We start from the raw sequence: 135,663 nt of genomic DNA on the forward strand, positions 1-135,663 counted from the left end.
GGCATTTTAATAGATAGGCTTCCTGAAACTATGCTCCTATCATCAGGATCAGACTAAACATCAATACCAGGCTATCTGAGTGCTATAGAGAGAACTAGCTGGCACTTTGTATAGACTTAACTTTAGGCCTCAAAACTCTTCTTTGGTGTTTTTTGAGAGGGTAGTAATCAAAGTAAGTGCTTAACCTTCAGAAAATGTTATTTTCCCACATCAGGCTATCAAATCAGACACTACGTGTGCTGCTTTTTTCTGAAATGTACAGTATTTTTTGCAACCCTGTTGCTAATTTTTAGGGAGATGTATAAATGGCATTTAAAAGCCTGTGTTTAACTGAGTTCATTATTTTCTAGAGAGAAAAAACATTTATTTATGAAATGCTTTTAGAACCTTTCAAATAATAAAAATTCAAAGTTTTTTGTGTTTTCAATATTTCTTGTATCTATTACGTCAAAGCCTTGGACATTAACCCAATAATGTTGTGATTGTGGTGAAGATTTTAATGAATATATTTCATAGAAAAGTTCAGTGTCAGTGAGGTGGGACAGCCTAAAATCACCATATTAAAGGTAGGTACAGACATTTTAAATGTTTTGGGGATCATTTAAATTCTAATTTGAATAATAATAATAATAATTTTATTTTAAGTTAAGGTACAGATCCATTCACATTTCACAGAAATAAACAAGTCACTTTATTGCTTTTAAAAAGGAAATGGAAAGACAGCCTCACACACATTACACTGAGAGACACAGCCTCACACACATTACACTGAGAGACACAGCCTCACACACATTACACTGAGAGACAGAACCTCACACACATTACACTGAGAGACACAGCCCACACACATTACACTGAGAGACACAGCCCACACACATTACACTGAGAGACAGAACCTCACACACATTACACTGAGAGACACAGCCCACACACATTACACTGAGAGACAGAACCTCACACACATTACACTGAGAGACACAGCCTCACACACATTACACTGAGAGACACAGCCCACACACATTACACTGAGAGACACAGCCTCACACACATTACACTGAGAGACACAGCCCACACACATTACACTGAGAGACAGAACCTCACACACATTACACTGAGAGACACAGCCCCACACCATACACTGAGGACGAACCTCACACATTACACTGAGAGACAGAACCTCACACACATTACACTGAGAGACACAGCCCACACACATTACACTGAGAGACACAGCCTCACACACATTACACTGAGAGACACAGCCCACACACATTACACTGAGAGACAGAACCTCACACACATTACACTGAGAGACACAGCCCACACACATTACACTGAGAGACACAGCCTCACACACATTACACTGAGAGACACAGCCTCACACACATTACACTGAGAGACACAGCCCACACACATTACACAGGCTCGTAGGCATATTAGTTATAACAGATATTCACCGTAGGCTCTGATGTGTCTGTTTTTAGCCATCTGAAAATCTACACAACCTACACATCAAAGTCACAGCAATGACAAGAAGTGGGTCATGTGATAATACTGCACAATGAGATACGCTACCGCTACCTTCCCTCAGGTCTGGAAATGCATGAGATGTGTGAGGTCTTTATGACTCCCACAGGAGAAACATTTAAAGCCTGGTAAAATGATTTATAAATCTTATATATGAAGTCATTGCAGAGAATTTATATATTAGCTTCTGTCTGCACACTTGGGCCAGTTCCTCCACTTGCAGGCTGATAGCTAGCATAGCCGTTTGTACTGCTGTAAGCACTTGTGAAAAGCTACACCGGAGTCTTAAGTAAGCTTATTTCCTGTACATGTAAGACATTCAGCTTTGTAACGCAGACCTAGCTACAAACTGCTGGCTTTTTCATGGTGTTTACTCTGTTAAAGGCTGACTTTTGAGTCTAACTTCATAGATACTATTGCATAAGTGGAATTTAACTTAATTGAACACTTTTGTCTCTGATTGATGAAATGGGAATCATCTACTCTCTCAGAAATAAAGGTTACATATGGTTCTTGGTCTGGATGTACAGTTCTAGGAAAAGCTTCAGTTGGTACCTTTACAGTAAATGTACTTCAGTTCTGTAAAGTCAGAAAAGTGAACTGGTAATCACAGTGCACAGTCTTTCCATACTGTAAAAGATTTCCAAGTAAAATGCTGTGTTAGTGAGGGTCTCTGAGCTAGTTGAGAGTTTCACTGAATCATAGGTGGGAGTGCTGGAAGGGGGAGGTGAGACATGATATTATTGGTTAATAGTATTTTTTCCTGCCTGCTGCACAGGAAGTAAGCAGCAAAGTAAGAGTTTTATGGGAACAGATAATGGAAAAGCACGGATTTTATCTTAGAAACAGTATTATATGTATAAATGTGATTAAAATATATAACATAATATTAACATAATATGACCTGGGATATGAATTAGCAAGGTAAAAATGGTCAATTTTCATTTCAGGTTCACTTTAATTTTTTTTTTCTTTTTATGTGTATTTCTTTATACAAAAGTGGTTCTTTAAACAGAAACTCCACCAGTTTCTTAAAATGTCTGCATAATGTAGTTGCTGAGATGTAAACAAAGTCATTAAAAGTGGTTTGATGTGAAATGGTTCATTGTAGAGAAACGCACTCACTCAGATTTCTTTACAGTGGTGGTGATAGAAACCAGAGGTCACAATATTTACATGCGATGGATGGATTTTCAGAAACGCTTTTTAAGTCAAAACCTTTTGTCAGAACTATTGTACATCAGTGTCTCAGACATCAGGCAGCTTATTCTTGAGCTTTACTATTTCATGTAATAACTTTCTGTGAGGGAGCATTTAAAGGCATGAAACTCTTCAGACATCTGGCTCCTATCATTATTATCATTATTATTGTGAACAACCCTGACTTAGTGAGTTTCTCTAGAATGGAGCATTTCACACCGAACAGCTCTGAATGACTTTGTTTACACATTAACCATTTGATTAGTTGGTAGATTTCCTCTTTAATGAACCACCAGTTGAAAGGCTCTTTAGGAAAGCGAAAGTGGTTTTTTTTTTTTTTTGGTGGCATCGCTCCAAAGAATCCTTTTTGGCACCTTTATTTTTAAGAATGCAATGTAATCAAGTTTGTACACCAACTTTGTTATCCAAATTTGAGAGAGCAAAATCAAGTACAGTCGATTTCACAGCACAGACTCTGACGACTCTGAAGACTATAGATGATCTAAAGGACGGTTGGACTGGATGAAACACTAACCACAGCCATTGGTATATAAGGAAAGAAGGGCTGAATAACTGTGATCATGGTGAAAGTGAAACTAGTAATTGGGTGGTAAGGATTTTTTGTGAATCCTCAATATCACGTTGCACACCCAGTTTTCCTCCCAGAACTCCAAAGTCTCATTGCGTCTTTTTCTTGCAAAGCCAATTCCCAGGCAGGAACCTCGCCCAATATGTGCTTATGGAAATGAATCTTCTTATGGACTAAGCTCAGCCTCCCTTCATACGTGCGATAATTCCACCCTCTCCATATTCAAGCGTGCATTTAAGAGCATGCTGGGGGTGTAAAGTCTCAGGATTAGATAGCTCCGGTGGCAAGCGTCTCTTATATGTGTATTGGATTTGCAATCCCTTGCTTACATCGACCTCAGCTTTCTACATGATAGAGAGAAAGTGACAGATTGTGTTTGGCCTTCCCCTCTTTGAAGTGTAGTGTTTGAAGTGTACATTAACTCCATTAAATATGTAACCACTGGTCTTTTTTTACACAATTTGAAAACACTTTACAGAGTGTTAACATTTCACAATGAAATTGGCTTGGAATGAAAACATTTTTCCTTCTCCTTTAAAAAAAATTCAGAGATAAGAAGTTTTCTTATGTCAGTGATGATGTAAAATACTGTGCCATGCTTATAGAATGAACATCAATCAATGCAGACATTTTTAAAACACAGGATATCAGCCAGTTTGCGTAGCTGTTATAGCTGCATAACATTTTTGCAGATCATTCCAACTGAATTTGTCCTCAAGGCATTGTTGTGGTGTAAGTCCATAAATGGCTATATGAACTATATGTGCAAAAGTTTTCAGATATTTCATCTAATGTTTCTTCTAAAATCAAGGGTATTAATTGGGAGTCTGTCCTGGGAAGGCTTTAAACTAGATATTGGAACATTGCTGTGAGGATTTGATTGGATTCAGTAACAAAAGTGTTAGTGAGGTCAGGTACTGATATTGGACGATTAGCCCCAATTAGGGATGCAACATGGGTTACCGAAGAACACAGTGTATACGTGGTTTTAGAGGATATTCAACTACAGCTCAACCAGCCAATCAAAAGTCTCCAGCAAGATGTAAAACATTAGCTTCGTACGTGTTTCCTATTGTCACTGGGCTACAGAGGCTGTTACTGAAAACCACAGATAAGGATCGAATCTATGAAATGTATTTTACTTACAGCTGTACGGAAGTGCTTTCCTGATGTGGAACAAAACTCACTCTCCTACACTGCAGCAACAATCAGTCCAAGGTAACTAATGTAAAATAATTAGCCAATACTTTCATTTAAAAATATTTTCTTTTAAAATCAGCTAGACGATGATTTAACTGTTAAGGTACATTGCACTCATTTATACTAACAACTGCTAAATTCTGTGTAGGTTACTCAGTATGGTATCCATTATCAGCAAGTACTATAAAACATGTTCTTATATTCAGCCTGAAAAAAAAATGGTATTAATGCATCCCTAGCCCCAATGCAGTGGGATTATACATTGTACCTGACACTTGGCATTGGGCATGGTGTGACCTTAGGCTCATGTGCAGCTGCTACAAAGTGTCCTATTCTATTAGCAATGCTTTTCTGTGGAGATTATACAAGCTGTGTGTTGCACACTTGTATTAGCAGCGACCCGAGGCATCCAGTCTTAGAAGTTGGCTGTAGTTTCTGCTTCTTACGGCAGTGTTGGCTTATTGACAGCTACATATTCTTTTCAAACCCATAGCATTGAGTTGTCTTCTCACAGTGGAAAGATGGACAGAAACACCTGCAGAGTGGAGCTTGATTTTCTATTGTTCTGTCTCTCAAAGAAGAAAGCTTTAAGCACTGTTTATCTGATGGGACAGTTTTGGTGGTCTACCAGGCCTGGCAAAGTCCCATTTTCTCTGCCTTTTTCAATACTTTTGTTTTTTCACTTAAGGTGCCAGTAAGGGTTCTTTGGAGCAATGCCATAGAACAACCACTTTTGTTCACCTATAGAACCTTTCAATGGATGGTTCTAAAGAATCATTTTTGTAAAGAAGATATGCAAATAAGAAGAACATTTTTAAAGATTCTTCCTCATAATATAAAGCTTCTATTCCGGTAAAAGGTTTTCCCTAGCACCATACACCCAAGCCAAAGCCTGTTTGGAGCCTTTATTTTTAAGAGGGTGCCTCCAGTGATCAATATGGAAACTCCTCCATTGAAATTCCCCTAAGCAGCTGCTTAAGGTAAATGACTTACCCAGACCTCCCAGCAAATGGCTTGTACAGACGTCTTGATGAAATCAGACTATTAGGGATGATGACATCATTGGCACACAGACATCTCAATCATGCGATTATCTCATCTGATTTCATTCCGCCACAGTAATTGCTCCCATGCTGAGATGGTAGCCTTCACTGCAGTGGCACCGGCCGAGACTGATCTTGCCCTGTGCGTAGCAAACTGCTTGAGGAGACAGCCGGAAGGACAGGGCTTAGACACTTTGATTCCAAGACTGCGTAATCATGAGGGTTTTTTGGCAAGCTGAATTATTTAGCTGGAATTTGTCTTCCTGAGAAAAGACCCAGAGTCTGGAGTTTAATATGTTATTTGTAATGTTCTGCAGTATTCTGTAGTACAGCATCATCTCCCTCAGCCTCATCCATCTGACATAATTTACAGCATTATATTGTTTTGTATTGATTATGTATTGTTTCTGTTCATCAGTGAGCTCTCACTACGATACCCAGCATGCATCAAACAAATACATCACACAACCACTGGAAATCTCTGACTGTTAGCCTGGCCACTAAGCTAATAAATACAACCTAGCAATAAGCTAATAAATACAACCTAGTAAGCTAGCATTAGGGCAACTCTTACTTTGCTTACTTTGCCTGCCAAACAAAACTCTTCTATTCAGCACAAAATGGATGACAGAGGTATGTTTTTTCCCTTTCAGCAAGAGAAAAGTAACCAAACTGAGGTAAGGTATAGCGAGGTAGCTACCTTGCTAACTTTAGCTTTTAGCTTGTTGTTCTCCTCATCTGATGAGGCACTTCTTTTCTTTGAGTAATCCATTGTTGCCATTTTTATGATGATTTAAACACTGCAGTTATATAGCTGCAAGAAAGTCAGCTTCCTAGCAGCAATGTGAGCAATCTAGTCTTCCGTTGTAGTGAAGATTTGAAGACCATTGCCACAGTCGTACAGATATTCAGCTTCCTAGCAGTGACATTATTTCTCTGACTGCCTTCTACATCTGTCAGCAATAAAAAAACAACAACAAAAAAAACAAACAAAAAAAACCAATTCAAACTCAAAAAATCCACACCAATGCTTCAAAATCTCTTTCCACCTTAAAGATATGTCATGAGAAGGGATTTTCTAGCTGTTGAACTGGAATAATATCACTCTAGAGACTATTGTGTCACCACTGTAGGAGGTGAGTTGACATGTTTACAGCAGATTTGGTCAAGTTGGCTGTAAATAAATTGGCCATAAAATTATTTGTGCACTTAATACACATGCATTTAACACAAACTTAAAGCAATAACGTTGAGCAAGGTTAAACCTCTTCAAAAGACATCTTCCCCCCTACTTTCACAGGCATAACTTCAGAAATATACACCAAGGCATATCATGTCAAAGTAGTCAGTCATTGATGCAGTTTCCTTATCAAGCACAGTGTTCAGACATCTGTGATTGATGTTCTCATTATAGAGTTTTTTGAACGTGGATAAACTCATAGCTTGCTATCTTTGGAGCTGACAATGCATAATAACGTACTCGCATGTCAGAAAATCTATAGAGAGCCTGAGGCTCTGAACTTTTGTGTTATTGTACATATATAATGTTCCTTAATTCTGCTCAACACTCAGTTTGGGATTATGGAGAAGCAACAGAACTTCAGTAGAGGCTTATGTTTATGATAGAAGGGGATTTTATGCATATGTCGGCCCTGTGTGCGTGCATAGGTAGAGGAGCCTGGGGTGCCATTCCCGTTTCCTCCTATGCAGATGAAAATGTTCTTATAGTACAGGATGAACTTCAGTGTGCTAATTTTTTGCATACATGTGCCTTTGTTTCCACCTTAAGTGAAGGAAAATGACTGCCAAAACTATCTTTTGATCATCAGCAATTTTCAGTAGCAAAACAAGTAAATTGCAGTCTTCACTCATTCCTCCCAGACATTTACTCTCGCTGCAAAAGACAGAACTCTGGTTAATCAGCCTTTACCCACCATGGTATGCTCTCGGTTGTTATAGTAGCCAGGCAGTTAAATGTCAGTAGTCATGTGTTATTGTAGCTACAGTTAAGTCTGCAAGTTGGTGGTTGTCATCCTGACTACAGCAATCTCTCTTAGACTAATTCCTTTGGGCACAGAGCAGTTGAAAAGTTGTTGAGAAGTCTTTCGCTGACGGTCAAAATGTGGCTGAATTTGGGAGTTTTTAGCTGTCTTTTCGTAAGGTTATTTCAATTGCATATTTGCTTTATGTTAATGATGATGTCTTTACTTTCTATGGGCACACAACGTAGATGTGAGGTCTTGTTGAATTCTGGTCATAACATCAAATGACCTAAAAACAGCACACATACATATACACAAGGTAAAAGTAAAATGGTATTGAATTGCATTTATTTAAAACAAGTGCACTGTACAAACAGTTATTTTAAAATTGCTTCACATGCGAAGATGAAGAGAAGTGTCTGGGCATAAATGGTTTTGACTAACGGTTTAGCTTCACAAAGTCGCAGATCTTCAACTTATTTCCCCCAAGTAGTATTCAGTGTGCATGTTTTACAGCTCCTGCATTCTGCCTCCCTCAGTGATTTTAACATAACATTACTGCTTGTTTTAAGCTGGTGAGGGATTTAAAATGTGAAAAGCAGAAAACTGACAGTTACAATGCATGAATATAGATAACTATCATCTGACATTGTAATAAGGTTGAGATGTGTGTGATTCATGGCAGAAATTCAGGTCGCATTTTAGCGTTTAATCAACGCTGTATTCTCAATCAAAATCTCAACTCAGAATGTTTTTATCATTCAAAACTGGATGTGTTTAGGCTGTTGGTGTTGCAAGCAGAATCCAACAAGAAAAAGACACAACAGGCCCACAGCCCATGACCAGACACCTCTTAAATGAAATTCTGCCTTCACCACTGGTGTCTTTTTTTTTGGTTTTATATTACACTTTTTTGTTGAGCCAGAACATATTGTGTAGCTTATGACTGTGTTTGATGTAAAGATGACTGCACAGTAGGTGTGAGCTGAGTTCCTACACATTAGTTACCATAAGTGGTGAGGATTTGTGTCACGCTGGCAAACGTGATGACATCTGTCAGAGATTAGCGTGGAGGGTGGGATTTTTATGGTGATTTTATTTTCCACACTAAGTCATAAACCCTGACCGTCTAAACCTCTCCACACCCTAATCTTAATCTTAATGGAGTTTGGAGACTGCTTTTGTTATGACAGTAAACTCTGCTGTTTAATGCTGTGACAAAATGTGTTTGATGTCAAAAAAAAAAATAAAATCTTTGTCTGTAAACATCCTAGTAGTTAGTAAACATGCTCTATATTAGTAACTTATACTTTGTAAGTTACTAAATTAAATTAATTTAGAAATTTTTAATTTTTTTCTGTCATTGGGCCATTACATTAAATTACAAAATTCAACAGTATGAAATAGCATTCAGGGCTCCAGATTAACCTGTTTCAGAACCAGTCACAGAACCGTCCCGAAAAAGGTGGTTATGGTTATTTGTTCAGTTATTTAAAAAGTTATTTGTCCCAGTGTTTGTTGTGTTACCTGTCTGGTGCTTTAACACGTTTAGAGGGCAGTGGTGAGTAATGTCTGTTTTTTTGAGCTTGAGCTGTTTCTGTCATCATTTGGGAGCTACTAAGGATTGACAGCTACGAAACAATAACAATATCTAATTGGCCAATTTGGCCACTCAAGGTTTGTACTTTAATAGCTGCATACAATGAACAAAAACAAAGTAATTAAATTATTAATCACGATCATTTATATGACAATTAATCATCTGCTGAAATTTCATGACGGTGATAGACCTAAACCAAGTAATTCGGTATTGATTCCCATATATAATATAAAAGCCTGAACCACCAGTCTTCACATGCCGCTGGTTTATGTGCTTGCGTAAACACAAGCCTGTCTTATCTAAGGCCGGGAGATATTCGCAGGCACCATTTTTCATCTGCAGCAGCTGATGCATTCATTCGCTCATTAAGCAGCTGCAGCAGAGCCATAAAGGAGGCGAGAGGAGGCCATTACTGAACCCTAACCGTCTCAGGAAGGAAGTGCTTGAGCTCGCAGGGCTTTAGGATTACAGGCTGCGCAGCAGGGAAGGAAGGCTTGTGCCAGCCCAGCTTTTCATACGCAGCTGCTCATGGTGCTTATAGATGTTATCATGATGCAGAGAGGAGGGGGGGCGAAGGCTCTTCACAAATGTGTCATTTTCAATATCTGTTCCCTCCCAAAAGCTCTATCTGCCAAAACAGCTCTCGGGTGAACGACATGTTATTTTACACCAGCCCTTATTCTGATAATTATCTTTACAAAAACGAGCAGTTCTCGATTTCCACTTTGGTCCTTGCAAGGAGATTTCTCTGTATGTTTCTGCGTGAATGGATGGAGCTCTCATAGTTTGAGGTCACTTGTGTCCGCCATCCATCAAACGGACAAACAAAACCTCCACAGAGGGGTGCATGTGTCCTCTTCGAGGGATGCTTCTCCAGCTGTGACATTAGATTGGAATGTAGTGGAGAACAGCTGTTTGAAATGGCAAGGAGGTTCCACCTGGCTCTATATGAGGGCCCTCCTCATTATAAGCCAAGAAGTCAGAAGTGATCCTCTACAAGGTGCTTCAGGCACCAAGCTCTGAATGTTTTTTTACCAGAACACAGCAGGACAAATGAATCTAGGCTACTGTGTTATTCTGGGGCCTTCGACAGGAGCAAATAGATCGTCCATGTCTCATTGTTTTCACAGTGCACCAAACCTGAGAGGTGACATTATTTGTGAGGGCTCACAACAGATCAACACCTCAAATGGAATCTGAACCAACCTGTGGCATATTCAAGCACGTACATAAGAAGTGATTGAACGATATCATGATAATCTGCACCATCTCATTGTTACATATTGTTAGATTTTTTTCACTTTCATTGAAATTGTTTTTTTTTTTTTGGTTTTCCGCCTGATTATTTTCAGTCTCCATGTGTCACAGATTCTTCTGTGTTCGTATGTGTTGTTATTGTGAAAAAACAATAAAGAGAAAATAATGATAACCTTCCTTGCGGGCCCACAGTCACAAGATGATTCACTCTATGCGTTTGCACAAGAATAAGCATAGAGGCTGGTTAATAGTGCCAGGAAACCAAGGGTGATATCACAGTGCTACTGTGTTCTATGTAGGTCAAGATGAACATGAACATGATGAGCAGGACAAAAAAATTGACCATAAAAACATTCCTATATTCTCTAAAGGTGTGTTCAAACTTTGCAGGTTTGTTTCGATTAAAACAAGCCCTGGTCCCAGAGATGTTCACAAGTCACTTCATGCATCCAGGTCAAGTCTTGAATTTCTGTGGTGCAAGTCCAAAATGAGTCTCAAGTCTTTAGCACAGATTTCATTATTAGCTTCAGGAATTGCACTGTGCTAAATTGAACCCCTATTAACACTTGTCAGGTTCAACATGGCTTCAAATAACAAGCCGTTCATTTTTGAAGAACTTTCAGTTTGAAGGACACAACTGAAGCTCTCCATGCAGTAAATGCAATGTTTAAAGGAAAGGGGCAAAACAACTTGAAATGGTTAGCTAGTCTGTCGTTTCTATAGCACATATGTTAGCTAGCTAGTGTAATAGGTAGTCTAGCTGATGTTTTAGTAGGAATGTGATTTGCAGCAAGATTAGCTGAAAACTTCAGCTTTATTAGCTAATTAATTAATTAATTAGTGTCTATATGAAAGACATGTTATTTGAAGCCTTTTTGAATCTAATGATGCTGCAAGCTGTGGCAGAATGGGACTGCAGTAATGACTGTGCATAGAACATGTTCATCTGTTTTATCTTCTCTTCATGAGCTCTGAAAAGGTCATAACAGGATGGAAATACATTTTTTGTGACTCATTTCAAAAGTTGTTACTAATTTAAAATTAAATTAGTCCTCTAGTCACTTCTTTTTCCCAACATGGCAATTATTGTCTTTCAAACATCATTAAAGTTTCTGTTCTTATTTATTTTAATGTTGCCAAGCTATTGTTTTACATCTTTTATTTCTTAAATTATTTTTTATAATATTTTTTTATTTATTCTTCTTTTACTTTTTAGCATTAGTTATGTTTTTACTATTTAATTTCTCAATCCTTGATCTCTGTGTTGGCTTGGCTACATTGTAAATGAGGGTCTCCTTCAATGTACAAGTTTAAATAAAGATTGATTGATTGATTGATTGATTGATATAAAAGAACCATCTCTTTCAGTTGTTGGTTTTCAGTTTCAGTTTTCGGCTGAGTGTGTCCTGAATTTTGGTTTTGCTCAAAAAATTTTATTGGTACATCACTAATGTATAATACCAGACATGCATAAATCCCATGAGCTCTGATAGGCTACAAAACAGCATGGAATTTGTTGGATATTATCCCAATTATTGTCACCAATTGTGTGTCATAATGTTTGCTAAATCGAATCAATTTGACTTACATTTACATGTTTTGCTTTGATGTTAATGTGATCACAAAGCAAACCAGAACTAACTGCAATACTGTATCATTTTCTGCTTTGGTCTGAACCAAAAGATATATGCTGCAAATGTAAACACACCCCAAAAGGAGATGCAAAGTAGTTTTTTTCTAGAAAGAAACTCACAGAATGGATGATTAAATTAAGCTCAACCTTCCCAACTACACAGGACAATGATAATCATGATTGAATGCACATTAGTTCACTTTATTCAACTAAACTCCATTACACCACATTGGGTCAGCACACTAACTGCACCAGGACTTATACTGTATAAAGCCTTGACTCGTGGAGTGACTCAGAGAAAGTTTCCCACACTGGAAATCCCCTTGACATTTGGGCAGTAGTGCATGAATGAGATCAACTCATTTGGCAGAGCTCAAGTAGTGTGGTTGCACTTGACTTGCACACAATTTCTTAGGCTAAGCTACAAATTAATAATTCATGTTGTAAATATGGAGCTCTGTAATGGGTCTTTAAGCACCCTCTGAAATCAACATAATACTCCACTTCCTTCTCCCCAGTCACCCATTGTGTTCACTTGGCTATGTGTGATTGATTTACTTCAGTGGAGGCACTTCTTTCATTATTAAACACTGTAAACTGGATTACTTCAAGGTTGGAATCAAAGTGAGTGGCTTAGTCTGAATCCGCCATTTGAATGAAGAGTGTGCAACGTGACACTGTTGGGACTTCTATCAGCAGCTGTAAAGCTTATGTTTAACAAATAATTTATGGAAAATATTGCAGGGCAGAGGAGGGATGCTCTTATTCCAGATGAGTTTATTTCATGGTCCAGAAGAGTTTATTTCCAACCTGACCACAGATGTTCCTAAAGGCCTCTAGCAGCCGTGTCACGTTTGTACTAGAACTGGATTCCAGAGAACATTATGGTCTCCAGGAGAAGGGTTGGGTTGCTCTGAAATGAGGTCATCATTGGCGGGCTTGGCAAAATGTTCTTTCAAGACCAGAATGTGAGAAGGTATTGAATTTTGAATTCACCTTCTTTTTTGAGGCTGTCAGAAAACCTTGCTCCAGGGTAAACATAAATACAGCACAGCTCTGATAGCACATCTCACAGTTGGTCAACTTGCTATTCTGTACCCATCTTTGTCTGTACTCTCATTTACCAATATGTTACAGGGCAACTTCTGTGTGAATAGTTAAATAGTTTACACATAAACAAAGTCATTTGGAGTGGTTTGATGTGAAAGCGCCATTTTGGGGCAACTTACTGAGAATTGTTCACAGTGGTGGTGATAGGAACCAGATGTCCAAAGCATTTCCTGTCACTAAAAGCTTCCTTTCCAAAGCTATGACAAGAAATCATTGTGAATACCCTGCCTGATTCTTGAGACATCGTTTTACAATAGTTTTGTGATAAAGTTTTGAGGTTACATATTTTTTTAAAAATACATTCATAGCATTGTTAGGCAAAGTACAGCCCAAAGAAAACTTATTTTTTCAGATTTTGCCATTATCAACATTACATATCGCTGCTGTCGGAACAAAACTGTGTATCTCCATTTTTGTCATTTTTCAGTTTTTGACACTTTTTGAAAAATTACTTGGAAAAACGTGTGGTTACATTGACTTGCATTAATTTGTGCTTTGGAGCCGGCTTAGCAGACAAATCTAACATTTGCAAGTACGTTGAAAGAGTATTCAAAGAGAACTCGGTCAAAACTTGGTGGGGGATGTGTCTTCCAAGGATGTTGTGAATGATCTGCTTTTGTTATCATATCTTCATCAGTAAAATGCTGATATTGCATTTGAGACATAAACGATAAGCAGGACCTTCTTTTTGAGTCTGTGCTTGTGACAGTAATACATAAAGATGGATGACATGATCCAAAAAACTCCCACAAAATCAGCAGCTCTTGGACACCATATTTAAACGTGTTCTTCTCTTGACTTAGTAATGCTACTTCTTTCCATTTTCACAAAAGAATCCTACATAGCTTTAATATTATTTAGACTAACAGAGGCAGTCTAAATAATGTCTCAGAGCAGACAGCAGCAAATGATTATAATCTCATAATATGACCATAATTCAACTTATTTTATTGAATAGCCCTATACACATTGAATATGGAAGTGTATCCCAAATACATGACTGATTTATTGCAGTGTAGATCGACCAAATGTGCCTCTGTAGAGCTCTTCTGAACCATTTTTTCTTTCTGTCCCACTACTCACACATACCAATTTCAGTATTCAGAAAGGGCTCTGTTTACCATTTGTAAATATCTCTCAAATGTCACGCGCAGAGATGAGGCTTCGGCTGTTTCCGCAGCCGAAGGGCATGTCCAGCTCGCATCGTTTCAGGAAAGGAATGAAATCAATGAGCTCTTTCCTTCTTTAGAAATGTACAGGATGTGAGCGCTTTGGGTGTGTGCTGTGTCTCAGCCGGAGGACCAAAATAACAGCAACAGCAAAATGTTGGGCTTTGTTTTGTCAAGTGTTTTTGGAATTCAAAGTTAATCACACAAAAGCTTTGTGTAATCAGGGGAGAGAAATTTTTCTATCATGTCCAAAAAAGTGGAGCACAATGGCCTAAAGGTCTCTTGCCAATGCAGCAGTTCAAATGAAGGAGCATACATGGATACATGTAAGTTTGAGTGCATTTTTTTTTTTTAAACTGTCAGTGGGGCCTTAATGTCTAATGCCAAAGTTGTACAGCAGGGGTGCACGACTTCAGTCCTGGAGGGCCGTTGTCCAGCATGGTTTGGTGATCTTGCTACTCAGACCCACCTGATTCAGCTGCTCTGTTAATTGGCAGGTTTACAGTATGTGTTTGAGCAGGGAAACTACCAAACTGTGCAGAACACTGGCCCTCCAGGACAGGAGTTGTGCACCCCTGTTTTAGGGCCACATCAATACTGTAACATCGGCATAGAGTAAGAAACAGGGGTGCACTTTTAGTGCGCTGTTTAAGCGAACACTGTTTTTTCATTACAGCGAGCTGACACTTGTTGGCTGCTTTGGGGGCATGTCGCTAACACACATGCAGATTGAGGTCCAAAGAGAGAAATTCTACACAGAATTGAGGGCTAGTTCTGAGCCCCAAAGCAGCCTAATATTGTTTTTTGCATTCCAGTGTTGAATCTCACTGTGTGACTATGGGTGTGAAACAATCGGTTACCGCACCACATATTAACAACATGATTAGTTGCCACTGCAAAAAGTTTGTCCAGAATGACAGAGCAGAGCGATGATGTATGTCAGTGGTTTGATGTGTCTATTATAAGTACACATTATCTTCTCTTACCTCATTATAGCACTGTATGACAAGATTTAATGTAAACCAGCAATGAAAAACAAATGAAAAAAGGCAAATAAATTTTGCATGATGTCATCACTCATGTAACATACGCTACTTAAAATTTCAGCACCCCAACTTTCCCGCATCCTTGTTAAAGATGGTAAAAAAAGTTTATTTTTTACAGTCAAGCTGCATGGGCAAGCAGGGTTTATCAAGCATGTTACCTGCATATGACAAAACAGCAGCTAAGTGAGCACAAAATGGACAGCGAAGACAGAAAAAAGTAAACAAAGCTTACCTCAAATCCACTTCACATTGGGAGAAATGTATCTGGAACAGCTGTAGATTTTAGAATATCTTGTTTGTGACCTTCCTCATAATCGTCAGGTGAAAATAATCACTACATATGCTGAGATTTTGCACGGTACTTTTACTGAACGACACGCTTGCTGGCTTGTGGTTCATTGCTAAAAGCCATGGACTGCATGTTTGTGCATCATTAGGGAAATTGGTAGTAATATATTGCACTACACCAGATTTCTTTGTTCTGTTTACTGTTAATACAAAATGGAATGTAACGTCTTATTTTTGTAGCCTTACTGTTATTCCAGATGCAACTTCTAGGTAACTGTCTTACAGTTATGAAGCTTTAGCTATGCTAATAAACACAAACAGATATCTGCGTAGTGCCGTTTTAATGAACAGTACGTCCTTTGCAATCCAGCTTAAAAGTGGAAGAGTAATGCAAAGCAGGATGTTACGCAGATGATAATGTATTTAACTTGCTAGCTGACCCACGTGCTTGTATCTGTGCTTATCACTGAAGTACTTCTGAATTGCTGTGTATGTAGTACTGTTATGGTATTGACATGAAATTCAATCCAGTATACATTAATTGTCTGTTTGACAGCCAATTGTGTGGCAGCAGCTCAGTGCATAAAATCATGCAGACATGGGCCAGCAGCTTCAGGTAATCAGAATGGGGGAAGAAAGTTATCTCAGTGGCCTCTTTTCAACTGCAGGGCCAAATGGTTCTGAGGGTAACTGTTCCAGTGACGTTTCCACACAGACACAGTTCAACACAGAATGCCTAAAAACCGGGCTCAGCTTGGTTTTTTTCGGACACGGTAAGCTAACCGCACTCGGGGCCACAGAACCATTCAGTGGGATGATGTAATGATGTAGCTGTTCACTGTTCACTCACGGTTCTATGTTTATATCAGTATTGTGCCACAGCCTCCTGCTGCGTTATTTCAAACCCAAAAACAATCAAATAACTTCAGTTAAGTCGCATGGATGGAAAATAAGCAGTGCACGATTTTAAACCTACCATTCAATAAACATCAAAGCTTCAGTCTAACATTAATTTCAAAATATTAAATGGCGCTGATAACCAAGAAAAAGTAACTGGTAAGTGTTAGCTTAGTTAGCATGCTGCCAGCTCTGCTCACTACAGAACAGGATCGATTCTGACTAACAAAAGCTTTTCTGACACAAATTTAGATGATAATGCGAAGACGAGCGACTGATGTTAGAGGGACAGAAAGCCAAAATTAAACCTGTTCTCCGGTGTCTGGAGTTGTAGCCTCCTAACTAGCTAAGCTAATGCTAGCCGGCTCCTTTCTCCTAGTTAACTTAGCATAGCTAAAGAGATCCAAACACCCCAGTGCAGGTTTGATTGGACTAACTGGTGCTCTAATATCAGAAATATAGATGCTAAAAACTTACAACAGGAAGAGCAAAGTCGAGTGATTGATGGTGGAGTGACAGAAAGCCGAAATCAAACCTGTTCTGCAGTTCTTTAAGCTGTCGCCTGATAGGCTAAGCTAACACGAGTGCACAATGCCTCCCACTGCAGTACAGGCTCGGTTCTAGCAAACCGATGATTAAAAACACCCTTTCAGTAGATAAAGACTCGTAACTGAGAGCACAAAGTTGAATGACTGGTGTTGAAGTGACAGAAAGATAAAAAATAGAATTGTTCTGTGGTGCTTTGAGCTGTACCCTGCCGGGTGATGCTAATGCTAATGTAGCTAGTTATTCGGCTGCAGGTGAAACCCACTGCAGTACAGGCTGTATTTCCAGAGTGTTTGCTGGTTCTGATTTAGCGGTACAACAGATGGAAAAAGAAACCATACTCGGTCTCACAAGTCCAGACCAGTATGGAAAGGCAGAGTATGGCCCTGAGAACCATTTGGCTCGGTAGTGGAAAAGCCGCCAGGATTTTGACCATGGCACCATGGTGCCAGCTGGGCTGATTTGAGTATTTCTGTAACTGCTGATCTGGGATTTTCGTGCACTACAGATCCAGTGAGCAGCAGTTCTGTGGACAGAAACACCTTGTTGATGAGGGACATCAATGGTGAATGGCCAGACTGGATAGAGCTGACAGAATGTCAGCAACTACAGCAACAACTACTACTACAGCAACTCCTATAACCACTTTTCTGGTGAGCAGAAAAGCATCTCAGAATGCACAACACATCAAACCTTGAAGCAGATGGGCTACAACAGCAGAAGACCATGTCAGGTCCTTGCCCAGAACAGAAAACCGAGGTTGCAGTGGGCACAGACTGATGAAAACCGGACTGAAAAAATTAAAATCTTGATTTCTACTGAGGCACACAAATGGTAGGGTCAGAATTTGGCACCAGCTGTGTGTATCCATGGACCCAATCTGTCTTGTATTAACAGTCCAGGCTGACGGAAGTGGTTTAATGTTGTGGGGAATGTTTTCTTGGCACACTTTGGGCCCATTAATACCAGCCAATCATTGTTTGAATGCCACAGACTATTTAAGCATTATTGCTGACCTTTATGGCCACAATTTACGCATCTTCTAATGGCTACTACCAGCATGAACATGAACATGACAGTGAGTTCAGTGTTCTTCAGTGGCCTTTCCAGTCACCGAATCTGAATCCAACAGAACACCTTTGGAATGCTGTAGAACGGGGGATTTTTAGCATGAAAGTGCAGCAGAAATTGCATGATGCAGTCATGTCAGCATGGACCAGAAGCTCAAAGGAATGTTTCCAACATGTTGGGGAGTCCATGCCATTAAGAAATGAGATTCATTTGAGAGCAAAAGGAGGCCCGACACAGTATTAGTACAGCGTTTCTAATAAAGTGTTCGGTGGGTGTATGGTATACTGTATAAAAATGTCCTTTAGCAGAGCAATGCAGGAGCAGAACTGCAGGAATAATGCCATCTTTATGAGTAAGGCCTCAGCCGTGCTTCGCAATGCATTCCCATTTATTTCTACAATTTCATTGAAATGACTTTGGAATGGTTGAGGGGAAGTGACAGCACGGCTCGTCTACTCACTGCAGAGTCGTCACGGAGAGTGGGTGTGTGAGCACGGTCAGCGGCTTTTAACGCTCCTGCTGAATTTATGGTTGATACTGCGGAGTGAGAGACGCTCAATTACTAAGCATTTTTTCCCTTTGTTGATTTTCTTAGGGTAGAGCAACTGCACTGTGTCAGAACAGAAAACAGCTCTCTAAAGCAATCTTGTTGATGCCTGGAAAGGCATAGAGTCCTTCCTGTTTTTTTTTTTTGCAGAAAAAGAATACTTGGGCCAAAGATAAAAACTTCACTCAACTCAGTGTTGAAAATGGTCAGTAGGTGATCCTGTGATGTGGCCTTACTGATAAATAATCATGCCTTTTGTGATCTGTTATCTAGTTTTATCTTGAATTTAAACAGCCTTGAGCTTAAAACAGCCTGATTAATTTTAATGCATAAAGAGAGGTTGGGAAATAGTCAATTAAAATGGATGGACAGATTTTGGTATAAAAAAGCACATAAGTGGTAAAAATAATGTATAAGAAAAATATAGGATATGGCCCATTAATCAGAGTCAATAGACAGTTCTTACCATAGTTGGGAGGCCACTTACCAGAGCCAGAACCTTTTCAAAGAGGTGGCCAAGTTAGGCTCAGTGGCACACTGCCAGGGAAAAAAGCGTGCACTAATGTTATGAGAGAATTTGCAAGGTAAAAAGCTAACCTTCTGCATCTTATACTCAGCACTGATTTCACATAAAAAACTGAATGAAATCTAGTCTGCATCATTCATCATGCATTCAGCTTTAAAAAGTTGACATGATAAACATTAGACATTATACAAGTAATTGCTGCACATTTTTGATAGATTTGATAGTTCTACTCTGTGATCATTGTTAAAATCTTCAGTTACAGTAATGTTACAGTAATCCATACAGAGCACAACAAAAATACTGTAATACACTGATGTAGAGATTTATTAAGGTACTTTTAAATTTTAGCTGCCTTTGTAAATGCATGTAATACATGATAAAGCTGAAGAAAAACTATCCTTTTGATGTTTTTTACAAGTTAAAGCATTTGTAACAAACATCGAAATGATGGAGAGACAGTTTAAGGGGAGCCTGGCCACTTAGAGTTTCTCATATTACGTCAAAAATATGACTGCATATTTTTGACATAATGTGAGGGCTAGAGGGTGCTCATTAGTGAATCCTCAATGAATAGGAGTGAATGGAGATAAACAGCTAAAAAACAAAAAAATAAAAATGTTTCTAACCATTCATGCAGGAACTTAGTAGAGGAGGAAGAAAACTTTCCAGTGTCTTTGTTTTAACACAGCAAACATATTTTGGGCAGTAAGACACCAGCATTAATGCTCCTAAGAGATGATTGGTTGGCAAGCTGATCAGCTCAATGGCTAAGTGAAGCGTTTCATGCTCACTGATGTTAAGAATGCACTTAAGACACTGTTAGGCCCAATCCCATTTCACCTCTTGCCCCTACCCCTCCATTTTGCACGTTCTCGCTTAGGGGTAGGCTATCCGGATTTTTGTTGAAATAGAGGAGTAGAGCTACATGGCTCTCCAAACAGAGGTTTTCCAGAGGCACTATTGAATGGCCGTTCTCCTCAGGAGAAATTCTCTGTCTTCAACGTCCAGTCAGCTTGATTGTTGCTATGCCAAACACAGAGACTACAGAGATTGGTGGAGTGAGTTCATGTTTCCTGTGAAAAAGATCACAAAAATTAAACAGGGCCAAATATAATGATTTCGCATTTTTACCATCCGGTGTGCAAAAGTGTTTTTTAATGTAACTCTGCTAGTAACCAGTCTATTATAATAGATCTGTAATCTGATTATGACTTTTTCCTATAACTGTTACACAACAGTTGGTTGGCAATGTTTGTGTGTGCATTCTTACCAGGGACGCTGGCTGGGCATGTAGAGACCCAGGGCTCAGTCTATAGCTGTATTGGAAAAGCTGTGGAGTTTGCAGAGTGGGTGAATGTGCCCCTGAATGAAACAGAAGGGTAATGTGAGTGATGTGCAAACAAGCTGGGGTGAAATGTGTAACATGTTAACTTGTCTGGTTGAGGCTGGTTAAAAAATATTCAGGGCTAAAGCCCCGGAAGCCCAGGACAGGTGATGCCCCTGATTCTTACCATGTCATGCAAGTGCTCTACTAAGTGAGCTTTTTCCCTGTGAACATATTTACTGTATAACATGCATACCAGGGCAACATAATTCTGCCTCACATATTGCTAAATGCAATCATGATCTGGTGCCAAGAGATCTGTTCTACAGTTTGTAAGCCGTTAAATTCATTTAGCCGTCTCTGGCAGGCTACGTAGTAGCACAGTGCATTATTTATAGTCTCCTCCACATAACGTGCATGGATTTTTCAGAGCTAACGTACCTAGAGGCACTTTATGGCATGATTTATTTCCATGTGTATAATGTCAGATTATGCACTAAGCAGTGGCAGGCAGTCGACTAGAACCCCATGAGCCAAGGGGCCCATGAAAATACTGTACATATATATATGTATATACGTAAGTTTGTTGCTAACTTACACTTTTATTTATAGTTTCATTTATTTTCAGTCAGAACAGAGTGCTAGCGTTAATGTTAGCAAAGATAGCTCCAATGTTGCCTAATTGCTCAAAAAAAAAAACATTATAAGTTACCAATTACTTCTCTCAAAATGTAATGGGATCATGTTACTTAGTACATCACTTATTACTTTACTTCTGCGTTACTGTATACCAAATTATCTCACATAATTATAATAACAGATAATTTTGCCTGTTTGATCTACTTGATCTGCCAATGTAGTGAGATCATTCCACTAAATAAAATTAAAGTTAAAATGTGCAGATGTAGGATAAATAATCTTATAATATTATTCCAACAACCTCAAAGTGAGAAATCTTAGATATATCTACTAGTATACTAACTAGATTTAAGATGATTTGATTTGCCAAGATATCATTTTTTTGCAATTTAGATGGTTGCGTCACACAGCAGCCCAGAGACTCAACTAACATAAATATGTGTATCCAGGGGCCCGTTCCTGTCTTTTACCTAGAACCCCAGAATCACTAAATCTACCCCAATGTGCCACATGTACTCTCATGAAGCTAGCAAGTCATAGTTCTCCACTGTAAACTTAAATTAGTTGACTTTACTTAAAAACATCATAAGAATCTAATGCCTCGAAAAAGTTAAGTTACTTAACAAGTTCAAGCTTAAATAACTTGATATGTGAGTTATAGTTAATTTCTCATTTTCAGTGATCCACACTTCTGCAGCAAGTAAGGTTCACTCGAACAGCCCGATCACTGTAAATAGTTTTCACTGAGCTGGTTGTACTCTACTTTTACCAGTCTGTTTACTCTTGAATTAGTCAGGGTAACTTGAATCAAATATTCTTGCTCTTGTAATGCATTAGCATCAATTACAACAGTTCCATTATATTAAATGAACTGTTTTGTACAGTAATTAATAAATGGCTTAGATAAGACTAGAATCACCAATTTTTGAGGATTCTAATAGCATAATGAATATTTACCTTTCTGTTAGCAGTCTTGGCTCCAGGCTGAACTAGTAAACCTAAACACAAAACACAGTCAGGGTAAGAATATCAAAAATGCATCCAAACTTCACATTTATAACATAATAATATGTTCTGACACAGAAATAATATTTTACCTAGAGAATCAAATGTAGACATTAGAAAAAAATGAGATAACAGAAACCAACAAAACCGCAAAGAATGCTGGGAAACTTTTTGGGCATAAGACGCTCCTACAGACTGAATGTAGGACCAAATGAACTGACCTTAACTAGATTTACCTAAGCAACTAAGGATTATACAAGACACAGTACATGTTACTCAATTTGTATTAGTAATTTTGACATATCAGTAAGGTAAAAGTGAATGCAATTATTATGTTTTACAGTGTCTGCAAACCTGTTGTGCTTGGAACAACGTTTTCTTTCAGTGTAAGATGCTTGTGTTTGTTGTGAAGCCTTGTAAGGTGTCTACGTACTTCATTATTTGTAAAAATAGCTGTAAAGGAGGTCTGCTAAATCTATCCCCTGCTAAACTATTTCTGTAGTACAGGAATTCTAAAAAGTCTTCGGCATGAAGTTTCTCTGAAATCTGATTTAGTTGTGTACTGCTTCATCACTGCTATTTTTTCATAGGCCTGAGCACAGATAGCTTAAATAAAAATACTATTAATAACAGAGAGTCTTTCCAATGTCATAGTACCTTCAAAAAGTCTCATAAAGTTTCACAATAGCAGTCTTAAAATATTAAAAAGGTAAAAAAAAGAAAAAGGTCTGAAAATGTTTTTTTTCTCTCTCACTGTAAGCAGTATTAAAGTCTGAGATAATGCCTAAAGGCCAGGTTGAAAAGAGTCATTGCATATGTTAAACTAATTTAGAATAGTCCAACAACCAAAAATATCCAACAGTGGTGGTGAGGTCAGAAACTGACCACCGATGAAGGTGCTTGAGAGCACAGAACTGAACACACTGAAAGGATGTATGTCATTTATATACAGTGGGGTCCAAAAGTCAGGACCGATAGCGATAATGCTTCTACTTTGCATTCTTGTTTAATTTAATACAAAGCATTTCATCACAAATTATATTAGCAGCATAATAATTTGTGTAAATATTTTAAATATTTACTTGAATTTCTGAGTTTCTTAGTATTTTGTAAGTCCCTCTATTGCTTTAATGACAGCATGCACTCAAGTTTTGTGTAAAAACTTCTGATGAGTAGATCAAATATATTTGAGAGACATCTGAACACAAAATTTAATGCAAAAGATAAGACTGAAAAAAACCTTTTGTTGGTCTTAAAAGGGAATTTTTAATTTATTTATTTATTTTTTTTTAATTCAGTTTTTTTGATGTAAACAAGGTCATTCAGAGTAGTTTAATGTAAAATGCTCTGCTCTAGAGAAATATACAGATTCAGGTTTCTTTACAGCGGTGGTGATAGGAACCAGGGGTCGCAATACAAATATAGCCATGTTATTTACTATCCAAAACAACCAGTGAACCTACAAATGTCTTCTGAGCTTGTATATGAAATGTCGATCATTGTATAATGGGCAAATCGAAAAAAAAAAAAAAAAGATGTTCAGGTACTATTTGGCCTTACAATGTAATGCATGCATCTCTTTGCCATTAATGAATTTAAACATCATGTTTTAGGCCTAAACCTTATCTCAAACTAAACATTAAACAATGTCTTAGGCATCAGGCAAAGTATTCATAACAATTTCTTGTTATAACTTTCTATAAAGTAGCTTTTAGAGCCATGAAACTCTTCGAACATCTGGTTCCTATCACCACCATGGTAAACAATTCTGACTTGGTAAGTTTCTCAAGAACGGAACACCAAACTACTCTGGCTAACTTCTTTATATCTTAAAGATACAATTATACAGAAATTTTGAAAAAGTAGTGCAATTCCTCTTTATCTTGTTCAGTGCCACGACATTGCTTGAATTTCCATAGTTTTAGAGGTTTTCCAGGTTTAGATGAAAAAATCCTGAATCCCAAATTTTTCATGGTGTGTCAGTCATTTTGACCCCTCTGTATCTTAAAACAAATCATCAATACATGCCATACATGTATTTGTGTACCTTGTTGCACAGTGCATTTAATTTTCCTTTATTGATGTCTTACAAAGCTGAATGCATTAAAAAACAGTGAATCACTGAAGCATTGAAGGAACACAGAACACTGGTGCTATGGAAGTCTCATGCCATGTAGTACCATGCCCAACTCTAATCATATGTTGCTATTAGAAACAAACTTCTTTGCTACTTCTCTGCTAAAAAGCAGAAAGCATTCCTTTAACAGAAGAGTCCACAGAAGCCTCAACTACTAAATCTAACATAATTTCGGAAGAATAGCTTTTAGCTTTTCAAACTAAAACTGGAAGGCACATTTTTCATGCCTCCAAGTTCAGTCTTAGAAGTTGGTTGCATTTTCTGCTTATTACAATCCAATCCTCCTTTAGCTATTTTGGATGCACATGAGAAAGGACTGTGCAGCTGAGGTGAGTTTGGGTAGCTGCTTTTGTGAATGCTAGTGTCTCTTTGAAGGGGAATATAATGTCAGTGAGTTATTCGGGAACAGCTTTTGTTGGGAGGACCCAGCTATAACTTGGAAGTGTTAAGAATGGAAGGATGGAAGAGTTGAAGTGGCAGAGGGGTGCACAAAAGAAGAAATTAAATACTGACAGATTGGCTGTCATACTTGGTGTTGGAAGATTTTTATGTAATTTTCTGTTATATATGCATGTCCTGTTCTTTTCAAGACACTGATAAATGAAAACCTTTTATGTACTGGCTGGATATTAAATAAATAAAAGAGTGATGTCTGACTTTTGCACAGTGTTGAATAATAAATAGCACAGCCAGGACTACAAAAACGCTCACAGACAATTTTAACTATTGAACAGCACCTTTCTGTCATTAAAAGCAATACAGGAACAGAAAGAGCATCATCAAGGCCATAGAGCATCACTTCTGAAGTGACTTCTTTTAAATCAATTGTCCAACAATGTTAATTTTTTCAAAACAAAACACTGAAGACATACTGAGACAACATCAGTAGAGATGCCAGTGATGATGGTGATGCTAAGCTATCCAATGTCTCCCAAGCTCAGCCATGGTCTTTAAAAAGTAGGTTAAAGGTGCAAAGTGTACAATTTCAGTAGTATTAGTGGTGAGGTTGCAGATTGCAACCAACTGAATATCCCTCCCTCACACCTCCCATTCCAAGCGTGGAGTAGAAAACTATTTGTGTGAATGATGTCATTGGACAAAAGAAATTGACCTGTATTTCCTATGTAATAATATATGGATAGTCTAGCATATATGGAAATTAAAGTTCGATTCCACATAAAATATGCTTTTCAGTGATATATAATGTGACATGGTTGTAACAAGTGTGGCAGAGCTAAGCCTTCATCTACAACTTTACAAAAATACTGTTAAACGCAAGTGGATGCACATTGACTAACACACTGAAATAAATATATTGTTATTGTTTTGACATTTCTATGATTACAGTTTAAGTGAATACATATTATATACACAGTTAATTCAAAAAAGCTGAAAAACAATTGACTGGACCAAAGTAGTTGTTTCTGATTGTAGTGGAACAGGAATAGGGAAGGGTCCAATGTCTTGTCTAAAAGAAATATTTGTATCTATTGGACACTAGAGACATTATTATATTAATGTAATACTGTCACTGTGATGCTGTGTTCACAAACAGTTGTATTATTTCTTATAGTTATTATCTTCTATGGTAAGACCTGATAAAGAATAGATAACGTGTCATCTTATATACATGTATGCCTGCTATCAAGGTAAACATTAAGGATGTAACAATTTCAATACAGTATCGAAAAAAAAAAAAACTATAAAAATAAACTATAAAGTGGGTGGTGTTATTCTACACACACTCAAATGACTGGCCTTTTTTATGAAGTTGCTTATAAATTTTAGGGGTTGTAATTTTAGTCATGTCCTCTCACTAGCTAGATCTCCCTCTTTCACACGATGCTACCAAGCTGGTACGTTGAGGGCTGTCACATGCTTTCTCCAAGGAGTGTGAAGCCAGCCACCTTCGAAATGCCACTAATGCAACATCATTGGACAGCCTAACATGCTTGGAGGAGAACACTAACTTTTTTGCTACAGAAATGACTGAATATGTCAAAATTAATTTATAATTTATACCACAAACCAATGACAAAAGGTTAAACTGGATTTTGAACCTCAACTGGGTACCTTACTAATGAGCATGCAAATAAATAAATTAATAAACAAATCAGTAATTCAATCATTTTTGAACCACCTGACAATATGGGAATCTTCACATATTTACATATTATGAAATCAAATGTTACATAAATGAAATGTTCCAGTTTGCCTTCTACTTCTTATGCCTTGGAAAGATTGGGCAGCATATGTTCCATTTTGCCACATTTCCCTTGACCTTCAACCACCTGTTAGTAACTGGTGCTAACAAGTACAACAAACAATGCTTGGAGTGCCCTTAAAGCCAGGTTGTTCTATTGTTTTACACTCAGTAACTCTCTGTGAGTGTTTGAGTGCAGCGTTATTGGACTTGAATGGGTTAATTTTATCCAGAGCCAGGGAACACGAGGCATCTGGAGTCATAACCCATGACATTATTTATCCTGGGGAGGGTGTCAGGCCTCATCGCTCTATATGTGCACGGCTCTATATTTGACCTTGCTCCTCCTCTTCCTGCAGTGCCACTGATAGAAGTTTAAACGAACATGCCTGGCCTCCCTATTGATATGGGGAGGTGGGTGGGGATTAAAAATAGACGAGCTAAGGTCTCAGCAACACAGAACAGACACCGAGGCACTATTTATAGCCAAGGCCACACAATCTGAAAAAAGAAAGCCCCTGGCATTTTTTTTAAGCCGACCCCCAGCTGAGGCTTCAAATGTCAGCGTGCTATCCTAACCATCAGTAACGGAGCACATTACCCACAGACTTTAGGATTATCCGTATGTTGGACCCTATCTTGCCTAACATATCAATATTTCATTTAGAGACTCTTCCACTAGAATAGTTGACTTACATTTGATTTGTTGTTCAGTCAACTTAAGTGTTTTGTGACATAAAAATGTATACACATTCAGCTTTATTAGATCATATTAAAACACAAGCAAATATGAAAACATTGAGAAATCACAATATTAAAGAGGCCATATGATGGAAAACTACATTTCCCTCACTTTTTAAACAAAGGAGTTTTAGGTAATATGTAAACACTGTCAGAGGTTCAAAATGTATTGTTCACTCCATAGCAGTCCATACAGTCCATACATGGAAACTAAGCTGCAAAAACAGTCCCTGCTGAATTCAGTGTTTCTGTGATGTCATGAAAACAAACCTATTTGCATATATCCACCCGTTTCAGCAAAAAGCAGTTTAGCCCCACCCACTCACACTGAAGTTATAAGGAGAGCTTCAGCTCTGAGAGCTTTTTAAATCAGTCACAATATTGGACTGGCAACCAGAACAGAGCTCAGTCTTAAAGGCACAGTAGCAAAAACAGTATGTTTAATTCTAAGGGATTAAGAAAGGTTGGAAAATTGTCATGTAAAAATTAATCCTGATCATTTTGGTACCTAAGCCCACACAAATATCATAAGTGGAAAATATAAAAAATACGAGAAAAATATAGGATATCGGCCCTTTAAAGAGAAATGTTTTAAGCTAACAATTTTTAATACGTTTCTGCATACCTTGAGAACTTGAGAAATGAAATTAAAACATGAAAACTGATGACTACAGTCACTGTCTTTGTGTGGGATGTTTACATCCATTGAGAACTGGTTATGCCTCATACTTACCACATGAGTCACTGAAACTTGTTCTCTTGAAAAAGGCCTAAAAAAGAATGTTTCCAAAGGGACATTTTCCAAATATTTGTAAACATACATTGTTACACATTGTTACCGTGCAGCATTTAGTAATAACGCATCTCCCTTTCAGGAAGCTGAAGAGTGGTTTCCTTTTTAATCAGCTCACAGCACCTACAGAGGTGTTACTCTGTGGTTTAGAGTGGTATAAGCGCTGTAGTGCCAGAGGTTCTGTGTGTGTGTTTTGTGTGTCCTGTTCCCGAGCTTTCATGAGGGGACACAGTTGTTAAATGTGCATTAGTGCTGGGACCCTCGCTGAATGCAGGCCACTTAATATCCATGAAGGACATGCTTTCTTTTGACTGCTGGTAGGGAGAGAGATCCCACCTGCATCCTCCCAACACACACACACACACACACGGCAGGTGAAATAATTCCAGCCTGGTGTGCAGCAGCTGATGATTATGTTGTGCCTGAGGCCACATTCACGCAGCACCTGCCTGATGGAAACAGATATAACAGACTTCTAGTAAAGAGAGAGAGAGAGAGAGAGAGAGAGAGAGAGAGAGAGAGAGAGAGAGAGAGAAGGATAAAGAGAGATAGAGAGAGGAATAAGGAGGATAGTGAGAGAGAGAGAGAAGGATAGAGAGGGACAAAGAGAATAAAGAGAGAGAGAAAGATAGCAAGAAAGAGAAAACGAGACAAAGGGGAGTAGAGGGGGAGGGAGAGAGAGAGAAAGAAGTATAGAGATGGAGAGGAATAGAGGGGAGGGATAGTGAGAGAGAGATACAAACAGAGAGAGAGTGTGTGTGTCTGTGTGTGTGTGTGTATGTGTGTGTGTGTGTGTGTGTGTGTGTGTGTGTGTGTGTGCACATAGGTGTTTCATAGTTGTGTGAGTAATGTGTGTGTGCAAGAGTTTCAGTGTATTTCAACCTAAATGGTAGTAGAGACCACATTCATCTCTCTTTCTCTCTCTCTCTCTCTCTCTCTCTCTCTCTCTCTCTCTCTCTCTCTCTCTCTCTCTTTCTGTCCCTCTCTTTTATATTGAACTATATGAAATCAAGCATAGTGCTAAACACTGCAGATACTCATTCTGACCCTCACAAGCCTGAAACTAAAGAATGATGACAAATGTGTGATGATGCTCTGCCTCATTAATTATATTTACTCAGCCTCTTATTGAGACTTTAGGCATCATTAGGCTCTAGAGGTTTTTGGTGCTGTACGTGCAGCTTTACTGCCAGAGACACAGTGAAGGATCTGTTCACCTTTAACACACCACTCTTTATGCAAAACATAGAATTGCAGTGGAGCTGCATTACATTCAACTAGTCCTTTCCAGCTCCTCTCCTTGGGGCTCCCCCTGCACTTTATAGCAGTACATTCACCCTGATATAAAACACTAAAACTCTTAATCATCTCCAGTAAAGCTGTGACAGCTTAAAGGACCTTAGAGAGTTAGAACAGGGAACATCTAACTGCAGTTAAGGGGAACCACCAAAAATTGCAAAATTTATACATATCCTGTGATGTAATGACTTACAGACCAGTATTGCAAGGAATAGGCTGTACTCTACCATTAGGACTGCATTCATGAGAATATTATATAGATATTATTAAATATGTATTATAGTATATAGTTTTGGACAAAGTCTTTTCCAAGGCAGCATGTACTACCAGGATCATAGAATAGCATCTCTTGGTTGCATGGGCACCAACCCATCCTCTAAACTGAGATCCTCTAAACCTCAACATTTGGGGACCCAATGGAACATGCTACTTTACTTGGACATCCCACCACAATTATTACTTTATATGCAAGAATGAAAAAGAACTAAGACTGCATTGATTTTGATCAGCAGGATAAAGGGTAAAGAGAGTAAAACAATAAATAACTATATGCAGAAGAATTACAATTTACTAAATTTAAAATCAATAAATATGTAAGTAAATAAATGCTACATGGCTCTGGGGCCCCTAAACTACTGCTTCTGCTACATATAGCCAGAAACAGCCCTGGAAGAGAGTGTCTGAAACTGTTTAATTAATTTGATTCTCAGCATTATTTTTTTCTTTATTCTCATTTTTACCATTTCAAAAATTATGCTAATTTCTTCTAGCATTGTTCATTCTTCCACTGCGCTTAATTCCACCCATGGTAACTCTGCCTTAGACAGAGACAGCTCAAGTTCCTAAGAAACATTCAAATAACATGTTCCCCTTTTATGATGCAGTTTTACTGTGCATTTTTCAGTAAATTTGTTAGCTTAGCCTGGTTCTCTTTCAGTGCTGCACACAAAAACTACTTGAGTGCTAATAGCTCCCCTTGTGGAGAATATTCAGACTGCTAAACATGAATGAGTGAGTTAGGGTGCGTTCACACTATCGCTTTGTGCATGTCTCGTCCATGAACTTTTAATGGAGTAATTTTTTCCGGGCTGTGGGGAGCTTCACAATGAGATGCAGTGGCGTGCTGCAGCCAAAGTTCAGATTTGTTAGTCTGCAGAATATTGAAAAATTTAGAATGTATTTCAGGTTTTCTTGAATCACAAAATAATCCAGTAAAAAGCTGCATTTGAGATGTTGGTTTGAGTTCCTCTGACGGGCAGTTTGCTGAGCAATGACTTAGGGGGTAAATTAGGGGTTCCAGCTCAAAGAGTATTTGCTCTACAAGAATTTGGCCCCAGCAGGTCAAATCTATTTGATGACCCCTGATGTACAGTGTTTATTACACTGGTTGTACTGAGTGAAGTTTTAATTAAATAAGCGTTGACTTTGGCCGTGGCTTCCTGATACCATTATATTTACCAGTGTTATACATACGGCCAATGCAGGGTAGCCGTAATGCCATGCTGTTTCTGCACCATGAAGCACATTAGTGTAATGTGAAAGGCTGCGTTGTGTTTGGAGGAATCATTAGAGCAGACAGCCCCTGCTGGATCCTCGTGCTTCCACTAATGCACGCTGTTGGCTGTCAGTAGAGCTGATGAGTTGGGATTTACGCTAATGCATCTTGGAATGCTGAGGAGAATCTAAGGCCTGCACTTATAGAAACAGGATCAATTTCATACCCATTCAATCCTCGTTTCTCCCCTACTATATGAAACATACAAATAAATGACAAACAGTGAACAACAACTGGATATGAACAATACTAAATTGTGCAGCTGTTTAAATCTGTGTTAAAGAGCAACATATTTTTAAATACCTTTTGTAAATAATGAGTTTAACGCAGTATTTTTAACATTTCAAAATGTTCCATTCCCCAGTCCATACACCATACAGTCTATTGTTATTGCATTGTCACAAAAATCAACACATTCACTTATATCCATCCATTCAGCCTACATCTGTTTAGCTCCACCCATTTGCACTGAAGTTATAAGGAGTGTTTCAAGCTGGACTGCTATTTAATACAGTGCAGCCAAACAGAACAGAGCTAATTTACATATATGAGTCTTAAAGGCTGTCTTTGTAAAATGTTTATGAAACACAAAAATGACCATATCTCCATTACCTTGACCACTTTTGCACTTTATCCTTTCTCCATTCTACTAGTAAGTACCTCATTACCAAATAAAAACACAAAGGCAATGGTTTGTCATGAAGTTTAGAGTGACGCTGGTTTTAATATGGATTTCATGTTTCATCGTGGAGTAGGACAGCTGAGGATCTGAGAGGGATTTTGTATGTTGCTTGGATAAGTTGTGACAAGCAGGTGTGCGCCGAGCCATCGGCCCGCCTAACTGGATTTGGCTCTGCATGGCATGGTAAGTCAGGCTGATCATTTTTATAATAAATAAGCTAATGATCTATTACTGCTACATGCTTCATAGCAGGTTGTCTAATTTCAGCATCAGATTCAGTGTGAACAAAACTAAACAGGAAACCACATTTCTGATAAGAATCTCAGGCTTTTCTTGCATGAAACAGTGGAACATCTGAGTAGATTGCCCCACAGAAATCACAGTCCTCACCAGAAAAACTTTTTGCCACGTTCTCATCATTTGTTGATGCCGAAACAAACAGAAAAAAGCATCAACCTGTTTATACAGAATGTAAAAAGAGAACATACGATATTTAGTTAATTTCCTGTCAAAATGACCTTTTGAGCTATTTCTGATGATTAGATATACAATTATTTGCAAATGTTTGGAGCATCCCTGGTCAAATGACGTTTTGTTGATTTTCTAATTGAAAATAAGTAAACATGTCTGCTACAGAGAACACACTTCTGCATATCTGAATCCACAATTATTGTTTATTTGCTGAATTTAACACATACATACATATACATCATCTAAACCGCTTATCCTACTGGGTCACGGTGGGGTGCTGGAGCCTATCCCAGCTGTCATTGGCAGTGGGTAGCGCTGTTGCCTCACAGCAAGAATGGCCTGGGTTCGATTCCCAGCCGGGTGACCAGGGTCGTTTCTGTGTGGAGTTTGAATTTAACACATTTAGGAAAAACAAAACATAAATGTGTCCTTTGCAAAAGTTATGGCACATTTTATATTTTTTATTAATTCTTCCTCTATGTTAAACTCAGCAAACAAATAGAAATGGAGCACTAAAATGTGCAGAAAAATGCCTTGTGTCTTCCCTGTAGAGGATGTGTTAACGTTTTTCCCCTCGAATCCTGTAATTTGACCAGGGGTCTTCAACGTTTGCTTACAATTGTGAGATGACCCAAAACTGGAGTTCAAAACATTATTGAAAGATATAGAGAACAACCGTACAAGATTTTGTAGAACTCCAAAACTCCAGATAAAACCAGATAAAAAATACTTAAAGCTTAAAGACAGGAGAAATCCTCAAATATTTCTGTCCATCCTTCCACTGTGAGAAGACAACTCAGTACTCTGGGTCTGAAAGGATGTGAAGCTGACAAGAAGCCTTTACTGAGAAAAAGAAACAGACAAAAAAGAAGAAAATGTTCAAATCAAGCAAAGAAACTGCTGGTGTTCTCAGAACAATAGACTGACCACCCAAAGTCCAGACCTCAACATCATTGAAAGTAGCATCACTCAGATCATGAGGAGCAGAAAATGCAATCAACTTCTAAGACTGAACTGAAGTGTGGAAGAATATCCCTGCAGATTTCTCTGAAAAAATGAAAGTAAGTCTTCCGAAAAGAATGGAAGCTGTAATAAAGACAAGGGGTGGAAACACTAAATGTTGGGAAAAACATGATATTATATTTAGTTTTTGAGGTTTCTGGATAAATGTCTTTTAAATATATGTTATAGGTTGTTTTGACTGGAAATGAAATAAATGAAGGGCGATCTCTGTACATGTGATTCAGTACAGAACTAACTACATAATTAATCATGTAATTGTGTAATTGCATTTAAATATTGCTAAGGGTTAATGATTAGCTGCCAAACTGAAACAAGAGTGTCACAACTGATGAAACGCTGCATCTCCCAGAACATGAACTGAGAACCAGTGGATTAGTCCCCATGCCCTCTTGTGCGGCCTATTTGACCAGAGGATTGCTAGTGAGCTTCCCCTTTCTAAACATACTTTGGGACTAATAAATCTGCTTCGGCTCTCCATGTCGCCTCCTCCACACTGCCAAGTCTCCGTCTCCCTCCTGTGCTACCATGGCAGCTGGAAAGCATATACAAAAACAAGAGCAGAGGCCACTTCTTCTAAAGCTGTGTGGTGAGATCTGGACTCCTGGACAGGATTAGAAATGTCAAAATGTGACTATTCTGTTAACCACTACATTTCCAGTAGATATCTTTTGAAACCCTGAGGTTTGTTAGCTCTCGGCTTAGTCTGTTTGCTCTACAGCAGACAAGGCACTCTCAGAACTCTCAGATGAGAGATTTGAAAGCGCACATGTCTCCTGCCACCTGTACAAACACGAGAAGATTAGGCAGATGAATGGAGGCAAATTTTGGTGGAATGGGCCTCTGTGTCTAAAACTGCCAAAATATGTATAATCTTTTTTAAATGCTACATTTTTTTATTTGTTGACTTAGATGTGAATTAGTTTCTTCTGTAGGTAATGATGACCAGATCACAGAGAATGGCTATAGAGCTTTTACAGTGTGCATATCATATTTCACGTGTGTATTTGTTTCTCTGTGTTTGTAGAAAGGGTGTGGAGTGGAATTAGAGGAGGAGATAAAATAAGCAATGAAAACATAGAGAACTTGTTTCTCATTTATTTAGAAGATCAGTTATTTCAAACGCACCCACAATCACCAAATCCCTGTACTGGCCTCATAGCACTGTTCTTATTTAGAAGCCTCTTATCTCAGGAACAAAAAACTGTTTCAGTAGTGACTGACTTTAATGCGGAACATGTCATTTAACGCTTTGTTCATCAGTTCAGCAGTGATACAAAAAATATGGTGGCCAGTGCACTGTGAAACACTTTAACTGTATGAACAAATTTCTAAATTTGTACTGTTTAAGTGCAATATTAATGGGGGCGGGGTTCTGGGCTTGCTTGCTGTTCTTCTTTGAGCTAGTTGAGCTAGACTATCCATAACTGACAGTTACAAGTTTTATATCACTTGAAAATACCAGCAAAAACTAATTAACTAACTAGTTGTCTACCTCACTAGCTAACTCAGTTATCCTTAAAACAGGACTGCAAGTGCTGCCCTCAAGCCAAAGTTGCCCCAAGAGAACATTGATTTGGCCCAACAGAAAGTTTGGATGGTATTTAAAAATTATTAGCCCAATATTTTCTTATTAAAAATTTAAATTTATCAATTATATGACCTCCCAACCTTCCCCCCCTCCAAGTCCACACAAACCCACAAACCCATCCACTGCAGCTTAGATCTTCATTCTTTGCAGCCATTTGTTAGCATGCTTTTGTAACTTTACTTAGTTTGCTGAAAATCTTTTGTGACATTGCATACTAAATAAAAAAAAAATAGTAACTCTGCGTTGTTTGGTCATATTTCAGTTCATTGTTTTGGTTTGATAACTATTTCACCTCTCGTTTTGAAAGCTGTGACTGCAAACATGTTCATCTGCTGGTGTGGGTTCACAGGCTGTATCTTCTCTTTAAATGATGCACACAAGAGCAACTTACATCCTAATAGCTCCTCCTGTTCGAGAAACTGCAGACTACCGCAGGTGAGTGGTGTGTTCCAAAGCCATGTGTGCACTTTACAAATTATGAAAACAAGGTGTTTTTTTTAATTTTTTAGAATTCCTTCAGGACACTTCAGCTGTTTAGAAACCCCAAACAGAGACAATGGAAAAAATACTCAACCAATGCCTAATTGCTTATTAAGTTCCTGTAAAAAATCTATTGTTTTAACAGTAAAAGAGAATAGAATATTAAATGTACATGTTATTTCATATTATTTAGCTCTCTTTTTAAATCGAATCAGTCCTCTCCAGTTTTCTATTGGTTCTTTTTCCCAACACAGTGATTATCACCTTTGAAGCATCATCATCAGGTATGAATCATCACTGATTATATTCTGATTCTGATTACATCCCCCCTTTGGCCAGGCCTGCTATATACAGTACTGTGCAAAAGTCAGAGACCACCCTTCAATTATTTAATACTTGTATTAAATACAAGTTATTCATTTTTCAGAATCAGGAAAAAAATAATTTAACAAAATTAACAGAAGCCTTAAAAACTATAAATCCTTTTTTTTCGGTTTTTAGTGTGTCCACCCTTTGCCTTTATTACAAGCTTTTCAGGAGATTTTCAGAAATCTGCTGGAATGTTTTTCCACACCTCCAAAGTTCAGTCTTAGAAGTTGGTTGCATTTTCTGCTTCTCACAATCCAACTAATCCAAACACATCCATATTAAGTGACGTTGAGGTCTGGACTCTGGGATGGTCCATGCATTGTTCTGAGAATGCCAGCTGCTTCTTTGTTTGATTTGCAATTTTTTTTGTTTATTTCCTTTTGTCAGTAACAGCTTCTTGACAGCTGTGCATCATTTCATTATTTCATACCATCATTTTTTATTGGTATATATATATTTATTGGCCCAATCATTGCACTTTGACCCTAGACGAAAGGTTTCAGCACCATCTAAGAAGATAGCTGGCTCTTTTCCACTGCCGCTGACTACAAGATACTGAAACTGATTATGGCAAAACAATCACTTCTGATTAAATTAGTATCGGTGGTTTGACAAGATAATGCATTAAATTCAATCTTCATTCAATGCTTTTGTCTGATCTTTCAGTCGCACCACACACTGTCTGTCTGATCTGAATGTACTCATCTGCACATGTGATGTCAGAGAATTGACAGAATCAAATCTCACAATGAAGAGTGTGGCATCTTCTCTTAATGCCTTCTTTAGCAACAATTTTGTTTAAGTAAGGGTTAATAAACATTGCATGAAAAATATTCTCAGTGGTTGCTCCATTTGCCCCATTGTTCATGTGTTTATGACTGTACCTTTCAGTGAGACATTAAAGCCCGTGTATTAAGTTAATGAGTTACAGGATAAGTGAATAGAGGCCGTCTCATCTGTCCTATGATTCTACAGTCCTGCCAAAATCTTACAATGGCAGTTGCTATGGAAACTATCACTACTTGCGAGTAGAGCAGCGTCCTAGTAAGGAACTACCCTATTTCTCTGGTGGACTTACAGAAGATATGCTTAATCTAAGTTCTTAGTTCTATATGCCGTATTGAGTAGTGTGCTCTAACAGTACAGTGAGGTTAGTATACCACTTATCATCCACTTCAGAAACACCTTGCTAACATCTTCCTTGTAGGTCGACTATAGGTGTACAGTAACAGACTGTAGCCCATCTGTGGCTGTGCGCAATTGGCAGCCACCCTCTACCCCATTCATTGGTTGGTTTCTGACCACAAGACCACTGTCAGATATTATTTGGCTGGCCAACCGTTCTCTACACAGCAGTGACACTGAGATGGTGGTGGCATGGTAATGTATGTTGTACTGGTACAAGTGTATTAAGACTTTTTACATTTGCAGAGTCACAGTTAGGTTGAGATTGGCCCAACACTGAAAAATATCCAGCCTCTGTGGTCAGAAACTTAACACTGATGATAGAGAGCAGCTAACACAGATTGTGCATGGCAACAGATGGGCTACAGTCCCTAACTGTACACCAGCAGGTGTTTCTAATAAAGTGGCCCAGGGTGGTCTACGTCCATTCTATATATGTCTCCATCCATGTTTTTATATTACGATCTGCTGTAGGATATCTCAGCGAAAAGCCAACAGGAGGGATGAAAGAGAGGTGGGGGGAGGGGGGCAGCATTATGAGTGGATTATTGAAGCCTCAGAGAATTAAAGCAATTTGTCATCCCTTTGACAACTGTTTGTCACATCCTCTCTGAACTCACATGAAAAATGCATGGGCCATATGGTGCACCATCAAAACGCTTGCTGCTGTTATTGTGCAAATCTCTGTTTTTCCCTCAGTCATTTTGACACTTGCTTTGCATCATGCTGTGTTAGTCAAGCTTCCATATTACAGTACATGAGAGTGAAGACACTAGCTTATTTTTTGCTTGTGTTGGTTATCTGTGCTAGGATGAGCTTAAACACTTGATTCATTAAATCATTTGTGTACTTTTATGACAGTCTGCATAAAGGGACACTCTGGCCAAAATACAAGAATTAGCACTTGCTACAGCTGTTGTAAACACACCTACTTACATATTACCGCAGTGTTGCCGTAGTCTTTAGAGTGAGGTTTTCCTGTCAATAGACTAGGACAACTCCTGATTTGATGATGTGTCTTGAAGTTATAAGAAACTTAAAAAAAAAAATTCTGTTAGTTGGTGAATACATTAGGAAGTCAAACTGCTATGAAGCCAAATAACTAATTGCAGCCATATAACTGTAGTAAGTGTTCAAACTCTGACAGCCCCAGATCATTATCCCTCCTCCTCCAAACTTTACTGTTGGCACTAATGCATGCTAGTTAGAAACATTCTCCTGGTATCCACCAAACCCAGATTCATCCTTCAGACTGCCAGACAGTGAAGCGTGATTCAGCACTCTACAGAACACACTGAAACTGCTTCAGAGTCCAGTGGCAGTGTGCTTTACACCACTTCAGCCAACATTTGGCATTGCACATAATGATCTTAGGACTGTGTGCAGCTGCTCAGCCATGGAAACCCTTTTAATGAAGCTCCAGATGCACAGTTGCTGATGTTGTTTTCAGAGGCAGTTTGGAACTCTGTAGTAAGTGATTCAACAGAAGATAAGCGTTTTTCACACTCTGTGCTTAATGTGCTTGAATGCCCCACACTGTATTTGAGTGGTCTACCACTTCATGGCTGAGCTGTTTATGTACAAATTTCATAACCTGACTTGTGGCAAATCTTACGGCCACTGAGCTCTTCTCTACAGCCCGTTCTTCTGCCAGTGTTTGTCTATGGAGATTGCAAGGCTATGTACTTGATTTTAGACACTTCTTAGCAATGAGTGTGGCTGAAGCTCAATAATTACGAGGCATGTCCACATACTTTTGGTAATGTAGTGTACCTTAACTCATTTTAGCTTCTTTTCTTTGTCTGGAAGTGTAAAAAACTTTGTCTCTGTTGTTGTTCTTGTTCGACAGCCAGGTAACGAGTTACATTCATGCTAGCTTGGTTGTGTTTATTAGCCTATAGCTTGGTGGCTAAGCCAGCAATCAAGACTGGTTGACGCTGCAGTCACACATTTTCTCAGTATGTTGTATTGCTTATTCCACTTGTATAATATATGCTGGGAATTGTAGTGAAAGAACACTGATGAATGAAAACATGAAAATGATAGTAAAATCATGAATTATGTCAAACCAACGAGGCTAAGAGAAATAATACTGCGTTGCAGAATACTGCATATCACACAAAAAACATATTAAAGTTTTAGGCAAGAATGCCTCTTAGGGTGAAATGTGATTTTAACAATGAGGTTGGTGGTAACAGGGTCTATACCATGTTTTCTTATCTATGAAGCATTAATCTCTAGGTCACCAGCATTTTTACAGAGCATCTAGAGAGTTTGGTGGAATGACAGAGAGCGAAAGTAGCAAGAGTCTGATAGGTAGCACAAGTACTCTACTTTTGCCTGAGCAAAAAGAAACATCATTTATAGTCTGACCAGCAAGACGTTTCAACAGGATGAAATGTTCCAGGCTAACATTTTATCATGACTTTTTTCCTAAATAAAACATTCAAAGGCGATTTTGTGACATTGATTTTCTCATAATGGGCTCAGATGCCATAATTTTTATAAGGAATACAAAGGAGCCTAGTTTAGCTAGTGTTACATAGGCACAGGTTGTTCAAGTACAATTCAATTTCACAGTGCTCCCTCTGTTCAGTCTAGTGTTGAAGTATAGTCCTCAGGAGAGACATTTTCCTCCATCCATAGCACATAAGAGCAGTCAATTGCAGCCCCCTTCTCTGCTTCTGTTTTAATGGAGTTTCATTTATTACAGTACATGTTTTCAACAATTACCTCTCTTTCCTCCTCTAAGCTGGGTTTTAAGATCATGCTTGAAATAATACAAATGTATGCTCTTAAAAACAAAGGGTTAATTGGAGCCATCCCATAGAAGAACTACTTTTGGTTCCCTAAAGAACTTCTCAATGGACGATCCTTTAAAGCTGCTCTATGTGCGAGAAGTAGCTAAAACATGGTGTCCATGCACTGTTAAGGTTGGGCGGTATAACAGTAATAAGGTATATCTTGGTAATTAAAAATGAAGCCAGTATTTCAAATGATGATGGTATTTCAGAATTATGATGGGTCAAATTTCTCATATCATCAGTATACCAAGGCCTAAATTCTGGGGGAGAGAGAGTGTAATCCTATTTATCCAGAGAGAACGAATTATGCTGTTTTTGATTCCTGATTACGGATGGCTGTGGCCTCACTGGGTAACAGACTTGTGACATCCTGGTTATAAGGCCAAAGCTTAAACAACAATTCAAGAACCATTTTTGTAAAATAAATATGTGAGTGTGCAGAACATTTTCAATGTTAAAAGAACTGTCACACAATGTGAAGGTTCTATATCCATCAATGAAAGGACTTTCCTAGAACGATATATCCCAGCCAAGAACTATTTAGGAACATTTATTTTTAAGAGTGTACAATGCTGCAAATGTTAGTTATAGATTTGTTTTCCTGTGGTACCACCCTTTTCTCTGCACTCTCCCATTAAAGTGGTTTGGGAGCTCATTGGCAATGGGCCCTTTTCCAAATCCTATAAATAAAAGCCCATTCCTGAGAGCCACGCTGATCCTGACATGCATTTTCCATTCATACGGATATGGCACCATGCTGGCTGGTCCGCCCACACAATGCTGAAGCTCTAGTCCTGACTCATGCAAACTAAGGAAGCGAGTGTGATAGGATGCAACAGCAAAATACACACATATATACACAAACATTCTCACACAAATATCAGACTGTGACTCATCTCTGTTACTGAAACATTACATGCTGTACTGTAGTCCATGTAGCTAGAAAAGGTCATGTGACAAATCTGCTCATGATTTATTAGCAAAATGCCATATTAGACAATTTTGAATGCAGCATTGTTTATTCTTTACTTGCACTGCTTGTCAGCAGAGCTGATTTTGAACATGTAAGGGCCCTAAGGGACAACCCCACCCCAGTTATGTTATGTTATATCAATGCTAGAATGAAAAAGAATACTTCATTCATTTAATCTAGGAAAAAAGTCATATTTCATATAACCATCATATAACCTGGATTGTCTGTCTCTGTATGGTCAGAGTTGTTCTTTAAAGGACCCATATCATGAAAAACTGCGTATCATGCAAAAACAGCCCATTCCTAAATCAGTGTTTCTGTGATCATGAGAACCAACTCAGTTACACCTATGCACCTTCTCAGCCTACAGCAGGTTAGCTCCACCTACTCACAATGAAGTCATAAGAAGTGTTGCAGCTCTGAGTGCTTTTTCAATAAGGCACAATACAGGACAGCCAATCTGTACAGAAACAGTTAGTTTATCTTATATCAGTCTGAAAAACAGCCTGGGAAAAAGAGAGGTTGGGAAATCGTCATGTAAAAATGAACTATGACCATTTTTGTCACATAAAAGCACACAAATGTTATAAGTGGACCTCAAGGGAAAAAATTAAATTGAGGAAAAATATTAGATATGGGCTCTTTAAAGATCTTGCATTGCAGGCTTGCTTAATGCAAGAGTCAACAAGAAAAGATGCAGAGAAGCAGCTTTTTATTATGTGCCACAACATAGAATGAGCTACTAATTGAGATTAGACAGTTAACGCCAGAATACATAATTTTAAGGAACAACTAAAGACATATTTTTACATTTTTAAATGTTTTTTAACATTTTACCAATTTTGCTTTCATTACTATATTTAATCATTGTTGATTTATTTTATGTTTCTTATATTTACATTATTTCACTACTATAAAAATTATTCAATATTTCAAAAAGTAACCTGGTTGCCTTAAAATTTTATATTAAACTTCAAATAATAAAACAATTAAGTATCCTGTTAATAAGAATTTCAATCAACAAATTTTTAAGGCAACCAGGTTACTTCCTATCTTAAAGATTTGGAGATCCCTTTGGTGGAAATGTGTAATTGCATGCAATGTGTGGAAGAACATTTTCTTGAATGTTCGTTGTGCTTCGAGATGAATTTAAATGGGATGAATCTGATGATTGTGAGTTTGTTGAAAGAGTATTCAAAGAGAACTCAGTCAAAACTTGGTGAGGGGTGTGTCTTCTGAGGATATGAGTGAATTTTCTACTATAGTCATCATATCTTTCAGTATAATGTTGAATTTGGATTAGAGATCTAACCATCAATCTGGACCTTCTTTTTGAGCCTGTTCATGTGATGTTCATATGAAAGGACATATGACGTGGTCTGAAAATCTCATGCAAAATCTGACCCAATGCCTCTGAATTTTGAATAATTATTATGTCAGGCCTGGCAGGGTGACTCTCACCAGTGCACGCACACCATATTGTAGCCTTTTTGTCTCCTGACTCAGTATTGTTGCTTCTTTCAAATTTAACAAAAAAACCTACATAGTGCATCTTTTAAGTTAAAACACTGAATCATGTTTTTATGATGTATTTGATATGTTATATATTTTTTAATTTTCTTTTAACCCTTGTGAAGAAATACATTAATATTATTATTATCATTATTATTATTATTATGTAGTAGTAGTAGTAGAAGTAGTTCGGTCTATTGCATACAAATTTAGTATAATAAATAAATTATTAATAAAATTAAATAAATGTTCACAGGACCTCTAATAGCTCTAGGGCCATAAGCAATATGCAGATATCAATATTAGCCTGTAATAGCCCTGATTGTCAGTTATATCACCAGAAATAACACAGGAATAGGAGAAAATGAGGGAACAGTAGACTTTCTATGACTTAATGGTTTTGTTACTTCATTATTTGCCATGGTAACTGAATGCAGCAGCGTGTCATCAGCTCTGTGCGCAGCACTTCACAGTAGGAGTGAGGCTAACATCAGGCGACATCAGTCTGGCAAGAAGAAGGCCTATTACTTCACCCAGCATGAGCCGGCCTAGTGTTTCACATTTCCCTCGTCTCTGTCACCAAACTGTGGGCAGACTGGTGAATTTAAAACGGAAGTGTGCCTTTGGCCACCAGCCTGCTTTACCAAAAAGCAGATGTATCTCTTACAACTGTGTATCTATTAAAGGAGTGCTTCAGTTGTACACACAGCTTATATGTTCTCCATTGAAAAGCAACGCCAATACAATAAGATGTTGTGGAGCAGCCGCACAAGATCACCTCGCCAAATGCCGAGCATCAGCTGGAGGGGTATTAAACCCCCCAGCATTGGGCTGTGGAGTATTCTCTAGAGTGATGGAGCTCCATCTAATATTTTTTAGATGAGTTGGAGCGATTCAGACCCGGTCATCTAACATCAGTACCTGACCTCACTGATGCTCTTGTGGCTGAATGCAACAAATCCTCACAGCAATGTTCCAACATCTGGGGTAAAATCCTCCCCAGATAAGTAGAGGCTGTAACTGCAGCAAGATGGGGACAAACTCCATATTAATAAACTTGATGGTTTTGCAATAGTCCGTATCCGCATAGGGACATGTAGGCATACAGCTTTATGCTCTGTTTAGGGTTCTATAAAGTGAGTAAGCTGTGAAATATTCAGCCCAGGTGAACTAACACAGGACAAGGAGATTCTCTAGTAATGAACAGGGCTTTCTGCAGTAATTCCTCTTTTTGGGTGAGTTATATAATATGTCAATATAAGACAATACAAGTAAGTTTGTTGATTACCATTGTAATCCTGGTAACTGGAACAGGGGATGATTGGCTGTTTGAAGGCCTTTGCTTCATGTGTTCTCTAGTGTGATAGTGGCACGATAACCTAATGTCTGTGGAATGAATGTCATCTTTGGCATTATGCAGCTAATACTGCTGGCCTCAGACACTGCCTGCTGCCGGGAGCTTCATCAGCACTATTGATACTCTCTCTAAATGCTGTTGTTGGTGTAGCTATGTTGAGGTGGCCACAGCTCTCTCTCTCTCTCTCTCTCTCTCTCTCTCTCTCTCTCTAAGGGGTATCAGGCTGCAGTGTGGCAGAAAGGGCTTGCTACTCTATGCTTTCATATGTTGTATGGTGTTCATGATATTGTGTATAATTTCTGCCAAGAATATGAGAATGAAATGCATTGCACTAAAGTTTAAGATTATTCGTTTATCATTTCAAAAAAATGTTGCTAATCATGTGTGAAAGCTACTAAGTATGTAATTTCACATATTGGACAGTGGCAAAGTTTTCTGTACCTCAGTACATTTGCTCCATTAAGCAATGACTATAAGACTAAAGTATTAACATCTATATAGGTTGAACCATACAGGAATCACAACCCTTCTTAGACATAGTCCCCTCATTCTGGGATTGAAAATGAAAAAGGAAGTAATTCTGGTATGATTGACCCAGTATATACATCAGTACCCTCAAAAATAAAGCTGTAAATGTTCAACAATATAAGTTTATTGTAAGTGTATAAGTGTATTCCTAGCAGTAACATTAGTTATCGGCCTTCCTTTGCATTCACCAGCTGATAAAGAAATCCACCCAAAAATCATCCCCAAAGTAGGTAGACAGACAGATAGACAGACAGACAGACAGACAGACAGACAGATAGACAGATAGATAGATAGATAGATAGATAGATAGATAGATAGATAGATAGATAGAACTTTATTGATCCCAAAGGGAAATTACAGTAGGAAGACATGTAATTGCACATAAACTTACATATATTAGGCAGAAATAAAATAGGGAAAAAAACAGACATAAATTAGGCAGAAATAGAAAAATAGACATACATTAAAGAAAACTATGAAAGAGTAAGAATAAATATGTCTATAGCATATTTACATAGCATATAAGACAGTAGTTACAGCACAATGAATATAAGCATAACTATGAATATCAGCTGTGTTCAGCAAGTGTCATTAAGTAGTTATTTCCTCCCACCTTCAAGATGCATCATCAGAACAGGGTTTTTCTGGTCTTCAAAGTGGAAAATCTCACTCTAGCGTCTACTGTAGCACTGCTGTAGGATGTGAGCAACCACGTTTACAACACATGCCAACATTGTTAAATATTTCATTTTGGCGGAGTGTCCATTTAAGTACAGCAATAACAGCAATAGCAGTAACAATAACAGCAACAGAGTCAACAATAACAAAAACAATTGTGCCAAGACAATAATGTACAGATAGATCTGTGCTGACAGAACTGCAATAAGGGACAGAGTGCTCCTTAAAACAGACTGTCAGTTTACAAACATGGGCGTTTTGGTCTGTGTGAGTCTGTACATCTATCAGGGTGTGCAGGCATGTGTGTGTGCATATCAATGTGAGCATCTATGAAAATGCAGGCACAAGAAAATGCCTACACAGATGGGTCTGTGGATATGCGGCCAGATCATGAGAGCCATCCCTCCGGCCCCCAGCAGGCACCACTTTCATAGGCCGGCACAACAAGGCTGCCCTTTTGACTGGCCACTGTGGTGAGTGCAGCCAGCACTGCTGCCTCCTGGATGGGGTCCACACTAGCGTTACCGCCAGCCATGGTAAGCACATGGATACTCCTTTAGGAGCAGCTCTTTGGCTAGGATGTCTTGTACTTCTAAAGGTTACACAATTGTGAATAATCACAACAAACTGAATGTGAGACATTATAATTAGCTTTTTTTTACTCTGACATCATCAGATTATAAGAATTTCTTGAAGGCTATGTTCATCGCCCAAGTTTTCTAGTTGTGATGTATTATAATCACCTGCCATCTCCCAACATTTCAAGCATGGTGTTAAATCTGATGATATTACATAACTTCATTTAATCACCATGTCAGGAAAGCTGGTTACAGAGCCATGCAGTTCCAAAACATGACTGCAGAGAGTCAAAGAATATCTTTCTAAAATAATATTCCCAATTTCAAAAGCAAATAAATACTCTGAACTTGTTATCACAACTTGGTTAGTTGGAAACAGGAGCCTTCAAGGAGAATGTGAGGGCTGGTATTTACTGCATAGCCCATTAAGCATTAAAATAGCTTTCTTTGGAACAAGAAAAGATGTATTGGCTTGTTTGGTTCTTTGTGGCTCGTTTGTCAGTTTGACAGTTAAAGGCTTCAAAAATAATTGCCCGAACAAAGGATGTAGATTTATCGCTGAATGCCTGACTTCTTAAACATGCTAGGTTGTAGGGAAAACTAGAATCCTAGCTGGGCAGCAAAACAAGTGTTAACAGGTGCCACCATCGGTAACTAGTGCTTACACTTTGTTAGCTATTTGGATGAGATACAGATGGGAGACAAATTAAAGGAAAAACCAAATAAAATGTCTTAGTAAGGTTTTGGGCCACCACAAGCTGCCAGACCAGCTTTAGTGCACCTTGGCATAGATTCTACAAGTCTCTGGATCTGAGCTGGAAGGATAGAATGCTGTTCTTCGAAAAGCTTTCATGATGGCGGTGGAGAGTCTAACACATTTAACATGTCAGTCCAAAAACTCCCATAGGTCATTTTCGTACTTGTCAAACCATTCAGTGACTTCTCGTTCCTTGTGGATGGGGGCATTGTAATCCAGGAAGTGACCACTCCCATCAGGACAGAAACGTTTCATCACAGGACAAAAGTGATCGATCAGAACAACTTTGTATCGATTTGCAGTGAACCTTACCTCTAAGTGGACTAAAGGCCCAAACCATGCCAGCAAAAGTCCCCACATGGTAAGAGAGCCACCAGGGCCAAGTATTCAGGCCTGTACTGTTTTCGTGGTGTTCACCACACATGCATTCTCCCACTTGTGGACACTATGGTGAAGGATGACTCATCTGACCATATCACTTCTTCCCCATCTCTGTGGTTTTTAATCCACTGGAATGTTAAATGCGCATTTGAGTTTATGCACTACAACCCTACTATGACATCCCTGTCTGTATAGTTGTTGATGGACTATTATAGCTGACACAGTCTGAATATGTCCTGTACTGACAGTTTCAGGCACCTAAGGAACATTTGCTTTTCTGTTTTTCCTCAAATGTTGCACTGATGAGCATCATGGTCATTGAATATTTGCTATTTACCATAATTTCCAAACCTACTTATTGAGGTCTTTCCTAGAGATCTATCATAGATCTGTGTCCCAGTGATGAACCTTCTTTTAAAGTCGCTTGTATCTTTTCCTCCTACCATCTTGATCCAAATCGAGGTCATCTGGGCCTTTTCAGCATTTTTATACAACGGCCACAGAGCATAGGATGTCTGGAAGCACCTGCCATTTGTATGTTTCTCCACTCATTTACTCATGTTTTTCTTTTAATTTGTCACCTGTTTGTACATCTGTACGCCATGCGCAATTATTAGAAAATGTTAACTTGAACTGCTATCTACATAGATACATAGATATGTTGGCCATTAGTTGATGGATTTTGTTCATTTTAAATGAATTTGAAAATTCATCAGTTCAGATTACGTGTGCTAAAGCATGAAAAGCAGCTTTGGTCTGCTAGGACTTGAGTTTTTATATCTCTGGCACTACTTACTGTATTTTTTTATGCAAAGCCATGTTGGGTGATTCTAGACACAGTTTTGTAATCTATATCTATATCTTTGGGAACTGTCTTCGACAAAATCACTCACAAAACACTTAAGTAGGCTTAATCAATTTCTCCTCACCTTGAAATCTTGTAAAGCAGGGCTGCCCAACAAAATTTGGCCCCTGAGCCAAAACTGGCTATGGGAACGTTTGATCAGGGTCATCTGAAAGTTGCTGCAACCCCATCCCTTCACTCACTGAGGGAACATAATTTAAACTATTTATAACCTCAATAAAATCTGTATTTTTAAATATTTTAACATATGTTTAATATGAAATGTATATTCACAGTTTTATTTTCATCTTCAACGTTAATTCCAAGTCGGATTGCGTAGGCTAAAGTTGAATCAGCTAGGCCCTGTGTGTGTGTGTGTGTGTGTGTGTGTGTGTGTGTGTGTGTGTGTGTGTGTGACCATGTATTCAGCTCTATGTGGGGACAAAAGGTCCCCAGGTTGATAGGGAGAAGACCATGAAACATTTGTGGGGACATTGGCTCTCCCAGAAGGTAAAAACTCATTTTACTTAAAAAGGAAAAGCAAAATATTTCCTTTCAAATGCTGCGGTTGAAGTATGACCCCCCAATGTCGGGAATACAAATGTGAGTGTATGAGAGAGAGCGAGAGAGAGAGAGGAGAGAGAGAGAGAGAGAGAGACCGAGACCGACCCTCGTCCTGCACAGCGCCCCTATAGTCGAGCAGGCTGCCTGTGTCTGTGTTTTGGTTGTGTGTGCGGTGTGTGTGTGTGTGTTTGGAGGGAAGAGAGCAGACGGACGGCTCTGCAGCGCGGTGCCCGTTTCTCTCAGGCTGCCGGACCGCGCGCGGAGCTCCACACATAACGAGAATCACCGCGAGACTCTCCGCAGCTTCGAGCCGCCGGAGAGCAGCATCTCAAGGGGGGGCAGGACAGAACGAAAGAGGGAAAAGGAAGATGAAAAATGCCGCGTGAAAGCAAAACCGCTTCACGTTCAGTCCCCTCCGTCAGTTCGCCGTCCTGTCGCGCCTCCGTTCAGCGCCGGAGCTGCAATGAACGCCGCGCCGTGTCGAGCTGAACCGCCGCTCCGCAGACCGAGAGGAAACGACGCGGCGGCTCGCTGAGCTCACTGAGGGAGGGAGGACGGGCTGCGGCTGCGAGCAGCAGGTTCTCCTCCGCGTGTTTGTGCGTGTGTGAGGCGGGTGTGAGGTGTGTGGGGAGGGAACACGGCTGTGGCGTTGCTTATGTTTAGCCCTGGGCAGCTTTTTTCTCTGCTTTTCGTTTCTAAGCCGCCGCCGGGATGCAGGTGAAAACGCAGAGGAGCAGCTCTGAGGACGCGCCGCGATACGCCATGAAGAAAAAGACTTCGTGCTTCTCCAACATCAAAATATTCCTGGTGGCCGAGTGTGCCCTGATGCTGGCGCAGGGCACCGTTGGAGCCTACCTGGTGAGTGAAGGACGCCTTTCTGTCCCTTCTTTACTGGATAAAGGCCCTATAGCTTTAGGATGTACAGTAACACGTGTGAACATGTTTCTGGAGGAACTTCATCGGGACTGGGATTACTGGGGTTAGGTCGGTTGAAAGCTAAAGGCTGTGCTACCTGCCGTGACTGTATCTGCAGTAGTTCGTTGGGATGCAGTGATATGGGATTGGGCCGAAATCCGATATTTTTCGTCTGCGTATCTGCCGATACCGATTTAAACATTTATACTGTAGAAATGTAGAAATTGGGACTACATTCACATTTATTAGCATTGTGGCATATAACATTTATTTCTATAGGCTTACAGTTGTTGTAGTTGTAAAATGAATACAATGCAGACATTTTAGTGACCAACGTCACCTGAATGTTCTGTACAATAAACACGTCATTAAATATTGGATTGAAATGCCAGGCAAATCTAAACATCTGACTAATGCTAATATGAATCCACTACCACCATGCATCCTTAAAGGGGAATTCCACCGATTTTGCATAATTCCATAATTGCGATTTAAACAAAGTCATTCAGAGTGGTTGATGTAAGCTGGCTCGTTGTATAGACTGAGCTTGCTTTACAGTGGTGGTGATAGAATCCAGGAGTTTTGATGTCTACAACACACATATAGCCATTTTATTTACTATCCATAACCACCAGTGAAACTATATATGTCTTCTGATTTTTTTATATGTTATGTTAATCATGGTAAAATGGTGAAAAATCTGAAAAAAAAAGTTTTTGGGAGCTATTTGCCTTACAATGTCCTGCATATATTCCTCTGACACGAATGGATTAAAATAAATGGATGAACAAGATGTTTTAGGCCAAGACTTTATCACAGCACTATTGTAAAACAGTGTCTTCTCTACGACAGAGCACTTAATACCAAACCACTTTGAATGACTTTGTTTACATCTTCACCACTGAATTATGTACAAATTCTGAAAAATTGGTGGAGTTCCCCTTTAATAGGTTGACTTGATAGTAATGTCACCTGCCATAAATGTGCAGCGGCTTAGACATCACGAGATAAATGTCCTTTGGTTAGCAATTCAGAGTTACCTCTTGAAAATAGCACACAAAAAGCAACACTGGCTAAAGGAAAAAGGAACAAGAGAACATTTAATGAGCTTTCAAATTAGCCATGTCCTCAGTCGACTTTTTCAGAGGTGCTTACCTAAACTGGCAACTGAAATGTTTGGTTATGAAAGCACAAGGCCTACCTGCATTCCAAATAATCTGTAACTGTGAGTGAGTGATCAAAACTACGACTGATGGTGGACACCACAGAGAAGCATAGTCTATCCTTTCTGGCCAGATATATATTATAATATCTGTTGAAGCCATCTGAGTTTTTAGACAGTGTTTACAATGTTACTCGCTCTGAGTCAAACTGTTAAACTCTACAGTTAGCATTGTATAGCTTAGCTCTCACTGACACAGACGTTTTTCACTGCCTTTCTCAGAAGAGCCAGAATGACAGCCAGAGTTCTGTAGGTAAGCTCACTGTTCACCAAAGCTGCACTATGTACAGCCCTTTGGTCCACTATCAGAAATACACTCAAGTGCTCAGACCTTATTTGGAGAGGACGTTGCAATCCATTTTGTGTGCTACTTAACCACAAGATATCATGAGAAATGTCTCAAAGGAGCACTTTTGTTCCAGATTAGATTTGTTCCCAGTAGATGGAAATCCTGAGACTTGTGAACTATAGCAGAACCCCCCCCTTTTTAGAATTTTTTTCCCCATAGTTTCATTTCTTAAGGTTATGGACACCGTCCAGCGACACTTCTGCAGATGGTTAGGGTGATTAGCTGAAGTTATACTTCTGAAGAATTCTTATAATGAGTTTTGGGTAATGTAGTGAGGGTGTTTTCCTTGGGGGGCCTAAAATTTCCTTAGCCTCACAGATTTGTGCAGAATTGTCTACTCGAAGAGTCTACTCATCAGACATCCATGGAAATGTAGATGAGTCTGCTCATCAAAGTCTCGCTTACTCTCTTGATTATGTTCACTGATAAAGAGTTCCTGAAGTAGGCCTTTCAGAACTTCAGCTCCAAAAGCATGGTTATTTTATCTCAGAGGAGGCTCTTGGAAATATCTACTTTTTTTTTCCCCTTATGCGTTTTTGGGCACATCATGATCTTTGTGAAGTGCTTCTCTGATCTACTGCGACTGTAGGTCCTGTACTCCTCCCTTTGAGACTCCCTGTTTCTCTCAGCCTGACTCAGAGGCTTCTGTGAGGTCTTGTTTTCCCCCTGTGAGTCTCATTCCTGGGTATTGTGTCAGTTTGCTATGTATAGTAGCATCTAACTGGGCAGACTGCTTTCAAGCAATAAGTTCATGGCTAAATAAGGACCCATTATCACATGTCTGTAATTGTGCCAAGCACATTAACGTTAGCATATTTTTACATGATCACTTAAACAACCTCTTAGCCGTCATGACCATTTAATCAGTCAAGTTTAGTGACATGACATGTAAATAGTATGTCCAAATGTTTGTAGACACCTGTTCATATAGTGTTTTTTCTGAAAACAAAGATAATAATAGGCAATTTGTCCTCTTTTGCTGCAGCGACAGCCTCTAAGTCTTCTGAGAAAGCTTTACGCTCAGTTTTGGAACATTGCTGTGAGGATTTTATTTCATTCAGCCACAAGAGCATTAGATAATTCTTGTGTTGATGTTGGATGATTAGTTCCGAATCACAAATGCCACGCCAGCTCACCCCAAAGGTATTTGATGGAGCTGTATCACTCTGGAGAATGCAGTTCCACTGCTCCACAACCCAATGCTGAAGAGCTTTATACCCCTCTAGCTGGTGCTGGGCAATATGTTATCCATACTGGTATACTTTGTTATTGCTTATTAGTTTTAATGTGAATTATTTTAGTGATCGATAGATAAGGAGCATTATATTCATGATCATAAATAGCAGCATCCTCTTTTCCAAGTGATGTTGTATTTTTTTTTAGTCTTTGCTCAAGAAAAGTTTGCAAAAGTTTGAAAACCCCTCAAATTACGTTTTGTTGATTTTCTAAGTGAAAATAAGTTAACGTCCTCTACAGAGAACAAACTTAAATATGCCATTTTCTGCAGAATTTAATGCATAATTTGTGTTTATTTGCCATGTTTCACATTTTAGGAAAATAGAAAATGTGCCATGATTTTTACACATTGTATGTTTTATTTTTTCCCAATATGGTAATTTCAGCAAATGCACAGTAGCTGTGCATTGAGTTCTCTGTAGATGATATGTTAACTTATTTTCACTTATATATAAAGTTTAAAATAAGCAAAGCGGAATTTGAGCAGGGGCACCCAAACTGTTGCATATGACTACATTGTTTAACTGGGTGCTTGAGATTGTTTTGAAAGAACAAACGGAAAAAAGGAAAGAGAGAGAGAAAAGGAAAGAAACAAACACACACATTATCTAAGCCGCTTATCCTTCCAGGGGTGCTGAAGCCTATCCCAGCGGTCATTGGGTGGTAGGCAGGAAACACCCTGGACAGGTCGTCAGTCCATCGCATTGTATATTAAGAAACAGACCAATCAAAAAAAGCTATGTCAGGTTTCTACAAAATTAATTTAGTACAGAGTAGAAGTACTCAGGAAACATTCGTTCATTAACTTTATTCATCAGATATAGTTTACAGAGATTGCTAAAGTATTGTCTGATGCTGTGATACTAACATGTATTCTAAAAATATTGTGATAGAATTTTTTTTCTGCGTCATCCAGCACTACCTCTACTACTGTGTGATTTTGGGCCTTTTAAGATGCTGAATTCACTACATAGAAGGGGTGTCTGGATGTTTTTGGAAATATAGTGTAACTTGTTTTGAAAGATGCTGCAGTTTATTGCCTCTTTATGGTCCCTACACAGTACAGTGAGCTAACGTGAATGGGGCCCTCGTACTGGCTCTTCATACAAAACAGATGTCTAAGTTTGTAGGTGTTTGTTGGCGCTGCTTTAGTCATTGTGAAAGGCACTCCACAGCATACTCTGTGTGAATAACTAGTAATTCCACAGACTGTGTGAATTTTTATTTTAATTTATCAGGTCAGTGTGCTCATAGAATGCTCAATTGCTGAAATTCATTAAAACTCTTACTTGCTTAATAATGCTGTTCATAATTACGACTATTGGATTTTGATAGAGGGAATACTATTAAATTAATGAATTGCAGCCTTTTGTGATTAGCTGATTAAGACTGGAATACTGATATGGAATATTAATCATTGTTTTCATTTATACACAGGGCTCACTTTTTCTGCCCTTGCCAAGTTTGAGTCCACAGTCACTGGCGCAGAAAGCGGTTAGAGAAGATGAGTCTAATGACTAAGCTAACTCTTGTTAGCTTAGCCCTGCAGGCTGCAGACGTTGTGGCCAAAGTTTGCACATGTCCCCTTTCAGAGGCACTGCGTATACACAAACACATACAAATCGCTCACTGGACCATTACCTTTTATGGAGCGCCATCATTTCCCTTTCAGTTTGCACCTGCTCAATTTGCATGTGCCTGAAACTAGGCAGCACCAACACAGCAATGATACCTAGCCCTCTGGAAGCATCTGTTGGCTGCTTCAGTAGGATGAACAGAATAAATGGTATAAGCTGGCGCCTGAAATGCAAGTGTCCCCTAGGGTCATGCATCTGAGTCCAAGCTCTTAAATGCAATGTAAATTACAATGCATCATCCTTCTGTACTCTGATGTATTTCCGAGTGGAACACGGCATAAAGGAGGGTTGACGCTAGCCAAACGTTTCACGTGACAATAGGTGAGGGTGGTGGGGAACGGGGGAGGCACTGGTTAATATTATTTTTCCCACTGACTGGGGCACAGTGACATCATCTTAAATTTAGAAGCCGTTTTAGAGGTGGACAAAAGTCATTGTCTTTTTTTGGCTTAATATGACCAGAGACTTAAACCAGCAAGGGAAAAACGTTTTGACTGCAGGTTTCCTGTAAGAGTAAAGTACAGACATTATACAGTCTCAAAAGTGCTAACATGGCTAACTGTCTTTTGACCATCTACAGTCTTCTTTATCTCAAAAGTGCTAACCTGGCTAACTGTCTTTTGACCATCTACAGTCTTCTTTATCTCAAAAGTGCTAACCTGGCTAACTGTCTTTTGACCATCTACAGTCTTCTTTATCTCAAAAGTGCTAACATGGCTAACAGTCTTTTGAGTGTATACAGTCTCTTTCATCTCTATCTCAAAAGTGCTAACATGGCTAACAGTGTTTTCACACTATGTACTCTACTTTTATCTCAAAATGCTAACCCAGCCAACAGTATCAGAGTGTTAGCTAGCATTTTTTAGTGACATTCTATTAAAATCATTAATGGCTTGCTGCATTTGTTGTGTATAATTCTTAGTGGTTTCATTGCTTCGATTTATTTTTCGTCAGGGTAGAGAACTCCTTAAGTGTGTTAATTTAGTTAAGCATTCCTGATGTTTTAGAGACTATGCATTTTTATGGGAAGTACAGTGACAGTTACCCACTAGCGATTTTATATTTTAGCTCGTGAGAGATTGTTAGATAAAATGTCAAGCGACAGATGCTATGATTGACAGCTCTCATATTTCCTGTCATTTGCTGTCTTTGGCAATGATTTGATGTGTGCTGACAGTCTTTTGGCCATATACAGTCTCCTTTATAGTCCTTATAGGGTCCTTAATAAATTCTTTTCACAAAATGGGAATCACATTGTTTTCTCATAGCATCGTTTCTGCATTTGAATATTAAGTAGCACATTATTGGTCAGTGACTTGGGTTTTAGTTCTAGATGCAGATATTGTTTACAGTCAGCACTGTAAGGGGGGAAAAAGCATAAAAGGGATCTGCACAGTATTTACCTCAGTGTGACCTGACATTGCATTGTGTTGTCTCTAAGGTTGCAGTGGCACTTTTATATATTTGAATAGCAAATTTTATGTTGTTTAAATGGGCCAGTGAAATGTTTCTCAATCATCTGGCACTGATCAACTGATTGTGATGTCTGTATAGCTGATGAACATCCAGTGTAAGAATGTTTGCTTGCAAAATAATACTGTATTATCCCAAATCACCTTACTGTTTACAGCAGCTTCAGAAACCTTTCCGTTGTAATGGAAGGTTGAAGCAGAAGTGCACTGTTAAATAGGCTAAGAGGTGATATTGAGACTACATGCTGTCCTGTTAAACACTTCCAGACATGATTTATACAAGTGCTCTTGAGCTAAATTAAACACACCATGCTGAGGAATGTCACGTAGCAGCCTGAGATTACAGACGTTAAACTAAAACAAACCAAACTGGTTTTGTTTTTGCACTCTGGAATACTAACTTTCCATTACATATGTTAGCTACGTAGTTAGCAAGGCTGCAGTATGAACGTTCTGTCATTTTTGAGTGACAGAAAGGTCTGGTTTGTTGTGTTTGGCCAACTGGTTGGGCAAGAGCGGTAGGAAAGACCAGTTATGGGTGGATCTGCTGGCTCAGTGGGGACTGAAGCTTCAGTGGAACTCAGCTGAAGATAGCTTGGCAATACAGATGGCAGACTTCATGTCATGGTGCGCTGTGTTTAGGGAGGTGGCAGGCCTTGAGCTTGCTTTGATCTAGAAAATCAATAGGACAATACTTCATGGACAACCTGTCGACTGCATATCAGTACCCTGATACCTGTATCAGTATTTTTGAATTAACTAATGACATTTTCATTATTCATTAGCTGTTGTATTGAATAGTTTGAATATCCTTTATAACTACTGTAAAGGCATGTCTGCTCCTTGTTATCTGTGTACTTGAGTTAGTTTCACTTTCACAGACGTAGTTTAGTTTGTTTTTGGAGTTGTTTGTTTGTAGCCTGCTGTGATTAGCACTTAGATGTTAGCATTTTGGTTATGTGTTTGTAGCGCTGCTTTGTGTAGTGGATGCTGTCGTTTTAAACAAAATTTTAAGATAGACGTAAATAAATATATTTGAATTTTTAAGCAATTTATAAGGTAAACATTGACATAAAATATCTGTTGTACATGTGGTTGGTTGTATCATTGTATCATATAGTAATGCTTGTATCATGATACTTATCGTGACGTGAAGTTTCTGCCAGTACCCAGCTGTACACCGGCGTATGCAAAAAAAAAAAAAATAAATAAATAAAAAGCCCAGCTAGTCCATCAACAGGTTTCATAGACTTGGCATACCGAGAGAGAGAGAGAAAGAGAGAGCAAGCAGGCAGCAGATGGGGCTGTGGACAGCTCTATGATGTCCTCACCTCTCGTCACGCTTCCAAAGCTGGTGGACTGCCATGTCTTTGGCCCTGGCAACTGTGATGAGGCACATGCACACACCCACACACAAGTCATTCCACGAGATTTCTCTCCAGAAGCGCGTTGTTTTTCTTTTGTTTTCATATTTGGGAGCAACCTATGCATTATCGTTTCTTTTCTTTAACTGTCTCTTGCATGTTATGCATATCATGATATTGGGAGAAGCATAGCATCATACTGGCACCAATTAGTGCTCGACCGATAAAAAAACGTGGCTGATACCAATCTTAAGGGGCTAAGAAATTCTGATAACTAATAATAATATAATAATTTATTTATATTTTAATTTTAGAGGAGAGAAATATGATGAATTTTTTTTATTGGTGTGATACACAATAAGCGTTTCTGTGCATATTGTGAATGTTGTCAGTGCTTAAAGAACATAAACAGTTGCATGTTTCATTAAAAAGTGAGCGTAATCAATCTGGTTTCATTGAATTAAGTGAAATATAGTATATGACAGGTTATCATTATAGCCAATATTATTGGTCAGGCAGTGATACCAATGCTCATTGTTGGTCTTCAGACTCACCTTGAATCCATTCCTACTGTCTTATTTCTTTGAGACATCAGTGCTGTCAGGTTTCTTATCTGTCTCCCCACAAACAGCTCTTTCTCAGTGCCTGTAAAGCCTTACTAGAAGGACTGAGGAGTTAAGCTAATGTTGGGGCTTAGGGATTGGAATGTGCAAATGCCCTTTCTAGGACACTTTCCTGAAGCTCTTTAAATAGTCTGCTAACAGCTTGGAGTGAAAATGTAGCAGGTGGGCCACAGCTACCACACATTTTAAGTCTTACTGCAGATCCATTTGGTCAGTTCAAGTTATTATGAAACCTCTATTCACCCAAGCTCATTCTGGCTAATACCACTTAAATCTTTTGAGCACTTCTTGACAGAAAAAAAATGCTTGTGAATCTAAACCCAGCCAATACTGAAAGGCTGAAATAGCGAACTACTCGTGTTTGCTGAAAAATGTCCATGTGAATTTTGAACCACATCTTAGTTGTCGAAGTTGCATAATGGCCATCTGAGAATAAGATGTGTAGCTTAAGCAGGAGCTTAAGGTGGAACACTGTCAACTAGAAAACAAAACACATAGGCCTGGGCCTGGTGACGATTGATAGAGTTACCACGGTAACAGACCCCAATGACAGTAAAAGCTCATTTAGCGTCGGTTTAAAAAAAATGTTTTATTTATTTTATTGACGTATTTCATGCAAACCACAGGAAGAAATTAGTAGTTGAACATAATCAAGCTGTTGAAGATGTTGAGTAGTGTGATATCCTGCATGTATTGTACCAAATATAGATGAGGTTGTTCTAGAAATGCTGCTGTTGAGTTGCGCTGTTTGAAGGCACTTGGCACTGCAGGCAGATAGCATTTAAAAAGCCGCTTATGTGGTACAGTGTACGATCGTGGCATCAGGTTTTGGACAGAAAAAACTTTGACAATGATTAAAATTCAACCTGCACACTATCATTTTGCTTGCTTCTGCTTCATCTTTGAAGTTAGGGGCCATCTCAAAATTACTAGAAGAAAAAGTGTTATAATTATTATTATTATTATTATTATTATTATTATTAACAACAGCAGCAGCAGTAGTAGTGTCTCTACAAGTGCTGATCTACTCATTCTTCTGGAAACTATCAGTGTTGTTCTTAGTAGCAGAAGTAACTAGAACAGATGTACTTACAGAGCTGGTAAAAGCAGCACTTTTTCTTCTAGTAATTTTGAGACTGGTCATAACTCTGAAGCAGATGTGGGAACAAAGTGATAGCAAGTGAAATGAAGCTTAACCAACCCGTTGAGCTGCCTGATGATATGTCCCGCCTTGTTGAAATGTAGTACTTTACTATATATTTACAGGTAGCTCCCTGCATAAAACTACAGATAGGATATTTTAATAGCCTGAATGACCTGTTCAGAAAATGCCTCCAACATTAAAACTATTGGTAGGACATTTTTATAGTCTAAATCATCTTATCAGAGGGCAGTAACATTAACGTATTCAGCTAGTGTGTATAGTTCGCTTCAAGTATGGCCACATTAACATTAAAGGAAAACAATAAACCATTAGTAAAAATTAAGTTAGTATACTATACTCATGATATGCGCATGTGCAGTAGATCTGCTTGATGAGGGGGGAAAAATTGTTAAACACCAGAAGAGGACTCTCTTAGCAGCACAGGCCTGAAACAAGGCTTGTAAATAAATATGTAATTAATTAAAATAAATGAAAGTCAACAGAAACGATTTAAAATCACATTTAAATGTTGCGGACTCTCCTCTGCTAGCTTAGTTAGCATTGTAAGCAGTGAATCAGGTGACTCTGTATATAAGCTAGCTAGCTAGCTAGCAGAGCTGCAGTATGGTTGTTATTTTTTGGTAGTGATTGAATGGCCTGGTTTGTTGTGTGCAGCTAACTGGCTGGACAAGAGGTTTAATGAACGATGGCTATGCCATCTGGACTGCAGCTTCAGTTGGACTCAGCTGAACAGAAGTACAAAGTGCAAACATAGCACAAATGTCTGAACAGCAGGACTGATTCACCATCCTCTCCAGATTCCTCTTCAAATAAATTGTCCCAGGCAAAGCATAGGAAATTGAGTTATGGTCAGTACAATTATAAGATTGTTGTGATAATGTCATTTGCTATAGCTATGCTTGACCATAGAGCTTTTATAATGAACGTATTTCTGTGATAAGGCAGTCTTTATTGTACTGCACAAGCAGAATGTTTCAGTATTAGCTGCCTGTCATCCAGAGTCAGAATGGATGCTGTTTTTCTGTTGCACACTGAATACAAGCTTAATCAGATTGCCAGAATTATAATATTGAGCATTACTAGTCAGCGGCAGGCTGCTCTAGTATCTGCAGTTTTGTGTGTTTTTATGTAAATTAGTTTAAAAGTTGAGTTAGATTTCATAGTGTTCATTCGCAGAGACGGAGAGAGACTTGGAGACGGAGAAATAGACATGCTTTGAAACACGCTCACACATACAGAGACAGAGAGAGAGAAAGAGAAGAAAGCAAGCAGTGTTGGGACAGTCACTCAGAAAATAATCCTTTACAAATTACTAATTAGTTCTCCCAAACTATGATGGGATTACTTTACTCATTACTTCCTGGAAGACACAATCGCACAACTCATTAGTTTACTTCAGAGTTGTTCTCTAAAACCGGTACAAATTTGTACCAACTGGAAACTGCAAGGATGAGGACCAGTCCGTCTTTTCAGGAGTTAGTTAAGGAAAAACAGATGGTAAACATCACTTATAGGAATCGTTCTCTGAAAAGAACCTCTGTTTTGAAAAATGTTTTTCTGCAAATGTTAATGCACAAAAAAGCTCTAGCTCTGCTGGGATTAATTATAAAAATATGAATATCTTATTTAGAAACATTAAATTATCAGGGTTCTAGGTAAGTCTGTAATTGTGATCAGAATCCAGAAATTTAAACTTTTGTTGCACTACTTTGCTGCAAGAAACAGCAGTAATATTACAGTAAGCTTTCCTTTGTGCTGCATTACCAGTGAGTGAGTGAGAGAGATGGTGATTTGAGTCTAAGAGCTTGTCTGCTCCATAGCAAGGGGTTGTAGACTACAGGGCATGGCCTCAATAAAGTGCTCTTTTGATAAACTTGCAAAATGTAGTAGTCCAAAAGCAGATGATGTATGAAAGCCTTTACTGTCCTATAATTACTCTGATGTGCAGAATGGTAATGACTCCATAGACTGAACAGAAAGTCAAGCACCAATTATGATAGAGTATTTACAGTGTGATGTCTGATTCTGGCTCTCCTAAGTTTACTGACTTCTTTCTTTTTTTTGGATATGAATTAATCTGTGGTGGCTTTGATGCTTTTTTCTGATTGTGAACCAAAACAAACATGAAATCCTTTATAATGGTTATTTGTACCCAGCATCCAGTATTATGCAGAATACTCTTGTTTCGTCATATATACTTAAATGTTTAGTTCAGTTCAGGTGAAACGACTTCATTTCAGTTTTATTTGTATATAGTGCTGTGTATCCGCTCCCTTTCTGATTTTCTTAATTACTGCATATTTGTCACAGGGAATGCTTTTTTAAATTTGTCCTTTAATTTGCTTAAGGTGCAAAGTAATCCAACATTCAAATAATCCTGTCTTGATGACAGACTGATTTTATTTTTTTCGACTTTACAAAAGTTCTGATGGGCAGTACCCTTTTTGGGCACAGTAGGAAGTGCTGCTTGCGGTTATTAATTCTAAAGGGGCATTTACTTTTTAACGTGATTCATGTGTTGGACACGCCTTTCACGTGTTGGGTACTTGAAATGAAATAAAAAAAACGAATTGTGTTTTGTGTTTGAAAAAGTTCTTTGTCTAATGCTGCATTTTATCGGTATATCTAAAAGCATTCACTGTGACAAATACCGTCATAGAGAAAACCAAACCATCTTTATTGTCACAAAGAAGCTTTACAGAGATCTTCATCCAGATCTCTACTGAGCCACGGGCAAAGAAAAACTTTGACCTGAAGCACTTTTGCATTTGAATTTTATTTGCATCTTAGCTAAACCCAGTTTCACTTCATTTATATCAGTTTAGTTTTATTAATTTATCTCTATTTACAGTTGTTATTGTCAATATTTATTTACACAAATCTAAGAGCTCACAAGCCAAAGAGTGACTGTGGCAAAGAAAAGTGCTTTTGAAAATGGTTATTTGTGATTCAGGTTTTTTCTTTTTCATTTTGCAGGTGAGTGTCCTGACCACACTGGAGCGGCGCTTTAACCTGCAGAGCGCTGACGTGGGTGTAATTGCCAGCAGTTTTGAGATTGGTAACCTAGCCTTCATCCTGTTCGTCAGCTACTTTGGTGCCCGAGGGCACCGGCCACGGCTGATTGGCTGCGGGGGCATCGTCATGGCACTGGGGGCACTGCTGTCGGCCCTGCCTGAGTTTCTTACCAAACAGTATGACTACACGATCACAGAAGCATGGCACAGGGACCTGGGGCGGAACGTGTGCTCCAACGCCTCGCGTGGGGAGATGGACAAAGAGCAATGCCTGAACAAATCCAACACCAACATGATGTACCTCCTGCTGATCGGTGCTCAGGTCCTGCTGGGAATCGGAGCCACACCCGTGCAGCCTCTGGGTGTGTCCTACATAGATGATCATGTGAGGCGGAAAGACTCCTCGCTCTATATTGGTAAGTGAACTTCATCTGTTCTGTGGCTGAAATGGTGGCTTAAACAAATTCTTGGGTTTTTATTTATGCACCATGCAAGAACCACATATTTTGATCATGTGGTTATAAAATGGCATGTGATTATTATAAACAGAGCAGAAAGTAGACAGAAAGACATTTTTTGTGACTTGTCATGTTTACCAAGCATAAAAAAAGGATAATGCTGGCCAGTATTTTGTATGTGTGTGTGTGTGTGTGTCTGTGTGTATACATATATAAATGATATAAAAAATCTATATGTTGTATATACAGATTTTTAGTCTTAGTGGTGTTGCTAGATAAGACAAAAAACTTCAGTAACTGCAAAGAATGTCATTTGTTTGGTGCAGTTATAAATGCATAAAAACTAATTAAATATAAAAATATATAAAGAAATCTTTTTTCCCTTAAAATTCTGTAAGTTAGGTATAAGTATTGTGATGTTATATATACATATACATATATATGTATCTCCCACCCATACTTTTAGTGTAGAGCAGCACTACTCAGAAGGCATGGATTCATTAACTTTATTAATGCAAACCTAAATATCGTGATATTTTATTGTTATCATCATAAATTCTGTGATTGTGATAAACAGTATGCTTTCTTAGCATATTGTAGATATTGTCAGCACTTAAGAAACACTGACCCACTACACTGACCGACTGCAAGTCCTAAGTATAATAAGTCATGTTTAGTTGGAACCAGTGGAGCATAGAATGTTTAAAAAAAAGCTGAATAATAATCATTGTGTGTTATAAATGTGGCACTAATATTGCATTGTGTCTGTGTGTCTGTATGTATATGTAACATAAAGGTGGGCGATATGGCAAAAATGTAATATCAAGATACTTGATCATTTTTCCTGATACGCGATATGTCTCAAGATTTTCTTTTCGAAAAGACAAACTAGTGATAAATGGGCAAAGAGTGTAGATACAGGGTAGGCGTGCTTAATGCAGTGCCCGTTTGGTGTATATGAATAATATTCATATGTTGAATTGAATCAGTGCTGCCCGGTACTAGGATAAATGTGTTCATGTATAGAGTCCAGACAATAGCTTTTTCTCTTTTCTGATACTTATTTTCAAACCTTGAGTATCTGATCTGATATTTTACCATAAAAGCTACTAAGCTTTAAGTTGAACTACTTTAAATTGAAGCATTTGACTTAAGAATAGCATCTAAAAATAGGTTTTTATACTACTCACACATTCTACTACCACAGAAAGAAATACACAGCTAACAACATCACACCATGTAGTTTGTGTGAGTGCTATTTCAGGCTAGATTTGTTACAGGAGTGGATCAGATTCATTCCCTTTTCCGATTCAGCTCTTTTGCTGATATTGGTGCCTTCTCTGTGTATAAATGTATTTACTAGGATTTGAAAGGCAAAGGTATTAGCTCAGGGTGTAATCAAAGCAGACTTTTATCTGCGAGATTTGTTCTGGTTTCGGGTGTCTCAGTAGAAAGCCAAAAAATTAGCGATGTGGAAAAGTGGAAAGGCAAACTGCAGAATCGTTTGCCTTTTGTGTGCTGCTGGGAAGCAGTGTGTGTACATAACCATTGATGCAGTAGAAAAGTGGAGTGTATGTTGGGCACAAGTGTATGAGGCATTATACAAAGGCCTGGACCAGCAGCCGTCCAGCGTGACTGGCGGATGCGTAGCGCTAAACTTGTTTTGAGCAATGACTTTTTTTCATGTACACTGTCAGAAAAAAGGGTACTGTACAGGTACAATGTTGTTCATCAAGGTACAAACAGTATAAATTCACCCTCAGTGATACTGAATGGTACTGTTAAGACATGAGGCTAAATATGGTGTGTCCAATACTATTAAAATATGTTGTATAAACAATGCAAGACCCTTTATTTATTATTAAAAATAGACAAAATCCCTCTACTAGTAGGTTGACATTTTTTTTTACAGAATCAGATGGTTGTTCTTTCTCTCATCCAGTAAGTGAGAAACAGCAAACTAAATATCTAACACAGTAAATCATTCAGTCTGTCCAGCTTCAGCAAGAGTGTGACTTTTCTCAAGAGGAAAACTTTCCGTGTTATTTTCATTAGAACAATGCAACAATGGTGACGTACTTATAGAGGAATTTAGCTTACAAGAACAGTCAGACTTCCCTTTAAGACCCAGTTGGGTACCTTTTTAACCTTTTTAAATACCCGAGTTTTAAAGGATAAACTATGTTTACTTTCCCAGGGGTGCCTATTTGTACCTTTGCATTATAAAATGTTTTAAAGTACAAAAATAAAATAAAAATCCTGGAGTAGACCTGTCTACCTGATGGAGAGTTTGGTAGTATGCAATAATAAGTTACAAAAATGTGAGGTGATGAGTTTTCAAAATTATGATGGGTCACATTTCTATTGTCTGAAAGGCCAAATAAACACATTCAATCCATTTATATTTTATAGGAGCTCACTGATTAGTGGCATGGGAGCTCATCTATATGTGGAGCTGATAAAAAGAGGGGAAAAGCCTCAAAAAACAGTAGCTCAGCGACTGCTGAGAGCTACAGTTACTGCAGAACACATTTCAGTTTGGCTTTCTGTCACTCTAACATTAGTCGCTCAACTTTGCACTCTAAAATAAACACTTAAAGGGTGTTGTATTAGCATCAGTTAGCTAAGGCTAAGCCTTTGCTGTGATTTGTGGCATCTTTGGCCTGCTAACTAAGCTATTGTTAACAAGTTCTGTGGTGAGCAGAGCTGTTATCATGCTAGCTAAGTTAGTGCTAACCACCTGCTCTCTCCTAATTAGCAGCACTGTTTAACATTTAGCAATTGTTAGATAGATGGTTTGACATTTGTTGAATGATGTCTTGAAAATCGTACACTGTGTTTCACTTACTTGGTGACCATGTAAGCGAAACTCTCCCCCAGCAGTAATATTTGGAGTCGCAGGTAGCAAGTGGCCTAAACCCTAAAGTCAAGACAGAGCATATGACATCAGTGAACCTGAAAAATTATGATTGCAATGTAATATGGTACAATTCTGTTCCCTTACATAAGTAACTAAACGCGTACCCTAGAGGGTACCACCCTAGGGATGCGAGTGGTACAGTTTAGTGACAGTTTAGTACCTTTTTTTTCTGAGGGTGTAGACAGTAATGAAAAAGCGGAGGAAAAACAACTTAGAATTTGTGTAAAGGCAGACGCCTCCGCTGCATTTTTTTGTTCGCTCACCGTTTCTACTAGGCTATTTGACCACTACCATCTGCTGACTTGGCAGTTGTAGGTGTACCAACGCATTGAAAGCATTTCTCAAAGCAAACCTAAGACAGTTTTTTGAGAGTATAACTGGAGGTGATGGTTTTTATTACTTTGCATTTTTACTTTAGGGTGTAGTTTTCATGTGCAGACCTACTGTTGTTTCCAGGGCCTGTTCTGAGCATGTGGAGCAGTGCTTGCATTGGTTTACAATGTCAGCATTTTAGTAAATTATGCTGGATTACATGCACACCAAAAAAGGCTTTAAATGCTTCCTGAGTAACGCTGTCTTAACAAAATTCAAATGATGATTATGGTGTTTTGTCTGTTAACGTGAAGCATTCAGACTGTAATGAAATGCCTTTGGGTGCAGTCTGCGTCTCTCATCTTCCAGCTCGTCTTGTCTTAGCGTTCTTATCTAATGCACAAGGGCTACGCTATTCTGGGGAGCAAAATTATGCAACTGCTAATGCAGCGGCTGGTTTTCAGTCCATTTTCATTTCTCTTAAGACATATACAACACGTTGATGTTGGTGGAGTCAAAGTAAAGGCATTGTTTTTAATGCTTCACCCATCCCATGTGTTTGTTCCTTCAGAGATGTTTTTATGGCTTCAGACTAGAGTCTCTTGCATGAAGATGCACAGGATAAGTGTAGCCCGCCACCTTCGACTTGCTCACGGCAGCCGCCCACTTTGTAGATCTTAACGGTCGTCAAGGTGACAAGTGCAAGACTTTGAGGGGTAATTGGACAGTTCTGGCTGATGCGCTGGCTTCTATTCCCAGATAATAAGATCCACTCTTATCTCAGCTTTTTAAAGGCAGCAATCCTTATCAAAGCACACAGGTTTCCCCGCTTCATAGAAGCCGTGGGGGCTGTGGTTGGTTTCTTTTCTTTTTTTTCCCCCCTCCTTCTTGTGCATGTCTATCCTTTGATGAGAAAGAGGAGATGTGTGTTTAAAGAGAGAACACCTTTGGTGCTTAGTTCCTATTTGATGCCTTGTAGAGTCCACAATGAGGACCCAAGAGAATCAGGCCATGAGATCCAGTTTTAAATCTTTCCTAGAAGGTCAGTGCTCTTTTTTTAAAAACTACTGAACATAAAGGGGGCAACCGGTGGAAATAGCATTTGCATCAGTGCCAAGTGGAAATGGCCTCCGCGTTTGGAGAAGAATGTGGAGTTTATAGAAGGCAGAGTGTGCTGGGAGTAAAATAAGATCACCTCGATACATGTTGAAAGGGCCCCTTCTGAATATGAGATTTAATTCCTTGCTGAGGGGAACCTCCCAGGCTAAAAGCTCGGCTACTTTCCACAGTGCTTTGTTTAGTTGCAGAAATAACAAACCGTGACTCCAGGAGTCCTTTTTGGACAAGTATGTTGCAGCTCTGTAGACAGCGTACAGTAGGAAATGGACAATTGATTAGAATTTGGCAGGCTACGAGAGAGATTTGGAGCTGTCCTCTTCTGATAAGCAGCATGACAAAAACAAGCAGCCCTGCATTGGAGAACAATGTCGTACTGAGCAGCAGTACACACCCAGCTGAACGTCCTAATCCCCATGCTGCAGGCAAGTCATGCGCTTGTGGTCGTGTGAATGGGCCAGATTGTTCCAACATCACCAGCGTTTCTTTTCTTATACAGATAAAGTGTGCTCAGTGCACACAGTTGGGAGTGGGTGCACAATTGCTCCTTCTCTAAAGTAAGAAGTGTAATTATATTTAATATAAGATGTGGCAAGCCTAAGTATTGCTCGAAAGAGGTACAAAACTGATTTGCTTTTAACAATAGCGTGACTGTGCCTTTAGGCCAATTTGAAATGGTAAGATAATGAACAATCTCCATTCAAAATGCTATACATTCTGAACAGTAAACATCATTCCTTTAAATAAAATATCCTTTATAAATAAATTGACTGTATAATGAAGCTCATTGTTTCTCTGCGGGTCTGATTATGGCACATGCCACTGTGAAACCATCTGTTGGGTCACAAACAGCTACCTTTTTTTGTTCTGCCTGTCAGTTTTCCAAGGCTGTATTGGAAACTGAAATTCAGTAGGAAGTCTCTTTACAATTAGAAATCGGTTTGTATATGCTAAATCTAAAGCCTTAAGGCCTAGTCACACTAGAATTTGTCAGCAAATTTTCACAAAATGACATGCATTGGAATTCGCTGTGATGAGCTATTTCACACTAGAGGCGTTCGATGTAACAAAGAGTTGCCCCAGTTAAAAGTTGGCAAAAGATTCTCACAGTGTCGCATGTAGAATGGTACATGTTAAAAGTTGATGCTGAAAAGGTTTGTGTACAAATTATTCTTCAGCACTACAGTGTTAGCCTAGCAAGTTGGTATTTATTTCAGCGTTTAGTAGGTATATAAGATAAAATAGACAACGAGAGGAACAAGGTCTCATAAGCTGGCGCCCCACTGTCGCCAACCACATCAGTAACATACAATTTTTTTTGCCACGGATCAAAGTGCAGCACTATCCTGTGGAGAGTATGATAGACCAGTTAGCCAGTTTGCTAACTATTATTTTAGCTTCTGGGCTATTTGCAGCTGAACTGAAGTCACCCCACTGCTGCCAAACACTGCCAAGTTATCTATGTCATTGCTAAAGATCAGTGTGCAGCACTAAGCTGTTGCAATACATTATCTAATATTAGTTTAGTTTTTACTGTTTGTGGTTAGCGAGTTAAAAACTTGCTAACTGAACCATCATGGAGGATCCAGCCCCAGTTGACATTTTGACATAACAGTTGCAAATGTCTGCATGTTTGCAGCTTCAGCATCCTCAAGGTCAGAGGCAACATCTCAGAGGACAGATATTTATAATGGTTTGTAAAGCTTCATTTTCAGATATAGACCTCTTCCGCCATAATGATGTCACCTCAACCGTCTTTGATGCTAATTATTCACTAACTTTTGGATGGTACTTCATCTGTCTGAATGGTTGCAAACTCAGCCATTGTAATTGGGTTTAATATCCCAGGGCCTCAAGTCTTCAGCCATAACGGATGGACTCGTGCTAGCCTCAGTGGCTCTTCATGTTTAATGGCTGTAATAGGCCTCGTCTCCGTGTCCATGATTGCTGCTCAGCCTCATTGAGCTTGGCCTTTGCGTCGAACCATCCTCACCCCACGCTGTGCCCTCATCTGTAGCCTCACGGCCTGCCCATCACATCCCACTCATCTCTGTCTAAACACGCAGGCCACCTCAAAAGAAGATGGTTTCAATTAACCGAGCAAGCTGTGTTCTCAGAGCTGATTTTCAATGATGCACTGTTTTCTGGTGAAACATTCAAAATTGCTCTTGAAGGATGATGGCAAAAAGGTTCCATTGGTGTGATTCATACTCAGGTGTGCTAAAATATGTATTGTGAAATAGGGTTTGTCTTAATGTGAAGAAGGGTCCTGTAAAGGTTCTTGTTTTGTCTAGAGTAGAGCTTTTAGGGAAATGAGCTAATGCTGAATGAAATATTCAAAATCTGTGGGCCACCCATGAAGAGAGGTGATACACAGGGTGTAAATGAGAGATGGTGAGAAAAAAACACAATAGTGTGTTCAGTGCTTTCTAGTTAGCTCATCTTGGCTGTAGATGTGATGAAGTCTGCCCCAAGTAGTAGTAGCTGGTATGGGCAATAATTTGTCATGGTATGGTTAAAATTTATAATGGTTTTGTGATTTTGTATTTTGTATTTTTGTAGTTGTTTGTGTGTATATATATGTATATATGCTGACCGAGCACTTTATTAGGAACACTTGTTCACCTGTTCATTAATTCAGTTATCTAATACACCAATGGTGTGCCAGCTGTGCAGTGCATAAAATCATCTAGATGCAGGCTGGCAGCCTCAGGTAATGTTTACATCAACTATCAGAATGGGGAAAAAACGTGATCAGTGATGTTGACCATGGCATGGTTGTTGGTGTCAGATGCACTGATTTAACTGCTGTTCTCCTGGGATTTTCATGCACAACAGTCTCTAGAGTTTACTCAGAATGGTGCAATAAAGAGAGAAACTGTTCAAATTTGTGACAGTGCCGTGTTGATGACCAAGGTCAATGGAGAATGGCCAGACAGGTTCAAGCTGACAGGAAGTCTGCAATACAGCATCACTGCTCACAATTCTATACAGTTGTGATGAGCAGAAAAAGCATCTAATGCACTAAATGTCAAATCATTAGGCAGATGGGCTGCAACAATAGAACTCGTCAGGTTCCACTTCTGTCAGCCAAGAACATAAAGCTGAAGATGCAGTGGGCACAGGTTCGCAAAAACTGGACAGTTGAAGATTGGAAAAATGTAGCCTGGTCTGATAAATCTTGATCACAGATGGTGGGGTCGGAGATTGGTGCCAACAGCATGAATCCATGGGCCCCACCTGCCTTGTGTCAACAGTCCAGGCTGGTGGAGGTGGTGTAGTGGTGTGGAGAATGTTTTCTTGGCACACCAATGAATCATTGCTTGAATGCCACAGTCTATTTGAGTATTGTTGCTGACCACATCCATACCTTCATGGCCACAGTACCCATCTTCTAATGGCTGTTTCCAGCATGATAATGCACAATATCACAAAGCGAAAGTCGTCTCAAACTGGTTTCATGAATGTGGGTGTGTCAAGTCAAGTCAAAGTTTATTTATATAGCACAGGTGTTGTCGCAAAGCAGCCTTACAGAAAAATGTATGTGCGTGAGCATGTGTGCGCCAGTGCGCGTTTTGTACATTTTAATACACAGTAAATACTGTTTATTTGCTGTTATTTACTTGCCTGTGCAAACGTTATGGCACATTTAATATTTTTTATGTTTTATTTTTTCCATTCTATTAAATACAGCAAAGAAATAGAAAAGTTGCATTAAAATTTGCAGAAAAAAATGGCATATTAAGGTTTCTCCCCTGTAAAAAAAAAAAATGTTAATTTACTTTCACTTATAAAATCAACACAACATGTCATTTGAGACTGGGGGTATTTAAACTTTTACATATATGTATTTATTTTAAATGTTTTAAAAAATGTAGGTTAACTGCTACTTATGCTTCTATTATTTCTCTTCACTTTTAATAAATGCTATATTTAACAACTGAATTTCATTTAAAATATTTTTATTATGCACAGTAGTAAAAACAGAACAAAACCTGTGCAAATAGATAAACCTATGGCACATACATGTAAGCCCTTTGTAGTGCCCCACAAAAAAGCTGTTTGCCTCATATGTGCGTCCCATTCTATCATGCTTACATCTCTGTCAGATACTGCTGAAGTAAATATTGGTAAATATTAAATGCTGTTCACACTCTCAGTAGTAGATGAGGGGCTGCTTGTGGCCACCAGGCCTCAAGACTGTCTGATGCAGATGACTGAGGGAGGCAGCAGCACAGGTAATGTGAGAGGGAACAGAAGTGCAGCAAGTGTGCTGGTGTCCATGCTAAGCTAAAGGCTAACATCAAGAGGCCTGTAGCTCATTACATCTCTCCCTCTCATGTCCACTTCCATGACAGCAAACTAGACTAATATTTCCTCTTACTGTAACTGACTAAGCAGGGTGAGGGATTGCTGAAACATGCCTAAATCAGCCGTTCAGCTAAACCGGTTACCTTTGCATGTCATGTACATTGTGTTACATGCCCTTATATGTGGCATACCAGTACAAAGGTTATGACAATAATAAAACTCAAGAAGCATTCAAACCATTATGCTGGAGGAACCGGTATATCCCCCACTACTGTGCTCCAGTTAACAATGTTCTTACTGTACTTGAGAAGGCTTTTACTGTAGCAGTTTTTAAACTCGTCTATGTGTACTGTCAGTGCTTGACCTGTATATATGCAGTCCATGCTTGACTGTATATGTGCCTGCTTCATATGAAAACATTACATCACTGAAAGGTCAGCTCCTTAGGTGCAGCCTTGGGGAAGAGAGCTGAAGGCGTGGAAGCGTAATTATGGAGAGCGGTTGGAATGCTAACCAGCCAGCCGTGAGGTGGGTCTGGGCAAGCTAGCAGCGTATGCATACCACACAGTCTTGCAAAAAAACAACTCCCACAGGGCGAGCTTGGCCTTTTCTGCTTCCTTACTGTAAACCTCCCAGGAGTTGCTGTTCTGTGCCAAGGGCCTTTCAGAAGCCAGCACGCAGAGCTCAGCTATTAGTTTACCATTAGCTCACGTTCCCTCGTTTTCCGCTGTTAAACATATCAAGCAGCGGCGTGTGTAACACTGGGTTAGTGGCTGTACCCGGCAGATCTTTTTTGATGTAGTAGCTGTGAATTCTAAGCAGTGTAGAGTGTGTACATGGGCTGGCTGAAATCTCTCATTAAGGTGGGAGGGCAATTGCTTTTTGGCGGGCCGCATTATGCTCAATGTGAAGATAAACAAAGCCTTGAGGAGATTATTTTGTTTTTTGCGTGTCTAGACGTTTGAGCATGCTTTTGGAGCCAAAGGAAATAAACATGATCGGAGGGCGAGCGTCAACAAGTACTTGGTTCCCAGCACTTTCTCTGGCCTTTTACAGTCAATTTTCTAATTCTGGCATTTCCCACGAGGCTTTGGGTGACAAAAATATGCAGTAGAGACATGGAATGGGTTTGCTACGAAACTCAGCAGTGCACCAACACAGTCCAACTGGGTAGCAGTATTCAGCAAGCCTTTTAGAGTGTCCAGTAACATGATGCCAAAGAATTGATGTGAAATATTGGCTTCATTTAGCCTAGTGCCAGCAGCTGCCTGAGGGTGACTATTAAAACATAATTGCCTTGCTTACATATAAACGCAGTATACTGAGCATTAGAGTAAACACGGGGGCAGCTGGTTTTCACATGATCTGCTCATGTAGCTGTGAATCAAACCAGTACCAGAGACAAAGAACGAAAAAAAACTCTTGTGATATTTGCCTGACAAACCAGCACCCTCTCCCTGAACTCCGAAATTTGTGTACAGGCTGGCGCCGTAGCCGCGGCAGCAGGAGCAGACGAGGGGAAGAATGCCCTGTCTGTTCTCGTCTCTGGCTGGTCTGCTCTGGGCAGACTTGGGCCGGGCCCCACGCAGCCCGCTCTGGGCCCCGTCACCCAGCCAAGCCAAAGCAGAAATGACAGATCAGCGGCTGATGGAGGCAGCCGAGACAAAGGTCCCTCTTTCTTCCGCTGCAATGCTGGAGGCAGGACAAGTGTCTACTTCTGGTAAACACAGGCCAAAATGAAATTATTCAGCCCTGGGTATGTTTTTTGACCTTACACAAAAATATTGAAGTAATCCTTCTTAGAAGTTAAGTTTTAGCTGTTTATTGTTGCCCTAAATTCACCAGCCAGGGTCTTTCCTGTACAGTGAAGTTTCAACAGCCTCATTAACCATGCTGGGCAGAATGATGTATGTGATGGATATAAAATGCTGACATGTGAAATGTGTAATATAATATACACTATTATTATTATAAGTTGTCATGTTAATCACTTGTCATTAATACTTGCTGTTATTATATGCAGTAATAACTGTAAACTCTGTAGATTGAAATACTATGAGTTTGACACCAAAAGGTGTTTTATTTGTTTAATTTCATATTTTTTATAAGTTTTTTTAGGAACAGCAAGTTATTGAAGTGAAAACGTAATGCGCTGCAATTATCTATATACAAGTTATTTGTCTCAAGATTTGATCACCACTTCAAATACAAGCCATTTGGAATGTGAATTTTATTATAATTTAATTGTTAATAATTGTTTTACAGCTTTGTCAGTCACAATGGAATCATCCACAGCTGGACACATTATTTTAATAACTTCCTACAAATTAGTTGAAATCTATGAAATTGTAAAGTGATAGCATCATAATAGAATTATATAGGTGTGTATATATACATATATTGGGAAAGAAGCCCCCCAGCAGGATAAGACACCCCAACTCTTTATTTTCTCTTCTGATCAAATAATGGGGTCGAATTTAATCTCTGTTTACTGAACGACTGTGGTGTAATTTTGAAATTTTATCTGGATCACAGCATTCCTGGGATTTATTCCCACTTAAACTGTTTGTCATTGATCTATGCAGTCATATAAAAATGTGTTAAAAAGAGATGATTGGGAGAGGTGGTTGTGGAGAGAGCAGTACCTTTAGTTAAGTATGGTTATGACTTTTGGGGCAAGAAATACCCCCAGACCAAAAGGCCTCCTTTACAATGCTGCCCCAGAAATATTATTTAGATTATATTTTCATCAGAAAGCTGATTGTTGTATTGTGGGCTGGCTATCAAGCATCAATATTCATTTTAATTGCTGCTTTGAATGCTATTGCTTTGTTTAAATTATTACTGCTAATATTATTGCCGTGCTACCACCACTCATACAAATAATAATAATAATCACAATTATAAGACCATTAAATAATTTATCATTATGCATTTAACATGATCACAATAACTATTTAATAATAAATTGATATTTCAAATTCTATTTTACTGTCATTTGTCTTTCCTCACAACTATTACAGTGAAGTGGAATCATTAAAACATAAACGGATAGAGGTGTTAATTTTAAAATGTATCATACTTTGAATTGTATTATTAATCAAAGGCAAGTTTGTGTCATTAATTAAAGACTTGCTCTGATAGTGGGCCGTCTAACAAATTTCTTCTTTGTGTTATAAAAGCAAAATTGTCTGTTTTTCTACTTTTACTTCTAACTTTGTGTGGGTGTATGCATCAACATCCCTTACATGCTAAACTCAGGCAGAGATGTGGTTTAGGTTTACAGTAAATTTTTTTTTTTGGGGGGGGAGGTGTCGGGGGGGTTTATGGTATTTTTTTTTACATAGTTGATGGAAACAATTAGTAAGCTTTACTGTACTTAATATAATGTGTAGCATAAATCTGATTCCTTGCCTTTCAAAGTTACTGTCACACATTCCAGTGGTGCTTATTCATGGGCCTTTGCAATTATTGATATTCTTTTAAACATTAGCTTTGTTCCACTTCAAGCCTCATTGCCGATGCCTGTTGAGATTTCATGGTGATTGATGTGGTTTTGCTGCAGTAGCTTAGCGACCTCAGACAGATCCTCGAGAGACACATCAACTCAACCTCGCCGCTAAAACATTCTGACTCCCTGCTCTGCCTTCAGCAAGGCGTACTCATATAATCTACTTAAACTCTGCGCATGTAATGTCGTCTTGAAGGATTAGATTCTAAATGGGGTCTTCCATTGCTTCGATAAGCTCTGAGTCCAGAATGCGTCTGTTTGTTTCCTTTATGAATGGCCCAAGCAGTCATATCATGCAGCAGGAGTTAAATAACGGGGGCTACGGCCATCCTCTCTTAGGCAAACCTGTTCCCCAGCATCACCCTGACAGCCTCCTGTCAGCACCTGAATCATTGCTCCAGATAGATGCATCCCACCTTCCCTGCAAATCTGCCTCAAGTGCATTGACTAAGTCTATTTTTATAATGAGTGGCAGGCAGAATGGCGATAAAAACTGGCTGGCAGGTGCAGAGGAGGAAACTCGTCACGTGTAGAGAGGAAGCAGCATTAAGATGATTATGTGGACGTTCGTGCTCAAAGACCTGGAAAAGGCAAGTACAGAAGACCCAGGCCTGGAGCTGTGACTATAGAAGTGACAAAAATACGACAACATTGTTAAGATTTGTTAAGTCTGCATTAAATTAGAGTTATGTAATGAGATTTTGATCCAAATCAACTGGCGTCACTCTTACTTAATCCCATCACTAGCCAATCAAGCAAAACAAATCCCTTGTAATGAAGCGAGACTGTTCTTGTCCCCAAATACCTTGTACAAGCTCTAGGACCTTGGAGTTCTTTAGAAATACGACCTTGATTTGTTAGTGACTTGTACAGTTCGTCTATGCTTCGTCTCGGACATCTCCTATGTAATAACTTTCTGTCCAGTGAGAAATGTTTCTCCAAAAGATGGCCAGTGGTGGAAAAAGTGCAGACAAACTATGCTTATGTGAAAGTTTACTGTGTCAAAATCTTTAAGAGAATCTAAAAAAGAGAATTTAAAACTGGAAGAGCGAAGCTACAGTGTTCACGATTCAATGTTTAATGTACAATAATCTACATTAGACATAAAGTATGTAGAAATAATGTTTTAAAAACAGATGAAACTAGAAGAGGACAGTTGGCTTGACAACCCAGGTGGTTGCTAAGGTGTTGCTATGTTATTCCAGGTGGTTACTAAGATGTCGCTAGGTCATTGCTATGGACCCCCAGGTGGTTGCTAGTGTGTTTCTAGGCAGTTCCTCTGGTATTTCAGGTGGTTGCGAAGGTGTTGCTAGACTTTTGCTATGTTAGTCCAAGTGGTTGCCAAGATGTTTCTAGGCCAGTGCTGTGGAATCTCACATGGATGCTAGTTGTTGACAGGCCATTATATCCCAGGTGGTTGCTAATCAATTGCTGTCTTTTTTTAGGTGGTTTCTAAGGTGTTGCTAGACCTTTATGTTTGCCCAGATGGTTGCTAAGGTGTTTCTAGACTGTTAAAATCATGCTGAGCACCACTTTCCATGTGGCCACTGAAGCCACAAAAAAATGCAGAGATGCCTCAGAAAGAAATTAGAAATCATGTGTGGGCGTACTTTTATTGGGCGGGTATACTATAGAGGAACAAGTGATCTCATATATGAAAGTGTAGTGATCCTTATTGTAAAGCTGCCACGCGTCCAAGCCACACTGCCCTGACTCGAATGCAAACTCTTTTTTTTTCTTTTCTAATGAAACAGTTTTACAGCACTTTAAAGCACAAACAGCAGATCTGTTTATTTTGCCAAAATCATAATCACATTTTTACCTCTGTATTGGAGAAGAGTCACCTCTACACAACATTAGGACTGCAACTACCACACCAACAAGATTCAAAAATATAATTTATGAAAATGTGATAGGTAGTTTACAACACTATAGAAGGTGATTTGACTGGATTTCTATAGAGTTTACACTTCACTCATGCAGAAGTGACCAAAAATTAGGCTTGTTTTTTGCTGCATGTAAGACACGTAACGCAGCCGTTGTGAACTGAACCATTGATTACAATAGAAACATGTCTGTTTCATCAGACAGATCAAAAATGCTTTAAATATAAAAATGCTTTAAATATAAAAGGTGATTTTGAGAACAAGTATTTTGGTACTTGTTTGGAAATATTAACACATTTTCCAAAAATAAAATGTGCAGGAAAAATGTAAACAAAAAATAAAAAGAGAGATGGAGAAATCTCCTGGTCTTCGAGGTTTGTAATTAGTATTATGAAGGTTTAAATGAAAATGTAAGTAGTATAAAAAGTATATTTTTTCTTTTGGAAATGTGAGAGTATAAGAATTTAATTTTGATGATACTAAGGAAAGGTACAGCATTTCTAAAATAATACTTATCATTTGTTTACATACTTATTTACTATATTAAAATAATTACTTATGTATTTTCCACCCTTGGACTGGAGCACTGCTTTGAGGGACTGTTTATTATTTTATAACATTTTTTATTTATGTCTGTTTTATTAATTTACATTTGTGATTTATTTATTAGACTTTAATATAGAATTTTACATCATTGCTGTCATGACACAACCTTGTATCTCCAAAACGGTGACTGTAAAGGAAAGAAGAATCATTCTTAACTTTAAATGGAAGTTAGTGAAAGATTTCTTTCCAAGTATTTTTAAACCATTTCTATTGATCCATTCATTATGAATAGTTTTTAATGGGTAAGTGCCATTTTCAAATTAATTAAAAATGGCAACCAACATAGAGAGGTTTTGTTTAGACAGCAACAATATGCAGTGCATATCCTTTATATCAAATGTTCCTAGAATTGGACAGATTGACTTTAGGTTCCAGTGTAATCAATCAACCACATAGTTTCCCCATATGGTTGAACGTAGTTCCCCAGAACCAAATGTTCCATTTTGAGAGTGTTTTCCTTCCCTGACATCATAACTTATGGGCGCTGGAACTGAGCCATGACCAAAAGGCTGATGATTTGAGGTAATGCCAAGAGCTTGATGATGATCATGCATTACACTGGTTTTACAATAGAGTAATCAGTTTCAAAGTTTAATAATTTAAAGCTACAGTCAGTAATTTACAGATCCTAGTTTTCTCCCTGATGGACCTGCTCATATCATATGTGAACTGAATAGGTTAACACTGGATAATGTACACGTAATTTAGCTCTGAAGAGATACTGATTGCAGCACTTAGTACAGCTAAAACTGACCGCTGGCCACCATGTGTCAAATCTGCCAAAAATGTTTTAATTTTTAAAGGTTCCACTGAAACTTACCATGTTTACCTGTGATCTGTTTAAGACAGTTTATCTTTAGTTGTACTTTGTCTATGTAATTTTTTTTTTGTCTCCATTTCTTTATTTTTTAATTACGTTCAATAAAACACTTGACAACAAAACATATGAATGTAAGGCACTATATATAGAAGTTATTATATGTTCTGTGATAAAACACCACACTGCTCCCAAGCCTGCATGGAACATTGTTGTCTGAGGGCCATGTTTGACCAGCCGTGAATAAGTGACAAATGGGCCAATGAATCTGTCGCCTTGGCTGAGACCAGTCCGTACACTGTGAAAAGTTTGGCTTTGGACAAGAGAGACAATTGCAGCGAGCAGAGCATTTCTATTTGCCAAACACAAACCATTATAGAAATGGCAATTTTGTTCCTGCCTACTTTATCAAAACAAAAAGCATCAAATTTTGCTCTTTGACCTCAAGCCAAGTTTGGTACTGCGGTCAAGCTAAGCAGTTTGGTCTGTTCCAGAGGCCGAAGACCTGTACCAGTCATGGCTGAGCCCATGTGCCAGAATAGTCTCCCCCTAGAGGGTGGACCATAGGGGCCTGGAGCTCTTGCCCTGAATGCAGCCATGCACCTCTGCCAGCTGAGCTCCATTCATCCAGCTGGGTTCACCGCAGAGGGCGTGAGAAGCTGGCATTTTGGGAATCTTTTGAAAATGGGTCACACCTCCAGTGGAAGTGGGTCAGCACAGGATAACAGGCAGCCCAGGAAGCTCCAGAAGCCCCCGTTACAGCACAACACATGTTCCACCCATAGACCTCCACTCTCTCCGTTCTTGTCATCAGTAGGATGGAGGAAAAGGGAGCTGTGGGCCGAAATATCAGCTACTCGTTGTGGGTCCATAAGCTGTAGCTTAAAAAGGAAAGGTGGTATGGGACGGGCTGAGGGTGGTCGTCACAACCTCATCATCATCTCCCTCTGAGTCTCCAATCCCCATGGCCTTGGTAACCCGCCACCGCATGGCCTTCCTGCAGAAATCTGGGTCGCAAGTCCTGTCGCTGCTGATTAAAAAGCGGATTTTTTTTCTTTTTTTTTTAGGTTGCTAGTGGTAAGTGCCGGGGGGATGGGTGGCAGAAACACTGCACTACACAAGCAGGCAGTTGTCTGGTAGTTTCTGTTTTTTTTCTTGACTATTGGATTGAGATGCTCAGTCCCTCCCATGGCACTGGTGCCCTGCGTGCTAACCTGTCTGTGCTTCCTTCTGGGAGGATGCAGCTGTCGTAGAGCTTAGAGCAGTCTGCGCTGAGATTACCACATTGCGTCCACCTCCTACCACAAACCAGCTCCACACTGTCCCTTACCCCGATGCTAGAACGTTGGCGCCTTCACCAGCTTGATCAGGTTAGCCTGTCCTTGTGGCCGCTGCTTAAAACCTGCAGATTCACTCCGGGCTCCTGGCATTAGTGTAAATCCCTGGCCTCATTGATTGAGTGGACTGTAAGCAGTGGCTCTGCGGGCTCCCTGGATTACCCACTCGCATGTTCAGCACTTTATCCCTGCTTCGATGCTGACGCGGGCCTTAGGGGAAGATTGCTTAATTAAATGGACGTGGATCAATAAGGCTAGGCTGTAATTATTACAAACGATCAGGCACACGGCCGTATCAGGTCTTCTTTGGCAGTCAGGTGTTTGTACTTGGCATGGCCTCCTTGCAAGTACGAGTGAAAACGGGCTGCATTGTAACTGTAACCTCGTCATTAGCAGTGCCGTTCAGAAGGCATTTGAGAGAGCGCAAGTGGTATCGTGTATCAATATGGTACACAGATAATGGAGTGCTCAGGTTTCAAGCCACAATCCACTGTTTATCCACAACATGAATGAAAGTCGATGGTGCTCATCTACAGTTGGTGCACACAATCAATATCGGCCTGGGATAAATTACTCCCTGTGTCAAGACGTGACACAATATAGTATATCCGCAATTCATGATTAGCCCAGCTCTGTAAGGTCTATGTTGGTGCGCTGCTGTTTTACACATATGGACTGATTCTGTACATTTGGATTTTCTAGATTCCCTCACTATTCAGTCTAGTACAGCACTATATACAGCACTGGAAACATACAGGAGATATGCTTTAGTCCAAAAGGCTATGTGGTCTGATTCCTCTCTGAGTGAATCCAGGCCCAATCCGGAGCCTTGCTGTTAACGCCTGTACCTCGGTAATTAGGCCAGGCCACCTGCGGAAAAAGCCACCACCAGCTGCTGTACTCATCCTCGGTTTCCTCTTTTCAGCTGCAGCTGGGTGCTCACCACACCAGAAACATGGAGGGCCCTTGGCCTGTTCCTCTTGTTTCGGGGCCAGTGCTGATTAGCTTTGTTCAGAGACCAGTGTGCCCTGCCCTGCCGAGCTTCAAGCTAGAATTACATATTTGACAGTGTGGTATACGAACATCACGCAATTTGTGCCAATTCTCAAAATGAATTTCAAAAATTCATAGATTTTACCGAAAGAAAAGCAAACGTTTGTGTTAAAAGTCCCATGTTTTAAAGCTACCTCCTTCTGGCGTGGCTACAATGTGGCTACATATACCCTAAATGCTGACCATAAATAAAAGAAAACAACAATCTGTTACGGAGTGTTTGCGCACTCCTCCAGCTCTGTTACTAGCTGGGCCACTCTGTTTTTTTAGTTACTTTTAACAGTAACAAACAGAAATGCATTCTCTGCTTCTCTCTACAGTCTGCTTCTTCTGTTTTGCAGACTTCTTCTGATGAGCCAATTGTCCAAATGTTGGCTTTTTTCATAGCTTATTGAGCTAAGAATCGTGCAGTGTTTCCACACTATATATGTAGTGAAGTAAACTGCTAGTTTAGCTGCTTGGCTAAGTGGTGGTACACACTGCAGCCACTCAAATTTCTTTGCTTCAGCTTGAGGCGTTAGCACTTTAATTGATGCAACCACTTGCTGTTTTGCTGGTCTGGGGGACTTCACAGGAAAGTAACTCTCAAAAATACATCAGACTTGCTAAGCCAAGGCACCTTTTTAGATAACCATCTCTTGCCTCCAGGCTGAAAATCATTGGTTCAGAACACCGTGACCTTTTGAGGATTCATAAAATTTTAGTACCCACCTATGGATTTAGAATACATAAAACTGTCTTAGAAAATGACATCTACTGCAGTTGTGTTATCTAAATAAAACATAATTTATTTAAAAATTGGAATGACAATAATAATGACAATTAAATGTCACAAATAATTATGATTAATGATTTGTCTTTTCCCCTGCGATGGACTGGCAACCTGTCCAGGGTGTATCCTGCCTTCCGCCCAGTGGCAGCTGGGATAGGCTCCAGCACCCCGCCGCAACCCAGAAGGATAAGCGGTTTAGATGATGGATGGATGGATGGATTTGTCTTTTCTTGTTCATTGTATGCAGCAAAGTACAAGCCTAAATGTGATGCCAGCTCAATAAGTTAGAGAGAATAAAACGTTTTTGTGTTCATATGTCCCATGAAGCATCTTAATGAATGCATTTACTTCTTTCTTTTATTTACATTTGCCTCATCCCAATACACCCAGTTCACATTTTACTTGTTGCGGCATAATATGATTTTGAAACCTAACGTCTGTGGAAAACTGCAGTCAGCTTATATGATTGTGATCAGCTCAAATAATTGTGAGTATATAATAAGTGTGACAGGCCTAGACTCTAGTGCCAAATATATTCACTGAGCAGTTTTTAGTACTTGTACTATATAGGTCGTTCTTCTCAATTTGTTCAAACTGCGGTTTGTATGTACAGAAACACTTAAATATCCAGATATTCAATATAATTCAAGGATGTACCGGCTAGCAAATTTGAGTTCTGCTTAAAATGAGCTAAAGTTGTCACTATTGAAACATTTGGTAAAGTTTCAGTTGTTGTGATTGATTTGGTAGCGACAAAAAGGAACGTTCACATCATTTAATTTAATAAAATAAACATGATTAAGGTACAGAGTCATCCAGAGCAAAATGATTTTAGTCTAAAGTCCAAGTCAGTTAAAAGCCTGACATGTGATTTCAACTCTGACAAAATGGCCAGTGAGGGAACAAGGTTCACCTAACATACCTAATACCTAATAAACTGGCAACTCAGTGTAGGTTCTAGCTGGGACTGGGAGTCGCTCCCTCTCTTTTCCTCCCTCCACTCTTAACCGTGACCCCCTCTGTTTCTTTCTGCCTGCAGTGCAGCAGGAGCTCCACATCAATGGCTGATCTATTTGCAAACATGCCCATTCTGTTTTTGCAATCTCACTATATAGAAAGACTATCATTAGCATTTTGAGACTGCCACAAGCTAGTATTATTGAAATAATTGCCGAGATCTGTGCGGAGGAAAATACCCTGGGTCTTTATTTATCAGCAGGGCCTTGCCCCCTCTGTGCTGAATCTCCGAAACAATGAACGCAACCACAGACAGTAATTAATATGAGTCTCTGCACTCTGCTCCTGGTGATATGGATGGATTTTGAAACTCAAATTCTCTACGTCTAAGTGTTCTAATGTGCCCAGCCCAGAATATTAGTCACTGGGTAATCATTTACTGATCATTTACCTTCTGAGTCAGATACAGATTGCGTGTTTATACACACTGCTGAACGCAATTGTAATGACCCTTAGGACTGCCGTTTATGATTATGAAGTTAGTTGGAGAAAAATACAGTATGCCAGTTCATTATCATTTCATGTAATGTCTGTGTTGCAGCTTGTGTTCTCTCCTGTGAAAGTGATATATTGTTATATAGTTTGGCTGCGTGAGGTGCCATCAAGTGTGTATGTGTGTGGCTCCATTTCAGTGATCTGTGCAACCTCAGCTCTTTTTCACCAGCTCTGGTGCTTTCTGTGTGTGTGTGTGAGAGAGAGAGAGAAGGGGTAGGCTAGGAAAGCGCACGCAAGCACATATCTCTATCTGGCCTTTAATGGAGGGGTGGGGGGTTCATTTTCCTTAAATGGCTTAAATGGTCCTACTTTACACTTCACTTGGGGCCATGTTAGTGTACAGCACCATCTTTGCTTGGTATACTTATATACTTATATAACATTGAATGGGAGACACTGAAACAAACACCAATCAATGATAACTAGGGATGCATCGATACCAACACTAGTATCGGGTATCGGCCCAATACTGTACTCATTTAATCAGTCTCGTGCTCATAAAAATGCATCGATACTAATGTCAGATACCACCAGATGCCATGTGATGTAAGACTAGTGTAGACTAGCGTACACTGGTTCACTAAAGAACGTATGCCTCATGCTGGCAGCGATCCAGAGTCTGCTCACACAGCAAAGTGCTGCTGACGCCATGGCAGTCAGACGCAAAGTCGTCAGTCACTTTAAACATTCCGTCTTGGTATGTTCCTGCCAGGAATACGCTGTGTGATTTGAGCACTCACAATCACAACCTCTTCCCCAGTACAGGCGGAGACACATAGGTCAACAAAATGGAGGCAAACAAGTCAACATTTGTGGTACCAAAGTCTGTACATGCCGACTTTACTCTGACTGAATAGAGTTGTGATGTGTAAACTTCAATATGTTGGTTATTTTAAATTGTCTTTGTAAAGAGAGATTGTAGAGAGACTGTATTGTCCTACCGTGTAGGTCACCATGTAGTTTTCGTTTCAGTGCCCAGTGTGGTACAAGTTAGCAAAGCTGCTCTATCACAGGTATCGCAGTGTGTTATTTTGAATTAAACAGCATAGGCAGAGCTGTCTGTAGAGGCTGTGTTACACATATATCAGTGAGGGTATATATTAAAGGCTTTGTCCGATGTAATGGTCTATTCCAACCCACAGTGTCACCAAAGAACAATATTTCTAAAATCGCACAGTGTATACCTGGCTTTAGAGGGAATTCAACAACAGTTCAACCAGCTAAACAAAAGACCCCAACAAGACGTAAAACTCCATTAATGAGCTCCTCGGTTGCATTAGTCTCACATGTGATTCCTACTCTGACTGTGCTGCACAGACTGTTGTCAAAAGAGACATTAGAAGATTAGGAGCAAAATGCATCATTGTGGAACATGTAGAGCGCAAATAGTGGGAAAAGATTTTAGAGTGATGATCTCTATAATAACATGAGCCCTCAAAAAAAGAGCGTCTGCCATATTTCTTACAAATTGACAATTATGACCTTTGATATGGAAATACTTTTTACAAATATGTCTACAAAGATATCCAAAAAACAGTACAATATTTGGACATGGCTTGCATTTACATCATTGTTCAACTCAATTAACTAAATAATTTCACAGCCATTACCCCTTTATTATAGTCTCAGAGTGCACCTGAATTTTCATGTTAAAATCAAAATAGAATTCTCTGCTCATAGTTTTCATATCTGTCAATATATTTTTTTTTTATTCCATAGATGTTGAGCCATTTAGAGGTACTTTTGAAGAGCTCATCATATTCCCTGTAATATTTCTGTCTCTCACACTGTTTTAGGTCATCCATCTTCAGGCCTTTCATTGGCCTACATACCAGCTCACTTATCCTACTTATCTCTGCATACAGTAATGGCTAAAAGATTGCTGCAGAAATGCAATGTGCTATTTGCACAAGCTTTTTTTCATCTAAGGCCTTTAGTACTTTTACAAAGTACTGTATTGCTGTAAGAACTTCCCCAATTTTTGCATTATTCTTTTATTTTCTTCAGTTAAACTGCCATTCACACACATGCAGGCAGTGTTTGTCAGTTGAGCTTTTTGACATGAAGCCCTGCGCTATTGCGTTACACCATGTGTCAGCATGACACACACACAGCTCTAAGTGGTCTGCCACACGGCCTCATAATTGTAATAATAACTAGTGCTGCTATGCCATGGGTCATGACCCACAGGAGCTCAGAGCCCTCTTTGGCGTCACTCAGCATAGCATTGCCATAAAAACAAGCTGACAAGACTCAACTGAGGATTGGAATCATCCCATTTTCTGTTGTGCAAATTCTAACTTATGCATTGTGGAATACAGTGCATGCACTGTCAAATTTGGATATCAGTTCTCTTCAAATTTTAGGGGAGTAGGGGAAGTGGGGCACAAACTAACACTGGGTAAAATGTAACATGGATATTTTGTGTAGTTAAAGTACAGTGTGCTTTTAGTCTTGTCCGCATATTTCCGTAGCATCTGAACATTTTGACAGCAATCAGACAGATAAACCATAAACAAACCTTTTTTTATTTTAAATGGTTTTTAGTCACCGACAGGGTTGGGAGGGTAATAATATATTCTGGTACAGATTGCTGACTATGTTCAAAAAGTGATCTGTAACCTAATCCAAAGGATTGCTATATTGAAGTAATGTAATCTGATTACTTTCTGTTACTTTTGGATTGCTTGTCTTTTTAAAGTCATATAATTACGTAAAAACAAGAGAAAAATAATTTCACCAAGACAGCTTTATCATAAAACTAATCAAACAATACAACTACACTGTTTTATGATGCAAATTGATAGATTATAGGAGACTTAATTGTCTGCGCTTTATAGCGAAGTCAAAAGGTCAATCTGGCAGACATCTTCTTTGAGACCCCTCATAAACAAAACTTATAAACAGAGATCATTCTAAAGATTGATGTATTCTGCATAAACTCCAACTGCAAGGTAATTGGTAGATGTACGCTTAGCTTTCAGTAGTTACAGCAGTCCACAGAAATTCACATTTTCTCTGAGTTAAAAAGTTGTTCATTTAACATGAAAACTAAGTGGGAGCTGATTGTTTTAGTTACCAATAATGATAATTTACATATATTAACCTTCTTGCACCCATCGTTCTTAAACTACTGAAGAAAGAAATCATACAAGTGAAAAAGAAACCAACTTTACTGCTCACAAGGCTGTTGTTTCATTATTCTTCTGTTCCACGTTATTCTCCTTAATAAACCTTAATGTTAGGTCATTTAATCGTGTTACTAAATGCCGGATTTATAGCTAGTCAATTGTAAAATTTTACGTGGCAACAAATGTGAATAAAGGAGAATGAAAACATCCTATAGATGTAGTGCAAATAATATGTATTACAGTTTTATTGTGCTGACATTTGCTGTTAAAAATAAACTTGGCATATTTGACCCACTTTTTTTTCACTACTCATATTTATTTTGAATATATTTGGATATGCTTTGTTGCAAACTTTGTCTGGTTCTAACAACATATAGTTGTGTTGAATTGATTGTGTTTTGCATCAGTTTTCCAGAGTTTTTGGGGCCCCTTTTTACCCCGCTAGGACACATTGTAATGATATATGTGTGTACACTAAATCAATGTGTATGTGTATATATATAATTTAGTGCTGCAGTGGTTAACACAGTGCGCTGGATTCACTTGGTTTGAAAGTTGGGTGCCGTAGTAGGTGCTGGATAATGGTTGCACTATAATAGCAGTTGACAGTAAGAATTGAGTACCCACTTTAGCTCTTTCAGCTTTGGTGCAGTTATTTAGGTCAGTACGGAGGAGAGTGACGACAGTGACAGCCTTATGAAAGGGAGTTAATTAACCAGCGATCACCGATAACCCCCACAAGTGCTCTAAAAAGACACTCACCCGAAGCACTTTATACCAGAGTTGGAATCAGTTTCCAGCCAGAGAACATCTTTGCCTCTATAGGCTGGTTTTATTAGCTCGTTAAGGCCTTGATGTGGCTAATAGGTGATATAACAAGGGCTTCAACTTATGATCAGGCCATTGTGTTTTCGATTAGCTGGAAAAAGGAAAAGTGCTAATATTAGTTTGGCAAGAACATTAAATATTTGACATTATACACAATGTTTTATTAAAAATATGAAAAATAAAAGCATGATTCCTCCTTTTGTTCTACACTTTTTCAAAAGAAAAGCCCTGCGTTATAAATTATATTTGCAAAATAGCCAAAAATACTGTTAATAAAAAAAAAAGATTGTTTCAATCAGTGTGAAAGATGCAGAACCGGATGTAACTTATATAAGTAATAATTCTTACATGACAGGCCAAGTGTTTTTGTGGAGGTAGGCTGATTCTACAAGAACTTTGTATTTCTATTCAAATCATTTTTTTCTGTAATGTTAAAACAAAGCTGAATTGCATTCTCTGAGCTCCATAACATCATGAACAAACATGATATTACTGACCACTATCTTGCCCGATCATCAGCCATTTCAGATGTGCACTACCGTGAATCTCTGCACAGCAGAACAGTATGATGTCAGCGGTTTCAAAACAACAAAAAGACGCGTTCACCTGTCGAAACAAAAACATGGAAAATGGAGTTTCAAAAATCTCCACTCTGGAGAGCCTTTTCCAAAAGCTCAGTGTTCAATGACCTGAAATGCTTCTTTTGTGTGAAGCCCAAAATACATAGGAAAAACAATAACATGCAAACATTTCAAAACATAATGCTGGTAACAGAATAGCTTCATTTAATTAATTCATTGAATTATTTTACAGCTTTTACATAAAACTGTAATTTCTATGAACATTGGTGTTTGCATCACACGTGGCCATATGATCACGCTCTATTTGCATGAAAGGTTGATGATATTGTGTGTAAAGAAATGCTTTGATGACATTATGTGGCTGTATGTGAATATAAAGTGCTTTGTACATGTGGATGTCGTTATAATTACCCCTTTAATCAGCTCAACTGACAATTTTGCTTATCTGATAGACTTTCTTTTTTGTTTCTTCCCCTGCTAATGCTCTTCTAGTGTGGAGAGGATGGAGATGAAGTTCTACCACCCAGATAAAATAAATAGTTAAAAGACTTTGAAAGCATAGACCGTTTCACGATTCAGAAAATGTTTAATGTGGATATGTGCACCAGAAGACTACATACACCGAGTAGCAGCGTCTAGTCTAAAGGGCTTTTAGTTAACTTGCTTACCATGCTGAGCTTTGCTGTCTTTGCTGTTTTACAGGAATTTACAGTAGTCCTTATAGATGATGTTACAGTGAAGTGTTTCCATATTTGTGACTTTAGGGGTTGTGCACTGCTCCGCTTTGCCCTCCACTGTGTATTTTCTTTTAGTTAAGTAACGTAATATTATTCAGGAAGTGAACGTCATCTAATCAGTATCAAGATTCATCGTCAACTTTTTGACAGTTGCCAGTTGATCTTATCAGTTCGTTGTTGCAGCTTTATTTATAGCTTTATTTACTTGTGATGTTGCAGGACATAATGAGAGATTGCATTGACAGTAATGCTATTTTTAGATATTTTCTAAGTTGTTTTGTTCTGCATTGCTGTGGCTGGGTAGTGGTTTCAAAATTATCTGATACCTTTAATTGTACCCTATAAGGCTCTGCAAATGGGTTGTTGTGTACATAATACCATGCTGTGGTTGGGAGCTCATTCACAAATCATAGACACTGGAGCAGATAAGTGCGTCATCTTACACCAGTCTGTAATTAGTTATTTTGCTGCAGACTAACCTGACTTGTTTTTGATGTTTTTTTTTTTTTTTTTTTATAGAATTCGCTCCAGAGTTGTTATTGCATGACAGACTTCCACAGTTTGCTGTAGTAAATGTATATTGGTTTGTATAAGTGAGATGTGCCTAAAGAGTTTGTGAGATGGTTGATGGAATTGAGACTCTCTCTGACTATAAGGGTAATGCCACCCATTTTTGAAAATTTCTGCAGAATTCCTTCTTTGATTTGTAAATGAAGTATTTCAGAGTGGTTTAAATGTGATTTGTGAAGTTACTGACTCTGATTTTGTCACATTGGTAGTGATTACAGTGACACAGCAACAGCAAAATGTCCAGTTAACCTACATGTGTTATCTGAGTATTCATATGTAATGCTAATGATGGTAAAATAGTGGCAATTTGAAAGAATACGTGTTGTTCGGGGACTGTTTTGCCATTGCATTACACTGCCCTGCGTGTACATCTCCACCACGATTTGATTTCACGGAATACACTGTAGTCCAGAAGTTTGTCAAAACGGTATAATTGCAATTTTAAAACAATGTCTCAGGCATCAAGCAGTGCATTCATAAACATTTCTTTTAGTAACTTTCTGTGAGGGAGCTTTAAGCGGCATTAGACTTTTTGACATCTGGTTCCTGTCACGCGTTCACACTGTGAACAATTCTGTCTGAAGTTTCTCTAGAATGAAGCATTTCACATCAAATCTCTCATCACTCTGAATGACTCTGTTTACAGCCGCATGCAAAAGTTTCAGTGCCCTAGTCAAATTACATGTTTTGTTGATTTTAAAGTTAAAATCTATTCCTTCACAAAAGAACACACTTTAATTTTACTGTTCAATTAATGTTTATTTGCTGAATTTAATATACTGGGGGGAGAGGAGGGACATAAAATGTGGCCTGTCTAAAAGTTATGGCACATTTTATATATTATGTTTTATTTTTTATTTTATTATTATTCCAATATGTTAGACTCGACAAATAAGTTGAAATTGTGCACTAAAATTTGCAGAAAAATACAGTATTTAAGTACCCTTAAAAGAAATTTTACTTTGAAAATCAACAAAAGATGCTATTTGATGGAATGTTTACAACTGTACAACTGTACATCTTTCCCAATATATTATGAACAACTTTTGTGATCAGTGGAATTCACGTTTAAACTCACCCTCTATTGGGCCAAAACCGATATAACAGGAGGCTGATAATCTATTGAATAATTGAGGATTTATTGTTTTCCATGAAAATATGTAAAGCACTGATATTCACTGTAATGTTTTACGTTTTTACAAACAGACACTGCTGATGTGCTGTTGGTAATGGTGCTGTAGCATTTAGTAACATGCTTTGAAGGCTTTGAGAGGTTTTTTGTTGACTGTTACTGTATGTGGCAAGTCATGAGGTCACCACACAAACCCATTTACCTTTTTATTAATACATGACTGGCTTACAAATTATTGAGCATCGAACAGCTTGTGATGCCTAAAATAGTAGCACATTTCCCGTGAAAATCGGAATGCAGGTTTTGAATTATATAACGAAAGATAAGCGACAAAGATTGCTCTCGCCTTTACACCTTTTTATGCTACATGTTCCAGATGTCAGACTGCGAGAAGCTCAGAGAGGGAGATTTTGAAGAAACGCAAATCCCTCCCACACTCTGCAAAACCAAACAGATTTTAACAGCTCGGACAGAAAAGTGTGTGCGTGTGCTTGTGTACGTCTGTGCTTAAGGGAAATCCTTATTTACTCTGTCCCCTCTTTGCTCAGCTGTGCAGCTTCAATATTTGATAGCAGAACTATCTTTTATTACTGTCTTTTCCATTTCAGATTTTTATTTTTATTTATTTATTTATTTTTTTTTACCTAATTCTGATGGTGTTTTTCCTGTGTTCTATCACTCACATGTGATATTCACTCATATAATTCACTGCTATATGTGTAAATGACATGGTCGTTCATGGCCGTTATTGTCCCAGCCCTTTCAAGCAAAACGGTTTTCACATATCATACTACTAAGGGCTGTGTTCAACAACATCAGCGCCTCAGTTACACAGTACACCAAATTCACAAGCAGCAACCACATTTTGTGACCTAAGCACTTATCCATCATAAATCATGAGGAACATGAATGTTTCCTTTGACCTTAAAAGGATCACCTAATAAACGCAGGATGAAATGGGTTTACACAACTGTGAAAACATTCTCAGATTTTCTGCTTGGGGTGTGTTCAGGAACATCAGAAGCTAGGAAAACATTGAACTTAGTAGCAGCCACCCACCCCACCTTCTACTCATGGGGTGATGTTTTGGCAGGCAGTTGTTTTGGTACATCTATTAGCAATGACTTTTTTTCTCATTTTGCTAAAAAAGAGCAAAGTGTAAACTGTGAAAGAAACATTTCAGCAGTGTGAAGACGAACGTTTGAACGACTGCATATGACCCTAGATTTGGAGTTATAAAGGTCACAGTTGTACTGGTCATCTGCCCATATCTAGGGTGAACGCCCATCCTGCATTTTGCAGGACAGTCCCAAGAAATAAATGTTTTCCCACGCCCTGCAAAAACAGAAGTACCACACAAGGTTTTTAAATGGTCATTTAAAAAAAGAAGTAGATGTGTAGTTCCTATAACTGTCTCAAATTTTCATACTTGTTTCTTTAAAAATGCTGTCATTAAGAAATTAGATTGAATTGTTGTGAAGAGAGGCAACGTTCTAGTATTACTATGTAATAATTTTTCAAGAAAAATTGAACAGAATCTGAATTTACATTTTGCATTTCAGGAATGCATTTAGGAATAAAGTGATGCTTTCACTGAGGACTTATTGGAGAAACAGTGACTTAGCTCTTAGGTTTTTCTCCATTCTGATATTTGATGTGAACTTAGTTGTCATGTTTGGGCAAAATATTTTGAAAAAGTAGCGATGGCTGAATACTGTATATACTGTTGTAAATGTATTCAGTAACGCATTCCATTACAATACATAAAAAGTAATGTATTCAGAATACATTTAGAATGCATTGGTATGGTATGGCACAAGTGGAAAAATCTCTCACATTGTTCCTCACTGGTTCTTCTATTAATGTTTAATAAAATAATCTCTTATTTAAATGATCTTACAAAATTCTCAACATTATTTTCGCTATGTAGTTTTAAAAGACTTGGTAACGCTGAGATTAAAAACTGTCTTATCACATTAGTTTATCGATCTACTCAGGCTTTAGCAGGTACTTCAGTCTTTGTAAAGAAGCTATTTTTTGTTCTTCTTTAGAAACTTGTTTACATCCTGTGCACTGATTTAAAATAGTTAATGGAGATGGTGTTTCTTTTAAAGATGGTATATATTTTTTAAGTTCAGTGGGTTAGTATTCCAAAATTATTCTCCTAAAATGTAAAAAGCAACTGTATTTTGCATACTGCCTTTGTAAAATTATATCCCAACCCTGGTTGTTGTCAGTAGTTTCATAATAGCACATGAGTAAGAAATATGAAAATTGTGCAAATTTGTGCCCTTTCAGAAAAACTTAAGTCTGTTAGGAGTAAGCAGGGGAAGCCAATCTCTGCTAGCCTAGCCTGCATGTACAGGCTGATGGTTCATGATGCTTTAAAAGTACAGCAGTCGTGTCGTTTTGTGTCATGCGTTAACGAGTTCCTGACCCATCCTCCCGTCTGCGCATTCCCGTTTTCCTCAGTCGCCAAAATGTCCCATCTGGTCCCCTCAGTGTCATTTTGAATGTAATTCTCTGTCACTTAGCTCTACGGCGCATTCATAGTGCAGCCTGTTCAGAGACTCTGCTTCCTCTCTCTCGTCCTCTGTCTCCATTTTAGGCCTTTGCTTTTTGTTTGTGCTTTGTCCTCAGACGTCACAAGGACAGACTGTCATCTAGATGTTTATCTCCGGACAGCGTTTTGACTGGGGTGTATGGAAGGCGACTGCTGTTTAAATACTCAATGGATTTATGCTCTAGGGTTTGTGCTCTGTTCAGTGTCACATGTGTGCTCAGCCAGAAGTCCAATTTCAAACTCTTTAAGCTCAATTCCGGCAAAATGCCACACAAACTTGTGTAACAGCGGTATAATGTAGGGATGCACTGAAATGGGAATTGTGGGCAAATTCTGATATCTGGTATTTTAAGTAGGAAAGAATCATTGTGATATACAGATTGTTCATAAAAGTTGCATAAAAATGAGTGCAGATTTGACTGCCTTTGATGACAAACTACTCAGTGTCCAATTCCTGACATTCACATACAATGTGGAAACAAGCAAAGGTTCGAGCACAAACGATGAATCGGCTTCAGTGCGTGAAGTCAACCTGCTTTTCGCTACAGACTAGCATTTTGTAAGAATGTCGTGAAGGGACATGTGTTCAAAGCTACTTTAGTAATTTTGTGTGTGTGTGTGTGTGTGTGTGTGTGTGTGGGCTCAGGTAGGATTAGTCATATTGAAGTGCTTAGTAAGCTTGTTCGGGATTACTGGGAACAGGGAATCCCCTCAGCAGTGACAGGTGATGCTGAACGTGGCTGATAACAACTAATGTACAAGTGAAACTGCACATCTTTTCAAGTTTTCAAGTCAAAATACAGCAAACATCCGAAAAGACCAGAAAAGATATATTCAACTCAAAATTACACAGAAGCTTCAACTTTTTCAAAGGAATCTGCTGGGATGTTTTTCCATACCTCCAAACTTCAGTCTTAGAAGTTGGTTGCATTTTCTGTGAGTGAAGTAATCCCAAGCACATTAAATTGAGTCTGAGCTCTGGGGTGGCCAGTCCATTGTCCTTGACAGCTGCACATTCTTGTCTTTTCACAGTGGAAGGATGGACAGAAACACTTCTGGTGTTTTTCAGATCTGAAGCAAGAGTGGAGGTTTAAAGATGAAAGGTTTAAGTAGTGTTTTTTTGATGGTGACAGTTTTGGTAGTTTACCGACTGTCTTTTAAGTGTTTTTAATGTGCGTATATATATATAAATCTTGTAGGTAATAGCTTGAACCTGATGGCTGTTTTGACTTAAAATTAAATAAATTAAATAAACAGTATTTAGGGGAAATAAATAATCTTGTACTTTTAAAGAGTCTTTTGCCAAAAACAGTGATTGGTCCTTTCTAATTACGTTTGTAATTCTGTATCAGATATTACTACAGATATTTGCACTTGACTAAAACGTTGTTATATTAAAATGTAAATGCAATGTGTTATACAATGGATTCTTTTGCTGACACTGGTTAGCTGTTATGTATGTCCCTTTTAGTATACTTCCCTTTAAAAGATGATCCACTGGAAATGATTTGTGTACTAGGAAATGTAACATGTTTGAATGGGCCGTTTAGTATTGTGAGGTAGCTCAACTGCATTGCCAGATGAGGAGCTTCGTTGTAAATGAATAGCCCTGGAGATTTCATTACATGCAACAGTGATCTATTAATGTGCAGAGCAAAGCACAAGGTCCCTGGCTGTCTCTACAGGGGGTCCCAAGGTAATCTGCAGTTTTAAAATGGCCTACATCCTTGCCTGCCTAGTCTGTCGTGCAGATGCAAGTTTTTTAGGAAGTATTTTACAGCAATGCATAGTTTTCCTCTTATTTTAGCATGACTGGGTCATGTAGGCTGATGTTGAGTCTAGCTTGAAAGGCTTTAAATGTATATTGGACCTCATTACTTTAACTGTGTTTTCTCACAAAAAGCTGTGAAAAATGTCAGAAATTGTGTAGTCTAAACTTCTCTGCTATATTCTAGAACAGAATTTTTCAAATCTAGATCTTAAAGTCAGTTTCTGGCCCTGGATACCTGCCTGGTAGGTAGCCTATGTCACTAAGCAGCCAATCAGTTACTTCAGCAGGTCAGTTAACTTCCAGTGCATATGAAAAACAGATCCGAAACTGAATTCTGAAACTGTTCTGGAGCTCTGCTTACACTGAGCAGGCACTTGAGTAGATTGACTGGATGTAGTAATCACGTTTGTCTTCACTATACACAATGGCAACTTCAAGTTTAATAGATATCACATGAGCAAACTGGATACAAGAGTGAACTGTATACAAATTGCATGCAGATATGGCCTCAGTTTAACTTATGATCTGCATGTTTCTATGCTAGATTAGGTTATATTCATATTAAATTGCTCCACGGGAATTAGTCAGGAAGAAATGAGTTTGCTTTACACCAGTACTATAATGAGATTGTCCTAAAAAAGAGCATTAACCTTAAGCAGTGCTTCTGATTTAATGTCTGTTCTTTGTTTTAATGGAGAGTTCGAAGCCATAAAGTAAAAAATGCTAAACGTAGCATTTGCTCAGCATAGTAAATTTAATTACCTACATGATGATCAAATGGAAAAGTCTGATCATGAGGATCAGTACTGCAGTGTTTTATGGCCTTTAGCTCTAATTTAAGAAGCCCTTCTTTATCTTTGAAGCAGTTAAAGGTAACCGCTTCATATAGGTCTTCTGTACTTACAATTATAGCATCATCCGGTTAAAGCTTGTGGTAGTTGGTTCACTATTTTAATGAAGGACTGAAAATAGTTTCAGGCTTGTCATGCTTCTTAGCACTGACCTTCAAACCTGCTCTTCCTCGAATAGGGAAATTGAAGTCTTGGTGGGTGAGTGATGTGGACAGGGACGCTTGCAAGAGTGCAGTGGAAGCACTATTAGTAAGCTTTCAGCTATGAAATGTAGTACTCTGCTTTGGCGGCCAGAAATGTTTGCAGAAATTCCACAGAATATCTGCTGGCTTCATTACAGCAAAATATGTATTGCCTGCAGGTTTGTATCCACATCGTATGATACCCTACTCCCATAGAAAGTACCAGTCTTTCAGACCGGTCAGATCTTTGGACTAAGGCTGCAACTAACGATGATCACAAGGATTAATCCCCTTTTTGCACAATGTACTTTCAAATAACACCTGCCCTATCTTCTAAATCATACTTATATCAAGATCAACAATGCCGCATGATGCCTTTTGCATTTTACTCACTTTGAAAAGTACATGAACAGTCTTACATGGCAGTCCAAGTACAATATGGAAGCAGTTTGACTCTACGAGAACTTTGCACTTCTATATAAATGATTTCTCCTCTAGTAATAAAGCAAAGATAAATGAATTATTTTATGTGGTCAGCAACAACAAGTAATCCAACCTGATCTTACTTAGCACACAGGAACATTCTGGTTATCGGCCATGTCCGACATGCAGGGCCATAAAGCATATTCACCAGTCGTCTAACAGCAATAAACATTCACCATCAGTTTTCTGTATTGTTAAATAGTATTTTTGTGCAAACCGCGGAGAAAGCAGGCTTTCAAAAATATCCGCTTTCCAGGAAGTTTCACAAGCGAAATTATTCATTTCACTAAAATACACTGTGATGAGCAATGTCAGTCACAGGTTTTCAGAGTATATCAGTTCTGTGTGCAGAACTTTGCTTTGGTGAACTTTGACACACACATTTGCACTACTATTAGTGCTACTGCTTTGGTTGTCTACACAGCACAAACCTTTAAACATTTCTATGTTATTTCTGTTACTGTTGTGTTTTACTGTTTAGCTTCCTTACTGCGATGTTAGCTCCGTGGCTAACCACTGTCACCAACTGCTCCAGTTGCATAGACTTTGCTTTAGATCGGTGTGCAGGTGTGTTGAGTAGAATTATCAAATATACATTTTTTTTGTGTGTTTTTTCTGTACACAAAACCATACATAGAGCTGAAAGGTGAGTTAGCTTGCTAACTGCAGTGTTGGCTCCTTGGCCAACTGCGGCAGTGCTCAAGTCACCCCACTGCCATCAGCCAGTTGCATATGCTGCTTTTCTGCAGAACAGTGTGTAGCATCGCTGTGGCGAGGATATAATTATCTAATATATACATATATACATGTTCACTTTTGTGTCGTTAGGCGATTTAGATAGCACATTTGGTGCTAACTGCACCAAAATGGAGGATTTTTTCGTCGATAATCTTCCAGACCAGCTTTGGTCAAAATAATTGAAAAATGTCTAGTATGACAGCATCTTAAAGAAGACACTCATTCCACTTGTAAGGATGGATAGTTAGAATGATTGTGCTTCACCATTTTCCAATTGTAAATTTCTTTGATGAAAACTGCTTTTGGGGGAAGTTTTTAAAAAAAAAAAATGCTGTAACCTGAGGTAACTTTCCGTTACAGCGGGGGTTTAGCAGTGTTAGTCACAATGAAAAAGACTCTGCATCATCATTTGCTTCTGTAGGTTACGCACTGGCAATCAAAAGTTGGGGACACCTTTTTTTTTGTTTGTTTGTTTTTTTAAAGCAATATTTCTGTTTCACTTCTCAATTAAATAAGAAAAAATCTGCAAAGGTTTTGCAACATAAAACAGTTGTTGTAATTCTTTTGAGGAACATGAAGCCTTTAAAAATACGCCCAAATTGTGTTTCTTTCTTGTGAGGAGGCCTCAAAAGTGGTTTAAACAGATGAAAGGTTTGAGTGCTGACATCGCAATGCGTGTGGTATGGCTTTAGTACAGTGTCTTTCATATTTGCAGTTTGTGCAAGGAAAAATGGCGAGATCTAAACAGCTTTTACTATGTTATTCAAAATCTTAGAAGACTCTAGGCATTTTGAGTTTATCAGAGCAACTACCTGTGTCTCCTATGCAAAGAGAGAGTGGTGGGTTTGGGCTGCTTGTGAAAAGAGCTCTGTGCACGGTGCATACAACTGCTGACAAGAGAGAGAGGAGAATATGACCATGCTCCACATATAACTAAAAAAAAGTTATAAAACCTGCGTATGCAGAAAACCACCATTTTTAGTAGTCAGAAACTTTCTGTGTAAATTTGTTTTCCCCGAATGGATCAAACATTTGAAAAGTGATGTTCAGAGCAAATGTTGCGTCTGTTGCCACAAACCTCAGGCCATGTCTACACGCCTTTCCTTGTGGTTGAAACTGAGAAATACAGCAAGATGTTCTGCAGACTTGGAGAAAAGCTAGGTGTGGCAATGTGTGTGAGCAAGTAATCAAGTACAGCTTACTGTGTTCATGAACATGAGGTGACTTTTCAGTGCTGTCGCTGCTTTGGTTAGTGTCAGGTTTGCATCTACATTGAACGAACCAGATCCCATGTTTATCAAGCCGCTTACAGTAGGAGTGCTGATCTAAGATCAGATTCCTCTCATTTACGATGACGTTACTAACAGGAACATGTCCTTGATCAGCACTCCTAGTCTGAGAAGCTTTGTGAAAACGGACCCAGATCTTAAAACCACTGAAAGTTTCCTTCATTTCAACACACTGAACTACTGAAACAAGCAGATAGCATCTGTTAAAGATGACTGAAACCAAGCAGTTACATAGATACAAGGTGCGAATATTTATCATTTCAGTATGTGGAGTTTTGAGAAAGTCCCTATCATTTTTATCCTAATTTAGAACAAGGACAGTCATGTGCAGAAGTTTGAACACCCTGGTCAATTTATATTTTTTGTTGACTCATCCACTAATGAGAACAAACTCATGTGATATTTTTCAGCAAATTCTATAGCATAATTTCTATTTATTTGTTGAATTTAAAATTGGAAAAAATGAAACGTGTGTAATGTATTTTCTCTAAGACCGTGGGGTGCCAAAACTTTTGCACATGACTTCAAATGACTTCATTCTTTCTCAGCTCTGAGCTGTGTGTGAATTCTTCTCTCTGGAAGGCTGTGTCTGTGGCCTAACTGTCGCTGTTCTCTGAAAGGTAGCTGTGCGATCTTTTGTTTCCTTTTTGAGGTTTCCTGTGAGGACAGCCGTAGTGGCCGTGTTGCTAAGAGCCGTCAATATACACACACGCTCACACACTCAAACACACGGTCTCTGAGGAAACCTTCAAAACACACCGCCTGCCGTTCACTGTGTAGCACTAGCACGTACACACACATACAGACACATACGCATGCTCAGGACGGAAATTCTGCAGCTGTTTCTTGTGAAATCTCTGGGTGGAGGCTTATTGGTTGAGGTTTATTTTGCAGACAGAAGGTGCTGACCACTGCTCTAAATGGTGTCCTGATGCAGTTTTACCTGGCCGCTCTGAGCTGCTGGCTGGTTAAGTTGTCAGTACTCAGCCTGTTTATGGATGGTGTTCTATTTGCTGTGACAGGATATGAGAATATGGTGGGTAAGAAGGTCAACACGAGCAGAAAGCAGGTTAACAGTATGTTTAAAATGTGCTGTGACACTTCTGTCAAGATGTATAATCATTCAGGAGTAGCTGTCCCTGCTGACCAGTCCTCATTTGACCTGCACTGCCAAAAACAGAAGCTTCATATGGAAAAGCGTTGAGTTTTATTCATATATACAGTACTCTAAGCAACACTAAAAAGCACTATGAACTACTACCACTTTTATGATCCCGCACACTTTCTATGGGGAGACAAATCAAGCCAAATGCTAGTTTGTCGCCAGGAGCACTCGGTTTCCAGCTCAGAATATTGTATGCACATTATATCCATATCAAATCATCATATGCCAGTGCAGCGAAACAGTAGTGTGCGTATCACAACAGTGTACACAGTAAACATACAGCTAACATCTTAGCATACATGCAACTAAACTAGCATCAAACGTTAACACTCGTCTATGTAGCAATGCGGCTTAGCACGCTGCCTTAGTGGAAGATATTGTTCTATAATAAGAATTAAGCTTTCTACATGGAACAAAAAAGACCACTCCATTCATTTCTTTAGGTACTGTTTACATTCTGAATGGAGACCACTGCAAATCTTTTTTAAGTCTGAGATTCGCTGTAAATTAAGAAATAAAGAAATAAAGAAAGCACTGAGCTGCCAGTTTATTAGGCTTGTAAGCCAGATGCAGACATGTAACCACAGCATCATGGAATAAACGTCTTCAGCGTCATTCCCTAACGTTTACAGTTGTACATGTGTAAAGTTGACCCTGAGTCTCATGTTAGTTTTTGACTGAATTAGCCTGTGCTTTAGTATAAAGCAGTTTGGAGGGGCTGAAGGTAAGACAGACAAGGGTTGACCAGGTATTCTCCATTTTAAAGATGATTGTTAACAAGGACACCGTGTCATTGATGTGAAGCACTACTCTTTTGAAGAATCAAAATCAGTTTGCCTGTTAGTGGCACCTCTTTGTGGAGAACTTTCAGCCTGCTTAATGTCAGTGAGTCAATTAGGAGCCAGTTCCATCTAAAAAAGTATATTTTCCTCTGCTGTCCTGCACCATTTTTGGAAATTGCTTCTATTGGCATAGTTGTTAAACTCTTAACACTGCCTATGAGTTTTCATGTTTGAATAATAATAATAAAAGCAACTACAGTTTTTTTTTTTCCTTTCAGTCATAAAGAAACATGTCCTGAGTTTTTCCTGTTCTTTAAAATATTTGAATATTAAGGTAACATTTGATAGAATATTTGAAAATAAATCATGAAATGTAACTATAGTTACAGTCCTATTCTGTATATTGAATATTGAATCTGATCAAATGTTACTGAATCTTTAAATCAGTGATCTAAGACAACGTGTTATTCTTCCCAGTACAAAGAACCATGATGCAGTTCGCTTGAGAGGAAATGTAAAGCTGCTATGCACAAGACGACCACATATGTGGTTGTGGCTGGTGTGTGTGTGTGTGTGTGTACGCGCGTGTGTGTGTGTGTGTGTGTGTGTGTGTGTGTGTGTGTGTGTGTGTTTGTACACGTGTGTACGCGCGTGTGTGTGTATGTTTGTACACGTGTGTGTACGCGCGCGCGCGTGTGTGTGTGTGCGTGTGTGTGCGTGTGCAAGCTTACCCCACCTCTTTAGTGGGCTTTAAGGTCTGGAAGCAGACCTCCATTGTCAACACAACTGTGCACGAACGCACACACACAGAGTTTATATGCCCCTCTTTGATGTTAGGCATTGTAATTTAGCAAGTGGTGAAACTGACTCACTTTTTCCAGAAGTTAACTGGCTGCTGCAGGCGACAAAACAGCATGTGCTGGGCCGACTGTTTCACACACAGAGCTATTATGGGGTCAGGCTCTCAGAGGGCCAGGGAAGAGGGGGCTGGAAGGTGACCCCCCCCCCACCCTGTGCAAGCATAATATGAGGTACATGCTTTGGTCAGTGGAGAGAGCACTGATATTGCTTTGAAGATGCTTCATATTGTTTCTGTATAATGTACAATAATAAGTGTATAATAACATACTTGTAATGTGATAGAATGCTCTCACTTCTAAGGGTTTTAAAGATCTTATATTAGTATGTATTACTTAATTGACTGTCATAAGCTACTCACTTTTACTACGGTAATGCAGACTGAATTAATAAACTTGAACTCAAAACACAATTATGGTTGAAATGGCTAACCTGTATAATGCATTGAAACATAACCTTTAGTATTAGGATAACATGTTCTAACACAAATACTTCATGTAAAGATAACCGAAGGAAAAAAGAGAATTAACAGAAGCCAACAAAACCACTAGGTCTACCACAATGCTGCACTATTTATATTATTCATAACTCTGAGTTCCTGCTGTTTATTAAAACTGAACTGAATTTGACAACTGAAAAGACATTCATCATATTTGAAAACTGACAGTCACATCAGTCAGTAAAGCATTGTGTAACTAAACTACTGGAGTTTGTTTAATTTTAGACCATTATCGGCCACAAGATTTACTGAACGTTTGAGATGGTGCTAATGTATTTTGAGTGTGCAAAAGCACTTGCTTCTGTTTTATCATTGTGTGCACAGAAGCCTTTTGCATGTGCACTGATGGTTGTCACTAAGCTGCAGGTTTTAGCACCCCGGCCTTCATGAACATGCCTTTTAAAGTGTTTGAGACATTGTTGAGACACAAAATAGGGGAGAAGATAAAAATGATCAACCTGCATGATTTACTAATGTAATCTTATGTTACTAATGTAATTGGAAATAACTTTGAAAATGGAGACAAGATGATTTGCTTCTCTTCTCGTGTTACTAATTCTACTCATTTCTTTGAATTTCATCCATTTTCACTAGTTTATCTGTTTTCTTTTTTGTTTTTTTCACTTTCACTATGGGCTAAGTGTTACCTCTTCCCATACAAAAAATATGAAATGTAGGAGATGCCTTTAATAATGTATGAAATTGGCCAAGTTGTTAATTCACTGATGTTTTGGTAGGTTTCATTTTATTTACTTCATAGTGATTTCCCAAACTGCTTCTCTTTTAGCAGCTGGAGGTTCCAGATATTCAGGGGAGAATTTCATCTTTGAAAGTTGATTAAAACGCCCTCTGTGATCTTCATTTTAGTGCCTCCGAAATTCAGATAAACCAGTTTACATTTTTTAAATAGTGGTAAATGTGGCCCATTATCAGTTATCAGAATTTTTTCTCTCCTCACCTTCTGTATTGGTATCAGTGACATAATTTTCATAGTGTGTGTGTGTGTGTGTGTGTGTGTATGTGTGTGTGTGTGTGTGTGTGTGGCCTAGTTAAAGAATCTAAAATCTACTGGGATATGAATACCTTGTAGTACTGTTATTGAGAGGGTAAGTGACTCAATGCATTCTCTTATATAAAAAAGATACTAAACCATCACGAGAGTGGTACCCCTCTTATCACTGGCGTGGTAGTGTCAGGGAGCATATATTCATTTTATTGTTCCGTTTTTTAACATTAAGTTATGTAAAGATACAAATATGTACCTTTCTTCTGGGAAAAACCTATTTAAGGTACACAATTGGGCCTTAAAACCACTGTTGTACCTTTGAAGGTACATTTACACTACACTGCACATTTACACAGCATGTTGTTTATATAATAATTGTGTCTAAACTTGAAACCTGTGGGGAATTTATCAAACATGCAGATTCAAAACTTTTATTTAATACCATATTTGGGTTTGTAAGTAGAAAAGGAGACATTTCACAATGATTTGAATCTGATGAAATGTTACTGTTGTATATACAGTCTTGTTTTGCAGAAAGAAAATAAATGTTTTTGCCGTGTTTTTGAAATTAGAACAAACAGTAGTGCAGACATGAACCTGTCAGAATGTAAAATGTTCATTATTGAATTACATTAGTCTGATTATGTAATACATGTCAAATGTATTGCAAAAATATATAGTCTAGCAAAAAAAAAATATTCTAGCAAAAAAAAAAACAGTAACTCAGGCTTTCTAAGGTTTAACTCTAAGAGCTCACTTTCCAACTGTGACCCTCTGTCAGTATTTGTCTCAAAAAGCACCTTCAGTTTTCTAAATTCATTAGTTGAGATGCAATGAATGAATATTGACAGAGGCAGCAAAGAGTTGTGGTTAATTATACAGACTATGTTTTAGTAAGAGTTTTGGTGTGTATATGGATTTTATGTGTATAGGATACGTTCTCATGTGCCAGCTTTCATGAGTGTGATTTATTGATCAACTCTTGTGTAAAATGCCTCTCTAAGTTGGCTTGTCTGAATGAATTCACTACGTTTAGGTGACTGCTGCCGCAAATCGCAGCCAACTGTCACAGCATCTCAAATTCATCCTGGTCACTGTATGTTTCAGGCATGCACTCTGAATTGTCTGGCACATATGCAGTAATGTGCAGCAGTGCTTAGCCACACAGCTAAGCATATTTTCATAATTTTTGGCACCAAAATAAATGGTAGTGCGATCTTGAATCTGTCTGTTCTTTCAATCGAGCATCCCTGGTTTGTACAGAATGTAAAGGTAATTCATTGTGTAACTGTGTAATTAATTGTATTTAAATAATTATATAGCATATCGCTGTTGCTGGAAGAAAACCTTGTATCTCCATTTTTTTAACGTTTTCCAGTTTTTGACATAATTTGCAAAAAATACCTGTCGCCCTTTGCATGTAAATTTCATGATGAATGGACTAAAAGAAACGGCCTAAAATTACTTGGTAAAACGTCTGGTTCCATTGACTTACGTTAAAAGTAAACTAGGTATTTTCCTTTTCCTGTAAAGTTACCATTTTGGAGATACAAGGTTTTCTTCCGACAACAGCGATATGTTGAATGTAGCAAAACAGCAGTTATACAAAAAGCTTAAGGCAACTTTTTTTTTATCTGGGTCCACATTACATGGTTATTAGCCAACTATACTACAAAGCATTGACTGGCTTGTCTGCCAGCCAAAGCAGGCCATTCAGTAACTTTATATGAGAATGCCTATTGTGGTTATTCTGTTCATAAAGTTAAAATCTCTTCCATACGAGTGACAGTGTTTAGAAAGGTCTGCTTAATGTTTGCAGGTATTCCCATAACACATAATAGCCCATCCAGTCTCATTATGAACTGCATGCAGTGCATTTCTGAATCCTCCTCTTCTAAACCCTTTGTCTAAAATAGGGTGCACTTACAGGCCGAAGCCCACTCCACATGAACTCATGTACTTCAAAACAACGTTCAGGCCTGATGAATCACTCTGTGATTTAATGGAAAGTTTGAGGGAGAGTAACGAGCGCCCAGATATGGACGGGCTCAATGGGACTCGTGTAATCTCCCGGGTGGCATCCAGCGCTGACCCACTGTCTCCGTTTTTGATAGCATATTAGCGAGGATTTGTGCCCCAGATGTCTGTCGCTTCTGATGTGATGGCTGCCAGTTCAGGGACAGCTGGTTTTGGTTGCGCTGCTCGAGTCCTATATTTAGTAAATCCACCATTTTTTTTCTTCTTCTGTGTAAATGATTATAGTATAGTAAAGGCTTTCTGTTTCTTTTTGGTTGATTCAGGGAGGCAGGGAAATACTGCTGTTAGCATTAAAATGTTTAAAATAACAGGGTGGTGGTGGGTTTGTTTGCTTATTTCTTGTCAGAATAATGAAGATGTGAGGGAACAGATGTAGGGGGAGTGTGTGCTTTAAAATAAAAAGGATAATGAACATGCGGTTTATTTATTTATTTATTTTTTTAATTTTTTTTTTTTTGGTCCGGTGTCAGTGGTCTAGGATGGACGGAAGCAGGGGGAGGGCGAGAAACTGTGGCTTTTGTGTTTGCTTCACTGGTATCTCTTAGAATGTGCAATCCAGTCTGCGTATGCCATCTTAAAAACAAGTGTAAAATAAGTGTGGTTTTTCTCTGTATGTATGTATGTATATATTCTTTCTTCTGCATTTTTGATGGAAACTAGTTGTCCGCTCTTGTTCTGCTCCCAGCTCTTCATTGGTTAGAATGTGCCACCTGGTGGTTGAAACAGAAATCAAAAGTCCCCTCAAATGGTCTCCTTTGCTTACCCTCTTCAATATTAAATATCCGATACTTAATTTTTAGTACTTTAGATCATTCGCATATTTGTGTTTTTTATTTCGTATTTGTTACTTTATCAGTGTTTGAATTGATTAAATGGTTAAATGAGATGAAATATCTGTGTGCTTTGATGCTGTGAGACTGAAGTGTAGTTTATTTGAGAACAGGAGATGGCAGCAGAGGTTCAGTGGTAGCATGAAACTGTTGCTTTCTTAATGAGGTGGAGGGACCAAAAAGTGGTGCTGTTTTAGTCTGTATGCGCGTCAGCTCATGTCACACTAGAGCCTTATTTTGGTTTATTAGTTATTAAATGATGGTATAAATGAAATCTGCCTTTGTTATATAAATTGTAGTAAAATCATTCACTCAAATGACAGAAATAAGCATCAGATAACAACAAAGTCAAAGCTAAAGTTAGCAAGATAGCTGGCCTGTTACCTTATCTCAGTTTGAAGCACCGTTTTCTTTATGATTTTGATCAACAACCAATGCATAAGTTACACTAATGCTTGCTTGATTGTATTTACTAGCCTGTAAATAAGTGGCTAGTCAGGATTGGTTGGCACCACAGAGATTCCCAGTGTTTGTATGATGTATTTGCATAGGGCCTGCTGGGTGTTCTAGTGAGAAAACACTGATAAATGAAAACTAAAAATGAAAATAAAATTGTTTTGTGTCAAACTCTTGAGGCTGGGCAGTATAATGTGCTACAGAATAACACAACAAAAACACCTCTAGTGTCAGACCTGAATTCCCTTTTAAATCTATTATTGTAATCGGTGTCATTTCTGTCTGTGTCCTATGGCAGGTATACTGTTCTCCACCATGGTGTTCGGACCTGCCTGTGGCTTCATCCTCGGTTCCGTCTGCACCAAATTCTACGTGGATGCTGTCTTCATTAATACAAGTGAGTTTCACTTTCATTTATTGTTGATAACAAAGTGGCCTGTAGATATAAGACCACTTTGTTATTGTTCATGAAAGAGGCTCTACAAAACTTTTGTCTATTTGCTTCACCAGAATTTTTAGATACTGAACCGCTAGTTGAGAGCTTTGATGAAATTATGAATGTTTTGCAACCCAAAGAAATCCTCCGATAATGAGGATGAGTTCAATTTTAATTCTGAGTTCAGGGCTCTTGTGAGTAAAAAGTTCACCCAAAAATGCTAATGCTGTCGATAATGAGTGAACACTTGTGTTGGCCAATTAGCTTTATGCAAATGAGACAGTCCCCACTCGCTTTCATTTATTGTTATTAATGCCAACATATTTCAGGTGAAGTGTAGCTTTAAAACTTGAATTAGGAGATAATTAGCTGAATGAGTGCCAAGCAACTCCAAGCCTTAAGTGCCAAGCCTTAGCCAGCTGCTTATGAACCTGCCGCAGAACCTTTCATATTCTTAATCCACTTTATGTTCTCCATCCATTAATGCCGTACTGCTATCCCCAGAACAAGTGTATATTAGAGATGAAACGATATTAAAATTTCATATCACTGTTATCATGACCAAAATTATCACGATTATCGGTATTATCGCGATATTGTTCAAATGTGTTGAAAAGTAAAATAAATTAAAAAAATAAATAAATAAATACTGATACACAAACTGAAACTCGTTTCATCAACTTTAAATTAACACAAATAGAATTGGCAGCAATATGCACTTTTTGTTTGCATAAACATTAAAAAAATATAGTCAATACATTTGTAGTATTACTTTTGTATTACTTACAATACTTGTAATACTCTGTAAACAAAAAAATAGCAAATGTATTATTATTACTGTTATTATTATTATTGTTACTGTTATCACTATTATTATTATTATTATTACTGTTGTAATTATTATTATTATTATTATTATTAATTACAATAACTATGGATTTCCCTGCGTAGAGAATTAAATCTCGACCAACTCTGAGATGGGTCTTAATGGAAAATGACTACTTCTAAGAAGTGCTGCACTCGGGGATTTCTGTCCGAACTGCATTTGCAGCATTATTGTGCCGCTGTGGCGCTGAACCCCTGATCAATACAGTGCACCAGGAAAAACAGCCAAAATCACAGAGGAATTGCGTGACCGCGCTGTGAGCTGCAGACAGTGTAGAACTCACACATGTTTTAGTTTTAAAAGCATTTTAAAACTGAAACATAACTTAAAATTAACGCGCATCTGAGCAGCAACACTCCTAAAGTTTAATCTCTGAAACTCTGCTTTTCCTAAAAGCAGCACACAGCGTTTACTCGCGCGAGGTCCCGTCTCAAAGCACACTATGTTCCCTATGTAGTGCACTTTGTGGATCATGAAATAGCAAATTCTTCACCCAAAGAGTGCAGGAAACGTTCGACTAAGTCATCTATAATCAACATTAACAACAGGCTACAAATTCCCTATTTAAAGCTCAGCTGCTTGTTAATGATGATCGTGTTTGTTTGAACAGTAGCGCACTATGTAGGGGTGATTTGAGTGATTTGAGACGGTGTTATTCTCTTCTCAGACAGTAAATGCTGCAAGTGAGACGAGAAAGGGGAGCTGTGCAGATTGAAATTCTGCAGCGTCTCGTTCCAGAGCTTGTGTGACTGTTAACTCAGAGCTCATTTTGGAGACTCTGCTCCACAGAAATGTTTGTTAAAAGCTTTAGTTTCGATTCACAGTTGATTCACCGATTGTTTTTTTTTGTTTTGTTTTGTTTTTTACGCTAAAAGCTTCATTTTATATTATTAATGAACCATAAACACAAGTTAAACCATGACATTTCTTCTATTTCGAAGTCCCCACAGACTTCTCCGTTAAAGTTAACCTTGCATTCTCTAAAAAGTAGTGGGTGGTGGTTGCGAAGATGACTCGTAAGGTTTGATGTGTTGCCCCCTTTCGCCGCTATTTTCTTTCAGCCTGTTCTGCAGACAGGGTGGTCATCTTCAATTAACTTTCCTTCTGCATCCTTATAAAACCCAAAATATGACCAAACGTCAGACTTTGTCTTCTTAGAAGGCTGAAATACCTCAGAATCTCTGTCACTACATTCCGCCATATTCTACCTTCTCTCCCTCTCCCTCTCCCCCCTTCCCCTCTACACACACACACACACACACACACAGACACAGAGCTGCATCTGAGAGATGATTCTGCCTTTGTTTGACTCTGTACAGCGAGTTTTTAACATTTAACGATACTTTAAAGTTCTAACGGTACTACTAACCATCATTAATTTTACTGCGGTTTACCGTGAAACCGGTAACCGTTTCATCTCTAGTGTATATATAGTATGTATAAGTCAGGCTGGCCTGAACAGCATTCTCCAGGCTTTAGATACTCATGGATTTTCTAAACGAATACTGGAATAGTCACTCTCAAAATCACTCTTAAAAAATAATCATTTTGAAGCATTTGCAGTCATTTGTCTGATGGAACAGATACACTTCTATTGTAATCCATGTTTCAGTTCACGCTAACTGTGCCAGACTGAGCACTGACCTTTTTTTCTTTTTTTTTTCTTGTAATTTAAAGTGCACCCGCACATGATTTTGTTACCGCCCACATTGAAAGTGGTGCAGTTTGTTGCGCTATACATATGTGTGTGTTCCACATAGCTGTTACTGTTCTATCTAATGATATTTGCAGATCATTTATTTTAGGCTGCTAATTCTTGTTAAAAAAAAATAAAGCTTTCAAATACTAAATATTAGAGATGCACCAAAACCACAACAGAAATTCAGAAACTGACTTTGTTTTTTAATATGTAAAACTTGCTTTGAAACTCCTGTCTAGCAGTTTCTCAGGCAGGGGGTGCTATTAGCTCACAAGCTGCTTCAGTGTTCATCGTTTAAAGAAAAAGCCAGAAACCTCAGCAGGATCTAGGAACACAGGTGTTTGCAGTAACAAACAAAAAAAGAATTTGAATATTCTTCATCTTCTAGAGGATGTATATCCTTTTTTTCTGAAATGAAAAGCAGTGGCATGACATTTGAGCTTTACATTATGTTTGTTGCATTTTATTCTGTGAGTTTATTGGTGGGTTTGATTAATGGCTGCCTGAGCCAGAGTCTTCCCATTATCTGATTACCCAAGTGCATATAAACACATTGAAAGAACTATTGACAAAATCTTATTTGCAGTAGAAGACATCTGGCCCGATTACTTTGTGCTTTGTCGTGTATGAGGCTCCATCTCTAAAAGCAGCTCAAACTGAGTTGTGTGTAGCTGTGAGGCGGAGAAACTCTCAGTTCTCTTCTCGCTAAGTGGAAAGCATTCGGTGCAGTGTCACAGTGTGCAAATTTCATGAGAAGCAAAAGAAGCTTATTGCCTTATTGAAGTTCCAAAAAATCACATCACGTCCGGTGTGTATAGTTTTGACTTGAAAAATAGTCTTAAAATTTCACATTTTTGTGTCATTTATTTGCATCGCATCCGGTGTAAAATGAGTTAAAGCTGCAATTAAGAACGTTCTGTGGTGTGTAGCCATGCTCAATTTTAAATACTGCAGGGTATATCTTATTACCACTATACTGCCCAATCCTATTGTTAAGTGTTTTATTTAATCTCTTGCTTTTTCAGCCAAAATCTTTAGCCTTTTTCTCTTTCTTTACCTGAAATTTTGGTTCATCCTCCTAAATACCTCAACAAATAACAACGAACAATAAACAAGGACTCAGGTAATTGAATCTATAGTGCCAGGCTTAGAAGCAAACAATGATTAGAAGTTTCAAAAATATTTTACAGTTAAGTCAATTTTCCAGCAATTAAGATATAGATTTGACATCTAGTTTAGCCAAAGAATATTCAGTTGGTTTGCAGTAATTTTCCTGTATATGGGAAAAGTCTTCATTGTCTGCAAGTCTGCATTGACCAGTTTTTAACTGTGTACCAACTCTGAATGTTAAACAGTGATTCAGTTCATAAAGCTTTCAGAATGTGAGAATCAGGTGGATATGATTATGGCTGCAATGAGAATCAGTAGGAACAAACCTAATGACAAATCGGTTGTACACTACCACTGCTGACATTTGGCCTATGTTCATTCAAGCCTCATTGCTCATATCCAATGTTTTGCTCAGATCAGATCTTTCTGCTTTGATGGCACACATTTGTGCATGTAAGTGGCACATTTCTGTTTTTAGTATGAAGGAACCTGTGCCTTGAAGCAACCCACATGCACACATCCTAATCAATAACGTCATGTAAATAAAGCATGTGTGTCATCAGCAACAACAAATAAATGAACTAGCAGCACAAGCTTTAATCATAAATTAAGGTCTTAATAGCTCTCAGCTGTTCATGATTAGGGAGAAGGTGAAAAAAGGCCAGATACATTAATGCTTTTGCAGTGTTTACTGGCTGAAAATTCAAGTTAAACCAAAATTAAACCAGCGGCCCCCACCTCAAGAGGTTTAGTGGTTAGGTGATTGTAAATAAAGATTAGATGAAGTGGAATTTAGCTTCTTATTCTCATTTCCCATTCCACCTTAAATGATGTAGCAGTTAAAGAAATTCGAATAAGAAAAATCTGCATGATGGTGTGAATCTGACATGACAAATAGTGCACTACAGTGTTTATTGCTTTTTTTCACAATTTTAATTCTTGAATCAAGAAGATGGACAACACAGGCAAGAACTCAAAAAAAACAGTTGGCACCAAGAACACACGAATTGAAAAAGCTACTTAAGAAGGATGAGGGCATATCCGAGCAGGTGGGCAGTGAGAAAAGATGTCAGGACCTTAATTTACCTTGCTATCATTAATGTGTAGCATATTGATGGTCTTAATGATGTCACATTTAAGACAAAAGCATTTGCCAGTTTTCATTTTATCACCTTGGTTATCTCAGCGAATCATATTAATAATAAATAAAAGATATGAGTAAGAAATAAAGAAAATAAAAACGCATTGATTCTAGAAATTTATGCACTGATTCTAGAAAGTCATTTTTGACAAAGGCAAGTGTATGTATGTGGGTGTGTGTGTAGAGTTTATGGTGGTTGGTCTGCATGTTAATCTCAGTCTGAAAACAGGTCCCCCTCCAGCCCTGAGTTGCTTGGCCATGAAATTCAGTTTGGGGACCACACATGAAAAAAATATATATGTGACCACAGAGCTCTGAAAACATCAGATCTGGGTCATGTCAATGCAGTCCGATGCAGACTGGACACTTTTGGACATGTTACTTTTTGGACATATTGCTGTCCATTATATCTTGAAAGAAATCACATTTTAACGTATTTATATGTATATATTTTTACCAAATGTGGCTTCCAAACTTTTGATATTAGTGTACACATAATACAGCTTTGCTTTTTAGTTTGGTAGCTAGGTTAATGTCATTTACATACATGCTCATGTGTAAACCTAATCTCCACCCTCAGACAATCTAAGCATCACCCCAGATGACCCGGGCTGGATTGGAGCGTGGTGGGGCGGCTTCCTCCTCTGCGGTGCTTTACTCTTCTTCTCCGCCCTCTTCATGTTCGGCTTCCCCTCCTCGCTGTCGGAGCGGCAAGAGGGTGGGACTGAGAGTGAGCAGGCCATGCTGCCAGCAGCTATGGCTCAGGGCTTTGACCGATCCAAGCCCAGCAATGGCATCCTGCGCAACGGCAACAGCGTGTCCTGCTGCGATCAGCTCAGAGGTGAGACCACTGTATACATTAACTCCTCACGAATATAGTACATGATATAGAGAATGAAACACAACGTGATCAATAATGAATAAATAAACCTGAATGAATGTGAATGAGGTCTAGGGACAATACAACATATCATACTGAATTATACAGGAAAGGAAATGCAAAGCAGGGATAGGCCAGGCCCATCTATTCATTTGAATCCTTTGTTATGTTCTGGGGTTGGGTTGTAGCCAGTGGCACAAGAAATGTTGTGGGGACAGAGGGAAGAAGGGATTCTACTAAATATTGACAAGTCCTGGAAGCTAATGTCCTGCAGTCAGTGAAGAAGAGCTTAGACATCACAGAAAGATGCTGATCCAAAACACTCATCAAAGTCAACCTTAAACTATTTCAAGAAATGAATGTTAAGGTTTTGGAATGGCCCAGAGGTGCCAAAACATTTACACACAACTTTGCATTTATAACCATAATCGTTATAAATATCTATAACTTGGACTGTATGCCTTCTGAATATTTTACAAAGTTCTTTAAAGATCCTTGAACTAAAGATTTATTGAATGTTTTTGTGATGCTGTTGTTCTCTGAGCTCAAGCTTCATACTTTTAGTTGTGGGAGGCCTACTAAGCACAGTCAAGTCTTCCAGCACTTGAGTGGGAAAATGAAGCCCACACATGAAGGTAGAAGAGGTGGCCTGATGTATGTACTGTATGTGTTTATCTAACAGCTGCAAACAAAAGGAAAATATTCATGAGTGCGTATCTTGCTGCATATCTTTTCCCCCCTACACAGCAGAAGCAGCACAGCCGGAGACTTGGAATGTATTTTTACATAACAGTTCTAGTACTCTAGTCGATAGCTTTATGGTGCTGTCTTTTTCATGGCCAAATTGAGTTATCCCTTGTTCCATAAATTTGGCTCTGCCTTTTTAAAACAGACCATAGCTCAAAACAATTCCTGAATGCACCTATGAGCTTTTGAAGCTGCTAATATTCTAGAGCAGATAAGCACTTATCTTCCTTTCCGTTTGTCCTTCATTGTTACATGAAATAATGGGTTTAATAAATGCCGTAGCTTTTAGGTAACAAGCACAGGGTCCATTTGAGCTTCTTCAAGAAAATGGACCAGAATAGACAGTCATTTCTGTTTAGAAGGGTTGTTGTGGTAACCACTTATCTCTCTCTCTGTCTCTCTGTCTTTCTATCCTGGCTCTCTTTCTCCTCAACCCAGTTATTCCCAAGGTGACCAAACACCTGCTGTCTAACCCCGTGTTTACCTGTATCATCCTGGCCGCCTGCATGGAGATTGCCGTGGTGGCCGGCTTTGCTGCCTTCCTGGGCAAGTACTTGGAACAGCAGTTTAACCTGACCACCGCCTCTGCTAATCAGCTTCTGGGTATGACTGGCACTTTACATACAAACATGCACATGCACTTTATATCTACAACTTCATTAAAGCGATAGTTTTAAAACAACCCACATTTACACAGATTTCTCCTTTTCCTCTTGTACATGTTTAGTGTCCAAATGAGGACCATTTTTCACTGGAAGTGAGAGGCTAATGTAGCTAACAAGGAGTGACACTTTCAGGAAAGCATGACCACTGCCTGCTCAAATTATACCAAATAATGTCTGAAAGTGAGCTCAATGGCTAAAACTGTCGACAAAACATTTTACATATGAAATCTAGAAAAAATATAAAGAATACAAATATAAAAATATAAAATCTTTGAAGAATTGGGACTTTCTAGTATCTTTTTGTTTTTTCTGTTTTGTGCAGAAGGATACTTCAGCTACTAAGCACTGCTTGGTGGGCCTCCTGATCAGCAGTGAAAGCAGTTTGCACTAATTGACATCATGATTGTAAATGAGGCACTGTTAAGTTATATAATTAGACTTCAAAAGCCTTCAAAAACATAATGGAAGTGCTGAAATATTTTTTGCTGTTCGATGTTACGAAAAGAAGCGTGTTCATCTGTATAGAAATATAAAAACTCCATGTGAAGTGATTCACTTTGGACCCTCTAGGGCACCTTCTAGTGTTTTATCAACCCAGAAGACATTATCAAGTGGCAGTATTCACTAGAATATTATCATTAGCATAGTGCAAACTGCATCCCACAACCACCACACTATTTGTCTCAGACCACTTCAAGCTGTCAAGTAATCTGAAATAGTCTTGCTTATAAGTTTGCCCAATCATGAAATTCTACCTGAAGATTCTACCTGAGTAAATGAAGATGATTAACAATATAACTTTTTTTTTCCAGAAAGTACAACGCAAAAGATTGGCTAATTATGCTTCCTAGCTATCAATACTTGGTAATTTCCAGCTATCACAGACAGATCTCAAGCTGAAATAAACAAACTTTACTCATCGCTACCCTCTAAAGGCTTTATAGCACCAAGTCAGATTTTAGAACATACGTTGTTTTCATAAGACCTGTGATGTGTCTCAATAAATGCATTTTCTGCCTTCTTTTATGTGCCTGTGTTCGCCTTAACCAAACTACTGAAAACTGCCCCAGTACACACTCTTTTTGTTGCGACTTAAACATACGATTCTGAAAATTGCGATCAGCTCAAATAATTGCGATCAGGTGATTTCTGTAATAATTGTAGCAGGTCTGCTTACTTTTGTGGTTTCTAATACTGTATGGTGTAATGTTATCAATAAAATTACGTAAACTTTCATTAGTTGTTAACTCCATTAGCCTTGTAGCGCCAGTGCAAAATTTCTGACACAAAATATGTTGGCTGATTGACTACATTTAGGCAAAAGGTTCATTTTGTGAACTGTCACTTTGAAGAAATGTAGTATGTGACCAGTGCAAATTGCTGATTCTGCCTCTTGCTGTGCAGGTATGACAGCCGTCCCGTGTGCATGCTTGGGCATCTTCATGAGCGGCTTGTTGGTAAAGAAGCTGAACCTCTCTGCACTGGGAGCTACTCGCATGGCTATGCTGGTCAACCTGATCTCCACCGCCTGCTACGTATCCTTCCTATTTCTGGGCTGTGACACAGGGCCTGTCGCCGGGGTGACCGTCGCCTATGGCAACGAGTAAGGAAGGCTAGGGCTACGCTCAGGTGGCTTTTTTCCCCTCCTCCTGCCCTTGTTTTTGTTTGCTTTGTTGACTTTTATGCGGTCATTGTCATGGCTGGGCTTTGAACCAAAAAAAAAAAAAAAGAAGAAAAAATCCATTTCAGAAGTGCTTTCTTACACTAAAAGAGCTTTATGAATGGGAAGCAGGTAGTAACACTCCTCGTAATTGCCACTCTGAATGTTCAGTAAGTATAGAAATAAAATCAAAGCTTTGACTTTTGTTGTGTGTGTGTGTGTGTGTGTGTGTGTGTGTAGAACTCTGCGACCAAACACAAAACCAGAAGCTGCGTGCATCAGTAACTGTAACTGCTACACATCATCTGTTAGCCCTGTGTGCGGATCCAACGGCATAACCTACCTGTCGTCCTGTTTCGCTGGCTGCAACAGATCCTTCAGCACTGGAGTACCTCCTCCTCTGGCTCAGGTTATTATTCTTCTCATACACACCTCACTCACACTTAACGTGTTCCTCCCTCTATCCATCTCTGCTGTGCTTTCCTACTGTATCTGTCTTCATCTTTCAAGGCTACATGTGTAATTTACTGTTAAATATCTTTTTTGCTGCTGATGAAAAGAATAGCTTGTACATAATGGCTGTTTTGACTGGAAATTAAATAAATGAAGGGTTGTATCTGAATTTTACATAGTGTTGTATTAATAATACTCAATGTCATGTAATTAAAGATTGAATGATAAAGATTAAATTAAATGATTCTGAATTTTCAAATATTCAAATAGTTATGAAAGATTGAAAAAATGAATAGTAAATTAGATTTTGTTTAATGCAAATTAGCTTCTCTCTAATATTACATATTCACATATGGAATAACCATGAGATGAACTCTATATTCCACTAGAGGACTGTGTAGAACCTGAGTCTCTGGGTGTGGTCAGATTTTTTATCTATTTAGTGCAAAGAAGGAAGCATAGAAGTTCTACAAGAGCCTCATAAAGGCCTCTGCACACCGAAGGGGAAGCGCCGCACCGGCAGAGCGTCTCTGGTGCTGGGTAACAGACAATGCAGCTAGAGAAGCTATAGCACATAGGAAGCATCACAGTAAAATGCAGATAAAAGACTCTGCTCATATATATTTAAAGGTATAAAAAAATAAATATCGTAGTGAGTTTTTCAGGTCTGGCATCAGCTAACTCTTCGTAAACTTGTTGTTTTTGAGCTAAAAATTATGAGGTGAAAACAGACGATGAGCATATATCTTATTATCTTACTATGTACATTTTTTTTTTTGTTAAAACTGAAATAGCATTACTGAGTCGGGAGACAAACACACTAAAATATGATGTCCATGTGCTGTTCAATGTCATGAAATAATTTAAAAGTCAGAGGAGTCCCAAATGCAAAATCAGCATTATACTGATGAAGATATGACAATAGTATATAATTAACTTACATCCTCAGAAGACACGTCCTTTAACACATTCTGACTGAGTTCTCTTTGAATAATCTTTCAACGCACTCGCAAATGTGTAATTCATCTGCACATTGGGGTCTAATACTCAGCTGACTTTACAAAATGTTCTTCTGCAATTACATATTTTCAAAGAGGTCTCCAAATCTCTAAGACTTTCACAATGTAGCTTTGTGTGTGTGTGTGTATCTGTGTGTGTATCTGTGTGTGTGTCTGTGTGTGTGTGTGTGTCTGTGTGTGTGTGTGTGTGTCTGTGTGTGTGTGTGTGTGTGTGTGTCTGTGTGTCGGTGTGTCGGTGTGTGTGTGTGAATTTTTCCTGATAGTCTGTCCATTTATGAATGTCTCACTCTCTGTATTCTGTATCTCTCTCTCTCCCCTGTGAGACATATGTTCTGAGCTCAGTCTGCCTCATGCACTCAGTGCAGCTGGCTTTCAGAAAAGGACACGTTGTCCTGCACTGAGCATTTTAATGGGCTCCTGCAATATGGCATCCTGCATACATTAACATACAAAGTGCGCTGCTGTCTACAGCAATGAAGGACAAACGCAACAATCCCCACACTCTCCAGTTATTGCAATTCAACACCAGTTCCCAACACGCATGCACCAACTGCTGTGTTCAGTGCAGAGACTGAGTGTGTGTAATCTCCACTGGTTCGGCACTTTGGTTAAGGTGTTTCCACTGTTAAGTGTTACTGATAAATATTCATCACTGTGGGTGTAGCCTTTTACAGTGGAATTTCTAGGTGCTATTTTCTAATGTTACAGTGTTTCTTGAGTATTCACTCCAGGCCTGGCTTTAGATGGATATTAAGTGACTATCAAAGATATAGTTGGAAAGGGCATTACGTATAATATATTATTGAATACAGTTGGCATATCATTGCTGTCATTTATAACTGAAGTTTAATTGAATTAAGAGTTTGATTCCAAAATGCCAGAATATCCATTTGTAACTTTTTGAAAACAATAACAGCTGACATATAATGGAAAACACAGAATTTTTTTATTTGACTAATGAAGGTGGTGCTTATCATAATATAGCATTAATATTTATTTAATGTGTAAAGCACTCTCGCAACAATGGTATACCATGGGGGGAAAAAAATCTTGAAAGTGATCTGTGACACTTTTGGAGCGAATCCTTTCAACTATCGTTGTCTTTGTGTCTCAGTTTTTTTTCCTACATCCTTTGAACACAGCAGCTGCCCTTTACATTGTATCATATATACTTGTATATGCTTGTTTTTTTTTGTTTGTTTGTTTGTTTGTTTGTTTTGTTTTGTTTTGTTTTTTTGGACAGTGGTGATATATTAATGGCAACATGAACTGCCTCTGTACTTTATGGCATATGTTTTAATAGATTATTTCCTCTCTAACCCAATAGAACCTGACCGGATGTGCGTGCATTTCTGGTGATGGTGAGTCACCCATAGCCGTGCCAGGGAAATGCCCGACTCCCGGCTGCCAGAAGGCCTTTCTCACCTTCCTTTGTGTGATCTGTGCCTGCAGCATGATTGGAGCCATGGCTCAAACACCCTCCGTCATCATCCTCATCAGGTAACAGAGCTTCTGCCAGCTGCTCACACTGGGGATGAGGGATGTGTGCAGCAAGTCTGTTTTGGCTTCCTTACAATTGGAATACAAGAGGATCTAGACAAGATGCTTTGTGTACACATTTCGTACTTGTAGTGAATAGACTGCAGCCATTGCCCTGCTGCTCTTATGCTAGTTTGCTAATCCGGCCAATATAAAGGTTTAACAAAGCATTGGTGTTCTGGATTTTGTAGCTCAATTCAGTTCAGTCTAATTACATTTTATTTGTAAATATTGGTAAAGCAGACATTGATAAAAAGCAGCCTTACCGCAGCCAGTATTGCCTAGATCAGACTCACTCCACACACACAACAGACCTCAGTAAACTAAAATAGGACTTAAATGGGAAGAACTGCAGTAGAACTAGAGTAAGAAGGAACAAATGTACATTGCACATTTTCTTACTATAAATGCTTTATATAAGCACATGTAACTCATTTTTTAATGGCATGATAGTGTCAGGATGTAATTTTATTTTTCAGCATTTAGTGTGTCCACCTTTGTCTTTATTTCAGCTTCCTTTTCAGGATATTTGCTTTCAGTTTTTCAAAGAAAACCTGCAGGATATTTTTGCCTCCAAAATTCAGTCTTAGAAATTGGTTGCATTTTCTGCTTTTCACAATCCAAATAATACTAATTACAAATTACAGTTACCTTACTCCACATAGCTTCTTGACAGTTATACCTCCTTTCAGACTCTCAGTGCGTTGAGTTGTTTTCTCATAGTGGAAAGATTGGAAGGACTTTTGGATTTTTTTCAGATCTGAAGCTTGCTTTACACCTCTTGCTCAAAGATGAAAGCTATAAGTGCTGTTTATCTGATGATGACGGTTTTGGTGGCCTGCCAGGTTTTGCACAGTTGTTTTCCTTTGACTTTCCCCTTTTTTATGAAAGTATAAATACAACTTGGGTGTAATCTCAGAAATATCTTAGATGCACATGAGAATGAAGTTTGAAGGCAGCTAGGGTGTGTTTGGGTAGTTGCTTGGGTAAATGTTGGCGTCTCTTCAGAAGATCGGAAGAATGGAAGTGCTAAAGTGGCAGAAAAATCATGCAAAAAAAAGCGGGAACAAATTAAATACTGATAAATTTAATGTTATACTTAACGTTAGGCTTTCTTGTCATTTTGTGTTAAAACATTCTCATTCTTTCTACCCCCTTAGGACTGTCAGGCCAGAGCTGAAATCATATGCTCTCGGTGTTCTGTTTCTCTTACTCCGGCTGCTGGGTAAGACACATGAAATGAACACCACTTACAGCAACAGAGCATCTCTCATCCACTGATATCTAAAGAGCAACTGATGTTTTAAATCTGTTTTATTAATGCCCTGGAGGCTCTTCTAATACATTTGGATTTATGTAATGGTCTATTAGTGTAATGTTATCCTCCACTGCTAGCTACACCCATGGTAATCTCCTTAGCATTTATTATACCTGTCAAATGATCCATGATTGCTTAACAATGTTATTATCTTGCAGGATTCATCCCTCCGCCTTTGATCTTCGGTGCAGGGATCGACTCTACATGCCTGTTCTGGAGTACGGATTGCGGGTCCAGGGGCGCCTGCATACTGTACGACAACGTGGCATACCGGCACCTGTATGTGAGCCTGGCCATCGTGCTGAAGGTCATCGCCTTCCTCCTCTACACTACCACCTGGCAGTGCTTGCGCAGGAACTACAAGAAGTACATTAAAAATAACGACGCCTACGTGACGTCCACTGAGATCTTCTCCGCCGACATGAACCTGGACAGTCTGGGCAAGGACATGGGCCTGAACCAAGTCAACAGGACACAGTTTATATACAACTTAGAGGACCACGAGTGGTGCGAGAACATGGAGTCAGTTTTATAGTGGCCAGAACAAAGCCACTGCTTGACGCATAAATATAGTTCTTTTGAAAGATCACCTATCTGGTGTTCATTCTTTTTTTTTTTTCTTGTGAAAGATAGAACTAAGATAGTCGGAAGGGTGACATGTTTAAGGTCCCTATGGCCACCATAGAGGACCGTTGCACTTTTACCCTACATGCTAATCGTTCGGTTGGGTCCATGTCGTTTTTAGAAGTCATGTCAAAGAGGCTGTTCATCCAGTGCCAGTGAACTATGTTGTGCTTGTTAGTCGAAGACATCTACTATACTCTCCAGCTGCATCCTCTGCTGCTAACAAGCTGGGCCTAGGCTAACGATCCATTAGTGGACATCTTTCATGGACGCAGTTGCGAAAAATGACCAGTTCTGCATTTCCCATTACTTGAAAGGCATTGAAGTGAAACTGAAGTTCCGTGAAATCTGTCATCAGTTGTCCAGTTCTTTCTTCTTTAGGCAAAGAAGACAAAAGAAAAAAACAACAACAAAGCCGTTATATTAGGTACATTTTCTGTGTTTTAGGCACGGATGAGAACCGTCATTCACTCTTCTTGTCTTGGTGTCTGTTTCGTCTCGGTAGCGGAGAAACTTTCGACGACTTCAATATCCGCACATATCGTGTTAACGTTGTGGCCAAGAGACTTCTTTTGCAATAGAAACACGCTCTACAGCTCTATCATGAATTTCATATCACTTTTTATAGCTGCATTGTACCAAGCCAATATCAGTCTTTCTCAAAACATTTGTTTGAGCTTCAAGGTTCTTTTGACGGATGTCCTTTTCCTAGTAGGCGCTTTATACTGTTACTATGTTATTCTGCATAGTTTATTAAGCCCAAAAATGTCTTAATTGTTTGAAACAGATATGTTAAATATCTACACTGGTGCAATAGTTTGAAGGTGTATTTGAAAAAGCCAGAGTTTGAAATTAAGTAATAATTGTTCATTAACTTCTATTTGTCATTATTATTTTTTATTAGAGCAAACTATTTTGTTTGAGGAAAAAAAAAAATGAGTTTGTTTTCCTTGTCAATGCGACAATGTCAGGTTGCCTAGATGAACATATTGATGTGTTTATGATTACAGGATTACTGTAGATTATATGAATATATGGAATATGGAAAAAGAAGAAAGCATGAAGTGGAGATAAAGCAGAGAAAGCAGAGGCAGGACTTTGTCTTAAAGTGGCAGTGATTCTGAACCTCTGTTCATGCAGTCTTGCTCATTCAAACTAGTCCATGTTGTGGTCAGGCAGAGCTGTCTAGGGCTCCTCCCTGGGGGCAAAGAAATCTGACTTCACAGATATTGAAGCTGTTTTGGTCAAGACCTCATTATACGAGGAGCCTGTTAGGCAAGACTAAAGGGACTAGAATTTATCTGATTGAATTTTTGTTTTCAGCCAGAAAGTGAACTCAGTACTTATCTAGCTAATCCAAATTGATCTGAGAAAAGCCCATCTAACATCATTTAAGCTTTCCCTTAAATGGGAGTCATTTCTTTTGCCATTTTTAGGACCAATCAGCATGATGCATTTGACAACGAGGTGGTTCACTTAGTGGCATCGACTAAATAAAAAAAATAATACAAAAATCAGATATTGAGCTTTTTCTCAGGGTCTCTCTTGAGATCCCTACATACTCAAATAGTTCACTACTGGGGAATTACTAACTAGGGCAGACCCCAGGCTTTAGACTGAGCCCCACTTTTAGAACATTTTCTAGACAAAAGAGCAAAAAAGAAATAATGTATTCTTTACGATATAGAACGTGAAATCAGACTCACTGCAGCTTTTGAAGTCTGTTGCATCTGCATGTGGAAAAAAAGCCATGGTATGAGGATTTTTGTTTTTTGCTTGAGAGATTTTGATGCCAGATACTGATGCATACAGGTTATCCCTTTTGAATGAAACTAGTCATATGATTGATATAAACTGTACATCATTGAAAACCTATTTAAGGCTTAATAGCACACTCATTTTGTTTTACTGATAAAGGTCTCTCTGCAGTATAAGCATAAGTAGGATCCTTTTCATATACTTTTTGTATGGCAGATAACTTTTATTTTATTCTGCAAATAAATTATTTTTTAGAAAACGCTCTGGTTTCAAGACTGGTGTTATTAAGCGGTTATTTAAATGAGGGAAAATTCGTTTTTCACGCACAGAAGTGCTGCATGAGTTATGATATTAACAGACCTGCCAGCTTTGAAAAAATATTTTGCATAGCACAGTAGTGTAATGCTTAAAAAAAAACACTTAGCACACGGTCATTTCCCCACTCACCAGCAGATAGTCAAGTTTAGTTATTCAACAGGGTCTGCTGTTCTCTCTCCCCCTGTCAGTGTCCTCATCTGATGTCAAGTTTATTTTAACTCTAAGGTACGAATACCCACACACACCTTCCGGTAACTTTCTAGGTAATGTTATTTCTGTGGCCCGTGCACTCGCTTTCTTTCATCCTGCCATGATCTGCCTTGATCTGCCCCTCTTATTGCAGTTAGTTTGGCTGCGGTAATAACAAAGGACAAAACAAAGGAGTTAAAAGCACCGTCCTCCCAGCAACACGGATTGAGGAGGGCAAACGAGAGGGATAAAAACTATTTCATGTTGTTGTTGATTTGCAGTCTGTTGAAATGATTGACATTACACATATATACATAGACACCACATTGGCTGCTTCGGTCCATTGCTGTGATACATCACTGCATCTGCCATATTGGTCCAGGCAAGATTGGCCTGTAAAGAAATGCAAATAAATGAGGGAGCTGCGAATTTTCTGGATAAAAGGCACTACAACGTTTGCATTTCTCCACTGATTTCAGTGAATCGTTTTTATATTCAAGGGTTTATGATCGACATGGAGTACAAGAAGAGTTTTGTCTCCAGGTACTTTGAATACCGATAGTTATAATTGCTGCTAGACATTGAAGAGAGGAGTGTGTATCAGCGTTAGGCTTACATAAACTGAATTACTAACATGGTGGAGGATAATTCATTGGCGTAAGGAGTTGCAAAAATTCACGTTTGTCAAGTATGGATTTGGTTTATTTTCCCTGGTTAGTACTTGTGGAACGAGGTTGAAGTTGGCTTCTCACTCCACTTTTCAGTTCCACCTTAAATGATGCAGCAGTTTCCTTATAAGTGTGCCAGTACTGGAGTGTAACTGCAGTGCCATTTAAGGTGGAACGGAATATCTAAATAAGAACCTGGCGAATAGAAAGCCAACTTCATTTTTCTGTCTATATCCCCATCGTTTTTAGTTTTTCTTCTGCTCCTGATCTGAACACAGTTAATTCACTTTGAAAAGCTGGAAAAGAATGAGTGCATCTTTAAGTTCTAATGATTGACTCACTGACAGAAAAAAACTTGCCTTCTTAAAGCTACTTCCCACTGCCTTTTCCATGCTTTCTCATCAGGAAACCTTCAAAGCCTTTGAAGTGTAAGAAATGTTAGCTAGCTAGCCGACTAACTACAGTAAGATTCATAATATGTTAGTTGTTAAGCTGACCTGAGTAGCTTATCATAAAAATCTGTTGCCAATATAAAAATGAAAAAACAAATGCTAATATAGATGAAAATCTTAATTCTGGGCAATCAAGTTTATATGATTTCTTATAAAGTCTCAGCTTTTACAGCTAGCATTTATAGCATTATCACCAACATAAACTAATAGTCTGACTGGCCAACTAGTTGGCTCTTAACATAATGTTATAATGGTCAAATGCAACCAAAAATAGCTGTTCAGTCTAACCTGTGAAAGATGATTCCTAGAGATCTGGTTTGGATTGTGTGACTGTTTGTACAGCACTAAGCTGCACACGACTCCGGCATCTTTTTTTCAGTTCAGTCTTCAGAGAGTTATAATAAGTTAACTGGACCAATATGGCGGCAAAGCTGACACACGATCCAGCGTCCAGTGCGGCATCTATGTGTTTATGTCTGTTAGTCATCACTGCTTGTATTTTAGTTAATGAATCTGGTGCCATGACTGGTCGAACTCTTCCTCTTTTGTTTTTCAGAAGGCTAAACGCTGCTGCCTCTTGCTTTTAGAACTGAGCCTTGCTCATGCACAACTGAACTCTCAGCCGTCATCAGCTTTTTGTGTAGCTTAGAGGAACAAATCATACGAGCATACTTTGATGTCAAAATGCAAACAAATTGCCAGATTTGTTTTAGCAATTGAAGCCAGATTTACTCCTACAGTTAAGTCAGTTGTTTGGAATCACAAACATGCCTCTATTTTATCAAAGACAAAAATAAAACACTGATATTAAATGATAGCACATATAAGGTATGACTCTCTGTTACTATGTTACTGCTCCAGGTGTAAAACATACTAAATTCCTCAACTACTAATTTGTTTGACTTCAATCTTTTAAACTCCTCGGAACCACCGGTGGTTCCAAAACGCACTTTGTCATATTCTACATGACTTTCATATTTCATAAGCTACATTCAAAAGGTGGGTGTCGTATGAGAGCTGTAACTGTCTTCTTTCCAGTCAAATAGATGGGTGATGTAATTTTAAACCCTTATAATAAAAGAAGCTGAACTCACAAATCTGGGCTATAAACTATAAACTGACGGTGTCTCTTCAGTGATCTGCTCTGTAAAAATTATTTTTAAAAAATAATACAAAGAGCGTCTAAGATTTTTGGCTTTCAGCAGTAAATTGTAAGCATATAGCAATATGTGTACGATCATAAAACACATTTTCTGTTAATTTGAGGGGAAATTTTACAAAAAAATAAATAAATAAAATAAAAATTTACATTTATTTCATGCAGGTACTGAATAATTTGCCTTACGATTCGGTCATGTGAATTCAAATGGAAAAAACCAAAATATACCCTGGAGAATAAGAGGTTAAACTCCTGTTTGTTTTAATTTCACATACATGTCATCATGGGGTACTTTTTCAAAAAGGTAATCCATTACAAATAATTGATTACTTCTCTTAAAATGTAATGGGATTACTTTACTTAATACCTCCCGGAAAAAAATGTAACAACTGGAAAGGGAAAATTCATTCACAGCGTAACAGTGGATATGCACTTTGGGATGCAAAATTGAACTCCAGGAACCTGGATATCTCAGTCCTGTCACCTCATCAAAGTTGGCAACCCTGGTATTATAATGTGATAGTATGAGATAAAAGGGCTGTTTACCCTTTCTTTAGGTCAACTTAATATCAGTCCATTAACTCTCACAGATAATATCAAAATTAGAATGCAGTTCTTGAGCACTGCTTCATGATGTTTCAACGGATCCCTCAAAACTTCAGCAGGTGGCCGTCTACATCATTGTAGGACTTGTTTTATTGGTTTTATGACACTTTTGTCCGTTATTTGCTGAGGCGGCTAAAAGCCGCCAATAATGTCGGTCAGTGGCTGGAATTTTGAGAACCCCAAATTCTTTCATTTCAGAACTCACTATCAACTCATCTCACTAATCCCAGCATATTCCCTCCGACCTCTCTAAAGCAACCTGCTGTGTTATATATTATCATATAAAGTGGTTTGCATTATTTAACTGTAGAGCGCTCCAGCTGCCACAACACAGAATATCATTTGAGCCATTTTGTTCTCAAAGTTGGGCACTTTCTAGCTGTTAGGTCACTTCTAGTGCTCTTGGCTGAACTCCCACGCTGCAGCCTTGTTTATTGAATTATTTTGTGCAGTCTTCTCAGCTGCTTGGGAAATATTGTGTAATTTGTTCTGGTTTAAACTGCAATATTCTTACAGAAACCTCACTTCACACTTTCCTCAACCAGCGTTAATTCATGGGTTTTTAAAAAACAGCTCCAAGTGCTGACTGAGAACAGACTGTTCTCAGATGGAAGAAGAACACTGGTGATGCTCAGGCACATTCACCTTGTTGACCACATGTGCGCTCTGTGGCTCTCCAAGATGTGGTCATGTTTGTTTTTACTAACTTCAGTTTTGAGCACAATACTTACAAAATATTACAAAATCTTTTTATTAAGGTATCTCATGGATCGATAAACAGCTCTCCAGATGTGTTAATACCAACTGTGACTTAGATCTTGGCCTTCAGTTAGAGCCACAAATGTCAAAACTTGGTCAAAACATGAGGGGGAAAAATCACCTCTACGATCATGCTGATTTCTGCTAGCTTCCCTATAGAATTAGAATAGTTTGATGCAGTAAGCTAACCGCGATGTTAAGATTTTTTTTTGAATCTTCTAAAAGACATTTCATGTTTTACTTGAAGCTTGTGACAGACATTAGCATGTAGTTCACCATGTAGCAGTTTGACTGTGACTCTTTCAGTAGTGAGGCTGGTACAGAGCTGCCGCTGCTGTTTTCCATTTCTAACAACCCAGTGATTAGGCTGTCACTAGTATTAACAGTCAGTGACTTCCAGAAGGCCTAGAGCGTTTTTTTCTCTCATGCAATTGGTCCAGCCGCTTGGAAATTAAAACGTGATTGGTTGATTTTCTCTGTCACTTTATAATGATGCTGATAGTTAATCTGACACATCAGGCCTCAGCTCTTGGAGTCATAACCAACAGTAGAGCGAACTTTGCTATATCTGTCTAGATACCACACCGAAAAATAAGCCCTGATTAGATTTTTTTGCTCAGTTTTTGAAGAATTTAACTTCCATTTTTTTCCATATGGAATTGTTTGACTGTAACAGTGAAAAAGAGTAGTATTGTAATACTTGCAGAGTAAATATAAGCTTGATTCTATTAAAAAAAAATACAGATGCGTGTTTTTTGTTTTTTTTTTAATTCCCAGAAATCATTAGGCTTTCTCAGGCTGCTATATGTAGCAGAAGAGGAGGAGTGGTCAGAGTCTGCTGAAGTTTTCAATGTCCTTGTTCTTCACTGACTGTATCTCTGTGTATCAGGCTATTTGCAATATGCAGCTAAGAGTTTCAAAATGTTATAAAAGTAGCTGGGCATGTTATAGTTAACTTTAGCTTGCTAATGTTAGCTACAGGCCTGGGCAACGTCTGAAACAATTAGCATATTTTCTTGTTAAAATATCAGGATAACTACCTTAATATAATATTGAGTAATGCAACATCTGTTGTTAATAAACTATTTCATTTCGTTTTGAAACTTGCAAACCTGTATGCGTGTGCATTCACAAGCAGCTGCAGGTGTGGACTGTTTTTTCTCTTTAAATGAGATAAAAATAACAAGGTACCTTCAATCATTACAGCATCCTATGGAATTCAGCTTTATATGTGTATATTGTATTTTCATTGTTTTACAACTCATCTGAACCATCAGGACAGAAAAGGCTGCTGCTTTTCCTCAGAAGGTATGTTGCTCTCTGGGAAACTCCCAGCAGAAGCAGTGGGGAATTTCCTCTACTGTGGCCTATAGGCTTATAATACCGCAGACCAATACACTGTACGCAAAAATGTACACTTAAAAAAGTCATTCTGTAGCTGAACTTAATTAAATTATGGAAAGTAATTCCACACAATTGGCTAAACAGGACTCAATAAACCTTGGTGAACTTGAAATACTAGTGTTAACTTATGCTGGTCCTATGCATTTTATTAGAGTTGGTTTAAAAGTGGTCACTGTGCCTAGTCAGTTTAGAGCCATGCACATCAATAGAGAATACAGTAATGCACTCTTACAACCAACATAACAAGACTAGGACATTCACCAAAATATGAGCTTAAACCCATTGGCAGATAGCATAGGAGAGAAGACAACATAGAGACCACAGGGAGCCTGGAGCCAATAAAATCTCTCCAGCTGCTGATTGCTGACTAAACTAAATTTCAACCCAAATATCCGATTTGAATACATGAAATTATCAGTAAAGTTCCCAAACTCAAAATAATTGCATAAAATTGGATATATCCTATTTATATACAACAGACTTCCTCACTCTGTCAACTCTCTGTTCTGTTCGGTCACCCATATCTGAACTAACTAACTGTCCCCCTTACCCCCCCTTCCCCCTCTCCCTCTCCTTCCCTGAGCTGAGTGGCTGCCTGTCCCAAGAGGGTCTGATGTGAACACCACTCAAACCCGTCCGAGGGGGGTCTGATGCGGGCGGCGCTGTGTGGTGCTGTCGCTTCGTCTGCCATGATTGGATGGGCTGCTCGCGTGCATCGTAGAGCCTTGTGCTATGTGGATCCTTGTGTGGTCTTCACTGTATAAAGGACTCTTAACTCCATACCCAACACTGTGCAGAACTGTAAAACTGTATCCATTTATACTGTTTTGTGTCTGTGCTGTTCTCTGGTGTCGACCAGAGGAGGATGGGTTCCCCTTTTGAGTTTGGTTCCTCTTGAGGTTTCTTCCTCCTGTTGAGGGAGTTTTTCCTTGCCACTGTCGCCAAGGCTTGCTCACTGGGGGCGTGGACCCAGATTCTCTGTAAAGCTGCTTTGTGACAACAACTGTTGTAAAAGGCACTATATAAATAAATTTGACTTGACTTGACTTCGTTTATTTAGGTGTTCATCTCATGATACCAGGTGAAAATCTAGTGACAGTCAATCTGTTTTATTGGACTTGATTGACTTTTATTGATTTACTGCAAGAGATACTTACTTTGGGATGATTATGCAAATCTTTAAGTACATTTTAAAACGGGTAAATTCAACTAATTTCAAATCTTAACACATACAAGAGCCAGTTTTATCTTTTTCAGCATGTGTTAACAATTCTTAGCAAGCTGTTTAAATTTAAATTAGTGATTTTGCCTTTTGAAGCATCATCATCCAATTACTTGGATACACTGTTTTTGCTGATATCCAATTACATCTCCCTATCACTGAGGCCTTGTTACCTAACTGTTAATCTAGGTGTGATTCATGTGAGTATGCAGTAATTTGTCATGTGTTTGATTTGAGACGATACTACCCAACCAAAATCCAGACGCAGCTAGTGAAGAACATAGTGTGTAGTGTCAGAATATGGTGCTTAGTGCTGGAATTGAGACAGCCTATATCTTCTGTGTAATACTTCTCCACTGTTGGCACAGTCAGTGCTTCCATTGTGTACTAATGTGGCCATTTCACCCGCGAGTTTTGTTCCCAAGCTGTTTGTTTCCAGCTCACCAGAACTGCATATTCCCATGAGCTGAGCTCAAAACAGAACGACCAATAAAGCATCTTTCTCTCTGAGGGAGCTGGGGGTGAACGCTCTGGAGTCTGCCAAATGTACTTGCTCTAGGCATCATATATGCCTGGTTTGGCCACTAAGAGAAGCAGTTTTCATGAATAAGCATGAAATGCAGATAACCCCATGATGACATAAGAGCTGTGCTCTCACCTCTCTCCCTCAGAGAACGTTTCCCACGAAGCCGATGAGGTCTGCAGCAGAAACGCCTCTATAATTTGTCACATTCTCTTTTTCATAAGCTAATTCTTCCACCATAGGCCAATATGTTCCGCCAAATGTTCACAGAATTTAAGTATTCTGCCTTCCTCACAGCAGAGCCCCTGACAGAGATGAATCTGTTTAAAGAGCTCTGGCTCACACAGGTAAGAGAGACAAAGAGCTTGAAAATCATCTAATAGCTCTACTTTACATTCACTTATTTTATCCATTATCCACTGGTAAAATATTTCAAACGATGCATGGAAAGAGTTTCATTAATGTCAATCCACTGAACCTACTTCACTTCTCTCTGAGATTAGAACATTTTAGATGCTTGTGTGCACATCTTCACAAGTCCCAAGGATGGTTTCCTCTGTTTAAATCTTGAGTGAAGTGGCTACTGCAGCAGGGAGTGATCTCTGTTTTGACAACAGTTGTTATATGATCAGTGTCATTTAAATACTCCCTCTAAGCCAGGGGTTTCCAATTCCAATTATTTAATCAGTTGGTCTCCATCTTCAGCAACTGACCATGTGTGCTCCCGCACTGTAGGAATAAAAACCTGCAGCCACACCAGCCCTTTGTTGATAAGACTGGACACCCCTGCTCTAAGTGAAAGCATGTAAGTCATTAGTCAAAAGTCTCCCTGATAGAGGTGTAACAGTTCACCCATATCATGGTTCGAGTCAGTCTCCAGTTTCTGGGCCACGGTTTTGTTTGTATCAGGTCAGTTTGGAAGGTGTGAAATACAAGGGGTCCTGGGGTCTGGGACCCTCTAATTCTAATTCTCAAACACTAAAAGGGCCATATTAAAAAAATCTCAGCAAATCTGTGGGCCACTTTTACTTAACATTTTGCCATGACCTGAATGGGCCATTGTTTATTCAAAATATGGCAAAACTGCAAAAAAGGCATTAATACTTATTGAAAAATAATTCTAAATAAAAATAAATTGTTTCAGGTAGTTTTTTTAAAGCCTATTTGCTTAAACTAGACAGCAGACATCTTTTCTTTTTGTGTAACCACTGGCCCATAGATTGTCGTTGAGGCTCAGAACGCACACAATGTTGTGGTGCATGCTGGGGACTGTAGTGCATCTCAGGGTGAAACGGGCTAGTAATAATAGAGAATTAAAATAATTTTGCTGGCCAAATAGGACTGTGTCAGGCCCATGGGCCTTGTGTTTGACACATGGGCTCTAATTAACCTTTTGGACAACCTAAATGTCTCAAAATCAAAATTCTGGGTGGTCCCTGCAAATGAAAATGACGTTATGCTGTCTGCTTGAAAAAAAGACGGTTAAATACAAATTCAGGGAAATGTTATTGTTTAGCTGCATCACCTACAACCAGCAAGCTTCTGTCTTTGTTAATCTTAACTAACCTAGAGCCGCAGCTCTGGTCTGTCTCGGGGTGGTGCTGTAGCAAATTGGTTCACCCAGTTTTGTTCTTCACAGCCTAGCAACCGTAACTATGCATGGGATACCTCTGAACAACTTTCCAGTATGCTGCAGCATATGTGTAAATCTGAAAACTTGCCCAACTTCCCAAGAGTTTGGAAAAAAAAAATTGTTACTCATTTCTCAAACCAAAGACCGAAGAAGATCTCAGTTAATGTGTGAAGACTGCATTACCAAACTAGAAAGAGCAAAAAGAGCCAAAAGAACTGTAAAACCAAACATTTTGTTGTCACTGAAGCTAGTGTCAACACCCCTGAATACCGGGGAGTATTTCGCACACTGATTATGACCAACTTTGAACCCCATTTCTTTATCAGACATAGAGTTGCAAGTAAACGTTTGAACACCCCTGGTCAAATTAAGTTTTGGTCAAAAAAAGTCTACACATCCTCTACTGAACTTTAATATGGCATTTTTAACAAAATTTTGTTTCCATTTATTTAACATACTGGGGACAAAATAAAACACACAGTACAAAATGTGCCATAACTTTTGCACAAGCCGCATTTTAAATTTTTCCCAATATGTTAAATTCAGCAAATAAACAGTGATGGTGTATTAAAATGTGGAGGGCTTGTTAGAACCTTACTTGCGCTCTATGCCATTTGATTTGATAAAGAGCTAAAGCAATAGAAGCAGTTGTCTCTAATGCCAGAACCAACCGTGTCTTCTGAAGGATCATAGACAGATCATGGTCTCATGAGGCCCCTGGGCACAAGAGTCTTTGGAGCTCTCATCTCCACTATGAAAAAGAAAAAAAACAGACCAGAAAAACAACTTTAATTAACAGCTTGTGTTTGTTTATGTGCTTTGAACACAGCTGGAAAAAAAAACTATGTGAACAAAGTTATTGTTGATGAAATTCTTAATTAATGTGCAATAGCCTATTATTTTCTTCACACTAATATTTCTGCTCATTTTGGTATTAATTATTTTAAATATGGAGGCAGGAATTAGGCTGAAGGGTCTTTATTTCGTTTATTTACTCATCACATATTCTAGGAATATTTTGTTCATCTAATTTTTGCATCTGCAGTGGACAGTGCCCAGTCTTTGAGCTGCCTTAGGCCTTGTGATCTGAGGCCCCAAGAGGCCCAGGTTGTCAGAGGACCCTGGGCACTGTAATCCATCTCTGCAGGACATGCTTTCAAATGAATAGCTTTACTACACTATCACTGTAAACTGTGCAAACCTTAAGTCTTACATACTGACTCATGACGGACTAAGAAAGCTGCCCTAAGTTTATATTAGAGAATGAATATTTAAAGAATGTATTTTAGAGAATAACAGCCTGAAGTTTGAGAATCAGAGGATCTTCTCAATGTAGCCGTCTTCAGTGGGGTTCGGGTTGCGTGATTGACTTGGCAAAAATGTCACACCTTTTAGCTTTAAAAAACGTTCATAGTTGATAGAGTAGTATGTCATCAGGTCCTGCTGCAAGTTGAGGTGCCAATTTTGAGGCATTTGGTTGGATCTGAGCAGTTCAGATGAGCACTTCAGAATTCATCCTGCTTCTGCTGTTGGCAGCTACATCAATCAAGAACAAGTGAGCCAGCTCCACTGAGTCACTTAATTCTGATTTTCAGCATCATGATGGCATGATTTACCTGCATTGGAATATGTGCCGTATTCAACAATAAGGTATACCGTAAAAATCAAAGGCAGGGAGGCAGCCACAGGTAGGCCTGGACCTACCAAGATTAGATTGCAGGCCTACTCATCAAATCAAATCAGGAAAGAACATTTTTTAAGATAATGAAATGAATTTGATTTGTTTTCTGTGAGTGCTGTCATTGTTGTATTAGGCTCTCTGTCAAGCTCCACCTTCTTTTCTTAGCTGTCCAATCACTGCTTAGCAACAATTGCCTGAAGCCTTCCGTACATTATCAGCATGCCAGTGTTTGAATTTGAAGCTCCAGTTGCAGTTAAAAATGTAACTACGGACATTTAAAAGTGAGATTCTGCCTCGGTACAGTGCCATTTTCTACCCATTCAAAGCTGAAACCAAAGGCTGAAATGGTCTTTGTCAAAGCAAATGTTAACTTCACTTCAATGCATCAAGTCATCAAAGGTAAGACATAAATGTATTGTTAACCTTTTTCATGCCTGCTGTAGCAATATGCTTTTGATAATTCGGTTTAGATTCTTACGTTTGCTGGTTTTTTTTTTCTCATCTTTACACATCTTAGCTGTCTGATTTTATCTGCATCATGTTGTTATCTTTGTTACTGGCTGCTGTGCCAGTATTCTTTAGCCTTGGGTGATTAGGTTTAAGCTTTCAAGTTTGCTGTGTTTTTTCCTTACCTTTGTACAGATCAGCTCTCTGATTTTAACTTATACTGACCGAATGACTGTTGCAGACAAAAAAAAAGTTGACATAAATGTGGTCAGCATAGCTGTCTTAAGTCAGTCTTTTTCTCATCTGATTCTGATAAAATCAACTGTGTTTAATATTATCAAAAGTTTTTAGTCTTGGCTCATGCAAATACTGACCCTTGTACTGTTTAGAGTCAGTGTAGTTTCAACTTTTACTCCAATCCAGACTGAGGAGGGCTTTGGTGATGAGAAATAAGCAGATGAGAGAAAAAGCACATGGAGTACATGCTAGCCAGTGATTTGAACACACGTTGGTGGTTTTTCAACTAGTTAGCTTAGTTAATTTATTAGCCACCACATAAAGCTCAGTCTAACAGCGTCACCTGTCAACTAAAAGCAGTCCAAAGCCCCATGTTACTTCCAAAAAAAATAAAATGTTACTTACAAAAAAAAAAAGATACAAAAAATAAAAGATAATAAAAGAAAGAGCATGGCCCAGTGGTTTCTCTCTACTTCACAGTGGCGCTGCTCTTCTGTGCACACTACTTAGGCCCCTTTTAAAGGGACAGAGCACTGTTTAAGAGTCCGTTTAACTGGCCGCTACACCCTGCAAGACAAAAGCAGAAGCAAGCTGGATGTTGGTGTTCATAGGTGAGCAAAAAGTCAACGTTTCTCATTGTTTTTATTGTGGACAATTTTTGACATCAGCAAAGCAGTAGTTTTATCTCAGCACATACTTTTTTCTGGAAAGATTTTACCTGTTTTCCCAGCAGGAGGTGCTCACCCAACCACTTTCACCCCTCATTGTTCGCTAGCAGCTCAACACAGTCACAACGCTTCACATAGAGAGCCAACAATCAGAATATACTTCATCTGATCATACTAATTCAAAATATCAGTCAACTTCCATTCTGCTGGTGGAATGGCCACTAGAGGGCATGTCAAAATCAACAAATCTGCATCTTTTGCATGACCTTAGACTTGTAGTGTTTGTTAGCAGCATTGTAGCTCTAGTGCTAAACCAATGAAACCTTTGGAGACCAAACATGTCATGGCTGATTCACTACATCTGGGGTAAGTGGAAAATTGTCCGAATGAGATTTTTTGCCAAAGCATTCCTCTTGAGGAATAACTTTAATTTGTTTTGAATCATGGTACCAATATTTATAATCACATAAAGCTGGAGAGCTAAATAAAAGAGATGTTTTTCAACATGGTTTAACCTTTATGAAAAACATTACCTGAAAATACAAGCTGACATTCTGTACTTTAGCCTCACATTCATTCGACTTTCATGAATATGCAAGGAGGAAAAAAGCTCCACTTCAAATGCAACATGCTGGAGTGCAGAGCCAAAACAACAAAAATCGTCACCTTCCAATCACTTTCCTGGCTGCATGTTATCTAAAGCTGAAAACAAGACTCTATTATGTTATTTCAGGGTCAGATTTTTCCCATCTCTTGCTGAGAGACTCAGAGTACATTAAATATCTTTTAAAGGCTCTTTACATAAGAAAATTTGGTTGCTCTCACACCCACACAGTGGTCTTCAAATCAACATACAAATGAAAACTCTATTCAGTTGTGTACATTTTAAAGATATTACTTCTTTTAAAAGTCACTGTAGAAGAAATCCGTTCCACCAAATGCACCTTTACAGTGAGCTGAAAGAGTGTTTAAGCAGACAGATGAACAAAGTGTGTCTGGCTTGTAAGTCGACTCAGCTGCCTGCTTCCTTTGGCTTAGACTCTCCCTTACAGTGCTGACAGAAGAACCAAGTCCTTTAGGAGGTGGTGGGGAGTGTCAGGGGGGAGCAAAAGCATGGTTCAGGATTTTAAGAGGAAGACCGAAGCTAATCAAGACTCAGGGGCTGAGTTTGCTGAGATGTTACACTGCTGTGGACTTCTCTGCACTGTGCACCATGCCGGTGAGGGGAGGGGGAGAACCTGAGCTGAGATCAGCACTCCTGAGAAACTTGACCACTGACAGCAGCTGTTACTCCCTCAGACATCCTGTTACCAACTGTGGAAGTTTTGTAAGAAGTATTCTTTTTTTTTACCCACATTTGTACATAGAGTAGCCAGTTTATAGGTTCACCCACCTTGTATCTACACTCATTGGCTATTTTATCAGGTACATGTACCTTGTAGGCAGGTTTGTAGGTTTCCAGTTATTGACTGCAGCCCTTCTGTCACTGCACAATTTATCAGCCCACTATGCCAACCATCAATGAAGAGAGACCACCATAGGACCACCACTTAAATTATTATAGGTGGTGGACCATTCTCAACACTATGGATGCCCATTCCCCCTAGAAAGGGGAGAAAATGTTTTTTTTTTTCTCCTTTGCTGCTCCTGACAGTATGTCAAAATTGTGACTTTATACATCAAAATATTTACTTAGTTTCTCAAAAGAATTACTTATTTTGTGACATTTACACTTAATATCTCAAAATCATTTTGAACTTCCTTAAAATATTAACTTTTGAAATGACTTCTTTCCCCAAAATACTGACTTATTTTCTCATGATCTTAAGTTATTCAAATTCTGATATACTATCACAAATAAACAGTTGTTAAATTTTAAGTAATTTTTTTGGTAATTCTTTTTTTTTTTATAGTAGGTCAATATTTTAACAGAATAAGTCATTACATTGAGATACAAAGTCATAAGGCAAAGCTCTCTGTTTACCGGGCTGTGTACATCCCCACCCTCACCTATGGTCAAGAGCTTTGGGTAATGAGATTGTGAATACAAGCAGCGGAAGCGGCTGCACTCTTGACAGGGTGAGGAGTGCGCTCATCCAGGAGGAGCTCAAAGTAGAGCTGCTACTTCTCCTCGTTGAAAGGAGCCAGTTGAAGTGGTTCAGGCATCTGATTAGGATGCCCTCGGCCGCCTCCCATTCAAGTTTTACCAGGCACGGCCACCTGGGACAAGACCCCAGGGTCATCCTACAACCCACTGCAGGGATTATATGTCCACGTTGGGATCCCCCAAATATGAGCTGGAGGAAGTTGAGGGGGACAGGGTCATGTGGACGTCTCTGCTTTCCCTTTCGCAATTGCAACCCTAGCTGCATCAAGCAGTTTAAGAAGATGATGATAGTAATTATTTCAACACAAGTCAGACTTATAAAGTAAATATTCATTATTTATAAATATTTTGTGAAAATGTTAGCACACTGCCGTCACAAACAGATTTTTGGCATTTTTCCTCTTCAATCTAGTAAGAATGTGCTGCCATACAGCGCAGCAGTGATACCAACATGGTAGTGGCATGTTAGCAGGGAGCAGTGACAGGGTAGATAGTAGCTGACGAATTGTACTGCAGCAAACTCAGTGCCGCCACTTCCAGTGAAACCAGATCAGGCTTCTATCTAGTCAAATGGGGAGAGACCTAAAAACCCTAAACTAATAGCCAGGCTAAAGTTTCAAAAACATATTTGAAATCACTGGTAAAATCTCATTAAAATCAAATACATAATTTGTGGTGTCTGGCTCAAATAATGCCCAAAGATGTGTTTTTAGAACTACTTTTTCTGAATTAGCATTACAGAGAAATATTACATTTATTTTTAGAGAGGGACAAATGCAGTAAAATGAATAAAATGCAGATATTTTAGAACAGTTGGCCAGCGTCACTTAAACATTGCGCTTTCCCAGAGAACAATAAATACATCATCAAATAGTGGTTTGAAATATCGGTCAAATCTAAACATCTGCCTGTCCAAAATGATTTCAATTTCATCATGTATCTTTGCTGTTATATTTAAGGGCGGGACTGTAATGCTGTCACCATAGAGTGTTACAGGCTATCCCATTCACATTTTAACTAGTGAACTGTCTCCTCCTCCTTTATAATGTCTTCAGTTGCAGCCAGTAGGTAGTTGTACCTGATAAAATGGACACTGAGCAGGTACAAATAAACTGGCAGCTCAGAATAAGCTATCGAAAACACTAAAAGTGAGGTACCATTACACAGATACCACCCACCACCACTTGTACCATCCAAAAGATCTTTCTGCTACTTTTCTATGTGCATAGTCATTGTGATGTCCAGAGGCTTCCTCAGTTTCAAGTACCGCAGTACACTAAAGGACAAACACTTTCCTTTGTGTGTGGGCCTTTATCTGTTTCACTTTGTTTCTCATGGTGATCCGTCAACCGCAAGGCTGGTGCGTCACACCGCACATAATTAATTTGAGGATTGATTGTAGGGCCTAATTTCTCAGGGGACTGCTTTCTCTGTGTATGTGAAAAAACAACAAATATATATTTATTTTATGTAATCCCAGACACCAAAGAATCTTCCATACAGCAGTTGTGCAGTCCCATGAGACTTCAGGCCTTAAGGCAGTGTTCTTCAAAATCCAGTCCTCAGTAGAGTGCCAGAGTTTTACTGTTTTCCTTGCAGAGGCTGATTATGAAGTTCTTAAAGAGCTGAGTCAGGTGTGTTATGGCAGGGAGAATACTCAGCGATTTGACAAAATTGCCTTAAGGTGTTAAATTACAAGGTACGCTATACAACACATGAATATGTATACTTGCACTGTTCATTATAATAAATATGCTTTGACAGTCAGAAGGTAAAATGTCCAACAACTTGTCTAAAGTCTAATCAGTCCACTTTGGTGAATTCTCTACTCAAACACACCAGATTGAAATCATCAAG

General features: G+C 38.7%; 1 protein-coding gene across 1 annotated transcript; it reads left to right on the forward strand.

The window, feature by feature from the left end:
- Positions 1–48,364: 48,364 nt before the first annotated feature.
- On the forward strand, positions 48,365–119,994 carry slco3a1 (solute carrier organic anion transporter family, member 3A1). Its single transcript, XM_036561670.1, has 10 exons — positions 48,365–48,559; positions 60,661–61,114; positions 104,097–104,195; positions 109,651–109,911; positions 111,136–111,300; positions 112,767–112,965; positions 113,263–113,431; positions 115,822–115,994; positions 117,194–117,258; positions 117,510–119,994. Exons 1-10 carry the CDS (start codon positions 48,413–48,415, stop codon positions 117,884–117,886), a joined length of 2,109 nt encoding a protein of 702 aa, XP_036417563.1. The 5' UTR covers positions 48,365–48,412; the 3' UTR covers positions 117,887–119,994.
- The last annotated feature ends 15,669 nt before the right edge of the window (positions 119,995–135,663 follow it).

The sequence above is a fragment of the Colossoma macropomum genome, unplaced genomic scaffold (assembly GCF_904425465.1).
Source record: "Colossoma macropomum unplaced genomic scaffold, Colossoma_macropomum, whole genome shotgun sequence".
NCBI classification, from domain to species: Eukaryota; Metazoa; Chordata; class Actinopteri; order Characiformes; family Serrasalmidae; genus Colossoma; species Colossoma macropomum.

Excerpts from the sequence above, each read along its gene's own strand:
- slco3a1 (XM_036561670.1), top strand. The coding sequence starts at position 48,413 with ATGCAGGTGAAAACGCAGAGGAGCAGCTCTGAGGACGCGCCGCGATAC. Across the intron at positions 104,196-109,650 it reads TGCTGTCTTCATTAATACAA|ACAATCTAAGCATCACCCCA; the intron begins GTGAGTTTCACT and ends CTCCACCCTCAG. Across the intron at positions 109,912-111,135 it reads CTGCTGCGATCAGCTCAGAG|TTATTCCCAAGGTGACCAAA; the intron begins GTGAGACCACTG and ends TCCTCAACCCAG.